The 110906-nt window shown below is 46.9% G+C and overlaps 2 protein-coding genes across 2 annotated transcripts; one reads left to right on the plus strand and one right to left on the minus strand.

Moving 5' to 3' along the window:
• Positions 1–5797: 5797 nt before the first annotated feature.
• On the plus strand, positions 5798–65419 carry RAB6B (RAB6B, member RAS oncogene family). Its single transcript, XM_059065356.2, has 8 exons — positions 5798–6309; positions 33204–33262; positions 53350–53403; positions 53589–53694; positions 54958–55069; positions 56342–56435; positions 59206–59272; positions 60906–65419. Exons 1-8 carry the CDS (start codon positions 6240–6242, stop codon positions 60968–60970), a joined length of 627 nt encoding a protein of 208 aa, XP_058921339.1. The 5' UTR covers positions 5798–6239; the 3' UTR covers positions 60971–65419.
• A 4775-nt stretch (positions 65420–70194) lies between these two features.
• Positions 70195–108623, minus strand: SRPRB (SRP receptor subunit beta). Its single transcript, XM_067033775.1, has 7 exons — positions 107880–108623; positions 107222–107316; positions 106285–106362; positions 103405–103487; positions 94007–94143; positions 86483–86537; positions 70195–70747 (listed from the first exon to the last, which is right to left on the minus strand). Exons 1-7 carry the CDS (start codon positions 108250–108252, stop codon positions 70534–70536), a joined length of 1035 nt encoding a protein of 344 aa, XP_066889876.1. The 5' UTR covers positions 108253–108623; the 3' UTR covers positions 70195–70533.
• Positions 108624–110906: the final 2283 nt, after the last annotated feature.

Here is a 110906-nt window from a genome sequence, read left to right on the forward strand (position 1 = left end):
CATGAATGTTCATAGCAGCTCTATTTGTAATGGCCCCAAACTGGAAATAACCCAGATGCCCTTCCATGGGTGAATGGTAAACAAACTGGTAATCCCAACTATGGAATACTGGTCAGCAGTAAAAGGGAGCCAACTATTGATACACAAAACCTGGGTGAATTGCCACAGAATTATGCCAGGTGAAAAACACCAATCCCAAAATGTTACATACTGAATAATTTCATTTATATAACATTCCTAAAATGACAAAATTATTGAGACAGAGCACAGTTTAGTGGTTGCCAGAGATTAGGATAGGGGTGGGGCAGGAGGAAGAGGGTGTTCCTATAAAAGGACCTCATGAGGGACCCTTGCGGGGATGGAAATGTTCTGCACCTGTCGATATCTTGGTTGTGATATGGTACTATAGTTTTGCAAGATGTTACCACTGAGGGAATCTGAATAAATGATGCACAGGGTCTGTCTTATTTCTTACAACTGCTTATAAATCTATAATGATCTCAAAATAAAAGTTTAATTAAAAATGCATATAATAATATGTATAAATGAATCACTTTGCTATGCACCTGAAACACTGTAAGTCAACTATACTTCAAATTTTTAAAAAGTTTTTAAAAAGTGCATATAATAGCGAAGAGCTGAGAATAGTCAAGACTCTCTTGAAGAAAATGAAAACTATAAGTGAAGGTGTAGAGCTATGTGAGCTGAGGACTGTTGTTGGAAAACAGTTTGGCATAAGATGAAACATATACTTAATTCTATACCTCAGTTTATTTACTCAATACACAGCTTGCAAAACCTTCTCACAGGTGTATCAGGAGGCACATAAAGAATGTTCACAACAGCATTATTTGTAGTAGCAGAAGGAAAACTGGGTACATTTTCCAGTGTTAATTTCCTGGTTTTACTAATGTACTATGGCTATGTAAGATATTATCATTGTGAATCTAAAAGTATTTCACATTTTTAAACTGGACACATTTTACTGAAAATGATTTTAAAATTGGAGCAAACAATGGAATACAAAATCGCAGTGAAAATGAAAGGACTGCTGTTATACACATCAACAGATGAATCTTAGGAACACGGTGTAAGAAAAATGTAAGTCATAGGAGAAAACCACGTCATTTGATACCTTAAAGTTCAAAAGATGCAAACAAAAGGAGGTATTGTTGAAGGACACATCCAAATGTGATAAACTCAAAGAAAAGCCAGCTAGGGTTCTGGATTTCTGCGTTGGGGAAGGAGGGGGCGGCAGGGGTGCAGTGGAGGGAAACAACAGAGGCCTCAGAATATTGGGATGTTTGATTGCTCCAGCTGGGTGGAGGGTAAATGGGCATTCCTGATGACAGGTTTTCTTTACAACTTATATATACATCATTAGCCTCAATAGGAAGCTTTACATAATTTTCAAAAATGGAACACAAGGACGCCATGTGGAGGAAACTTGTTCCAGTGGGATTGCCAAACTGAGTGTCACAGTGGCCACCTTTCACATTTTGTTTTCCCCACCTGGAGAAAGCCTGTCTGCTCTAGGGCAGGTTAAGGACAAGACCCCAAATAAGGAGAGATGAGCAATGACAAAAGGTAGGAAAGGAGAGGGATGTGGAGCCAACTCCGATCCCATAGCCCGATGACCACATTCTGTGAGCAATGCCACTGTCTGCTCCCGCTACCTGAGCCAGCCCACGTCACTGTATCTAAGTAGCTGGAGTCGGGTTTTTGCATTTGAACTGGAAGAATTGGACAGAGTCCCACAAGGCATCCTGGCCCACAGTCAGCTGGGGCTGGTAAGCACGTAAACTGACTCAGAGGCTTAGAGGGGCCCAGAGGGGCCCGTGTCCCATCCCTCCCTCCCCTACAGCCCCACTGCCTCTCGTATGGACCAGACGGTCAGGGAAGGCACGGGACTTGCCCAGGCTTACTTATAAGATGGTACAATTTCTGTCGCACTTCGTCTCACCACAGATGATTTCCTCAGGATGTGACAAGAATGTGTGGGGAGACAGCACCAGATGTTACGAAAAGGTGTGGGTGGGAGGAAAGGTGGCCCGCTGGGTGCCTCCCCTGCCCCTCCCATGGAGGGACCACTCATAGGGGCAGGAAGGGCTGCGGCTTGGGAGGCTTGTCTCCTTCTAGGGCATCCTTCAGCCCCATGCTGGATGCAGCCTCCTGAGAGAGCAAAACCCCAGAGCAGAAGTGGGGTGGGAGTTTGAAAGGTGGCCCTGTGCCTGATGCCAGGCATCATAGGGGAGATATCCCAGGGTGATGCCCTACAGTCTATGGGGCTCCAAACCAAAGGCCATTCTGAGGAGTGGGACAATCGTTTGTTTTTCTCCCAGTGGGAAAAGGATGAATTTTTTATTTTTTAAATTTATTTTTATTTAGAAAAATTTTTATTGAATGAAAGATTATTTAAATCCTACAGTGCTTTACAATTTTCAAAAGTTTCACACATATGATTTCATATAATCGCATAATAACCTTTTCTTTTCTCCTACCCCTATATTGCCCCTTCCCCTTCCCTCTCCCCACTGGTAACCACAGTTTGTTCTCTGTATCTGTGAGTCTACTTCTTTTTTGTTCTATTCACTAGTTTGTTATAGTTTTTAGTTGTCACTAAAATATCATACAGTATTTATCTTTCTCTGTCTGACGTATTCCACTTAGCATAATGACCTCCAAGTTCATCCATTGTTGCTGCAAATGGCAAAATTTCATTCTTTTTCATGGCTGAGTAGTATTCCATAAATTATTTTTATATATATATATATATATATATATATATATATATATATATATATATATATATACCACATCTTCTTTGTCTTTATCTGTTGATGAACACTTAGGTTGCTTCCAATTGTAAATAATGCTCCTATGAACATTGGGGTGCATATATCTTTTTGAATTTTTTTTTTGGATATATAACCAGGAGTGGAATTGCTGGATCATCTGGCAGTTCTATTTTTAGTTTTTTGAGGAACCTCCATACTGTTTTCCACAGTGGCTGCACCACTTTACATTCCCACCGACAGTGTACAAGAGTTCCCTTTTCTCCACATCCTTGTCAACACTTGTTATCTTTGGTCTTTTTGATTATAGACATTCTGACAGGTGTGAGGTAATATCTCATTGTGGTTTTGATTTGCATTTTCCTGATGATTAGTAATACTGAGCAGCTTTTCACGAGCCTGTTGGCCATCTGCATTTCCTCTTTGGAAAAATGTCTATTCAGTTTTTCTGCCCATTTTTTAATTGTGTTGTTTTGGTTTTTTGATGTTGAGTTGTATGAGCTCTTTAAATACATTGAATACTAACCCCTTATAGGTCATATCATTTGCAGACATCTTCTCCCATTTAGTAGGTTGTCCTTTCGTTTTGTCAATGATTTCTTTTGCTGTGCAAAAGCTTTTAAGCTTAACTAGGTCCCATTTGTTTATGTTTGCTTTTGTTACCTTTGCTTTAGGAGATGGATCCAAAAAAAATCATTTCTGCAATTTATGTCAAAGAGTGTTCTGCCTATGTTTTCCTCTAAGAGTCTTATAGTACCTGGTTTTACATTTAGGTCTTTAATTCATTTTGAGTCTTCTTTTGTATATGGTGTTAGAGTATGTTCTAACTTCATTCTTTTACACATTAGCTGTTCAGTATTCCTAGTGCCACTTATTGAAAAGAACAAGACAACAATGTCCACTCTCGCCTTTTATATTCAGCATAGTTTTTGAAGTCCTAGCCACAGCAATCAGAGAAAAAGATATAAAAGGAATCCAAACTGGAAAGAAAGAAGTAAAACTGTGACTGTTTGCAGATGAAATTATACTATCCATAGAAAATCCTAAAGATGCCACCAGAAAACTACCAGAGCTCATCAATGAATTTGGTACAGTTGTAGGATACAAAATTAATATACGGAAATCTATTGCATTTCTATATGTTAACCGTGAACTATCAAACAGAGAAATTAAGGAAACAATCCCATTTACCATCGCATCAAAAAGAATAAAATACCCATGAATAAACCTACCTAAGGAGGTTAAAGACCTGTACTCAGAAAACTATAAGACACTGATTAAAGAAATTGAACATGATGGAAACAGATGGAAAGATATACCGTGTTCTTGGATTAGAAGAATTAATATTGTTAAAATGACCATACTATCCAAGTCAATCTACATATTCAATGCAATCTCTACCAAAATATCAATGGCATTTTTCACAGAACCAGAACAAACAATTTCAAATTTTGTATGGAAACACAAAAGACCCCAAATAGCCAAAACTATCTTGAGAAAGAAGTACAGAGCTGGAGGAATCATGCTCCCTGGCTTCAGACTATATTACAAAGCCACAGTAATCAAAACAGTATGGCACTGGCACAAAAATCAGACACATAGGTCAGTGGAACAGAATATAGAACCCAGAAATAAATCCACACACTTATGGTCAATTAATATATGACAAAGGAGGCAAAAATATACAATCGGGAAAAGACAATCTCTTCAATAAGTGGAACAGTTGTTCTGATTTGGGTTCTAGACACTCATTCAAACATTCAACAACTATTTCCTAAGCTCTGAGCTAGGTCCTTGGGATTCAGTAGTGGAGCCTCAACTGCTGATTTCATGGAACTCACTCTCTGGCTTTTAATAAGCAATGAGAGAAAGAGAGACTCCAAGTAAACAAACCATGGAGCCAGACAAGGAGACATCCCAAGCAAGCCATGTAAGTCAAAGAGAGGGCAACAAACGTCCCCTGCAAATCTCCAGAGATGAAGGTTGCTTCTCACTTTTCTCTCTGTATGAAATACACACACACACATGCAACTTGTTCCTAAACATTTGGGTTATAATCCCAAATACATGTTCATTGAACAGTCCTAAAAGCATAGACCACGTGGTGGCAGCATAGTAGAGGCAGCTTTGTAAAAACCTCAAAGCTAGCATTAGCCAGAATGCTAGGACGGGGTTGGGAGTGCTTCTAACACCTGGCACCTGCTCCTTGTTCTCACCCACTCACAACTTTGTGTGCCTTAAAAGGTCAGATGAATACAGAGGCAAATGGAAGGTCTCCCTCCTGTGCTCCAGGAGCTCATTGTCCAGATACACCTAATTGCCAGAGCAAGGAGCGGCATTGTCAACACGGTGGTCCCAGGGTCCAGGGATCCAGGGCACCGTTCTGGAGATGGAGGTGCTGACATTCAGGGCCTCATTGCTCCTTCTCTCCCTCGGGGCATTAGGTTTAGGATAAAATGATCCTTAGGAGCAGTTGGTTTCAGGAAGGTACGCCTTTTACTGGTGCTTCCTCTCTCGCTGGGCATGTTTGTGGGGACACCTATGACCCCACAGATTATGCCCAAGAGGAGGGATCTGGGTCTAGAGAGGGTAGGGAGGGCAAGAGACGCACAAGATGACAGTGGAGCCTGTCTGCGCACACACGGTCCACCACACCCTGGCTCACCCCCCACTACTTTCCTTTCCTTTCCACCCTCTAGGATGGCCAGGTTGAGTGTGCATCGGTGTCGCGGGAGGTGGAGGAAGGGACTAGCATCTAGGTTTAAAGACCAGAAACGAATATCCCCTGATAATTTCACGTCATTTTCTGGATTCAAAGGAGGGGTAGAGTGGGGAGACAGACGTAGAGGCGCAGTGAGACAGGGCCCGATTCGGGGGTCTCTCTGAGGCACGGCGAGGCGGTTCTCTCCCCCCACCCCGGGTGCGGGCTCCGAGTGGGTGGACTGGCGCCCCCCAGCCCCTCAGGCCCCGAATGACATCAGAGGCTGGGGAGCGCGCAGAGCGCAGGCGCGGGCGGAGAAGAGAGGCGGGAGGGGCGCCGACCAGTGCGGCTAGGGAGAGCGCTCCTCCGCCCTGCGCGCAGTCCCTGCGCCCCGCTCCGCTCGCGCCTCGCTGTTCGCGCCGCGCCTCAGGCGTCCAGAGCGCGCCCCTCGCACCGCATCAAGCGCCGCCCGCCTTAGCCCAGCCCCAGCCTTCCTCCTCCTCCTCTTCTTTCTCCTCCTCCTCCTCTTCTTTCTCCTCCTCCTTCTCCTCCGCCGCCGGACACGCAGCCGCAGGCCGGGGCCGGGACGCAGCTGGGGAGTCAGGGACGCGCGCAGCCAGCCCTTCCCCCTCCGGCTCCCGCACCGCCGGCCGCCTCCCCTCGCCCTCCTCCTCTCCCCTCCCTGCTCCTTCGCTTCTCCTCCTCCTCCTCCTCCTCCTCTCCCAGCCCAGGCTGCCAGCACCATGTCCGCAGGGGGAGATTTTGGGAACCCACTGAGAAAATTCAAGTTGGTGTTCTTGGGGGAGCAGAGTGGTAAGTACCCCGCTTATTCTCTTGGCTTGGCGTCGAGTTGAACCCCCGCCAAATCATCCACCCGATTGGGACCCCGGCCCCGGCTCGAAAAGGCCCCTCGGTGCCTGGGTAGAGGGGAGGTTTGGGGATGAGAGGTCGGGGCCGGCTCGGGCGGGGCCGGGCAGGGGAGGGGCCAAGGGTAAGGGCCGAGGAGACGCTGGGGCCGGAGGTGGGGGTGAGGGTGGGATCTGGGGTGGGGGCTCGGGGTGCGGGTGGGGTGCAGGTGCGGCGCGGCGGGGAGGCCGGAGGGCGGCGGCTCGCTCAGCGGCGCCGGCTGAGGTGAGAAGGCTCCGGGCTCGCTGGCTCGCTCGCACTGCGGCACCGGCTGCGGGCGACCGCGCAGGTGGCGGGGCGCCGGCGAGGGTCGCGGGGAGGACGGCGCCCCTCTTTGGAGAACGAGACGGGACTGGCGTCTGGCCGCTCCCCACCCCGCGGCACCGGAGGGGTTCCCTGGGGCCCCTGCCCGGAACCGTAATTACGGGCACGTCCAGACCCCGGGGCAGACGGCCGCGGTTGGGGGGAGACCCACAGATGTCTCCTCTGAAAAGAGCAGGTGCAGGTCGTGGGGGAACAGGGCGCCTACCTCCCCTGGCTTACGTCCGACTGGGCACAGAAGGTTCTAGACCCGCTGCCCTTCGCCAGTGTGTATTAGCCCCTGTGGGGCTCAGGGATCTGGGCGATGACAGCAAGGGTTCCCCAGTGCGAGCAAGGGTTCCCCAGTGCGAGACAGATTTGGGGGATGGTACGGGGCGCCTCACACCAAGAGCCGTGAAGCCCGGGGCTGGGCAGAGAAAGGACCAGGCGACACGCCCTGCCTGGCTTCCCAGCACCCCTCCCGAGAGCGTTGGCGGCTGATTCTTCCCACTCCCCAGCTCACCGCCCTTCTTGGGGGAGGGGAGGTCACCGTGGCAGCGGGCCAGGGGCCGGGGAGAGGGGGAGACAAATGGCTTCCGTGCTGCCCAACAGCCTCCCCAGGGAAAGCATCTCTGAAATCCAGGTTAGTCCCGAGGTGGGAAGACCAGGTTGAGGAGCATGGACCCTCTGACACTTGTAGGAAGGAGTGGTTTTCAGAGCATCCCTCCAGAGGCCTCTCACCTGGGCTGCAGGGAGACCAGCTGGGCCCTGACCAGCTCTGCTGTGGGAGAAGGCCATCTCGGAGCAGGACCAGCAGCTCTAGCTCTACAGACCAGTCCAGTTCACCTGGCTTGGTGCCTGTCTGTACAAGGGGCCAGGACACACACAACCTTGGGAGGACCTGGTGGGCTCCGGGAGCAGTGCTGCTGGGATGTGTGTACCAGTGGGTGTGGAGGTCACATAGAGTCTCCTGCCGGCTGCTGCCCATTAGAGCTCAGAGAAGGGTGTCAGAAGGTGGTCAAGTGCTGATGTGGGTTTGGGGGCCAGGCTGCGCGCTTCAGAACAAAATCAACCCAGGCAGCCAGCCCTGTGTCCGGGACTCTGAGTTTCTGATCTTAGTAGATTCCAGTTTCACAAAACTAACTTTTCTTCGTGCCTAAAGGGATTTGGGGCGTGGGGGTGGTCTTCACATCCCAGTGCTATAGTCTTAGAGCGGGCCTAGAGCCCTGGGAGTTGAATTCTTAGCTGTGTTCCCTTGAGCAGATTTCAAAGCCTCTCTGAGCCTTAGTTTCTGTCTCTGTAAGATGGTTGCCTAAGGGCAGTTCTCTTACCCCTTCATGTTTCCTCAGTGTCTCTCAAAGGGCCTGGACCATGGGAGGTTCCCAACAAACACTTGTTCATTCCAAGTCTGAACATGCTTCAGCAAAGGACCGGGGGTTTGAGGAGGAGAATGTCTGGTGTGTTTGAGCGACAACTTTGGGCTCCCACGGAATCTCTGATGGGCTGAGGCCCCTACTGAGCCCTGCAAACCGCCTTTGCCCCTAAAAATCACAGAAATGAGACCTGAAGGCCTCAGAGAGTGAGCCCCCACCTCTCCAGCATGTTGATATGGGAAGTTCGAGCCCCAGGGATGGGGTGTGGACCCAGAGTCCTATTGTGAGTTGTTAACCCTTCTGGGACTGGAATCACATCTCCTGTTCCCAGTCGTTAACATGTCGTTGGGAAATAAGGTGACCTTGAATTGGGGAAGCCAAGAATCGGGGAGCTTTTCTGACAGGGGGTTAGGCTTGCCATACTCTGGCCAGGCTTGTGGCTGGGTGGCTGGATTGGGTGACCTGGTGGAGATACCGGGCTAGTTGGTTGGGAGCATGCTTTCTGGGCCCTTTGAACATGGTCATTAGGGAAAAAGGCACTGCCATCAGTGCCATTGGCTATTAGCCACTCTGGTCCCTTCTGGCAGGGAGCCCTAGAACCCTGAAAAGCCTCCTCCCACTTTGTTGTGTCATTAGTGGGTTGTTTACCTTCAATTTTACAGAGCTTTTGGGGTCCCTCAGTTAGGCAGGAGACATGTGCATTCCTGAGCCTGGTGGGACATTGCCACCGCAGCCATGGCTTCCATCTTGCCTGAATGCACTTTTACACGTGTTGGTCCTTTGTGCCCGCATCCTCTACAGCCTGTGTGGTGGAGGGAATTCTGAATTCCCACTGAATTCTGGCCATCACCTCCACCCTGGGTCTCCCTCCCTGTGTGACCTTGGAGGTGCCTCCCCTTCTGTACTCAGGGAACTGGCCTATATGAGCTGAGTCCCCTGGAAAGGGGCCAGGGGAAGGAGCTGGCCTTCTTCTGTTTCCTATGCCTGGCTTACTGGTAGCATCTCTCTAGGCCAGTGGGCGAGGACAGCTGGATCCCAGAGAGGAGTGCCCAGACTGGAGCCCAGTGACGAGGAGGGTGCCCAGGACCAGATAATCCCAGGGGCATCGGGCCTTCAGAGATTCCAGGGACCTGGTTTGGGCGGGAAGCCTTGAGGAGCCACTCTGGAGAGAATACCTCTAGCCCATGAGAGAGTACCCCCCTCCTAGCAGCAGAATGATTGCCTTCCTGTGGAGCATGGAACGCAGGCTGGCCAGTATCAGCCTGGCAAGGGGAGGGATTGTGGAGAGGTTGCTGTGGACCCAGGATGAAGGGTTTCCTTGCAGTGGGGAGGCTGTGCAATCCTGCTGGGGCTCAGATGGCTCTCTGGGCCTGCTGGCCTTGCCCTTGTGCTGATGTCAATGGAGGGGGAATGAGGGGGTGATGCACACCAGTCCCGACTTGGGCACTTGGTGGCATCCAGAGAAGGCAGGCATGAGCAGATATCTGAGGAAGGAGCTCGACCTGGGGGACACAGCCCTCCTCCTGAGTTCTGATGGCGTTCTGTGGGGCTCCAGCTTCACTCGGGGCTTCTCCGAGTGTGTGTGGCAGGGATGGGGAAGTGGGCTGTGTCTGCTGCACTCTGGCCTCTGCTCACCTCCCTTCCCTGAGACTCCTGCAGCCGGAGCAGGGAGATTGATGGACACAAGTTTGGTCTCCTTCCCCAGGCTGAGGCCAGTAGGCCAGCCTCTGCCTGTGACCAGCCACCTTCCTGTCCTCCCCTGGCAGTTGTGTTGCTGGAGGTGCCATCCATGCTGAGCACGATGTGAGTGTCCTCCCTGGACTCGTGCAGCATAGTGACCCTGCAGGCAGCTTTGGTTGTTTATTCATTTGTTCAACCATCCCTCTCTCCCTCCCCCATCCGCCTCTCTCCCTTCCTCCTCCCAGCATCCATTTATTCATTCAGTCAGATCTTTGAGTGTATCCCTGCCCCGTGGAACTTATAGTGCACCGGGGAGCACAGACATCTGCGGATATAATTACAGTAAAGGTCTGTGAGGGCCGTGACGAGGGAGGAACAGCTGCTGTAGAAGCACATAGCAGGGCATCCTACCCACCTTTGGGGGCAGGTGTCAGAGGCGCCTTCTAAAGGCTTCAGAGGGGGAGACGCTTCTATAGGCAGCATGCTGGTACTCCTTCTTTGGGCCGAGTGCAAGGAGTAGGTCCTGCAAGGGGCCCACCCTCTCCAGGGAGCTTTGCCTGCTCTTCTTCCTCCTCCATAGAGGAAGTGTGTGGGGTGGGGAACAGGAGGACAAGGGTGACCCACGGGCATCTGGCTGCTACTGCTGAGAGGGAAGGAGCTGTCCCTCCACTTTCATCCCCATCCTCACTGCCAGGAGGGCTCCCGCTCCCCACCTGCGGCTGGGCCCTGCCTGACCCCTGCCTTCCCCCCATCCACACTGCTACAGCCACACAGGGAGCCCACCGCTGGCCTGGTGGTTGTACCTGAAGCCCATCCCAGAAGTTGACTCCTCCCAGACCTGGTGGCCCTGCTGTGCCCAGCCTAGCTGGGCACTCACCATGGTGGAGCTTTGTTTTTTTCTGAACATTTTTAGAAACAATCACATGCTGCCCTAAGACCTCTGTTGTCTTGGTTACTCAGGATTTTAAAATGCTTATTAACTTCTTTTAGGTACAGAAACCCTAACTGAATGTTAAGCCCCTTAAGGGCAAATTTCAGCACCTTAAGGTGACTAGTCATCTGAGTCATCCTTCCCCCCTCTCCGCCTGCAGGAGGTTTGTGCTCGTGAAATATCTCATTTGAAAATGATGAGAGATCTTTGCTGTGTGGGATTTGCTGATGGCCCATCAGTAGATTGAAAGCGACAGGAGTCAAGGCTGCTTTGGAATAGGATTCTTCATCCTGACACCTGCCGCTTTCTCAAGCCAGAGGATTTTTATCTGCAGCACGTACAGAGTCTTTCATAGAGGATTGGCTCGTTTAGCCTCGGTCATGCCCACCTCACTGTTCATCTCACGGAAGCTGAATTTCTCAGGGCACCACCATCTCTGCAGAACTTTGAGAAGCAGCAAGGCCACCAGAGGTGGGGAGGAAGGGTCACATCCAGACGCGGGAGAGCTCACTTTGAGATCTGAAGTGAATCACCCAGTGGCTCTGTGCCTCAGCTTCTTGGTCCTGCTTTCTCTCTTCCCAATTTTTCTGCCTGCCTCAGTGGCTGGAATGAGAGAGGGAACCTTGGATGTCAGGTGCAGGCCCAGAACCTTTGCTTTATTTGGTTAAAGAACTGGGTGTGAGGTCAGACAGACAGACACCGAGATGCAAATTAACGTGTACTTGGTATAAGAGAAAAGTGGCACCCTCAGTGCTGATGATAGATGCTCGAGAACTAGCCAGAAGAGAAAAAAGAAACTGTGAGGGCTTCCCTGGTGGCGCAGTGGTTGAGAATCCGCCTGCCGATGCAGGGGACATGGGTTCGTGCCCCGGTCCAGGAGGATCCCACATGCCGCGGAGCGGTTGAGCCCGTGGGCCGTGGCCGCTGAGCCTGCGCGTCCGGAGCCTGTGCTCCGTGAAGGGAGAGGCCACAGCGGTGAGGGGCCCGCGTACCGCAAAAAAGCAAAGAAACAAAAAAGAAACTGTGAGAACATGTTCTTGTGGTGCAGGTGTAACAGCAATTACCATCGTTTGCATGGTCTGATTATCATTATCATTTGCAGCCTCCAAATTATAATGAATACCATTAAAATATAACAAAATAACCTCATTGTCCTTTTGTTACTTATTAAATCCCTAAAATCAGCCCATGAATATTTATCCTTATAGGAGTTGCCTTGACATTGCAGGCTCACCCAGGGCAGGCCTGAGGGTGGTACCATCTGTGTCCCATCCAGGCTGCAAAGTGTCCCTGTCCTCCCCAACCGTTCTTCCACTGTTGCAGAATGAATGAGCCTTTGAATGTGCAGGGCTTTCCGGTCTCAGTGTAAATCATTTAGAGAAACTGATGGACAGACCCGTTGGGGAAGGTGAGGAAAGGTTAGGTGGAACAGCAAAATTCATAATCATTGGGGGTGGACTACTGTACTGGACATTTCCTCCACTGTCTGTCTGTGTATCTGTCTGTCATCCTTTTCCATTTCTCACCACAGAGAAGATGGGGGAGGTTGCCAGGGAGAAGTACCTGACGCACCCTGAGATGGGCAGCTTTTGCTACAGCCCAAAAGACAGGCTGCTGGGAAATGGGACTGCAGGCAGGGCTGGGCACTTAAGCCCTGAGGGGACCGCGATGATGAGGAAGCCAGTCTCTGCTTCCTGGAACAGGGCAGGAAAGGATGCAGATTCCTAACGCCTGAGGACTCCGAAGAGAGCTTCTTTACTGAACTTGAAATTTCCAATTCCCTTTTTTATTTTGGTAACTTTGGCCCTGAACGAAGTGGGATCTTTTTTAAAAAGTAAATTTTCACTACCGTGAATATGTTATCATTTTAGTAAAATGATTTCTTTTTAGTAGAAAAGCATATTTATCCTGGTCTCTTGGTAACAAGGCCGGTGGGAGCCTGAGTGACTTGGCCAGGTGCCACCTGTTCCCCGGGGGTGGGGGGTGACATACCCAAGGGACAGACCAGGGTTCAGGAGAAAGCAGATGATACCTCACCTCTGAGGGCAGGATGGAGCCTTTACAGTAGAGGTTACCTCTATAAAATGCATTAAAAGAGTGGCAGCCCGGAGCCCCAGCAGGACCGGCGAGGGAGGAAGACTTCATTTGGGTGCGTTCTGTGCTGGAGACCACAGCTTTCTTCCAGGGCCTGGGCAGTCGGGGGATGGGCTTGTTGCTTTAGTGGGGTTTCTGTTGAGAAAGGGGTTTCCAGTATTGGGATGACTGGCTCACCCATTTCCCCCTGTGGCTGGAGATGAGGTGAGGGCAGGTCACAGAGGCTGGCTCGGCCAGGAGCTGGGACTTTATCCCGAGGGCAGTGGAGAACTGGTGGAGGATCCTCAGCTGGGGAGTGGCCTGGTCACATTGCCGCTTGGGAAGGATCTGTCATTCTAGGGGCTTGGAGAGGAGGGTGGATGGGGAGGGGTCCAGACCCAGCCAGTCCTGCCTGACAAAATGGAGCAGACCTTTCTGGGTTCCTGTATCCTCCCCCAGTTAACCCAGTGGGCGTTTTGGAAAACCCACTGTGCCCGAGGCTCCGCACAGGCATTGTGATCTTCCTAGCACCCTGTGATAGACGTGGGGTTCACCCTGTTTCGCAGGCCAGGAGGCAGAGGCTCAGAGAGAGCTGGTCACGTCCAAGGGCTCTCTGCTCATGTGGCAGGATTGGAATCCGAACCCAGGTCACCGTGAGAAACCATGGACTGTTGGGCCTCGTGCCTCAAAGGCAGGCCCAGGCCCAGGCCCAGGCCCAGGAGACAGAGGAACACTGAGACTGTATGGAAACGAGGTCCGCCGTAAATGCCTCCTAGGGAATTACGTGCCACACTCTCTGCTGAGGAGGAGCCAGCGAGCACTGTGTGGGGGTGGGCGGGAGGAGGCCTTTGACTCCCCCAGGCCGACGAAGGGTGCTGGGCGCCTGACCTGGGAGGAAGGCAGTGGGCTCTCGGAAGGGAGCAGGGTCTCCTCGTGGGAGGCTGATGGAGCTGGGTGGAATAGCAGGCACTCCGTTCTCATACAGGGTGAGCTGCTTATCTGGGATGGTTTGAAGGGAGCTGATAGGGATGTGGGCACTGAAGTCCTCTAAGTCGGCCTACAGCCCACTGCCGTGGAGGAAGGACCCTCCCCCAGGTTCTAGCTGAGAACTCATTACTCGGAAGGGAAGGACCAGTCACACTGAGAAGCTGGTTCCTACCTGCTTTGGGGGTAGCCCTTCCTCTGGCCTCATTCTCCCTCCAGGCCTGGAGATATCAGGGCCCTGGAGACCCTGATTCTGTCTAGGGTCTGCCACCAGCTAGTTGTGTGGTTGGCTTAGCCCCAGCCCATCTTTCACTTTCTCGATATGTCCCTGGAGGCTAGTGGACTTGGTGAACACTAGGGCCAGTGGAGCTCTAAGTGGTTCTATAATTCAGCACCAGCTTCGAGTATGATGCCAAGCCTGTAGCACTCCCAGCCTGGGCACGGCACGGGTCAGGGGAGCTGCAGGGATGAATGCATAGGATCAGGGCCTCTGCCAACTGTTTCCCCTGGAACTGCCCTGGCCTCCAGTGCAGGGTCCTCTCCAGTCTGCCACCTCTTCTCTTGGGCAGCATTCTAGGCCCACCTACCTGGGCCCAGCCTTACCTACTGTGCCCTCAGGGTGCTCTGGTTCATCCCTTCTGATGATGTGTTTGGCTCAGGTTGCCAGGCAACAGGGATAGAGCTGTTTTGCCCTTCCTGCCGGCAGGCATTTATCCCATACAGAGGACAGCAGAATGGGTGACAGCTCCCAGGTACTCCTACTCCAGGACACTTCCTTCTGTAGCCAGGTGGGTGGGTGGTAAGCGGGGAGGACTGGGAAGGGGCCAGAGCCAAGAGGGATACGTGGTATCCCTAATAGACCAATCCCAGCTCCTACTCCAGCTCCATCAACAACGGCATCCTCTTGAGCCCTGGGCTTCCACCCCAGCCTGGCCCTCTCTGTCCGGGTGTTGGGATGTAACACCCAGACAGAGAGGGTCCTCAAAAATGAGGACCCCCGGTGCTCATTTCCCTACAAGACAGTAGGGTCTTTATGACCTTGTTGGACTTTCAAGATGTGTCTAACACATCAATGTGTGGCACATGCCAAATGCTCCAGTAAGAGGTAATTTTGTTGGTGAAATAGTGACGGCACCCCCCTCCCCCCCTGCTTGTAGATGTATGAGGGGAAGAGAAATAGGGGTGCAAGGTTTGGAGAATCACTGATGGAACGCTTTTGTGTAGTGAGCTGCAGGGCAGCGTTCTTGTGATCTGACAGGTAGAGCTGCTTATCCATTTTGTAGATGAGGGAAGTGAGGCTCTGAGAGGCGAAGGTGTTTACACAGGGTGCGGGACCCAGAAGCTGCTACTGCTGAGCTGGGAAGGACCCCCGGGTCTCTGACTCACTGACCGGCGTTTTCCCTGCTGCCTGGCCTGGCAGGGAGGGGGACAGACTCACCCTGACCCCCTGTGGCCCCACAGCTGCTCACAAGCAGAGCACCTCAAGTTCACTGCCACTGTCCCTCCCTGAGGACACGGCCCAGGGACTGCAGGCTGGAGGGTCTGCGGTGTTGTGAGTGGGACAGTTCTTGGACCGAGGTAGGTGGATCATAAGCCTCAGCCAGTGTTGATGTGAGTATTAACTACACAAGCAAGGCTGCGGGTGTGGTCTGCGGGGGAGTCAGGGGAGGCTTCCCGGAGGAGGTGGTGCACAGTGGGCAGGAATTCACTGGCAGGTGAGGAGGGCATCACGAGCAGAGTGCCCAGCTGTGCCAGGGCTGAGGGCTGTGATGGGCATGGGCCTTCCAGGGAATTGGGTATCCTTCACGTGGCTGGGCTCTGGCGTGGTTGGGGGAACGTGGTGGGAGGAGTTGCACCTGGGGAGGCAGGGTCAGGCCACGCGCAGGAGTCTGGGTCTTCCCTGCAGGCAGCCGGGACCCAATGAAGGGCTTCAACCAAGGAGGGACATGCTTATGGGTTAGAAGACAAGGCTATGGCCCACTTGCAGGCAGGAGATCCAGGTAGCCTGAACCAGACCGGCTGGGAACATTCAGAGGATGGAATTTAGAGGAGGCCTTGTGACAGGTATCAGCTTGAGCTTCCTTCCAGCCCTGAAGTTCACCTCTGCTGGGGATGTATATTTTCTTGATTCTTTCTCTGTTGACTGAGGACTCAGGAACAATGAAGGGTTGTAGAGGAGGGACTTTTGTCCTCTGCACGACCACACTGTCCCCAGATGTACCCAAACCGGCTGCCTTAAGCTCCTCTGCCCTTCCAGCCTCCACAATGCCCTGGGTGCTCCGGGACTGCTGGCAGCCCTTCCAGACTCTTCCCGTCTGCCAGCTGCTCGGGGCGGGGGTACACCTGGAGAGGAGCGGGCCGCTGGGTGTGTGAGCTCCTGCCTCTTGTGCAACCTCCTGCCACAGCCTCCCTTGCTGGGCTTCTCTTCCAGCGGACACCTGACTCCCTTCCTTTGCTTTCTTCCATAGATTCCCTTGCTCTTCTCTGCCAGCTCCCAGCTTCCCAACCAGCTCAGGCGTCCCTGAGGACTTGAGGGAGGACTGTGTGGGGAAGAGCTTCCCTCCCCACCTTGGAAACAGAAACCTAGTCTTAAGCTGGCCGTGCGAAAGGCAAAGGGTGAGAGCCAGGGAGCTGGCATGGAGACAGGGGGCTGCCTTCCTGAACCCGGCCCCCACCCGCAGGCCCGCTCACGGTCTGATGGTCTGTCCCCAAGGCCTGAAACGCCACCCTCCAAAGCCCTGGTAACCTCTGCTCCCTGCCCCTCATGTCTTCCGCCCATGGAGGTTACTGAGCCCCACCTTGGTATTCCTTTGCCGGTGTAGCTAGTAGGGGGAGAAGATCCTAATTATGCATCGTCAGTGGTCACAGCGCGTTTCAGTGGCCCTTGTGGGCAGGGCCACGTTAATGGCCTGTGAGGTCAGAGTGGGTAGGGAGACCTGTGCCCTCGGTTGGTGCTCAGCAGAGATGTCACCCCTGCCCAGAGTTGCTGGCCTAGAGAAAACGGCCTGGAAGCTGGCTGCGAGTAGCCCAGCCCAGCTTTGACCTGTTCGAAACCCTGCTGGGTAGCCCCTTCGCCCCCATCCCGGGGCAGAAGCAGGACCAAGAGACACATCCCTGGTTCGGGACTGCAGAGCTGCGAGTGTGACCTCCACATGGGCGTCGGGTCCCCCTGGGGGCGGCGTGCGGATTCCGAGAGAGGTAGAGAAAATGTTCTGTTCTGAACCTGTTGACGAGCGGGGAATAAACATCACACAGACAGAAGAGGATAAGGTGAAGCATTCAAACACACATCTCTTGTGTATTTCCCCATCCAGTGAGGGAGAGGGGGGAGTCGGGAAGTGCAGGGAAGAGAGGGCCACGGAGGCACTGAGGGGAGGCCCCCCCCGCCACCAGACACAGGTGCCGGAGCGCACCTTCACAGGCTGGCCGCCACGTGCTGCGGCCTTGGGAAGGCCCGGGTGACGTAAGGCTCTAGGCAATGGTGCTGTCCGTCCCGGGGCCCCGACCAAATAGAATTAAAGGGCCCTGTGGAGGCACTGATTCCTGTTGGGGCACAGGAGTGACGGGACTAATTCTGTATTCGTGTGGAGGATGAGCTGAGGGGTGGGGGCTGCTGCTGTGAGGAGGCCGACGACAGAGCAGGAGTGGAGAGAAGGGCTGTCACCTCGGCCCTGGGAGATGAGGGAGGGCGTTCTTCAGCCCCATGGCCCCCGTGCTGCGGCACCGGGCTTCCATGAGCAGACTGAGCCTCGTCTCTCCCTCCCAAGGCCAGTTGGCTCTTCCCCACTGGGACCCTGCAGTTCCCAGACTGGGCTGCTACAAGTAGGGTCAAGCCTTGTTGCCAGGAGATTATTTGGTTCTGCTCTTCTCTGTGTCGAGAGCACCTCTGAGAAGGGTTTATTTTTAGGGGGAAAAAAAGCCACTCTCAGATTAGCCGCTTATTTTAGGGATATTAGCAGATCCTACTTGTAGCACCAGGATCCGGAAATTCTCCCCTGATTCTAATCCATCACTCCCCCACATCCAGCCAAAAGCACTGCCGGCTGCTGCCCACGTCGGAATGTGAAATGCAGGCCTGGAAAGGTGCCTTGCCGGCCCACCCACCCTGGTTCTCTCCCACCTGCATCAGAAGAGGGCAGAACCCCAGGTGTAGGGCCAGAAGAGCCAGCTCTTCCCCTTCCTCCGTCATGCAGCTAAAGGGTCATCTAAGCCAGAGTTCTAGTCTGGACAGCAATGTCCACTCATCTGTCCACCTTGGGGGGCTGGAAGTGCTGTGGGAAATGTATGGTGAGGTAGTCACAGCCCCTGCCCACCACAGCCTCTGTACAGGGCAACTGAGGGCTTCAGTCCTAAACAGAGAGACCTGCGAGGTTCTGCTGCAGGTGACCAGCCACTAGCACCACTGCAGGAGAGGAGGCGGGGGCTGAAGGAAGAGCAGAGGGGGCATCTATTAGGAATGTGAGATGGTTTGACAGATACAACTTAAGGTGACCCTGAATGAGTCACCCCCTTGCCTAGTCCCTTCCCCTTGAATGCAGATGGAACCGACACTTGCTTCTAGCCAATATGGTATGGCAAAGATGATGGGCTGTCACTCCCATGATTGTTTCTCTAAAAGACTCCTGTGCTGGCCTTGAAGGCGTGAGCTGCCATGTGGTGAGGAACTGTGGGTGGCCTCTTGGGGAAAAGCAGCCCCTGGCCGGTAGCTCCCAAGAAGATGGAGACTCAGTCCTCCAGCCACGAGGGACTGAATTTGGTCAGCCACCACAGACAGGAGCTTGAAAGAGGACCCCAAGCTCCAGAAAGAAACATAGCCCAGCCAATACCATGATTATAGCCTTGTGAGACTGCAAACAGAGGTCCCAGGAAAACTGTGCCAAGACTCCTACCCCAGGGGAATGTGATATAATAAATGTATGTTGTTTTGATCCACTAACTTCATGGTATTTGTTAACGCAGCAACAAATAACTAATACAGATGGGGTGAAGATTTTTCAAGGGAACACACACCTTTTGCAGACAAGGAGTTGGAGCTTCCGTGAGGGACTATGACCTGCTCCTGGTTAAGCAGCTGGCTGGGGCCATGGGAGGAGGGAGGTCCGCCCCCCTGGGGACGCCCCGGGAGTCGGGTCCTGGTTCTTGCTCTGCTACTGCTCTCCCTTCGTGAAGCTTTGAGCAAACCCTCCTGCTTCCTGGGCCTCCAATTTTTCCTCTGTTACGTGAAGGACTGGATCTGATGATCTCTAGGTGCCTTCTTGCCATGACTTGGTAATCTGAGGCCACTCTGATCTGTGATCCTTCTAGAAGCCAAGCCTCAGGGCCTTAGTGAGTTTTAATCTCTGCTGCTTCTCCCGTGTTGTATGTTTCCACTGCGGCTTCGGGAGGCATGATCTTCCTGTTCCGGGCATACTTCCATAAGCCTGATGCGTTCAGGCAAACCTCTGAAGTGGAGCTCTTGGCTGTGCACCAGGAGTTACTATCTGGCTGTGACCCTGGAGCCATGTGATCCTGGGTAAACGGCCCCTCTTTTCCAACCTCACATCTCCTAGCTCAGTGAGAGGCTTGGACAAAATTAGTTCCAGAGTCCTCGATGGCTCACACCCTCTGTGGTGCTGCTTTGGAGAAGGGCTCCTTAAGGACCTGGAGCTTGTGGGATGGGACAAGTGAGCCTGGCTACATCTTCTTGGTACCCAGGTATCCAAGTCCAGGGGCAGACCTGGATATACGCTCAGTTCCTTGTTCCCCAACCTGGCCCTCCGGCCACCCCAGTGCCTGGCCAGCAGTCATCTCTAGTCCACAAGGGCTGGAGACAAAGAATCCTCCTTGCCTGCTGGGGGGTCCTGTGTTCACTCTCAGGCCCGGGGGTCCGGAGATCTAGAGTGCATCTTCCACCCCCGAAACAATGGTCCTCGTCTCTAAACTTCACCTGGAAGGCCATCCCTGCTCTCCAGGTGAATCTTGAGCATGTGCCCTTGAGCCCATCCTGAGGGCAGGAGGGGTCTTCTTTCTGTTGACTGAATGGGGAGGTCTCCACACCCACTCTTCCCTCACCAGCCGGCTCTGGGCGCGCGGGGCCGGGATTGTGCCCATTTCCTCTTTGGCGAAGCAACAGGGTGTGCAGTGAGCAGGCTCTGTGAGGGTGTATATGCGGGGACAGGAGGGGGCACTGGGCCCCCACAAGTGCCAGGAGCAGCTCCCCATGCTCGGGGAGGCCTTGGAGTCAGCACCCTTGGTCAACGCCAGCCCAGGGTTCCTCTGAAGGATGCCATGCCTCTAGCAGCCTGTGACCTTGAGGCCACCTTCCAACTGACCAGGCGAGCTTGATCTCATGGCCAGGCAATAGCTGGGCCCCCTTGGATGGGGGCTGTGGGTCCACTGTCACAAGGCCCCTCTGACTGGACCTCAGCTGATAACCTGGAAAACACAAGCCATGGCTCTCAGAGCTCCGTCTATGCATTGTCACTGCCCCACTGTCCTCTCCCTGTGAATGAGGCTTTTAATAGCAATGCCACCAACAATTTGCCTAAGGAAGAGAAGTATAAATGTGAGCATGTGCATATATTACTCTGCCAACCTCCATGCTGTGGATGAACCAAGAGTTCCTCTCAGTTAAATAAACTACCAAATTGCTTTAACACCAGCCTTGTAAAAAGATCAGCTGGGGGCTTCCCTGGTGGCGCAGTGGTTGAGAATCCGCCTGCTGATGCAGGGCACGCAGGTTCGTGCCCCGGTCCAGGAGGATCCCACATGCTGCGGAGCAGCTGGGCCCGTGAGCCATGGCCGCTGAGCCTGCGCGTCCGGGGCCTGTGCTCCACAACGGGAGAGGCTACAGTGGTGAGAGGCCCACGTACCACAAAAAAAAAAAAAAAAAAAAAAAAAAGATCAGCTGGTGGTGGGAATTTAGCATGTGTTTCTTCCTTCTCTCAAACATACATATCCTCACTATGGGTGAATTCTTCACAGTACCCATGCAGCTACTCAGACATGTGACATGATTGGCCAACGTAGGGTCTGACTAGAGTTGGGCTGAGCCTCAAGCCGATTGGAATGGAGTGCATCCTGCCCATCCAGGTCTGGCTGTCCAGAGAAGCCAAGTCAGAGTGTATGCACTGTAGGCGGGGGCTCCTGTTCTAGCTGGGGGTGGAGAGTGGCCAGCACTCAAAGCTAGCAGGTGCTGATGCTGCTGTTGGGACCTGGAGGGGAGACCCAGCACCTCTTTGAAGCTGAGAAGAGTGTTCAAGATGACTCAGTGAGTAGAGAGGGTCCAGACAGTGGGTGAGCTGGCCATGGTGGGGAGCAGCTCTTCAGCCCACATGAGCTGTGTGCTCAGGCTTAGTGGTTTTCAAGAAATCCTGAAGATGTCATCCTTGATGACGTTCTCAGTTTTGTAGCTAAGACACCAGCAGTACTAGAGAGTTCCCCCGCATACCAGGGCTTCTGGTGCCTGCTGGGTTGAGAGAGAGAGAGAGAGAGAGAGAGAGAGAGAGTGTGTGTGTGTGTGTGTGTGTGTGTGTTTGCATGCGTCTAAGTGAACATGAACACATGGTGGTTATGCCAGGGTTCTGCCCACTGAGCTGTCCTGTCCAGGCTTACTCCATCTCCTGGCCTGTGGTTAGAACTCTCACAGCAGTTCCCCAGTGCCCAGCTAGGTCCCTGTTCTTGGTGAAGACTGTTGATGCCAAGTACAATTACATTCTATATCCTTAGGAAAATTTCACATTGACCAGAATGTTTAATCAGAACAAGCCATTTCCTGAATGTGCACAGAATCTGAGACAGGGATATAACACACATATGTATGTGTGTGCATAATTTAAAAAATCATCATATTTCTTTTTTTCCTTTAAGTTTTTATTTTGACATAAGTTTAGGCTTATAGAAAGTTGTAAGACTACTATGAAGACTTCTCACATGCCTTCCACCCAGAATGTTAACATTTTACTGCTCTTGTGGGATTCATAGCACTTCTGTGAGGTAGGCACTTCTGCCTCCATTGTACAAATGAGGAGGCTGAGCCTCAGAGAGTATAGTAACTAACTGAAGATCACACAGCAAATAAGTGACAGAGCCAAGATTAAAATCCATGCCTTTCAGTGTGTGTGCTGACCATGTGTGATGTAAGCGTGAGTGTGTAGGTGTCTTGCTCCTTCTGCCCAAAGAACTTCCTTTCTTGTGTTGTAGATCTGCTAGCAAGAAATTGTCTTGACATCTGACTTCTTTATATCAACTCCATTTTTGAAATATTATTTTTGCTGGGTATAAAATCCTATGTTGACAATATTTTTCTTTCAGTACTTCAGAGATGTCACTTCATTTTCTTCTGGTTTGCATGGTTTCTGACAAGGTAACAAAAATTTTTATTCTATGTTTTCTTAGGCCTGTGATCCAATATATTCTTGTTATTTCTGTTTAAACAGTCAGTTATCTTTTAAAGAGATTTCAGTGATACAAAAGAAATCTTACACATTTTCCCATGTAGTGACCATTCCCTGTGTTCACTATTCCTTTATGTGGACCCACATTTCCATCTGGTGTCATTTCACTTTTTCCTGGAGTACTACCTGTATAGGTCTGCTGATGATGAATTCGGTCAGCTTTTGAATATTTGAAAAAGTTTTTATTTCATCTTTGTTTTTGAAAGATGTTATATAGTATATATCTGAAAGTTACAGAATTCTAGGTTGATAAGTTTTTTTTTCAGGACTGTACAGATATTGCTCCATTGTCTTCTTGCTTGCATTGTTTCTGAGGAGAAGTTGCTGTCTTCTTTATCTGTTTCCCTGTATATAGTGTGCCATTTTTCCCTGGCTACTTTTATGATTTTTTCTTTATCACTGATTTGGTGCAATTTGATTATGATGTGCCTTTGTGTGATGTCTTTTATGTTTCCTTTGCTTGGGGTTTGTTGAACTTTTTGGATCTGTGGTTTACATTTTCTCTCAAATTTGTAATATTTTCAGTAAAACTTTCTTCAAATCCTTCGAGGACTCCAAATACATGTATGTTAGTCTACTCGATGTCATCCTAACGGCTCACTGGTGTTCCAGTAATTTATTTCTATTCTTTTTACTCTGTGTTTTATTTTAGATATTACTCTGTCTTCAAGTTCATTGATCTTTTCTTCTGCATTTAATCTGGGGTTAATCTGTTGCTAACCCATCTAGTATATTTTTCATTTCCCGCATTGTAGTTTTTACTTCTAGGAGGATGATTTGTGTCTTTTTAAATATCTTCCACATCTCTGTTTAACTTTTTGAACATATGAAATGCAGTCATAATAATTGTTTTTTTAATATTTTTGTTTGCTAATTCTAACATTGTGTCAGTTTCAACTGATTTTTTTCTCCGTATTAAGGATTTATTTTATTGCTTCTTTTCATGCCTGGTAATTTTTTATTGTATGCTAGATATTGGGAATTTTGTCATGTTGTGTATTGGATGGTTTTTGTATTCCTATAAATTCTTAGGATTTGTTAGCTGGGACTGGAGTGGTGCTCAGTCTGGGGCTAATTATTTCCCACTCTTGAGGCATAGCCCTTCAGAGTTCTCTCCCCAGTGTGCCATGAATGAGGAAGCTTTTCACTCTGGCTGATAGGAACAGGCACTATCCCACGCCTATGTAGATTCCAGGTGCTGTTTCCTTTTTAATCCATTTGGGTGGTTCTTTCCCAAGTCTTGAGCAGTTTCTTTACACACCTTTGCTGATCAGTCCTCAGCTGAAGACTTAAGGGAGCCGCTTCGCAGACCTCTGGTGTTCTCTCTCTCTCTCTGTGCACCTCTTTCCTCTCTTGTGAACTTCAGCTGCCTTGTTTTCTCCAGACTCTCAGCTCTATCTCCCCATTCCCTGTGCCATGTCCTGAAGTTTTTTCAAGGCAACAATTTGGGGGCAGTTGTGGGGCTTACTTGATTTGCTTCATGTCTCTCAGGGTTTACTGTCCTTTACTGCCCTTATGTACTGTCTTGAAAATCATTGTTTCATATATTTTGTCTCTCTTTTGATTGTTTCCAGTGAGAAGATAAATCTGATGACTGGAAGCTAACATCTTGGGTCTTTGTTTTTTCATTTAATCATTTATTTGTAGGGGACACTGGTCTGGGCCCATGAGAGAGAACATTGGCTTGGACAGGAGTGTTGTCTGGTCTAGTTAGTATTCTTGATTTTCATCTGTGATGTTCATACAATTAATTATATAAACGTAAATTTGCTGCATGATTTCTGCACTCTGGACTCTTTGCAAGAACTTTCTGCTATCCAGCTCTTATTACAAGCTCATCATTAACAGCTAGTTTGGTCTTGGCTTATGGATACTGTGAATCATACAGTTGATCACGTTAGCTTTTTCTTTCTTTTTGCTCTGACCTCCAGAGAGCTCAGGCAGTTTCTTAGTCTGACTTTAATGATCAGGTAATATATTTTAAGATGTATGTCTGTGAACAAACTTTTTGCTCCAGCCTTCTCTTTTTAGCTTATTTATCCTTTCCCTTATATCCCTCTCAAAATTCTTAGTTGCAGATAAGAGAAATCTACTCTCACTCTCCAGCTGATTCAAGCAGACACGGTATCAGAGCAATGACTGGGGAGCACAGAGTCTCTGGGGGGGTCAGAGTCAGATAACCAGGCTTGGAGCAGCAGCCTGAGTCACACCAGACTTGTCCAGGGGGAGACACAGTCCCTCTGCTGGGTACTATCAAAGGCTGATGTTGAAACCCACATCAGAATCCAGGGACATCCCACACCTCGTTAGATTCATGTCAGTCATTTCTGGTGAGTCTCATGTGAGCATCTGATGGGAGAAGTCTAGGTCGGATGCCTACAACAGAGCTGCAAGGGAGGCTCTTGCATTGAGGAGGATGGCTTTAGACCTCCCCAACACAGTAGGGGCATTCAAAGGAATTGGGCTGCTATCCACTATTGTTATTGATAGGTAGCTACTGTATCCTGATATTATTTTAAATAATATAGTCACCATTGATCCTTTTGTGGGGGAAAAAAGGAGAGGATTAATCCAGGCTGTCAGATGAATGCAAGCACTTCTGTGCCCAGCAGTCATGCCACACAGCCTGGTGCACCCTCCCTGACCTCTGTGCCCCTCCGCCCTCCCACCAGAGCAGACAGCGGAGCACAGCCCCTTCTTGGGCTCTCAGGGCTCCAGGCCTGTGGGGGTGGGAGTGGGAATGGGATGAAATGTTTGAAGGTTAGCGAAACCCAGGGGTCAGAGGGACTCCGCCCACAGCTGGAAATGAGCCCCTCCCTTGGTCCTTTTATCCAGCTGCATTTCAGGCTTGGTAAGCATTGTCACTCCCTCAAACCGGAAGCAGCCCTTAAAGACCATCTAGCCCGACCTCATTGGAATAATGACCTCTTACCTCAGTGGGTGGCAGAGGTGAGATATATGTCCGTGGGGGGAGGGAGTGGACGGCACCCCACAGCCACTGACCCAGGGCAGGCTCTCCTGGCATCACTGGGCTCAGACAGAGCAGATGCGGACAGTTGGAGGACAGTGGGGAAGCGAGAGCGTCGGGGATGGACCAGGCTTCCAGCTGGAGCAGGAGAAAGGGCCTGGGCTGGACCAGCCCCTACCACTGTTCTGCGGCCCCTCCTCCCTCCTCCGTCCTCTGTTCTGTCTTCCCTGCGTCCCCCGGTGAGGCCCAGGTGACTGAGCATCCTCTGGCAGAGGGAATGAACACGCTTAATTAAAGTGTCCAATTAAGAGCTTTGCATATTTCTTAATTACCGCCTGAGTCTTTGGGGGGATGGTTTGAAATGGGATTTTCACGTGTTTCCTCATTTAGCCTATGGTGAGCCAGCTGGCCCCTCGGGGCTCAGGTAGGAGCTGGCAGAGCCCTATTCTGCAGCAGCCCTTCTAAGCATGAGGTGGCAGGGTGGGGTGTTCAGCAGGAGCCCGGCGCCCAGCCCCCCATGCTTCTCCACCTTGCAGGAGGGCAGGGCTGGGTTTTCTGGTTTGTGAAAATAGAACAAAAGGAAACAAGGATCAGACAGATGAAGCTGGTGTCTCCAGCTGTTCGCCTTATCACCACAGAGCCTGGGGGCTGTGCACCTCACGGTCAGGCCAGGAATGGGGGACGTTGTAGGCAGGGAGGTGCATGGGACTGGTGGAGCCATCTCCCCAGGCCCCTGCAGGGCAGGGACACTGGACCAGGAAGGGACTGGCCTCCTTCCCAGCATGAGGACTGGACCTCTCCGTGGCAGGCCCTTCCCAGCACTCGCCAGCATTTCCCATCTGTGTTCTGGAAACTGAGCTGATGGGACACCTGAGTTAGCTGGGCCCATCGTAAGAATGGGTTGCTGGTCTGAGCCCTGGGGAAGCAGATTTGCCTTTTCAGCCCCGAGGGCCACCTCGTGACAGCTTCGGACCTTCTCTGACCTGGGCAGGCTGATGGGGCTGTGCGCCAAGAATGCAGAGACCCTTTCCTTGGCATGGGGACTGCTTTCCTAAAAACACAAGTGTCTGAGAGGTGGGCAGCCCGCCAGGGTAGCCTAGAGATGGCAGTGAGGTCTGCCACAGCTTTCCTGCCTGCCACCCTGGGCCCAGCTCTGTGACCCCAAGGAGGACCAGGGGGGACCCCACTGACCATCCAGCAGCACCCCTGTGCTGGTGTGGGCGGCAAACGTGAGTGAGCAGCTGGGCACAGATTGTGGGGCAAGGTTTGGGTGTGGCTCAGTGGGGGGGACCCCAGGGGTGGGGCACACGCTGCCAGGTCTTGTCAGACCCTCTGCCAAGTCTCCAGAGAGCTTCTTGTGCTCTGCCTCACATATTGCCCCATTTCTGGCCCTCACGGCAATCCTTCCACCTCCACCCTCACCTGCAGTGGAGGTGACAGGGTGGAGAGGGGTCCTTCCTGGAGCGAGACAGTGTCGGAGTGGGAGTCTGGGGGCTCACAGCCCACTCAGCTGTCAGCCTGTGGCCCGGGCACCAGCCACACCCGGGAACTCTCATAGACACTGACCCCAAAGCCCTGGGAGTCTGGCTTCACGTGGCAGCCATGGTGAGATGTGGGTAAGGGACAGCTGTATGCAGAGGACACCTCAGCCTCACATCACCAGACCCCTCTGGTCCCTCTCCTGGGAGTGCTGTCCCCCTGATGCCTCGTCTTCACCAATCAAGACTCAGCCCAAATGCCACCGTCTGCAGGACGCTTCTGCAATTCCCCAGCAGAGAGTGGCCTTGCCTTTTCGTTGGCCTCTCGGTACCCCCATCTCAAGTTGCCTCGCATCTTAGGTGTTTGCGCCTGAATCTGGCTCTGCCACTGGGTGAGGGCTGCTGTAGGGCAGGACATCTGCTTCTCACTCTGAATTCTGGGCCTAGCCTGGGCCTAGCACAGAGTAAGCCCCCACTGGATGTTTGTTGAATGAGTAGAGAGGTCTCACGTCCTCTGCAGCTACCTAGAAGCCACCTGAATGTACAAAAATCTATTTACCTGGGACCTGCCACTGAGATGGGGACTGGGGCCCATGGGAGGCTGGTAGATTGAGTGGCCCCCATGGGTGAGGTCCAGGTGGGTGCTGCTAGCTGACTGTGAAGGGCCACCTTGCACTGGTGGAACTTCCAGGGTGTGTGGAACCGAGCTCATCGGGACAGCCCACGGGTTTGCAAGACCTCTGGGCCTGCAGCTTAGATGTGGGTAAGGGAAGGACTGTTCTGTGGTGACATCAATAATGGAAAATAAGCTTAGATCCTCAGCTCATGAGGTTGAATGATTATTACCTATTATTATGTAATGATTTTTTTCTGAATGTAGTGCTGGTATTTGTGCTTTGGTCTGACAATTTTAAAGAAAGCTTTTATGGGTGACCTGAATCCAGAGTGATGACTTGGTGTTTGCTCCTTGTCCAGTTTGCTTGGGCTTAAGGAACGGCCCCATCATGTGCTAGTCACAAAGCCAGGTGTCAGGGAGGCGTCCTGAGCTCTCCTCCGAGTCTGACCAGTTACTAGGTCCTGTCACTCTCCTCTGCTCTCCGCCTCTCCCCAGCGCCACTGCCTTTGCTTTAACTGAGATCTGCCATCCCTCGCTGGATTCCTGCCCCCAGTCTGGCCCCTGTGGGCCATTCCCCGCTTAGAAGTGTAAGTTTTCTTCCTAAAGTACAGAACTGTTGCTCTGATTACCTAATACTCTATAACAAACCACCCCAAACTTAGTGGCTCAAGAGGATGAAAATATTTACTTTGCTTAGGAATCTATGGTTTGGGCAGGTCCTAGCAGGGAAAGGGTGCCTCTGTTCCACTTTGATGGCTCCAAGGCTGGGGCTCGAGTCATCTGAAGGCTCGCCCACCCACAGGTCTTCTGGCTGTTGGCTGCTGGCTGGAGGCCTCCGTTTCTCGCACGTAGGTGTCTCCATGTGGTTCTCCCACGTGCAGGCTGCCTTGGGCTTCCTCACAGCGTGGCGGCTGGGTTGAAGGGCTAGCTTCCAGAGTGTGAGGGAGCTGGAGCACTCCAGACCGAAGCTGCGCTGCCTTTTCTAACCTCGCCTTCGAGTCACACATGGTGCCGTTTCTGCCACAGTCACAGGCCCACAGATTTACCTCTGGATAGAGTGTCCGTGGTACATTGTAAGAAGATCACATGGTACGGGGCATATTTTGTGAGCCATCGTGGCCATTATGAGCTGCCACGCCTTTCCCACCACCTCTCTGCTTAAGACCTCCTTCGGAAGCTCTGCCACCCCTGGGAGAGAATCGTGCTCCTTGATGTGGCCACATGGCCTGGCCATCTAGCCCCTGGCCCACTGGGCTTGCCTCTATCTGTCCATCCCTTCCCTTCCTCCACAACTGGCCCCAGAGATGGATTTTGGTTTCAGTCAACTCAGTGGCCACACGTAGCTTCCTTGAACAGTGTTTGTCGTTTACCCCTCTCCTTTATACACCTGGTCTGGCCCCATTTTCCCTGAGACAAAGGACAGGGAAAATGACCTTGACCTTGTTGCTTCCCATCTCTTTGCACAAGCTTTTTCTCTTCCTGCCTGCGTGCATTTGTTCCCACTGTTCCCTCCGCCCGAAATACCTGGTCTCTGAAGCCCCCTTCCCACTGTTCAACAGCTGCCCTTGCAGCCTTCCTGATGCCCAGCCCCCTGGGCCCCCCGCCCTTTGTGATCTGCTTTGCTGCTGGTCAGACCTTCCCATAAACCAGCGCAATGTCATTCATGAGGTGAGGTCTTTGGCCTCGTATCTGGTTTTATACGTCAGCTCCACTGCTTCCCAGCCACGTGACCTTGGGGATAAGAACCACCTCATTGGATCATGATGCGGATTAATGAGGAAACCTAAGAATTTCTTGTCTGGCGCCGAGCAGAATCCCAGTAAGAGTTAGCGTTTCCATTCCTTCTTTCTAGAGGCTCCTAATAAGTGCTCAGGAATGAATTTTCTCACCCTCATTTGGGTGAAAGAGGAAAAATACGTCTCCCTGCTTAATCATGTGGGATTAAACCACCAGAAGATTGTAAGAATATTGCTGAGCCATGAGCAGAGAGAAAAAAGCTCAATAATGATTGCCTGCTTATTTTTAATAAAATCCTTCCAGTAGAGCTGAATCTCTGCCCTGGGAAAGAGCTCCACGTCGCTGCAGTGGTGTCCGAGAGCAGTTGTTAGAAGGGCTGTATGACCTTGAGAACAGGGCTGTGTGGGGAGGACGGCCCTCCCACAGGCTGCAAGGGGCCTCAGGAGGGCGGGGGGCCTCAGGGGGAGGGTCTCCCACCCCTCCCCCCACCCAGCCCTGTCTGAGCTGCTTGAATGCGCTGCCCTCTTGGGCCTCCCCTTGGCTGGTAGCGCCCAGTCAGTGGACGGCTCCAGCTGTCACGCTGCTCTTTGCGGTGAGACGAGAGTGGCCAGGTAGGTGGGCTGTGCAGGCTCTTCACACCCAGGTTCCAGCACCTTCCACGCAGAGCAGTTGTTGAGGGTGGGGTGCGGGGTCAGGAAGTGCATGGGGCGGCCCCTTTACCCAGCCAGATCCTTTACGTGATGCCAGGGCAGCAGTGGGCGAGGGGCTCCTTTGTAAAGCTCTGCCTCAGGGCCCTAGGGACAAAGCATGGAGGCACCTTTCCTGCTGTTGGTGCTGTGTAGTGTTGCCTGGCCTCTGCTCTGAGGGCTGGTTGGTCCCCTGCAGGCTGGTGAGCCCCACCCTGCAGCCCCGGGGCCATGGGTCAGGGTGGAGGCCGGGCTCAAGCTGGGGCCGGGGCAGGACACACCAGCCATGGTGTTGATACACACTTGCCTGCAGTAAAGGGTGCACCCTGAGGCCTCGGGGAGGATGAGCAGTTAGAGGCCTCTAAGCGGGGAGGCCAAGCTGACAAGTTCGGACAGGGTCTGAGCCATGTTGTCCTGGCAGCCATGGAAAGAGTACGGGTGGTCTTGGGGAAGCTCTGAGGCAGGGAAGAGGAGGGCTTCTGCTCTGAGAAATGAGAAAAACCACCTAGAAGAGTGGGAAGAAATCATCCCCTTTTGATAACGAGGCTGTCATTCAGTCCAGGCCTCAGTTGGGGTGCTGGGCCCCAGGTGTCCTAACCCATCCATCCTTGCTTTGCTGAGCCCTCCATTTGCCCAACACGTGCCTGAATTCCCAGTTTCTGGCCTTACAGATTGGGTCAAGCGCTGCCTGAGTAGGGAGAGACCCTGCCTCCAGCCTATTCCAAGAAAAAGGTGCCTTGACTTGGCAAGGCTACTCCCGGAGCCCCATGACATCTACAGTGGTGGCAATAATGACCCAGCAGAATCCTAAAACCCAGCATGACCCAAAGATGCTGAGGAGCGTCAGGGATAGGAACTCAGTCCCTGGTCCGACCACCTTATCCTGGCCCTGATCAGCTCTGGCCCTAGGCAAGGAGCTGTCAGCTCGTTTCCCCTTGTATAAAATGGCATAAGTACCTGCTTCAGGGTTGCGGACTAACCAGGGTGGTCTTCAGGGCTTAGTACAGCATTGCCGCAAACACAGAAGTCCTGCAAGCTTCAGGTAGGCGGGTGTCCCATCTCCTCTGTTTACTGCTGTCGTGTAAATCTGTGCCTGGCACAGCCTTGGGGTGTGCCTGACGCGCTCCGTAAATATTTACAGGGTTCAGGTGTTGCCTGTCATGGTGACTGTGAGAAAGCTCAGAAAATATTGGCACTGGCCAGGACCCCACACCTAAAAGTTCCTCCGGCACAGTTCCAGGACACGACTTGTTTCTGGCATTTTCTCCTCCCACCTAGCAGTCGCCCTGCAAGCCACTGTGAAGCCACTGGCAGTGGCTGGTGCCTCAAGAAGGGGAACTTTTCAGAGAAACCTTGCAGGGCTTTCTAATCTCTCAGCTCCTCCGTGAACCTCCTGTTCCTTTAGTGGCTTTGGGGGATTCCGCTGTCTCTCCTCCCTGCCTGCTCAGCTGCCCCAGGGGAGAGCCTGCTGGAGAAGAGCATCGTGTCCCTTTTGCAAAAGGTGTGACACCTTTTGCCAAGGTGTCACCGCAGAGGGGAGCTACCAGTGGGCCCTGCAGTACCTCTCTTCCCGAGGAGGAAGGAACTTTCCATCGTCTCTTGGAAAAGGAGGATGCCGTGCGCTCCCTGATTTCATCCTCCTCCTGCTGGCTCGGGTTGCTCCACTTTTCACTCTGTGGTCAGTCCCCTAAGCGGTTCCCAGCCAGGCCTTTCAGTGGCCTCAGAGCCGATCCTCCAGGTGTGGGGAGCCCCCACTTCTCACCTTCGTGTGAGTTTAAGTGGAGATTTAAAGCAATTGGAAAGTACTTTACAGATTTAATTTTTATTAGAGGCTCAAAGGGCAGTTTCCAGGTAGACTTACAAGAGATCCTGGGTGTAGTACTGCTCACCCCAGAGATACTGAGAAGAGAAACGAGGCTATTCTGACACCAGCGGATGTGCTGCAATTCAGTCCTGGCGCTACCCACTCTGAGCTGGTGTCAGACTGCCCAGGGCGGTCTGGGCACAGTCCCCAACTAGATTGCCACCCACCTCAGACACAAGCTGTGAGTGGGGTCCCCAGGAGCACCCGCACTTCTGACCAGCTGGCTACAAATCGGGGGGTGCCCACGACCCTCCTCAGGTTCCATAATTCACCAGAATAACTCACAGAACTCAGGAGAGCACTCTACTTACAATTACAGTTTTACTATGAAAGATACAAATCAGGAACAGCCCAATGAAGAGACACGAAGGGCGAGGTCTGGGAGGGCCTGGAGCCAAGCAGTGTGTCTTCTCCCCGTGGAAGACAGTTGCCCTTCCCTTACAAGTGCTGGCTTGTTGGGAGAGGACTGCACTCATCTGGTGCACTACTGAGGCTTCCGAACTGGAAAAGGACCTTTCCCAGAGGAACCCCATTGGGTCGCCTGCTCCGTCCAGGCAGTGACCAGCCACCCTTCCAGGCCCAGCCTGTGGACATCCTGTCCGAGAATCGGGGAGAGGTGGAATGAGAGCTCTTGGGCGCTAGGTCTCTTGTGTTCCCTGCCAGAGTTACCTGTCTTCAGCAGCCCGGAGCACAAAGAGCTCTGAGCCAAGCTCAGCTGGTCCAGTCCCCCTCTGAGCCTCCCAGGGCCATGGCGGAGACTCGGTGGGACGGAGTAGCACTCCGTGCTGGGCCTGACCTAACAAATATTCCTATCGCCCTTCCTTCCCACCCAGATGCTCACAAATGCTGCAGCAGGCATTTCCGCCACAGCCAGGCCTCAGGGGACCTGCACAGGGTTAGGTCAGAAGCCAAACCCTGCAATTTGGGAAATTAGCAGCATTTATGGGATTCCCAAGAGACTTCCTGGGTCTTTTAGCCATATCAGTGGTTCTCCGTTGGAGGTGTTACTGCCCCTTAGAGGGCATTTGCAGATGTGCAGGGGAGTTCAGGCTTGTCACAGTGACGGGGGATCCTGAAGGCATTTACCCAGCAAGGTCCGGGGTTGCTAAACATCCTGCGAGGCGCTGGACAGTCAGGCCCACGTTATGAAAAATGGTCCTGCCCAAGAGAGACACTGGGGAATCATTTACTTCCCCTGCCCCCTGGTTCCTTGGGAAGCCACCTTCCTCATCAGTGCCCAGGCTGAAATAAAGGAGCATGTCTCCATCCTAGCCTGTGACCAAGGGCAAGGCAGTATTTCCAGGTGAGCGTGGGCCCATGTGACAGGAGCATCTTGTAATGCACACACTTGCTCTGATTCTTCATGTATGGCTCTTGCATCAGTTGGGCTCTTATGGGTCAAGGAAGACCTGGATTTGGGTGGTAAGGGTTCACAGGGCAGGGGGAGGCCTCCTCCTTGGTGCCTGGCAGGAACGCCCCTGCAGCCCGGCCAGTGTAGACTCGGCCTCCTCATCTTAATGTCCCTCTCTGGGGCTCCCACCTCCCACTTCTGTTTCTGCATCTCATCTTTTCCTCTGGGCTTTTTTGTTTCATTATCTGTTTTTGTCACGTGAAATGTGTTTAGAGGAGCCTAGCTCGGATCACGGCTAAACCCCTCTCTTCTTGTTGTTTTACAGTCGGGAAGACGTCTCTGATCACGCGGTTCATGTATGACAGCTTCGACAACACGTACCAGGTGAGTTCCTGGGTCCCTGCCCCCCACCAAGCCCCGCGGTGTTTGCAGCCTTGACAGCCACCTGGACACCATGCCAGCCTCCCTCCCAGGGTTGCTGATGCTAGGATGAGAGCGGGGCATTCCTGGGTCCTAGGGCATCCGTCTTGCCTTGGAGGAGCTTCCCATCTGCACACTGGTCCCAGCCCGGTAAAGACCCTGGGCCTTTCTGAAGATCCAAACCTCGATAAGGGAAATGTTTCCAGTAGAGAAAGGACACCTTTCAGTCTGTGTTCTCTTGCCCCCCATGGCAGGTCTAAACCACACACACACACACACACACACACACACACACACACACACACACACACACACACACACACACCCCACACACACACACATGGTTGCTGGGGCACTTCCTTCCTGGAGAGGCTGGTGTGATGGGCCTGCACTGCTCTACGTGGGCAGGAGGCTACACAGAGTGACCTGTGTGCTCCTGGCTCTCAAGGGTGGTCTGGAATCAACCAGAGGTGGCTCCACGTAGCCTAAGGCTGAGCTCTTGAAGGTCAGTAACATTTCACTTTCCTGTCACCGCTGATGAGCAAATGAAGTAAATTTCCCCTGCAACTAAAAGCTGTTATCACAAGGCACCAAACTTAATCATTTCAACTATTTTTAAGAAAAAATATATTGTTTTCTTCCTTAAGACAGACACAAAATAATAATTCAATTTTCTAAGCCAGTGGGTTCTGTGAGATAGTAGTTCCAAGGGATGTTAGTAGGTGTTATTTGAGGAAAATAAGGCAGGGAGAAGGATTCGGGGCTTAGGGAACCCTGGTGAACGAAAGTAAATCTACTTTTCTACTGCAGGACTTCTCAGGGCCTTTTACTACCTCAGTGTATGGTTTTGATTTGCTGAAAGAGAGATGTAGTGGGCAGGATCTCCCAGATGTATTTGGTCATGAAATCCTTTTGTCATCGAGTCCTCAAAGGATAACTATTTAGAGAACACACGGGGGACTGCTGTGCTAAGAGGTCTCCCACCTCCCGGAGCATGCAGAGCACAGCCCACTGCGGATTACGGTTCTGTGTCTACTCTTTAGTCTGTCTGTCTCACTCTGGACCAGTCAGCATCTTTGCCTCGTACACAGCCCCTTTCTCTGCCTCCCTCTAAATCCCTACTTTTCCTCTGCTGTCATCTGAAATACCAGATAACTAGTGGACTTGGTAAGAATTGACTGAAGGGTAAGGACATGGGGCCCCGAGTGATGTACACAGCCTTGGACGTCTGCTCTGGGATGATTATCTCAGCCACACTTTGTCTTGCTTGGCACAGGCCAGGCTCTGTACCACGGCAGGCTTGCAGAACCCTCTCCTCCCTGGAAGGGGAGTCCCACTGCTTCGCTTTGCCTCCGAATCACAGCTCTAACTTCAGTTCTTAAGTCTGACTTGGCATTTGCCTATTTGTGTGTGTATTCATGTGCATGTGTGTGTGTGTCAATGAATGATCTCACAGATATTATTTTGATTATTTGATTTTTCAAATAGTAAGTTACTTACAATACTTCTTGTTGATGTCCCATTGATCATAAGTGACGCTCTTGGCTGGCTGGTGTTCTTGGCAGCGGTGGGCAGTAGAGATGGCCTCAGAGCCTTTGCAGTGGTCTTCACTGGTGTGGATCAAAGCCTCAACTCCTCCCCATGTCACTTGAGTCTCCAGTGTCACCTCCTCTGGCCCCCTGCTGGTCCCATACCCCATGGTCCAGCGGGCCTCCCTGCTTGCTGCTTCCCACTCAGTGACACTGTCCCACTTCCATGCCTTGGCTCACGGTGTCACCTCTGCTGGAATGCCCTTCCCTCAACTCTCCTCTGCTGTGAAAAATTCCCGTGACTCATCAAGGCTCAGAGCACATGTTTGCGTGTGGTCAGGCCCCTCTCCGTGCTCTGCACCCTCCACGGCTCCATCTCCCCTAGCACGCTGTCCTCAGGGCTCCTCTGGCCTCCCAGCCCTATGGGAACTCCTACTGCTCTGGCTGCTGGATGGGCTCTCAGCTTGGCTGAGGCCAGGGCCCCTCGGCTCCACCTCTGCATTCGTGGGTCCAGAACAGGGCCTGCCCATAGCTGGTGTCAGCTGGTGTCAGAATCCACCGCAGTGGCTTCAAGAGGCCCTGTCTGCCTTGGTTTTTAGACTCCATCTGACTGAGCGGCCACAGTGGCCCAGTGTCGACGTCCAGTGTCCTGGCAAAAAGTGAAGAAAGCCCAAGTCCCTCCCCACTGCAGGCTTTTCTGACTTTTCTTTTGGCTGCAGGTAGAATTTCTTTCCCAGCACCTTCTAAGATGGTAGTTAGGCTGGGAGGCTGGGGCTCCAGCTGTGTGTGCACACAGGCCCATTTTCATGAATTCTCTGGAGATGGAGAGGGAGAAGTGTTACTTTTCCTTAACATGGTGGCAGGGGCACTTGGGAAGCAGACAAGATGCCGAGGGCCCCGGGGGATGTTCCCAGTTGTGCGCCCCCCCCCCCACGCTGACCACTCCCCAGCACTGCTCACAAATACCCTGTGTACCAACCAGTACAGCCCAGCAGGGCGCCCCCGCCCCCACCTTGATTAGCTGAGGTACCCAGAAAGTTCCCAGGGCGGATCCACTGCTCCACTCCTCCCATCCTTTCTGTGTGTCTCTGGCTCTGTCTCCCACCCCCCTCCCCTATTCACTTATTCTGACAACAGACGTTTGTCAAGTGCTTACTCTGTTTGCAGAGAAGTAGGAGAAAATGACCTGGCCACAGAATCTGGCCCTGCCCTGAGCTGGGCATGGAGGGTAGAGGGGGTTCAACCTCATCCTGGGTGGCAGCGAGTCCTCCCTCTGTCTGGGGCTGAATATGCCCGAGGCCCCAAGGAGCTGGCATGAGGACCCGGCACGCAGAGCGCGGTTCCCCGCCAGACCTCTCGGGGGTCCTGTCCTCCTGGCAGGCCCAGGGGAGATGCCGCCTTGTTGACCTGTGGCCTTGGGAGAGCGGGTCTCCTGCTGCCTTCTGCCTGGCACTTCCCCTGCACACACGTGTACCTTGTTCTCCTCTTGATATGTGCATTCCCCAGCCTCTCACCACCCACCTGTCACCCCATCTAAATCCACTCACTTAAAGAAGCAAAAAGTCAAGACTTCACGTCTGCAACAATTCTCTTGTATAAAATCCCAACTAAAAACTGTCTTTCAAAATGTACTAAGAAGAAACCCCTGGTACCTGCACTGTGATGAGACATGGCCCTCTCTGTGGGCCAGACCCCCTTTCCTCTCCCAGTGGCCAGTGAAACCCACCTGTGGGCCTGGCCCTTGGTCCACCTGTTTGAAACCTGCAATAGAACCAGAATGGGAGGTTTCAGGCCCCCAGGTGGTGGCTGGGGGTGAGAGGGGAGGATCTGGGAGCAGCCCTCTTCCTGGGGTTTCTCATGGGTCCCCCATCTTAGCTGCACGTTAGCATTACCTACTAGGGGGATGACTGGAGATGCACAGGCTGGGTCAGGCATTAGCATTTTTAAATCTCAGAGGTGACTGAGATGAACTGATAACCAAGGCTAGACCCCCGGCCTGTCCCTGGACCTCCCACCACAGCACAAGTTAGGAAAGCAGCCTAGTGGGTCCCGGCCCGCTGGGGCTTACCTAGCTGCTCCTGGGAGTGTCTCTGGAGGACTGCACTGGAGCACTCCCTGGGTCCCACGGTGCCTCCGGGGAGGGGACAGCATGGCTGTGTCCACTGTGCCCTCACAGGCCGAGGGGCTGCCTGAGTTGCTGTTAGCCCCTCAGTGATCTGGGGGCTTTCCTCTCTCCCCGCTAGGTGTGTATTAGTTTCCTGGGACTGCTATAGCAGATTGCCACAAACCAAGTGGTTGAAAACAACAGAAGTTTATTCTCTCACAATTCCGGAGGTTAGAAGTCTGGAATCAGCGGAGCCACGCTCTCTCCAAAGGCCTGGGAGAGAATCCTTCCTGCCACTTCCAGTCATTGGATTTAGGGCCCACCCTAAATCGTGGATGATTTTTCATCTTGAAACCCTTAACTAATTACATTCACAAAGACCCTCTTTCCAAATAAGGACACATTCTGAGATTCCAGGTGGACAGAATTTGGGAAGATGACACTCTTCAACCCACTACACAGTGTCCCAGCACCTCCCAGTCTGATCCCATTGGGGACCCTTCCAGGCTCCAGGTCCCCCTGGCGCTTCACGTGCTACTGGCCCAGCATCTGACCTGAGGAAGCCGTTTCCCCAGGAGCCTATCTGGCAGCAAGTCTTTTTGTTCTTACAGGGCTTTTCAGAATGATCAGATGTTTCTTTATGTAACATTTGTAAGTTGATTTAATAAAGTAAGTAGGTTTACTGGGGCCCGGTCATTGACTCTATGGAGAGCTGCCCATCTGGCTGCTCAGCAGCCCCCAAACCAGCGCCTGCCCCACCCCGACAATTCACCCCTGCAGCACGGGTGGCCTTTCAGGGGAGCCGAGCTCCCGCTGGGTCCCACAGCAGCACATCCCAGGCGCTCAGGGAGGGGGCGTTTGTGATGCCCATGGTGTGTGAGGGGTCGTCCGCGTGGGGCTGGACGCTTTGAAGTCTCTCTTTCCGGGGCAGCGAGCTCTGCTAATGCTTGTCCAGCCAGACTCAGGAAGGTGGTCTGGGGGCTGCCAGGCTTGGGCAGCCAAGCCCCACACCTAAAGCATCTCCACATCGCCTTCACTGGTGGGCCTGAAGTGGGCCGCAGTGAGGAGGAAGGACCTGGGGATGGGTCAAGGCAGAATGTCCTCCTTGGACACCCAGCCTCGCACTCATGGGCGCGGCTCTCTGGTCCCCTCCCCTGCCGCGGCCAGGGAAAAGGAAAGGGATGGGGACTTGGGGGTAGGTTGCTGATGGTACTGAGCACCTTTCTGTCAGGGGTCACCGTATGGAGATGAGTGAGCCCACACAGAGCCCACAGCAGCCAAGAGAGACCAGGAGAGAGAGTTCCCTCTGATAGATGGGGAGGTGGCCGGGGCTCCACCTTGAAGAGGAGGTGCAGCCAGTCAGACAAGAGTGGATGGGTCAGCGCGCAGGGTCCAGGGGAGATGGCTTTTGTGGCCACAGCATGGAGCACTTGGTCAGCAAGAGGCAGGAGATTCAGAGGAGCCACATGGCATGCTGCAAGGGCACCAGGCAAGGCAGCTGGGCCCTTGGCCTACGGGGTGCACAGCGCAGCATCCGCCCCATCTGCCAGGGTGTGTATGCACATCGTACTGTGCTGGGCACGCAGCTCTGAGGGCGAGGTCCGGTTGTGGGGTGGCCAGGCTGCAGCTCTGCAAGGACAAATCCTGTCTGGTGGGCGGGTAGAGGTGAGGGGGTGGGCCTCACGTGGCCGCCCCACCCCCAACCCCGGGGAGCATGGTCTGCGGCTGGAGTGCTGACATGGGGCTGAGGCTCACGTCGCAACCAACACTGCTGTCATCGTCCGGGTACCTCCCTGCTCATCCTCCCATCCTCCCATCCTCCATTAACGTGTGAAGCTCCTCAAGAGTGTTGTGGCCCTTGGGGGCGTGGAGCTTCAGACAAGACAGGGATCAGTGGCTGTCCTAGTGGGTGTGGAAGGCTTCCTGGAGGAGAGGGTGGGAGCTGAGTGGGAAAGGGCAGGGAGGATCTGATGCCACTGCGTGGGAGGGAGGATTAGTATGCTGAAGGAGAAGCCTTGGTGGGAGCCCCGGGGGCAATGATCCAGTGCTGCGTATGCGTGGGGGGCGGTGCCGGAGCGGGCTCTGCCTTTTTGGAGCGGAGGGTCCTAGTGGGCCTGTGGAGGGGCTACTGGCCGAGCTGCCTTTTGACTTTGAGCACTTTTGCCTTCTCGGGCACTTTGCTACTTCCTTCATTAAAAAGCAATATATATATATATATAAACAAATATGTATAATGTATGTAAATTATATTTCATAACTGTATTGTTATAAAGATGAAGACAATACAGGCTGGATTCATTAGTATATATCATTATTATATTCATTTTTTCTTTTGATTTTAAAAGAAATTAAATTTTTAAAAGTTAAAAAAAAATTTTTTTTTCTGGGCCTCTAAAAGTACTGTGGGTTCCAGGGTCTGTGCCTGCTGTCCCAGCGGGTGAGTGGGCCTAGTTGATGAGGAGGCCCTAGGAACTCAGCGGGGCCTGTGGAGGCCCTAGGAGCTCAGCGGGGCTTGGGCTTATGGGGCAGGGAATGGAGAGCTACTGTGGTTCCTGCGGCGGGCACCGATGGGATCAAAGACCCCAGAGTTTGCAGGAGACAGGCCTGTGGGCCCCGGCCAGGGCAGGGATGGCAGTTGCAGCAGGGCCCGCAGACTTGGATGCAGCTATGTGAGTGGAAGGGCAGGGCAGGGGAGGGAGGAACGTCACTGAGCAGTCATGCAGGGCTGCGTGGGATGTGAGTGAGGAGCCTGGGCCTAGACACACAGGACAGTGGGAGGGGCGAGTGGACAGAGTAGGCCTGTGGGATGCAGAAGAGGGAGAGGAGTGGGCCCTGGGTTTCTGTCCAGACACCCCAGAAGAATATCGGTGCCATCAACACAAAGCAAAATGAAAAGTCGAGTGGGAAGTGATAGTGGTACAGCCAAGTGAAGATGTTTGAAAATGGCTGTTATGTGGGTGGGCCCAGGAGACGCTGGAAGGATCTGGATTCTTGAAGCTCCAAGAGCTACTGAGTTTTCTGGGTCAGACTGTAGAGAGCAGGTGGAGGGCCAGGAGGAGGGGCCTTTCCCCATGGAATCCAAGATGCCACGTATCCCCAGGTGGTGTCCAGGTAACCACCCGGCACCTGGAGAGATAGGGGCAAGATCTTCCACCCCTGTCGAGGTGGTCAGAGTGGGGTCACACAGAGGAGAAAGAGTCAGCACATCCTCTTATATCAGCCCTTTTTTTCTCCTCCAAAACAATGCTGCATGCAGAGGCCTCGGTTCAAATCCCAGCTCCATAACTTAGCTGAGAGATTCTGGGCCAGCATCCCAGTTTCTTAGTATTGCATGTTTTAACCTGGAAATCATTTGGATGGCATTTAACCCCTGCATCACCTAGACCAGTGGCCTCAAACTTTAGCAGTAGGGATGTGGTTAATTTGTATTTAAACCATAGCTCATGGAGGTCTTAAAGCCTAGATGATGGAAAATTATAGGCCAGAAATACTGTTGATACAAATGTGCATTACCGTACTCTATATAGAAAGCGAAGCAAACCAACAACTCCACAAACTAAGTTGGTAATGATGATGTGAAGCTAACAATAACTTACTAATACACTGTTTTCATGGGAAACTGGGGGCCTCCCAACCATGCTTGCATGTGCACATGTGCAGAGCTCTGGCACTCTGCCAGGTGCTGCCAGGGCCCCAGACTTCTGTCAGAACTCTGGACTCCATCTTTGGTTAGCCTAGCAACGTGACGAGTTTATCATATTAATGCAGTAAAGTTCCACCTTTCCCAAACATTAGGTTCTGTGGTCAAAATGTGAGGTGACACTCTTATATAGTGAAATGCCCCTGAATGCCGGGCAGCTTGGCAAGATGACCTTGCCCTCAGACACCCACTGGGGCACCACCAGTCACCCAGGTGCTCCTTTTGGACGTTTACCTGGGACTGGTCTGAGGGCAGACTTGCTGTAACATCTTTTCTTTCCCTCCCTGCTCTCCCCTGTGCTTCTCTCCCTCTCTTTTGTCAAGCGTATTGCAAATTAGGTATGCAGTCAGCCTCTAGTAGAGAAACCTGGCTAACCTGGCTTAAACAAGGAAGGGCTTTGGTTTTTCAGGTGCGAGAAGTCACGGTAGGACTTGAGGTGGCCCAGCGGCACGGTGATGCCATCAGGCAGGTCCCAGACCCCTGCTGTCATGCTATTCTGCCTTCTTGCTCTGTGGGTTATCTTCATGCAGCCTGGCTCCATAGGTCACCTCTGCATTCAAGGCAGAAAAAGATAGCAAGAGCTTCCCTAGAATCCCCTCCCCCTCCAGCAGACTGCAGCTTATGTCGTATTGGCCAGAACTGAGTCACATGATCACCATTATCCTCTAGACAGGCTGCGAAAGCAGAATTTCACTTTTACAGTTTCCAGGCTGGCAAGGGAGTAGGAGGTTGCCAGTTGGTATTGGGGGAGTCCAATAGCACCTGCTAGCGTTCATATGTGAAGTGGCCCCATCACGCAACTCTGACCCGGGTTTTAGTAATCCTTCCTAATTCACTTCATAGGTTACTCGTAGATAGCTCTTAGATGCCCTCAAAAGTCCATCCCCCAGAACATCTTTCTCCCTAAGAGATGAGGAGAGGGCTGATGCGTTGCATCCATTTGTGAGCCTGTGGGAGCTTCAGGCCACGCATCCCTGGGCATCTGTGTGGCTTCTGGAAAGATTGACTAATTTTGATGACATTTCACCCCTTGTTTAAAGTTGTACGGTGCATATTGTTTGGTTGATGTTTCAGAGCACAGTCAGGAAATAAAAGAGCGATTGATAAATATTTGTATTGGGTGGTGACTGGCATAAGCCACTCCCCATTGGGAGGAAAGTGGCCACAGGGACTGTGTAGACTTTGAGACTGACGTGTCTGAAAGAATACCTGCGCTGTGGCCTCCCAGCCAGCTGCCCCCCTCCTCCGCAGCACTTGGTTGAGCTGCTGGCAAGGCCAGACCGTGCCCAGCGTGTTTTCCAGAGGCTGCTGTCTCCTTCCCCCACAGCATCCACTTGCTGGTCTGAATCAGTAAGTTTTGCCAGCTCCATTTTGCATGCTCATTTGCATGTCTTTACCCTGATACTCTCATCTGATGGTTGGTGGTGCAGAGCACAAACAGCAGCTTCATTGTCAAGGGCTTGTCATGCCCAGCTGCTTTCTGCCACTTGGGGATGCTTCCCCAGTCACGGGCCAAGGCCTGGCCAAGGCTAAAAGAAGACACACATACATTCCTTTTCATGATTTCTCTTCCAGAGAAGAGAATCTTGAGTCAATTCATGCAAATTACCATGCAGATTTCCACAGCACACTTTATTACTGTGTCTTGTCAGAATGTGGATGCAAAATTACATTTCAGAATAAATGCACGTAGCAAAAACGATTTCAACAAGTGCCTCAGGAAACATCTCTTTCCTCGGGCATATGCTGGGCCAATGGGAACTTTTGTGTAGGGGGAGGCGTGTAACGCACCATCATTCTGCATTGTGTGTCTGAGCCCCTGTTAACACTGGTTACCACCACCTTCAGAAGAAGATAAATGTGGACGCAGCTATGAAATCTGTCCTTGTTAAGGTTCCGCCTGTTTTGTATAAAACGAAGTGCCTGCCATTTTTCATAAGCAGTACAGTTGGCAAGTACAGCAATATTAAAGGAATAAATAAGCATTGCCAGGTTTGGGGTGATCTAACCACAGCAGGATGCAGTCCAGCCTCCTCGGAGGGGCATCGAGCAGTACAGGAGGCTCACCCAGCACAGTCGAGGAGGGAAGGGGAGGATCGTGGGGGTCATGTACTGGTAGGAGGGTCTCAGAGTCAAGCCTGCTGCTCATGTTGTCTTGATACCCTCTTTACATCCTTGTGGGAAAATTTCCAGCAAGAATAATTTACTGCATACCTCATAAGAGGAAACGGAATACAGAGAATGAATGTTGTGGCCAAGATGCCATGGTTCCTTTGGAACCCACCTCTTTGAGGGTCAGCCTTTCCTGAAGCTCTGGGAACACTCATTTATTGGGATGTGAATACAGATTACAAGCACAAAGGTTCCCAGGACCAAGTTTCTACAGCATCTTTTGGAAATCCCTCAGTCAGTTGGTCAGTCCTCATTTTGTATGCACAGTGTACCTTCACACAGTCTAACTCATTTGATCCCAGAGTCCTTGAAGGAAGCTGTGATTATCCCCATTTTAGAGATAAGAAGCTGAGGGCCAGAGAGGCTGTCATTTTTCCAGGATACTCCCAACACAGTGTTCTTCCAAGCCCATTATACAGCATTCAGAGCCTGCCAAGGCACTGCCAGAGGTTCCTGAAGACAGACCAGGGCCCTCTGGGCACATGACCCCACCCAGGTCCATTTGGGTGGGGCACTCTGCTAGCTGCATGCCAGATCCTCTAGGCCTGGCCATGCACTGCCCTAAGAGGAACTGACAGGGAGCCTAGGTTTGCTGGCAGAAATCTGTCCCCCTCCCCCATGGAGGCTCCTGGTCACCTCAGCCTCTTAGCCTCCTGGCCTTACCAGGGCTGTGTGCATACATCAATCTGGGCTTTACCTTCAAAGCAGAAATGACTCCCTCCCCACCACACACTCATACCCACCCAAGCCCCTTACACCTACTACTTTCCACATGCAGATACACAGTTGCATATGCACACTTGTGTATCTCCATTCATCACGTGTCTACTCACATACACTCATACACACATTCCCATCAATACACTCACACACTGTGTGACCTGTGCTGACCTTTGAGAGGGAATGGAGGTTGTGGCCTACCTGAGTAGCTAGTTGTTCTTTTTGTCTGGTGTCCCCATATTATCCTTTCAGATAATTTCTGTTGATCCGTTTTCAAGTTCACTGTTTCATCTGTCACTTGCTGTCTTCTGTTAAGCATTTAAAAATTTCAGATATTGTATTTTTAGTTCTCAATTTATATTTGCTTCTTTATAGTTTCTCTGCTGAGATGCACAAATTAAAATCTGTCTCTTCATTGTGAGCATGTTTTCTTTATATGTTTGAGCATAATTGTATTAGCTGCCTAAAAATGCTTGTTACTTACAACATCTGGGTCACCTCGGGGTTGGTCTCCATTTATTCTTTTTTTTCTTAAATATGGCTTTTACTTCATATGTATAGTAATTTTGAGTTGTATACTACACATTGTGATTAAGACTATGGATTCTGCTTGTTCCTTTGGAATAGTACTTGTTGAACCCAAATTCTCAATTCTCTCCCCTACGGTAGGCAGCAACTTAAAGTTCTGTTCAGCTTTGTTTGGTTGGTTTTCAGTCTTAGGCTGCTTGTGGTCTCTTTGGGCCAGAGATTTGGGTAGCATTTATGTGCAGAATTTGGGATTTCTCATCTCCAGGATTTTCCACATTTTCCAGCTGCTGTGATAGTTTTATGATCTGCCCTCTCATCTTTAACCAATAAGACTATGGGTTTCTTGCCAAGTTGTAGCCACCCCTCAGCTCCAGCCGGGGCTGCCTTTAGGTGAATAAACAGTCATTAAAACAGGAGCCTTGCCCTGGGCCATTCTCTTCTTTTAAGTGTTGACTCCCCTCTAGTCTTCCTGCTTTTGTCACTTTCTAGTGCCTTCAGATAGTTGTTTTTTACATTCTTCTCAGAATTTATAACTGTAATCTGTAAGAGGGTTGGTTCTGATTACCAAAATCAGAACACCCCCATTCCCTCCATCTGGGATTTACTCCCCGTACTTCCCATCTTCTACCATCTCCACCTGCTGGAAAGTTAGTATTCACTCAAGGACTGGCATAGTTGCCCTGCCTTTCCTCAAGAAATCAATCAGAAGCAAGGTCCCCCTCCTCTTAGAGACCTTCTAACTACAATAGTCCTACCCATCTGTCAGGGACCATAGTTCTGTGTGCTAATGTTAGCTCCTCCACAAGTTTGGAAGTTCAAGGCTGAATTGTGAACTGTGAATAGGTGTTAGCCATATGGAGGAGCATTCCACGGGAGGGAACAACTCCTTATAGCCTGAGACCAGGGCTTATTTTGGTCTAACACAGTAAACACTCAAGAGTGAATAAGTGAATGAGTACTACTTACTTACACCATATGCCAGAAAGGAGCTGCCCAGGAAAGACTGTGACCACCTTCTCCCTGCAGATCTGGCCTGTCTGGGAGCAATGGGCTCCAGCTGGCAGTATTGTAGGGCCAACTGCTTATGCCTTGTGTCTAGAAAAATAAATGATGCCAGGAGCTAGAAAATTTCTGGTAACCAAGGCCATCTTAAAAGTTCTTGTTTCTGTTCTGCCCTTAGAGAGCTGACTTTTGTTGTTGTTGTTAAAATGCAAATGAGCTCCCTCTTATGTGGACTCTGCTGAGCTGTTTTGGCTGATGACCATAGATCCTGACAGGAGGGTGCCAGACAGGATGTGACCCCCCACACACACACTCAGTGACAGCTTCAGAAATGAAGGGACTTCAGGAAGCAGAGGGAATACAGCTCAACAGTCAGGAGCAGGGGCTTTGCAGTCAGGGAGACCTGGGTTCTAATCCTGCCTCCTCCACCCCCACCTGTATGACCTCAGTTCTGAGTGAGCCTTGGGTTTTTCATCCGTGATTAGCCCCTTCTGCAGGCATGGGCATCTCCCTGTCTCTCACCCCAGGCAAGGAATCTGCCCCTCCTCCTGGATACCACAGCCTCCTCAGACCAATTACAGCAGGAGCTCAGAATCTACGCAGTTGTTTGCAAACTTTACTGCACAAATCAGTTATCTGAGGGCTTGTCTGGAATTCTGATTCCCAGATGGACACCCCAGAGATTGTGATTCTGTCTGTCTGGGCTGGGCTCAGTAATCTGCATATTTAACAAGCTTCTGATGTGATTCTGAAGCAAGTGGTCCATGCACTACGTGTTGAGAATTACCAAATCACTGGCCAGTGGGAGAGACTGACTAGTATGAGATCTTTCCAGTTTAGAAGAGAAACTGTTAAATGAGGGGCCCTGAGGCCAACCTGAGGGCTCAGAAGATGACTGGATTCAGCAGAGGAGCTGAATGTTGATCTCTGATTAGGTTTTAACCATGTGGAAGAGCGTTAGAAAAGGCACAGAAACACAAAGTGACTTGTGTGTGTAGAGTCCTGACCACAGTATTATTACTAAAGTATAAAGTGCAAGCTGGGAAAGAGGGGAATGAGGTCAAAGGAAGCGAGGGGCAGACTCTTTGCAGGCCAAGCTGAAGTGTTTGGATTGTTTCCTGGGGGCAGTAGGGAGTGATATGGTCAGATTTATGTTTTAGAAGGATAACACTGGTGCCCGTGAGAGATTATTTATCCAAGGAGAACCTCAGGGCAGAGAGACCAGTCAGGAAGCTGTTGAGGCTATTCAGGTAAAAGAAGTTGGAGGACTGAACTGGGGCAGTGCTGGTGGGGACGGAGAGAAGCAGACAGGTGAAAACACTCAGGAGGCAAAGTATCAGCTCAGTGATTCCTCTGCTGTGAGGGGGTGGACGAGAGAGCAAGGGAAGAGGAGGAACTCAGGAGGGCTTCTGGAGGCTTGGGCACCTGTGGAGGTGGAGGTGCCATTCATCGAGATGGGGAAAGTAGAAGTAAGTCTGGAGGGGGATAATGGGCTCCGGGTGGGACACGTATGTTTAGTGAGAGGTCTAGAGGACACGTGGATGGACATGTCCAGTAAGCGGTCAGATACCTGGATCTGGGGCTCAGGACAGAGGTGAGGCCTGGAATGTAGGTTGGGAAGCCAGCAGCACATCCTTTTTGAAGCTGTGACAGTAAATGAGGTCCCCTGACACAAAACAGTAGGGAACACCAACATTTTAGGGACAGAGAAAGGAAGAGGATCCTGTAAGAGGCCAATAAGGAACAGCAGTTAGAGAGGCAGGGAGAGCCAGAAACAAGTCACGTCATGAGAGCAAAGGAAGGAAGAGTGTCAAGGAAGAGATTGGTCCACAGGGTCAAGTACATCTAGTAGAGTCTGGCCTATAGTCTCACAATTTGGAGATGAATGGCCATGGCGACCACAGCCAGAGCAGTCTCAGTGGGCAGAGGGGCAGGAGTCAGACCACTGAGCAGCGGGTGAGAAGAGAGGAAGTGGGGACAGCTGGTTTGGGCCCTTTTCCAAGAAGCATACCAAGGGAATGGAGGTGAGAGATTGGCAGAGAGCTGGAGTGCCACTTAGTGACAGGGAAGGGTTTTTTTTTAAGGATGCAAGAATTTTAAGAATGTTTCTTGGATGAAAGGAAAGCCTGAGTAGAGAATGAGGGGTTGAGAAAAGAGAAAAGAACCTTGATGGCTGAGCAGCTCAGGGACAAGAGAGCCCCAAGGAGAGGCTTGTTTTGACAGAAGGAGCAAATGCTCAGAGCCTGGAGGGATGGAGATACGGCTGGACACACATAGACAACTTTGCAAATATCTTTGTATCCTGGCTCTGCCATTTCCAGTTGTTGACACTGAGCAAGTAATTTAGCATCTCTTATACAGTTGACCCTTGAACAACGTGGGTCTAAACTGGGCTGGTCCACCTATATGCAATTGTTGTCAGTAGTAAATACTACAGTACTACACCATCTGCAGTCGGTTGAACGGAGGAAACGAAGTGCGTATACAGAGGACCGACTATAAGTTATACACGGGTTTTCCACTGTGTGGATGGTGGGCACCCCTAACCCACATGTTGCTCAGGGATCAACTTTACTCAGTCTTCTTAGCAGAAACGTATAAATACTAAAGAGCATAACTCATGGCACAGGTTATCAGGATTAAGTTAAGTAATGCATATAAAGTTCTTACCTGGCACATGATAAGCACTCAGATGTTTAGTCATTGTTACTGTAGTTATCATTGTTGTTATATTAGAGGGTAAAAGCAAGGAATTGAAGTGGTCTGTACTTGATGTTGTAAAGTACATTTGAGGCCATCTTCTGAGAGTGAGTCTCACTGAGGATGAAGCAGGGACAAAACAGGAGGATGTTAGGAATTGTTCCTGATGTGGATGGAAACAGGAGGTAGTCAAGGACAAGTCACATGTTTTTATATATCACAGACTTACCATTTCTGGTGCTCCTATGTTCCTTCTTTAAAGATCCAAACTTCCATCTGTAAAATTTCTCTTCAGCCTAAAGCGTTTCCTGTAATGAGGGCTCACTGGTGACAAATGATCACAGTTTTCCCTTATCTGAAAATGTTTTTGTTTTGCCCACAGTGTTGAAGGAAATTTTCACTGGCTTTTGAATTCTAGGCTGACATGATGGGGATGGTGGTGGTTTGTTTCTTTTAGAATTTTAAAGATGTTGCTCCATTGTCTTCTGTTCTCAATTGTTTCTGAAGGGAAATCAACCATCATTCCTGTCATTGTTTCCTTGTATGTATTGTGTCTTTCTGTTTCCTAGCTGCTGTTAAGGTTTTCTCTTTATCTTTAGTTTTCAGCAATTTGACTGACTTTTGTGGGTGTGGTTTCCTTTGCATCCTGTTTTAGGTTCACTGAGCTTCGTGCTGTGGGTTGATGTTTCTAACCAAATTGAGAAAATATCTGACCATTTGTTTTTGTTTGTTTGTTTGTTTTTATTCTTTCTGAAACCCCAACTACAGGTATATCAGGTCTTTATATTGCCCTAGAAGTTCTTGAAGTTCTGTTCATTTTTATTCTATCTTTTAAAAATCTGTGCTTCAGTTTGAACAATTTCTTTTGGACTGTCTTCAAGTTTACTACCCTTTCCTCTGAAGTGTCCTAGCTGCTGTTATTCAAATCCAAGGCATTTTTATTTCAGGTATTGTGTTTTTTTGTGTTAAGATTTCTGGGTTTTGTTTTAGTCTCCATATATCTCTTGAAATTCACCCATCGTATTCATCTTTTTCCTTTATATTTTTAACACAGTTATAATAATTATTTTAAGGTTCTTGTCTGCTAATCCAACATCTGAGTCATCTGGGTATCTGTTTCTATTGAGTTTCTTTCCATTAATTATGGCTTAAATTTCCTGCCTCTTCATGTCTAATCCTTTTTTATTGTGTAGTGGACATTGTGAATAATAAGCTGTAGAGATTCGTAGGTTCTGTTACCTTCCTCTGAAGAGTGTTGAGTTTTATTTCAATGGGGAATTAAATTATGGGCAACTAATCCTTTTTTTTTTGCAAGAGTTTACTTACCATGGTTTTTTTTTGTTCTTTGTTTTTTTGTTTTAGTAGATCTTTATTGGAGTATAATTGCTTCATAATACTGTGTTAGTGTCTGTTGTACACCAAAGTGAATCAGCCATTTGCATACATATGTCCCCATATCCCCTCCCTCTTGAACCTCCCTCCCATCCTCCCTATCCCACCTCTCTAGGTCATCACAAGGCACCAAGCTGATCTCCCTGTGCTATGCTGCTACTTCCCACTACCTATCTATTTTACATTTGGTAGTGTATATATGTCAATGCTATTCTCACTTTGCCCCAGCTTTCCCCTCCCACCCCATGTCCTCAAGTCCATTCTCTATGTCTGCATCTTTATTCCTGCCCTGCAACTAGGTTCATCAGTACCATTTTTTTAAGATTCCATATATATGCGTTAAAATACTGTATTTGTTTTTCTCTTTCTGACTTACCTCACTCTGTATGACAGACTCTAGGTCCATCCACCTCACTACAGATAACTCAATTTCGTTTCTTTCTATGGCTTAATAATATTCCATTGTATATATGTGTCACATCTTCTGGGCAGAAGACCTAGATAGGCATTTCACCAAGGAAGACGTACAGATGACCAAGAGGCACATGAAAAGATGCTCAACATCACTAATTATTAGAGAAATGCAAATCAGAACTACAGTGAGTATCACCTCACACCGGTCAGAATGGCTGTTATCTAAAAATCTAGAAACAATAAATGTTGGAGAGGGTGTGGTGGAAAAGGAACCCTCCTGCACTTTTGGTGGGAACGTAAATTGATACAGCCACTGTGGAAAACAGTATGGAGGTTCCTTACAAAACTAAAAATAGAACTACCATATGACCCAGCAATCCCGCTACTGGGCATATACCCTGAGAAAACCATAATTCAAAAAGAGACATGTACCACAGTGTTCATTGCAGCACTATTTACAGTAGCTAGGACATGGAACCTACTTACCATGTTTAAAGTTTGTCAAGATAGGTCTCTTTTGGTTTTTTCCTTAGTCCTCTGATATAACCGTTAGTCCTGAGATGATGTCCTTTTTCCCAAAGCTGGCCCTTCTGGGGTTCTCATGAAATGCCTGAGGTGTTTACTAAGTCCTTCTAACTTGGTGGGACTAGGAAGCTACCTCAGGGGAAAAACTGGTTAAGCATAGGACCTCACTTCGTTTTCTTCCCTTCCTTTAGAGATTATAACCACTCCATTTTCTGCCTGCTTTCGGTCACTTTTCAGTGATTGCAAATTGTTATTTGTTGCATTTGTGCAGAGTTTATAATAGTTATCTGTGGGTGGGTTAGTTTGATACAAACTACTTAGCGATTATTGGAAGCAAAACTTAGGGAGATGTTTTGGAGCAGAGCTGATGCCTCAGCCACATCCAAGGACAGTGCCTGTGCTCTGGCACCAGTGTGTGCAGCTGTGGGAAGGTCTTTTGTGGCTCAACGGCCTGGCTGGGTGGGAAGTGTGGCCAGAACAGGTCTGGGAGACTGGGCACTTAAGGAACCAGATGTTTCTCTGGTGTAGAAGAAGCATAAAAGTGGAAATAGAGGTGGGAGAGAGCTGGAGAGATAGGAAGTTGGTCCTTTCAACCTTACTTTCATCATTACCACTGATCTGCTATTGTGAGGGGTAATAAAGTATGTGAGTGTTGAGCAAATGGTGTTTATGATTATGGAGGCCACTGGGTTGAGCTTTACCAGAGCTTGATCCACAAGGCACAATCCTTGTCATGTCATCTGGTGGCTTCTCTGTCCTCCATGGAAGCACACGTGAGGCGAAATGGGGTTGTCGTTGTTACATAATCATCAGGAGCATCACTGTCACCATCCATGCTGCCTACCCTTGAGGGGTATGTTTCTCCGTGGTTTCTTTGCTCTATTAGTTAGGATAGAGCTAGGCTGTATTAAAAGAAACTGCAAATAACAGTGGCTTAAGCGAAATAGAAGTCCAGTTCTCTGTCACACAGCAGTCTGGGCGTTAGGAGTCTAAGGCTGCTGAGGGGGCTCTACAGGCAGGAGCTCAGGCTTCCTCTGTCTGGTTCATCTGTCACCACTACTCTGTCACCTTCATCTGGATGGGCCAGTATGACTTATTATCACCTGTCTTTATTCCAAACAGTGGAAAAGGGAAAGGGGCAGCTGTGGGTACATCGCCTCTCCCCATGAAGGACCCATCCCAGAAGATGCAAATGTCACCTTCACATCCCACTGACCAGAGAACTTAGCCACCCAGCTGCAAAGGAAGCTGGGAAATACAGTCTTTATTTGGGGCAGCCATGAGTTCATCTATACGTTTGGAGTCCTAATACTACAGAAAGGGAGACTCCATGTTGGCGGACAGCTAGCAGTCCCTGCTACCAATCCTGAGGTCATACAGCTGGTTTTTTAGCTCAGGGGTCACTTCACAGAGGGAGCTTGGCAGTGCCCGGGGAGCCCACTGAGCACTGAAGTTGAGAGATGTCTGCCTGCTCTGTACATTTCTCCGTGACAGCAGACAAGGATCATTGCTCTAACAGATACCAATAAGTGGAGGTAGTGTGACTGTTAAGGAACAAGGCTCAGTCCACAAGCCGCTCGTCAATTCCAGACTTACTCCCCAGTGGCTACACCATGCAGGAAAGGTGTGCAAAGCTGGGGTTGAAAGAGCCCAAGTGATGCCAGGATTTTGCACTGATCCTCCCAACAGCTCTGCCTCTGATTGGCAAAGTCACGCTAGGTGTGTGCTTTAACTTTCCAGGTCTCCAGAGTAGGGGATTGAGTTGTGTCTAAGGTGTTTGCTCAGCACGCGTGTTGTAGAATTGTATGATTCCTTGACACTCCCTATCTCTGCACTAAAGCAAGCTTCCGGGAGGACGCAGCCACCTTGACTCCTTTGTGGAATGGGTGAAGGTGGGAGTGTACATGCACCTGCTTGCAGTCAGCTGGGTGGCCTGCAGACATGGGTTTTTCTATTTCCTTGGGCTTCCTTGGTTGTGGTTTTTGTAGTCAGAAGTCACCGCACAATTTTCCTTCCAATGAAGCTTATTTTTCAACCCTATTTTTCTTTCATAGTGCTTTATTTATGCTTCTAGAACTATTATATGTTCATTGTAGAAAATAGAGAAAGGTATAATGAAAGAAGCCAAGGGAAAAAAAAGCACCCACAGTGTCAGTACTCAGACACCAGCACTGTTAAGGCCTAAGTGTAGTCCCTTCACGTCAACGTCTAAGAAAATATGAAAAATACTTGTATCTCTACTTCAGTTAATCGAGTTGGGATCACACTATACATGATGTTTTGTAACCTGCTTTCTTTCACCTGATGACCATTTCCCGAAATCCTTAAATATTTTTCAAGGACGTGATTTTTAATGGCTGCCAAGGTTTCTAATCATTTGGATGAACCACCGTGACCTTAACCAGTGCCCTGACATTCAGGCTGTGTCGCAGTCTCCATTATTATTAATTACATTGCAGTGACTGTTTCACGCTGACAGCATCTTGCTCCTGTCACAGACACTGGGTGCAGGTTCGGCCCAGAGAGGTTGGAGGCCTGCCCCAAGCCACACAGCAAGTGAGTGGTGGGTCCCAGCCATCTGGCCCAACTGCGTCTCCTAGTGCCAGGACGGAGGAGGCACAGGCGTGACCTAGACAGTTGGCTGGGTAGAGAAGAGCCAAGAGCCGGTGGGTTTCGCAACGAGATGCTGCCGTGGGTGGCTGTGATGCCCTTGGGGAAAGCCAGCTGCTCTCTGCCCACCCCCATGGCAAGCCGCCCTGCGCCCGCTCCACCTCCCGGGCAGTGGTGATCCCCCGCCAGGGGGATCCAGGGCTGAGGAGAAAAGCTTTGGGAACCTCGAGTGGAGGTTGGGAAGGAAGGAGGCAGGCGGGGCCGGCAGGCTGGGGCAGGGACACCACCTTGCTGCTGGTCCTCCAGGCCCCCCCACACCGAGCGGGGCAGGAGATACGCGTTCCAGTGGCCCTGCTGCTGTGGAAGCCGCCTCACCTGCTCTCTCCTCTCCTTTCCAAAGCACTTTTCTCTTCCTCTCCAAAAAGTATCCCTCCCTAAAAACCTATCCTCATCCTTGTTTAGCTCAAACTCACTGCCTCTGAGAGGGGTAAGAGGGTTCACTGTTGAGCTGGGGGTGGGGCAGCAGAGCAGAACCCACCTAAGGCTGGGCGTGGGTGACCCCTTTTGCTGGCTGTGTCCCCGCCTGGGTGACTCAGCTTTTGCCCCTTTGCCTGAGACCTTTTGCATTTGACCGTCTGTGCTTTTCTCTAAACAGGCAACCATTGGGATTGACTTCTTGTCAAAAACCATGTACTTGGAGGATCGTACGGTGAGTTCCTGCCTTGAGACCTGGGAGGACGGGCAGGGCTCCTTGGGACCTGTCACCTGGGGCCCGTGCTGAGCACCGCTGAGAGCCTGTGCCTGGCGAGCGTCCCAGAGCCGGGCCCTCCCTCAGCCCCCACTCCCACCACGAGGACCTCACTGCCCCCTGAGCCTCCTCCCTCCCTGTGACAGGTGCGACTGCAGCTCTGGGACACAGCCGGCCAGGAGAGGTTCCGCAGCCTGATCCCCAGCTACATCCGGGACTCCACGGTGGCCGTGGTGGTGTACGACATCACAAGTGAGTGTGGGGCCTGGGTGCTGGGCGGGGGGCAGCTCGCAGGGGCTCCGGGGCCCAGGTGCGGCCCCAGCCAGGCTGCAGAGTGTGTGTGTGTGTGTGTGTGTGTGTGTGTGTGTGTGTGTGTGTGTGAGAAGATGGGACAAGACGCTGGTCCCCAGGCCAACCTTGACCTGGCAGCTGTGGTTTTGTCAGCAGCATCCCAGTTCCTTACCGGGTTCCCTGGGAGGGGAGGCCCAGCAGGTCCAGGAGGGCCATGGGTGGCCTGCGCTTCTCACACACTGTGGCTCTTCTGGCCAAATCAGCTGTTCTCAAGAGCAACACACAGCCCTGAGGGAGGCTCGTGGGGCTGGGGTGAGGGGAAGGGCCTGGTGCAGAGCCCCACTGCCTAGGCAGATGTCATGGCATGCACCTGGCAGGCCCTTGGGCTGCAGTCGTGGGTGTGGTGGGAAGATGCCCCAGCCGGCTGCCTCTGGCTCTGACCGCAGGCTCCCTGCGCACCTGAGAGCAGCTGGGAGCTGGGCCCTGGGGAGGCCTGGGCTCCCGCAGCCTGATGCCGAACAGGAGGGAGATCAGGCTGCGAGAAGCCCAGGTTTCCAGGAAAGGGAGCCTCCGCTCCCCTTGGGCCTGCGGGCCGCTGAGTGCTGGGCGTCGCCCTGTGACTGCTCTTCTGTGAGGCCTGTCACAGCTTCTGACTGAGGAGGGGGCTGCCCTGAAATGCCTGGCCTCTCCTGGCTTTCATCTGCTCCTGGGGCCGCCTTCCCCCTCCCCTTACTTTCAGGGCCTAAGGGTGCTCTTCAGAAACCCCTCTGAGCTCCTGTCAGTGGGAGGCTGCTCTGCAGGGCCCTCCTGCCCTGGGAGCTGCTGCGGTCCCCCCCACACACTGTTTCCAAGCTCAGCCAAGTCTACTGCACCCATTTCTCCCTCTGCTGTGAGCCTCCAAAGTCAGGTCCAACTCTCAGGTGGGCCCTAGGACCACTAGTAGGAAGTCATGACCCAGCGGCCTTCCAGATGCTGTCACTTCTCTCCCCAGAGGGTGGCTCAGCATATGAGGGGCCTTCGGGGACCCCGGGCACAGCTCCACAAACACGTGTGGGCGTCCTCGGGAGGACCCAGGTCCACTGGACTGTGCTCCTGCCCCGCCCAGGTGTCTGCGGGTGCACACTCCCCTCCCTCCTGCTCCTGGTCTTACTCCCTTCCCACCCTCCCCCTCTCCTGCCAGGGCCCCCGCTCACGCCCCTTTTTATCTGCACTTTCCACCTCCAGATCTCAACTCCTTCCAACAGACCTCTAAGTGGATAGATGACGTCAGAACAGAGAGGGGCAGCGACGTCATCATCATGCTGGTGGGCAACAAGACGGACCTGGCCGACAAGAGGTAGGTGCCGGGGGCTGCAGGCCGGGCCCCCTCCATGCCTCTGCAGCCCCTCCTGGATGGAGAGTGCTGGGATCTGTGGGTGAGCAGCCCCTGTGAGCTACCCCCTGCCCAGCACCCTGTCTGACCTGTCCCCCTGCATCTGGGAAGGACCCCCTTGGGGCACCGGAGGCTTTGAAAGCACCTGGTAGACACCTACCCACAGGTGTGTCATGTCTGAAGCCCCACCTTCCAGGCTGGCGGGGGCAAGGCAGGCCTCCACGCGTGGCCTGAGTGGAGCCATATGCACCCACTGGCCCAGCAGTGCATGGTCTGGGCCCGGCCTCAGTGCAGACACAGACACAGCAGCCCTCGGGCTCCCACCGGCCCTGCCCCTGTGAAATGCCTGTGCTGATGTGGGTGTGGGTGTGAAGGGCCTGGTCCTTCGCTGTGTCTGGGTGTGACGCTCTCCCTGAAGAAGCTGCAGCACACCATCCTCCAGGCACAAGGCCGAGCCCAGCGCCCTTCCCTGCACTGGTCCACTCATCTCATGGGGCACATAGAGCAATGAGTCATGGACTGAGGGCTTCCTGAGATGTACTCTGACCGTTTAGGGAATAATCTGAATTAGAGGCTGCTTTATTTGAATCTTGTCCTTGAAGTGAAGAAAACGGAGTTCAAAGCCCAGCTCCTTTGCAGTAGGTGACCTTGGGGCCATTACTTTTTTTTTTTTTTTTTGGCGGTACGCGGGCCTCTCACCGTTGTGGCCTCTCCCGTCGTGGAGCACGGGCTTCGGACGCGCAGGCCCAGCGGCCACGGCTCCCGGGCCCAGCCACTCCACGGCATGCGGGATCTTCCCGGACCAGGCCACGAACCCGCGTCCCCTGCATCAGCAGGCGGACTCTCAACCACTGCGCCACCAGGGAAGCCCGGGGCCATTACTTTTAACCTCAGTGTTCTCATTTGGAAAATGGGGCTGATGGTACCACCCAGAGAGGCGGTCTGTGGCTGGCAGTGCTTTACGAATGTTGGCTCTGGCCAACATTCTGGTGACACTGGGAAAGGGACAGCACCCACCTGTCTCAGGGCCTGCTCCCAACCTGGACGGAGCTGCCAAGGAGTAGGGAGGGGCTGGTGTCCTGCTGTGCCCTGTGCCCCCTGCGCCCTGAGGGAGCCCTGGGGTCCAGCCCTGACCTCAGGGCTGACTGAGGGGCCCCCATCATCTGAGCCTGCTCCGTCCGCCCCCACCAGGGGCTATTTCCCTGCTGAACTGGTCCCCTCTCGCCTCCCCTCCAGGCAGATAACCATCGAGGAGGGGGAGCAGCGCGCCAAAGAACTGAGCGTTATGTTCATCGAGACCAGCGCGAAGACCGGCTACAACGTGAAGCAGGTGGGGTCCGCCGCCTCTGGCCAAGGGGCTCGTGACTAGGTGGGGCCATCAACCCACCGGATGGGGAGAGGCAGCCTCCAGAGCTCCACTCTTTGCCCTCAGGGTATCGGGGCTATGGGATCAGCCACCAACTTCAAGGAGGCCGAGAGAAGTGGCATTCCCCTGCTTCTTACCTCGCGTGGGGCGGGCGTGCAGGAGAGTCTATCCAATCAGCATTTGGGGGCTCCTGCCTTGTGCTTGGCGAGTGCTCAGGCTGTGTATGTCCAGGCAGGCTCGGAGAAAAGCGCCCGCCCACGGAGCGGTCCGAGCTCGCAGTTCGGGGAGGTCTGGGAGTCAGAAACCTCAGAGGAGCCGTTAGAGGGGCTGGGGTTAGGGCTGAGCCTGGGAGCAGGAGGCTTCTCCTGGGTCCACAGACCCCCAGGGAGTCCACGGATGGAATGCAGCAGGTCAGTGGATTTAGGTGGGAAACAAGTGTCTCTGCGCTAACCTCTGACGGGTCTCCAGCATTTCCTTCAGCTGTGAGCTTAGGCAACGCAACTCTGTATGTTAGCAGCACCTGTGGCTTTATCACGATAGAGGTCACAGCCGCTTCCTTATCACCTTATGGCGCTGTCGCAGGTCTCTTGAACTTGTTCCCACCTCAGTATCTCAGGGGCTGTCGGACCCCCTGCCGACTTCTGCTCTTTAACAGGTTCCCGAGGAAGCACAGGCGCTGCTAGTCACAAGTCTGTATCTTTAAAGATTTTAGAAGTTTGTTTCAATACTAAATGGTTTCCTTTACATAAAACTTCTATGTAATTCATTTCACACACTTAAAAGGAGCCCATAGGCTTCGCCAGCCTGCCAAAGGAATCTTTGGTTCAAAAAAGGTGAGGAACCCCTGTCTGCAGGGAAAAGAGGACTCAGAGAGGTGATGAGGAGCAGGGGCAGCCTGGGCCAGGGGCCTGGCAGGGGCACAGGTGTCGCTGGAGGGGTGTCGGGGCCTGGCTTGGGGTCACTTCTGCCCTGCCGCCCCCAGCAGTGTCCAGGGGCACTAGACAAGCTGCCACTGCAGCAGCCGGCCTCACGCAGTGAGGGTTTACCCCGCCTGGGCAGTGCCTTGCCAGTGGGAGGTGGGAGGAGCAGGAAGGGACAGAATGGGAGGCCCCGAGCTCCCAGGACTCAGTGCCCCCACCCCAGTTGGAGGGTCATCAGCATGGCTCTCTTCCCTCCCATCCCCTTCCCAGCCTCCTTCGGAGTAAGGCCAGGGTGGCCGTGGTGTCACCTGGAGGAGGGAGCTACCTGTCCCTGGAGGCCTGCAGGAGACACTGGCTGCTGTTCTGCGTGGCCCTGATGGAAAGGCTTGGGGGGCAGGGAAGCAGAGGGCAGCAGCCCCGAGGGCAGGTAGCCCCTGCCCCCGTGGTCAGGGAGATGCCGACGCCCCCTTTCCAGACTGCTCTGGAAGCCAGGCGATGGTCTGAGCCGGAGTTGTATATGGTCACTTCTAACCCTGTGTGGTGGAGAGGCATCTCCATGCAGTGCAGCCTCCTGGACTCGGAACGTGAGCATATCTGCTCTCAGAAGCCCCCATGTGACCCCAGGAGCTTCCATCTAATCGGCAGCTTGGCCACTGGCAGAGGCTGTGACCGTTTTGACAGCCAGGCAGGCAGTGCAGGGCTGCCCGGGGCAAGGCCTCGAGGGAAGGCCTGGGGAGTGACTGGCCCCTCTGCACGCTCTCCCACTTCTGCCAGCCACGCTCGGGGCCCCTCTGCAGCCGCCCACGGGGTCCATACCATGCAGAGCCCACCAGCGGCTTCCCCGCCCGGACCCTTAACGCCTTTGGTCCTGTCACCCAGCCTGGATGCTCCCACATGGCTGGGCTTTGGGGTGAGACCTTGAAAAAGACTCACCCTGTCTTCAGAGAGCTCAGGCAGTGGAGAAGTTTTAAGCACAGAGCTCACCTAGTTCCTGCAGTTGGTGTTTGTAGAGAGATGGGAGAGCATTCAGGATCTCTGGTGCCTTGTATTTCTGCCTTGTACTTGCTGTCACCCGCTAGGTTCCATGCATGCACACACACACACACACACACACACACAACCACACGCACACAGTTCTCATGCACACTTTACAGACTTACATGCACAGAAACCCCACATGTGTACGTGTACACACCATACACACTCACTCCCCCCCCACAGATGCTTCACATCCACACCACACCACCCATACTCCTCTACACACAATATGCACATTGCACCCACCCACACCCAAGCAAACCCACAATGTCACATTCACACTCCTGTGTCCTTATTCCCTCTGAAAAAATGTCTCTCCACTGTGACTGTGTGGCCCTGACTCCCAGCTGCCCCGATGCCCGTGGACTCGCAGGGCTCCCTGAGGAGAGGGTCATTGTCTCAAGGGCAGCTCAAAAGTCCCTTCCCCACACCAGGTCCCTACATGGGCAGCGGGCCAGAAGCTTGTCTCCCAGGACCCTAGATTGTTTTCTGCACTGGGGTAGGTCCCTGCCATCACCATGACCCACACTCAGCCCCTCATGACCCTGTGGCCAGCCTGCCTGGGTGAGAGGCCTGCCGGGGCCCAACAACATGAGGGGTGCTGGGGGCACAGGTGGGAGAAGTTAGGTGCAGCCCCTGCTGTCCAGGGTGCAGTCAGTGGGACAGAAAGAGAGTAGGGCCCGAGGTCAGGGTGAGAAGAGGCAGAGAGAGGGTGGAGACACCGGGAGCAGGAGGGGAAGGATGGGGGCTCATGCTGCATCTCCCCCTCTCCCCAGCTCTTCCGACGTGTGGCCTCGGCTCTGCCTGGAATGGAGAACGTCCAGGAGAAAAGCAAAGAAGGCAGTATCCTTTTCCTTTGACAAGTGAGTGAAAGATGTGCTGCAGAAGCGATTTATTCATTGATTTATCCACGTGGTGTGTTAGAACAGTGGACAGACCCTTGCCAGGTCTCCAGGCCAGCCTTCCTGGCACATAGCTGTTCTGTGGGGCCTCCTCTGTACAGGGATGAGGCTGAACTCCAAGGTCCTTAAGACCACATCCAGCTCGAACCACCTAAGCTTCCAAAACAGCGTGGGAATGCCAGAGGGATGTGTGTGGAGTGACCGTGTGGGGAGTGAGAGACAGTAAATGCCCTTTCCAGTGAACACAGAGTTGTATTTCATGGGGACAAGTAGAGTCTCCATTTCTGTGCTCTCAGACATGATTTCAGCATGGCCCAACCTCCTCTACGCGAGACGACTCCCCCACCAGGGGTCTCCTCCCCTGCCTGCCCTGCACAGCCCGGGCCTCCCCACTGCTCTGGGGGCAGGGTCTGCACACCACTCACACCGTCCACCCCAGAACTCAAGCCACACCCAAAAGCTGAAACTGAGGCTCAGAGAGGTGGTCTGATCTGCCCAGTGGGAAGGAAGGCAGTTGTTCATTGTCTGTTTACTAGTTCATTCATAGTCTGCCATGTTATAAAAAATGTGTGTGTGTGTATATATACGCTACGTACACACAAAACAAGATAAAAATGTACGTGAGAAAATCGGGGTTTAGGGAAAATCAGGAAAGGTCATGGACAAAGTCATACTCAGAATATGCCATGGCCAGGTGGCCAAAAAGTGGTAAGGAGGGAAAGTGGTAAGTGGTCTTTAGGCGAAGCACGGCTTTTTAATAGTACTTAACTTCTGAAGGACCTCTCCCATCGTCCTCACCTAGGGGCCACAAAACCTCCCTAGGACATGGGCAGCAGGTCCCATAGCAGGGCTGCTTCTCCCAGCCCCACAGGAAGGGCGATTCTGTGCAGTGCTGTGGCCAGGCCCGGCTCAACTGGGACTTCAGCCTGGTGACGTGGCAGAGGGAACAGCCTGGCTGCACGCTCTGCACCCGCGCCTCCGGCGGTTCCGCTCGGTGCTCCTGCGGCCTCCAGTCCCCACGGCGCCCGTGGAAAGGGCTGCAGAGGGGCTCTGCTGCCCCCTCCCCCAGGGATGTGGGTTCTCACAGCGGCAGCCTCAGGGTCTAAGCGACCCGTTCTGACGGGAGCTTGAGGGGTCGGGGTTGCTGTGCCCACCTGGGCAAGGCCCGTATAGCCCTGTAGTTTGCGAGGTGGGTTCCATGCCCGGCGGGGAGGCTCCACCTCCTGGGCACTTTGGGGTCGGGCTGATAGGTAACAAGGCCGAGGCTGAGGCTGGTCACCGGGAAGCCTTCTAAGAAAGGGTGTGTCGGGCCTGTGTTTAGATGATGGTCCCACAGCCCAGGACAAGTTTTACTTCTCGTGGATACTGGTGAGGGCATGTGGAAGGGTCGGGGAAGAGGTGGAAGGGGGGGAGCTGGTGACCCTGCATCCTTCCCACCCAAAGAAAAGAGCAAGTTCCTGGGTGTTTGCTGAGGGACAGAGGGGTTGCGCGGGGCAACTTAGGGGGCACCGGGGCAGGAGCGGGGGTGAGAGCTCCTCCGAGAGAGTCATCTTCCTTAGCCCCGCCCCCCGCAGTGATCGACATCAAGCTGGACAAACCCCAGGAGCCTCCGGCCAGCGAGGGTGGCTGCTCCTGCTAATGCAGCCTGACCGGCAGGCTTCCTTTAACACTACTCGCTTGTTGTGTTGCTTCCTATTGGTTAGCTTCCTAAGGGGGGGTGGGAGATGAGCTTATCCAGATGGGAGGATTTTTCTTTTCTCTCTGTCTCTAGGAGTCGGGTGGGATGGGGAGGGAGGCTGGGCATCAGGGATCACGTCACTCTTAACAGCTGTTACTTAAACAACTATTTTTTGGTTTGGTTGTAATATATTGTACTTTATTAAGATTGCCAAAAACTGTTAAAATTTAAAAAAAAATTTAAACCATGTGTATACAACTTTTTGCCAGATAAAAATGTAGTCATTTTTATTTGAGAGATGTGCTTTTTTGTTTTTGTATATTTGTAAACTTACAGAGAACCTTTTCCACACACCTCCTCCTTCCTGTCCTCTTTGAACGGTTCATCACCTCTGCTCTCCTCCCACCCCCAGACCAATAATTTAAACAATTAACTGGGCGATTTAATTAGGTTCCAATCCCCGGGCTGTCTGACCCAGACCAACCAGCGTCCACCAAACAGGCCCTACCTGGTTAAATCAAACACTGATTGAATGAAACAGCCTCTGAAGAGGCAGCTCTGACTCTGTCCTTGTTCCATGGCCAGAGTGGGTCATCAGCCACGGCCCCGAGCTGAAATTAAGGCCTTGTGAACTGCAGGGGGCCCAGCCGCAGGCCCACTGGAATTATTTCTGCCCCTTTCCCGTCTCTGAAAAGCCTTGAGAGCGCACTCGCCACAGGCAACCTTCCGTTCTCTGTGGTCCGCCTAGTGATTGGTAGAACAAGAGGTCATGGGAAGGAAGGAAGGATGGGGTGCTGTTGGCAACTGTGGGCTGGTTTATAGACGGGAGGCACCATGTGTAGTTCTGACAATGTTTTAGCCAACCTGTCCAGTGATCAGCACACACATCTGGGTTGCAGGGAAGGGGAGGGCAAATGGAATCTCAGTGTGTGCCTCCTGAAGCCCTCCTTCTTGGATGCCAGGAAAGCTGGAGCCTGTGTGACACAGTATTGGCCCGTCTGTGATTGGGGAAGGGAGGGTCTGCAGCACTGCCACCTGGAAGATGCATGTTTGCCAATCCTTGGTTGCTAATACTGTTGATGCTGTTCTGCAAAAGCTGACTCCTTGACGTGTTCCTGCACTCTGGCACAGTGCAGTTGAAATCTTTGTGCAAAGACCTTTGCAGATATTGTAGCAGCACTCTGCTTGCCTGAGGGTAGGTCTGAAGCGGGGTCCCCAGAAGGCTTCCCAAAGAGGGACGTCCTTGCCGTGTTTGACTCATTTCTGAGAGGACTTAGACCTGAGGACCTATCTGTAAAATCTCTGAAGAGAACTCTCTCTTTCACTAAGTAATGTAGCCTGCTAGGCCAGCATTCCAAATAGACCCAGACTCACCGCCCCTGAGCTGGCACAAAGCCAGGCAGTGGGCAGCCACTCTGGCCAAAATCGGTAAGCCCTGCCCTCCAAGCTGGCGTTGATTCTTCCTCCAGGCCGCTATTGGGCTTGTCATAGATGAGCTAAATGACCATCTGGGGTGTGGTAGGGGGTAAATTCCTCCATAAAGCAGGGCTCTGACAAGTTATTGCAATGAATTTGGAACTTCTCAGAAACTGATCCAAACTGGCAGCCCGTAAGTGCAGCAGGACCTGGCAGGACTCATTGATAAGTTGTCCAGTGGGTCTGTCACACACTCAGCTAAGGAGACTGCGTGTCAGAGCTGATCTTTAGAGAGGAGTGTATCTTCGGGTGAAGAAAAGAGGAAGCAGGATTCCCACTGAGCTCCTCTTCCAGAAGGCATAGGCCAATGTACGCACGTAATTCCAGTGTCAAGTGTTGAGTTTTTATATGTGTGTACATAATTATATAGAGAGATAGACTTGTGTATACACCTTCCACACACACATTCTCACAGAGATTCATGTGCTCAATGTATATTCTTGTTCTTCCTCCTCTCAAGTTGGAACTTGCATTGTGATAACAGTTTTGGAAATTCAAAAGTACTGCAACATGTTGAAATAAGAAATACTTAATATTGTCCCAAAACTTGTGATTGTCTTGCCATCAATAAAATACTGCATAGATGTGTTAACTACAGGCAAAACTAGCCCCTGGGAATATGTGCACTGTTTTTGTCTGTACTTGTATGCACAGGTGTGCATGCCCACGTGGGCCTGTAGCCCCCCCATGGCACACCCCCAAGTGGTGCTTGTTGGAAGAGTGCTTACTTACCTCGTGAGAATTCATAGGAGTCCAGGTGACAGCACCCCGCTTTGCTGGCAGTGAGGGCCATTGCTTGTGGCCCCTGGGACAGCCCCATTTGCAGGGATCTCTTTGGGCCTCAGTGAATGAATGGATGGTGATTTTTATGTTCTTGGTACTAAGAGTACTTTTTCTTAAAACATTCTTGTAAAACAAGGTAGAAACTCAGTCCCCTTCTCATGTGCACACATATCCAAGGCACCACTTTTTTTTCCATCATAGCCTAGAAGCATAGTAAGAGACGCAGTAGATACGGTGAGGCTTGATGTGGCGTCGGTGAGCCCTCCTTTTCCAGTGCGTACACAACATCCTCTCTCCTGAGCCCGGGCTCTCCCAGCCCCGTGGGCCTCTGCAGGTGAGAGCGGTTGCCTCCCCTCATTCTCCCATCTTGGTGGTGCCACACCGTTCCATGGGCGCCCTCCTCGGGCCTCATCTCCACCCCTCATTCCTGGGTCTGTCAGGGCAGCCAGACCTCCAGCACAGACGGGTGTTGGCTCCTTGGCTCCCGTTTTGGGCAGGTGCCATCACTGTCCTCTTGCTTGTAGCTAGGATCTTGTCTCAGAGTTAAGGTTCAATAATGTAAGTGATCAGGTTCCCTTGAAGAAACTATCATGAAATTCCTCAGTATACGCAGTGAGAGTATCCCATCATTGCCGAATCCAGGCAAAGGGGAGGAATCCTTTTAGGAAATGATCTCAGTTTAGCCATTGGTTCAGTCTCTCTCCCCACAGAGCAGCCCTGCCCTGGGAGTAGAGCAGTCATCTTCTGCAGGCCTCTTTTTCACTTTGAGGAATCTCAAAGAAAATCTGTCAGTAAAGCTCCTGTTTTGTGGGCATCTGAAAAGCTGAGCATACGGTGGGGAAAGCAGGAAGCGTATTTATGAATGCACACGTGCCAGAGTGAAAGTGTGGCGCCAGCATCTTGAGTGCTAGAACTGCAGCTGTGTGGTCCAAGGTGAGCAAGTGCTGACTCAGTCAGAGGCCTCCCTGCCGTCATTGTCACTACTCTCTTCCTGTCAGCATCCTCAATCGGTCTGGAATGTCCCAGGTTCAAGGAGCAATGGCCAGATCAGTTCAAGTGTCTCAGGCAACAGAAACAAGGGTTGTATGGTGGTAGCTAAGGGTGCAGAACACATCTTGAGTGCAATGTCTCTGTCTTCCTGGTGGCCAGTCAGTGCTGGGAGCCCCTGCCCTCAAGTACCAGGTGTGACAGTAATGGCACCGCTGGCTTCGGTGTCCTACAGGCAGAGCAGCCTCATTCCTTCACATGGCGGAAGGCGGGTGAGGATGTCAGGATGTGAGAACAGGTAGCCAAGGGCTGTGAGGTATGTCTGAGCCACACAAAGGGCAGCTGAGCGGACGTGTCTGTGCATTAACCCGTGCGCACTAGTTTCCTAACTACCTCTCCCCCGAGAATGTGAGGCATTGTCCCCTGGCTACAGCTGATCGAGGTGGAGAGCTCAGAACCCTTCCTATGCCAAGGCAGGAAAACCAAGCCCGAGAAGGGTGACTTGTTTACGGTCACCCAGTAAGCCAGAAGCAGTCAGAACCAAGGTGTTTCCACTCTTCACCCATTGCTGACCTGTGTGTAACAAATGGGACGGGGCACTGGCACACAGGGCTGCTGGGCATGCGTGCTCCTCAGGCCATCTCTACTGTGGTTCGGATGTTAAGTCTGTCCAGCGTAGCTGAGTGAGGCAGGAAAGAACCCACGTACATTTCAGGCTCCTCCATTGCAAAGAAGGGCCAGTCCCCAAGTCCACTCTGATTGTCAGACCAGGGCACCCTTTGGACTTTTTGTTTGAAATGGACTGTTTTGAGTGTTCCAAAACCTTGAGCCCTCAGCGTGTAAACTCCCTGGACGCCAGACCCCCCACCTCCCTGTGGCGCTGACACTCCGGGCAGGGCGCGGTTTGTCCTTGCAGTGGGATTCAGACCTTCCTTCCGGTGCGAAGCCTCCATACATCGACGGCCAGCCTGTATCACGTGTGTGTCACCTTCCCCCTCGCCCATCCCCATAAAAGTGATTGGCCGTGAGGAGCACAGAGGGTGGCATTTCCATCTCTCACTGGCTCAGCAGATTTAAATGGCCACATTGACTTTACATAAAACTGTGTAAAATGTGGAAGACTCAGCATGTTGATCAAACAATAAACTGTCCTAATTCTCAACACGAAGGCTCTTGTCTAATGTTTCTAAGTGGTGCAGTCATATATGGGTGGGGGGTGGGGGTGGGGCGTGGTGTGGAAAAACAGATTTCTTCAAGTGCCTTCTCCACGAAGACCCTCCTCTCATGTCTCGGTGGTGTGTTCACCATCCAAAGCCCTTTGCTTCTCCCTTCTGTTCACCTGGGCTTTCCACCAATTCAGAAGGGGTAAAAGGCAGGACGAACTAATAAGATTAAATCCACACTCACTTCCATAATCTCCATTCTGCCTAAAGGCTGATGGAACTCCGGGCAGAACTGAGACTCAGGGCTGTGTGATACCTCCTGTCATCCCTGCTTTCCACTCGCCATGGCTGAGGGTTAGGAAGGGTGGGTACAGGGGCTGGATCTCCCTTCCGGTGATTTCTAGAAAGTATTTAAAGGCAAGAATTCAAGGTGAACCATAATCACCTTTCAGATGATACTAAGCTGCCTCGTACCCCTCCAGCGTCACCCCACACCATTCAGAGAACCTCCCTGAGATGGCCCTTCAGGTCTCAGTCACCTCCAGACTAAAAAAATGCCCTGAAGGCCAGGAGAGTGGTAGGACCAATCCGAAGAGGACACGAAGGCCAAGATTACGCCCAGAATTGCCCTGGTCTGAGAATGCTGGGAATCCTGGGGCTATAGGGAAAGCCAAGTTCACCAGGTCTTATTCTTCCTCAAGTTCAACTTCACCAATTATCTTTCCCCTTTAAAGGTACTAAAGTTTCTGGAACACCCTCCAATCTGCCACCTCAAAGAAGCCATCTCTGATTAGGAGGGACAGAAAATAGGTGTCCCTGCCCACTGAGCCTAATTTTCCTGGCTGCCAGGCGTAAACTGTAAGGTAGAGGAAGTACCGGGCCTGTCAGGGGGCAGAGGCCTGAGAACCGAAGTGCACGTGCTTGTACGGACCAGATCAAAGCCAGAGTAAAGCTGTTCCAGACCAGCAGTCATTCCCCGAGACTGTGGTGTTCAGGGCCACATGACTGCAGACAGGAAGGAGAGTGGGTCATCTCCCTGAGCATGGTACTTACACGGACGTCCAGCAGCCCCTTCCCCCGCAGGTGAAGGAAGCACTGTTGGGCTTCCCCAGACGTGAATGTGAAGATTAGGGTTGTGGTGAATGTCCTACCTGGAGTGCCCTGCTTGCCATCAAGAGATGTCTCTTCAAGGTGGCTTTCCCTATCACTGTATCTGTGTTTTGCTGTCCAGTGACCAAGGGTGCAGACAGGAGCTTTGATAATCGTGTGCTAACTGCAAATTTTTTTAAAAAGCATATTTTAGTTGAAACAAAAAGCTCTTAAGGGCTTCCCTGGTGGCGCAGTGGTTGGGAGTCCGCCTGCCGATGCAGGGGGGCACGGGTTCGTGCCCTGGTCCGAGAAGATTCCACATGCCGTGGAGCGGCTGGGCCCGTGAGCCATGGCCGCTGAGCCTGCGCGTCCGGAGCCTGTGCTCCGCGATGGGAGAGGCCACAGCAGTGAGAGGCCCGCGTACCAAAAAAAAAAAAAAAAAAAGCTCTTAAGTCAAAAGAACACCAAGTGCCTCACCCACGACAGGACCACAGGGCGGACGCTGGGATCACAGGAGACACTGAGACACGGGTCAGGTTGGGGCTGCAAGGGTGGCGCAGCAGCACGAAAAAGGGCGAAGGTGAGGGCAGCCCTGAGGCAATTGACCTTGGGGCCCGTGCAGTGGGTGGGGGGCGGTTCAGTGCAGCTAAGATGGAGCCCATGCTAATGAGGGGAGAGCAGGGGCCGCATGGAAAGGGCACATTGCTTCACCTCGGAAAGTGACCATATGCCCATAAAAGCGGGAATTGTGCCATACTTAGTATTCCCGGAGCTGGGTACGGTGCCTGGCGTTTTCCGAATGAATAAACGCCATACACGGCTCTCGTGAGTAGTCAACAGTTTAGGGCTTCGTAGTTGAAAAAGGAAGTGGGACTACTTGCTTGTGCAGAAGTCAGGTGAGGTAACCAACCACCTGTAAGTAACTGAAGGGCTGAAATAGACGAGGTTACAGCATCTGAACTGCTGCTAACACACCTTCAGGTGAGAACGGGCATAACCAGTTGAAGCTTTGATAATTCCATTCTAAATTCAAACCTTAAAAAAGAAAAAAAAAAAAAAGCATAACATTCTGGCTGAAATGATCTCAAACCAGCAGAACACAGCCAAGTGCCTCACACACAGCAGGACCACCGGAATCCCAGGGGCGCTGAGACAGAGGGCATGGGGAGATATAAACAGCAGACCTCAGGGACTCCCCAGCAATAGCAGCTGTTGCTGGTCAGGAGCTAAGATCCCAGCAAACCGTCAGGCACCTGGCAGCAGAGGGGCTCCCAAGGCTCCCAAATGCTCGGAAAGTGTTCTAAGAGCTGGAAGAAACAGGCGGCCTCGGTCTGCGGGTGTGCTCGGTACCCACGGCGACCCCATTCCGGAAGCGGGTGGTATGTACCAGGACAGTGAGTGCCCAGGGCTTGCTCGTCACAGCTGTCTCCACACCACGCCTGCCCCTCCTCACTCGCAGGGCACAGGGACATTCACATCAGGTGGCAGCTGCCCTGGGAGCGGGTCTCAGCGGCCCCAACATGCAGTGGCTCAGACACTGCCAAGTTCCCAAGGAGGTGTTTCAAGCCACAGCTGTCTCACCTGTGACATACAGTCATGCCTCGTCTGCTGGTCCCCCCTGACATCCCTCTTTCCACTCTGGCCATACTTGCCTCCCATCCCATGAAGAAATGGGCCTACTTTGGCTGAACGGGTTCAGTGCCACAAGAAAATAATTTGACCTCCCATTGAAAACCCTTCCAAGCTCCCAAGGACTAGTCACCGTGACCTCACCCTGGCCCAGACTCGCAAGAGTGGGGTGACTGTGGCACAGGGTTAGGGAGCAGGATGGGACTATGCGACCTGCCTGCTTCCTTCACCCTGTGAGCAAAACGACACAGGGCTTGTGGCCCAAAGAACTAAGAAATGAAACACACTAAGGAGGCCACAGCACCTGTGAGGGCGCTCCCAGGAGCCCCAGGTGCTTGGTAGAGGTCATGTTAAGCATGCAGATTCCTCAGACCACACCCGATCTACTGCTGAATTGAATGTTCAGAAGCAGGGTCCTCAGGTGAGCTCTTTAACAAGCATCAGTTGATTCTGATGCACGCTAAGATCTGAGAATCACTGTTTGAGACACAACTTTCCTTTTTCAAAAGATCATCTTTAGGTCTGGAATAAAATTCAACCTTGCTCCCCTTCTTCAAGTCACAGGTTCTGTGTATTGCTTCCTCCAATAAAGTAAAACAGTTTATTACCAGAAAAAAACAACAAAAAAAGCTGAGAACACACATGCCTCTTAACGGAAGCATCAAGCCATTGATGTTTATTCAAGTGAGCATTACCTCTGATTATGTGAACATATCACATTCCTTTTGGGCTTCTGGTTCATTGATCGTACCCACTTCCTTCAATTACTGCTTGGCTAATAAGGAAAGGGCAAGAAAGAGTCCCAAAGACTGTAATAACATTAGCAGTAAGAAACCTGCCACGGTCATACTCTTAACGTCTTCTCCACGTGGACTTGGGTTTATTTCATACTCCAGCAGCAAGCTGTGGGATGCAGGGTGTGCGGGCAGGGGAGGAGGGGCCCTGGGGTCTCCTCACTCGGAGCCAGAGTGACACACAGGAAGGGGAGACAGCAGACAGAGGCCTGGGCCATAGTGTATGTACATGGGGGCCACACTCACTGGGACGTCATCAGCTCCATGCTTTTCTCCTTTGTCTCTCCCCATCCCTCAAGACTGGGTTAGGCGCCCCACTGCACACTCCTGGAGCGCCCTGTGCCTCTCCTGTTACTGCACTTCCTGCACTGCTCTGCGATTAGTGTCTCACTTATCCACAGCCACCCATGTCTCCTTTGAGGCTTTAGTTGGCTTGTCCCTGAGTGTGTGAGGTAGGGATTGAAGAGTTTGTTCTTATGTACACTGCAATCATTAGGCCCTGGAAACTTGGAGTTGGGCCTGAATCCTAAAACGTGGTCCCATTTGTACCTACTCTACCACTCTATTTAAATGCTTTAAGCTAGACAGGCTGTTTTGTTTACCAAGAAATGTATTAATCATTTATAAAAGCCATTTAAAAAGCCATACATTTAAGAAGACAGCAAAGAACAACACTTTGAAAACGCCATTTTTTTTTTAAACCATCAGTGAATATGCACTTTAAAAATCTAGAGAGAACTTTTTTCATTTTGTATTTGTTCCACAGCATTCAAGCTGACAGTACAAGATAGGAGCTCATCAAACAGCACATGAAGATAGCCCAGGAGCATTCATGCATCCAGAAAAACAGAATAGCTTCTAAATCTCCATATATTCCCCAGTTAAGGGAAACCACTAGAATGTACATTTCTAGTGTACATTTTAGTGGCATTTGGGGTTTTAGCACTTATAATTCTATCACCTGGGGACGACTCCTAGGGTTCACAACATGTTTTTGAAACCTAAGTGCTATGAGGCTGGAGTGTGGACAAGTCACTGAGCTGATGAAGAACAGACCACTGTCAACACAGCCCTGCGGTTTTCAACCTTCCTTCGCATGTCGGAGACCATATTGTAATTGTACCTACAAATCTGAAAATTCACAGAGGACTAGATGATGTACTGCCCATGAACGTCAAAGGCAATTGGAAATCACCCAGTTCCATACACAGACAGGTTTGTTTCCAGGAAAAAGAGACCAAAACACAGAAGCAGAGGACAAGAAAACATTTTAGATGATATTATATTCTCATGATAATATCCTCTCTATGTGAGGTCGGCTTGATAGACCTTGACCTTACATCAAGCATATGCTAAAACGACCTTACATACACTTTGAAAAGGGAAGACACGAATCAAATAAAACTAACGAGCTTGAAAGCCATAAGGGAGAACTGAACTTAAAAACTTCCACACTGGTTTCAACAATAATTTGTTTCCAGAACAAGGAAAAGTTCCTAACTATATTTGTACCCCTTCTTTATCAACTCCAGACTACCACATCCTTTTCCAAAACTGTCAGTCACACACATACACATTCGCGTCTTGTGTTTGGATCTGGCCCTCAGGCGATTTTAGCCAGCCACTTCTCCAAGTCCTGGATGTCAGCAGAGCCAGCGTCCCCTCTTCCGCCCTTGGCACTGCACTCCAGGAACTCCACTTTGAGGGGCAACTGTGAGAATTCAAATTCTTTGCCCTTCTTTCCCAGCTGAGCAGTGGCAGTGCTAGAACTGTCCAGTATGCTGGGGGCAGCAGAACGGGTGACTCGTAAAGTATTGCTGTGAGACAAAAGGAAAATGAGTCAGGAAGCAAAAACAGCTTAATTTTTATATAACAATTAAAGGCCTTTAGGAAGTCATATTAATTCTTAAATATTTCAGCACTCATTTAAATACTTCATCATAAAACTGTCAATTATGCTATTAGGATTGTTGAATATTTGCATTTATAGGTCACTCTCCTGGACAGACAGGATACGGATCCAACCTAACATGGCCAGATGACAGGAGGTCAGTAATGAACCAAGGTCACACCAACCTTCTTCTAGTTCAGTGCCCCCTTCTACTAGGATTTCCTGCATGATGCCATTTTAAGATATAAGTGTATCTTTTTTATAAGTAATACTTTTATATAAGTATTATAAAACCTTTCTGGGGCTTCCCTGGTGGCGCAGTGGATGAGAGTCCACCTGCCGATGCAGGGGACACAGGTTCATGACCCGGTCCGGGAAGATCCCACATGCCGCGCAGTGGCTAGGCCCGTGAGCCATGGGCACTGAGCCTGTGCGTCTGGAGCCTGTGCTCCGCAACAGGAGAGGCCACAACAAAAAAACCTTTCTGAAAAGTTTCTGAAAGTGAAGTGTGGGTAGATAGGGTATTTATATTTACCTTTAGTATATCGGGATACAGAGCTTAGAAATCCACAAACTGCAGACTCTCATATCCAGTTTGGGTACAATTACTATTCTCCAATCTCTTTAACCACTAACACTTTCCCAATTTAAGTCACTTAACTGCCACCTGCTGACCCTAATAAGAATTGCAAAAGCAAGGCTCATTTGTCTACTCTCTCCCCCTTTCTGCTGTCCAGAAGCAGAGGAATACAAGCTGACAATCTGCTTTCTTACAAAATAAAGCACTTCTTGGTGCTGTAAGATTTCATGAAAACTAGTGAAGAATCCACAGGAAAACTAAATACCTTGCTTAGAAAGACACACATAGATGGAAAATGTATTTTAAAAACAAATAATACACGGAAAAGCATTTGGGGAGGAGCACATAGGGCCTTCTAAGCAAGGTGGTGGGTCCATGGGTATTCACCTTACTATTGTTTAAACTCAGTATATGTGTCACACATACTCTTTTACATGTAATATACTTTACAATTTAAATAAAACTCAAAAGGGAAAGAAGAGAAATATTATTTTCAGCTCTTGCCATAAGGCCATGTAAACATAGTAAATCTTGTGATTCAGAAGACTATGGAACGCTTCAAAGCTGATAAGGCCTAATTCTCATAAACACAGGATTAAACTAAATTTAGACTACTAATTTAACTGATATTAACCTTTATAACTTTTTTTTTTTTTTTATGGCTGTGTAAGGTTCGTTACTGCATGTGGGCTTTCTTTAGTTGCGGTGAGTAGGGACGGCTCTTCATTGTGGAGCACAGGCTTCTCATTGCGGTGACTTCTTTTGTCACAGAGCATGGGCTCTAGGCACACGGGCTCAGTAGTTGTGGCTCACGGGCTCTAGAGTGCAGGCTCAGTAGTTGTGGCACAGGGGCTTAGTTGCTCTGCGGCATGTGGGATCTTCCCGGACCAGTGCTTGAACCCGTGTTCCCTGCATTGACAGGCAGATTCTTAACCACTGCGCCACCAGGGAAGCCCCCTTTATAACTTTTTAACATTTTATTTCACTGCTGTATAATACAGCATTTCTTTCTGTATTGTTTTTCTACGGCCCTTTAGAGTGAAAAACAAATGGACTAAGGAAGACGTATTTTAAACATGGGAAGACTTGGACTATATGCTGTTTAAAAAAATGGATATACAAATATTATGACTGTTTTTGTCCAAAAGATAATTCTCAACAATTGCAACAGAAATTTTAGAAAAACAAATCAGCTAATTCCAATTTTATTAGCTTAATGACCAGCAATATGCAGTCTCAAAAGAGTGAACATCAAGAATAGGAGAAAAGGTGATGAACACATAATTTCAGAAAGGACAGAAACCACTGAGAGTGACACCAGCAAGATGGCAGAATGGGAGTTTTCAGCTCAAGTCCTCTCACAGAAACATCAATTTGAGTAACCATCCACACAGAAGAATACCTTCGAAGATGAGAGGTAAGAAATCCAGGTTAGAGATTACAGCACCTGGGTATAACACAGAAATAAGAAAAGATGCATTGAAGAGAGTAGAAAGGACAGTTCCACATTACCCATGTTACTGCTCCTGCAAGCCTGAACAATGCTGCATGGAGAGAGATGATTCACATGGGGGAAGGAGAGTGAAGTGAGCACCTACTGTGTCATGGAACCTAGCTCCTGGCCAGCCCCAGTAGACACAGGTACCTGGCCAGCCATGACAGATTCAGTTTCCAGGCCAGCTTCCATGGACCCAGGCAGTAGGCCCACCGACCCACAAACCCAGAAGCAAGGTCAACATGCCTAGGGACTTCAGCAGCAAGCCCACCCAGAATCTCTGGCTGGACTGACTAGAGAAGTGCTTTCTCTGACAAAGTTAGTCTATAAAGACTAGAAGGAATGATTACTTTTTCAAATGTGCAGACACCAAAATAAGGACACAAGGATCATGAAAAATCAGGAAAACATCACACCACCAAAGGAAGAAGATAAAGCACCAATAACTGACCCTAAAGAAATGGAGATCTACAAAGTGCCTGGCAAAGAATTCAAAATAATCATCTGAAAGTCCCATAAGCTACAAAATAACACAGAAAACTCAACAAAATGAGGGAAAGAATAAGCAAACAAAATCAGAAAGTCAACAAAGATATAGAAACCATGAAAAACAAAAATTCTGGAACTGAAGAACACGATGACTGGATGTGAAAAATTCGACACCAGACTCAATCAAGTAGAACAAAGAATCAGAGAGCTTGAACACAGGTAACTTGAAATTACTGTGAGAAAAAAAAAAAGAAAAAGCAAAAAAGAGCAAAGAAAGTCTTACGGGACATCATAAAAGGAACCGATATATGCATTATGGGAGTCTCAGAAAGATCAGATAAAGACAAAGAATCAGAAAGCTTATTTAAAAAAATAATGATAGAAAACTCCCAAATCTGGGGAGGGAAATGAACAACCAGATCCACTAAGCCCCTAAAACCCCAAATGGATTAAACATAAAGAGAGCTTTAATGAAACACATTATAGTCAAACTGACAAAAGTCAAAGACAGAATGTTGAAAGCATTAAGAGAAAGGCCAACTGTCACAGCAAGGGAAAATCCATAAGACTAAAAGTGGATCTTGTAGCAGAAACCTTGTAGGCCAGTGGAGAGTGGGATGATATATTCAAAATGATGAAAGAAAAACAACTGCCATCCAAAAATACTATACCCAGCAAAACTGTCCTTCAGTTATGAAGGACAGACAAAAGCATTCCCAAACACACAAAAGCTGCAGTTCATCACTACTAGTCCTGCCTTGTAAGAAATGCTAAAGGGAGTTCTTCAAGGTGAAATAAAACTAATCAAGAACATGAAAACGTATGAAAGTATAAAACTCACTGTAACAGTAAGAATATACTAAAATTTAGAATACTCTAGTATTGTAATGGTGATACATAAATCATTTTTAACTCTAGCATAAACGCTAAAGACAAAAGTAATAAAAATAACTATGACTACAATAATTTATTAATGGATACACAATATAAAAAAAAGTAAATTATGACATCAGTAACAAAATGTGGAGGAAGGAGAAGTTAATGTATATAAATTTTTGTATACAAAGTTGTTATCAGCTTAAATTTTTTTTTTTCTTTTCTTTCTTTTTTTCTGTGGTACGCAGGCCTCTCACTGTTGTGGCCTCTCCATTGCAAAGCACAGGCTCAGCAGCCATGGCTCACAGGCCCAGCCGCTCCGCGGCATGTGGGATCTTCCCAGACCAGGGCACGAACCCATGTCCCCTGCGTTGGCAGGCAGATTCTCAACCATTGTGCCCACCAGGGAAGTCCTCAGCTTAAATTAGACTGTCAGTATTATAAGATGTTTTATATAAGCCATGACAGTCACAAAGAAAACACCTGTAGTAGACAAACAAAATAAAGAGAAAAAAGTCAAAGCATAACAATACAAAAGAAATCATCAAATTACAAAGGAAGAGAGAAGGAGACAAAGGAACTATGAAACAGTCAGAAAACGATCAACAAAACAGAATATTCTTACCTATCAATAATTACTTTAAATGTAAACGGTTTAAATTACCAATCAAAACAGTGATGAATGGATAAAAAAAACAAGCTTGAACTACATGCTATCTCCAAGAGATGCACTCTTGATTTAAGGTTCAAAGTAAAGGGACAGAAAAACGTATTCTACACAAATGATAAACAACAGAGAGTAGGGCTAAAAACATAAATATCAACAAAATAGACTAAGTCAAAAATTGTCACAAGAGACAAAGAAGGTTATCATATAATAATAAAGGGGCCAATTCATCAAGAGGATAAAATAATTGTGTATATATACATATATATATATGCATCCAACATCAGAGAACCTAAATAAATAAATGGGATACATCACATTAACAGGATGAAGGATAAAAATCTTACAATCATCTCATCAAATTCAGAAAAAACATATGACAAAATTCAACATCCTTTCATGATAAGAACTCAACAAAACAGTTACAGAAAGTATGTACCTCAAAATAACAAGTGCCATATATGACAAGCCCACAGATAACATCATACTCAATGGTGAAAGCTAAAAGCTTTTCCTCTAAGATCAGGAACAAGATAAGGATGCCTACTCTTGCCACTTCTATGCAACATAGTACTAGAAGTCCTAGACAGAGCAATTAGGCAAAAAAGAAACAAAAGCCATCAAAATCAGAAAGGAAGAAGTAAAATTATCTCTGATTTCAGATCACTTGATCTTAAATATAGAAAACCATAAAAGACCCCCCAAAAAACCAGAATTAATACTCAGTAAAATTGCAAGATACAAAATCAACACACAAAAACAAGTTCTGTTTCTATGCACTACTAATGAACTATCAGGAAAAGAAATTAACAAAACAATTCCATTTATAATAGCATCAAAAACAAAAAAATACTTAGGCATAAATTTAACAAAGTAGGTGAAAGATCTGTACACTGAAAACTATAAAACAGTGATGAAAGAAACTAAAGACACAAATGAATGGAAAAATACCCCTTGTTCATATATTGGAATAATTTACATTGTTAAAACGTCCATCTATAGGGGACTTCCCTGGTGGTCCAATGGCTGAGAATCCACCTTCCAATGCAGGGGATGTGGGTTCAATCCCTGGTCAGGGAATAAGATCCCACATGCCGTGGGGCGACTAAGCCTGCACACCACAACTACTGAACCCACGTGCTGCAAACTACAGAGCCCACACTCTCTGGAGCCAGTGCGCCACAATTAGAGAAGCCCGCAGGCTGCAACAAAAGATCCCACATGCCACAACGAAGATCCCACGTGCCGCAACTAACACCCAATGCAAACAAACAAAAAATCTCCATCTATAAATTTAATGGAATCGCAATCAATATTCCAATGGAATTTTTCACAGAAATAGGAGAAACAACGGTAGAATTCATATGGAACCACAAAAGAACTATAATACTCAAAGTAATCTTGAGTAACAACAATAAATCTGGAGGCATCACATTTCCAGATTTCAAATTATATTGTAAACCTATAGTAACGAAAACAATATGGTGGGAGGAGAGAGAAGATGGCAGAAGAGTAAGACACAGAGATCACCTTCCTCCCCACAGATACATTAGAAATACATCTACACGTGGAACTGCTCCTATAGAACACCCACTGAACGCTGGCAGAAGACCTCAGACCTTCCAGAAGGCAAGAAACTCCCACGTACCTGGGTAGGGCAAAAGAAAAAAGAATAAACAGAGACAAAAGAATAGGGATGGGACCTGAACCAGTGGGAGAGAGCTGTGAAGGAGGAAAGGTTTCCACACACTAGAAGCCCCTTCACGGGTGGAGACTGCAGGTAGCAGAGGGGGAAGCTTCAGAGCCATAGAAGAGAGAACAGGAACACGGTGCGGAGGGCAAAGCAGAGAGATTCCCGCAGAGGATCAGTGCTGACCAGCACTCACCAGCCCGAGAGGCTTCTCTGCTTACCCGTCGGGACGGGGCGCGGGCTGGGAGCTAAAGCTCGGATTTCGGTTGGAAGCCGGAAGAGGACTGGGGTTGGCTGCGTGAACACAGCCTGAAGGGGTTAGTGCACCACGGCTAGCTGGGAGGGAGTCCAGGAGAAGTCTGGAGGTGCCGAAGAGGCAAGACACCTTTTTTTCCCTCTTTGCTTCCTGGGGCGCAAGGAGAGGGGATTAAGCACGCTGCTTAAAGGAGCTACAAAGGCGGGCAGAGAGCTGCTGAAGAGACAAGAGACTTATTCTTGCCTCTTTGTTTCCTGGCGCGAGAGGAGAGGGGGATTAAGCGCGCCGCGTAAAGGAGCTCCAGAGACAGGCGCAGAGGAGCTCCAGAGACAGGCGCGGAGCTGCTGAAGAGACAAGAGAATTCTTCTTGCCTCTTTGTTTCCTGGTGCGAGAGGAGAGGAGATTAAGCGCGCCGCTTAAAGGAGCTCCAGAAACGGGTGCGAGCCACGGCTATCAGCACGTAGCCCAGAGATGGGCATGAGATGCTAAGGCTGCTGCTGCCACCACCAAGAAGCCTGTGTGCGAGCGCAGGTCACTCTCCACACCTCCCCTCCCAGAAGCCTGTGCAGCCCACCGCTGCTGCGGTCCCGGGATCCAGGGACAGCTTCCCCGGGAGAGCCCACGGTGCGCCTCAGGCTGATGCAACATCACGCCAGCCTCTTCAGCCGCAGGCTCGCACCGCATCCATGCCGCTCCCTCTCCCAGGCCTGAGTGAGCCAGAGCCCCCGAATCAACTGCTCCTTTAACCCCGTCCTGTCTGAGCGAAGAGAAGACGCCCTTGGGTGACCTACACGCAGAGGCGGGGCCAAGTCCAAAGCTGAACCCAAGGAGCTGTGCGAACAAAGATGAGAGGGGGAGGTCTCTCCCAGCAGCCTAAGAAGCAGCGGATTAAAGTTCCACAATCAACTTGAAGTGCCCTGCATCTGTGGAATACCCGAATAGACAGTGAATCATCCCAAGTTGAGGAGATGGACTTTGGGAGCAAGATATATTATTTTTTCCCCTTTTTCTCTTTTTGTGAGTGTGCATGGGTGTGCTTCTGTGTGAGATTTTATCTGTATAGCTTTGCTTTCAACATTTGTCCTAGGGTTCTGACTATCCCTTTTTCTGTTTTACTTTAAAAAATTTTCCTTGTTAATACTTATTTTTATTTTAATAACTTTATTTCATCCTACTTTATCTTTTCTTCCTTCATTCCTTTCTTTCTTTCTTCCTTTCTTCCTCCCTTTCTTCCTTTCTTCCTTCCTTTCCTATTTTTTCTCCCTTTTATTCTGAGCCATGTGGATGAAAGGCTCTTGGTGCTCCGGCCAGGCGCCAGGGCTGTGTCTCTGAGGTGGGAGAACCAACTTCAGGACACTGATCCACAAGAGACCTCCCAGCTCCAAGTAATATCAAAGGGCGAAAATCTCCCAGAAATCTCCATTTCAACACTGAGACCCAGCTTCAATCAACGACCAGCAAGCTAGAGTGCTGGACACCCTATGCCCAACAACTAGCAAGACAGGACCACAGCCCCATCCATTAGCAGACAGGCTGCCTAAAATCATAATAAGGCTACAGACACCCCAAAACACACCACCAGACATCTACCTGCCCACCAGAAAGACAAGATCCAGCCTCATCCACCAGAACACAGGCACTACTCCCCTCAACCAGGAAACCTATTCAACCCACTGAACCAACCTTAGCCACTGGGGACAGACACCAAAAACAACAGGAACTACGAACCTGCAGCTTGCAAAAAGGAGACCCCAAACAGTAAGATAAACAAAATGAAAAGACAGTAAAACACACAGCAGATGAAGGACCAAGGTAAAAACCCACCAGACCTAACAAATGGAGAGGAAATAGGCAGTCTACCTGAAAAAGAATTCAGAATAATGATAGTAAAGATGATCCAAAATCTTGGAAATAGAATAGACAAAATGCAAGAAACATTTAACAAGCACCAAGAAGGACTAAAGAGGAAGCAAGCAATGATGAACAACACAATAAATGAAATTAAAAATAACATAGATGGGATCAACAGCAGAATAACTGAGGCAGAAGAATGGATAAGTGACCTGGAAGATAAAATAGTGGAAATAACTACTGCAGAGCACAATAAAGAAAAAAGAATGAAAAGAACTGAGGACAGTCTCGGAGACTTCTGGGACAACACTAAATGCACCAACATTCGAAATATAGGGGTCCCAAAAGAAGAAGAGAAAAAGAAAGGGACTGAGAAAATATTTGAAGAGATTATAGTTGAAAACTTCCCTAATATGGGAAAGGAACTAGTTAATCAAGTCCAGGAAGCACAGACAGTCCCATACAGGATAAATCCAAGGAGAAACATGCCAAGAAACATATTAATCAAACTATCAAAAATTAAATACAAAGAAAACATATTAAAAGCAGCAAGGGAAAAACATCAAATAACACACAAGGGAATCCCCATAAGGTTAACAGCTGATCTTTCAGCAGAAACTCTACAAGCCAGAAGGGAGTGGCAGGACATATTTAAAGTGATGAAGGAAAAAAACCTACAACCAAGATTACTCTACCCAGCAAGGATCTCACTCAGATTTGATGGAGAAATTAAAACCTTTACAGACAAGCAAAAGCTGAGAGAGTTCAGCACCACCAAACCAGCTTTAGCACAAATGCTAAAGGAACTTCTCTAGGCAAGAAACACAAGAGAAGGAAAACACCTACAAGAACAAACTCGAAACAATTAAGTACATGGTAATAGGAACATACATATCGATAATTACCTTAAATGTGAATGGATTAAATGCTCCCACCAAAAGACACAGACTGGCTGAACGGATACAAAAACAAGACCCATATATATGCTGTCTACAAGAGACCCACTTCAGACTTAGGGACACATACAGAGTGAAAGTGAGGGGATGGAAAAAGATATTCCATGCAAATGGAAATCAGAAGAAAGCTGGAGTAGCAATTCTCATATCAGACAAAATAGACTTTAAAATAAAGACTATTATAAGAGACAAAGAAGGACACTACATAATGATCAAGGAATCGATCCATGAAGAAGATATAAGTGTAAATATTTACACACGCAACATAGGAGCACCTCAATACATAAGGCAAATACTAACAGCCATAAAAGGGGAAATCGACAGTAACACAATCATAGTAGGGGACTTTAACACCCCACTTTCACCAATGGACAGATCATCCAAGATGAAAATAAATAAGGAAACACAAGCTTTAAATGATACATTACACAAGATGGACTTAATTGATATTTATAGGACATTCCATCCAAAAACAACAGAATACACATTTTTCTCAAGTGCTCATGGAACATTCTCCAGGATAGATCATATCTTGGGTCACAAATCTAGCCTTGGCAAATTTAAGAAAATTGAAATCGTATCAAGTATCTTTTCTTACCACAATGCTAGGAGACTAGATATCAATTACAGGAAAAGATCTGTAAAAAATACAAACACATGGAGGCTAAACAATACACTACTTAATAACGAAGTGATCACTGAAGAAATCAAAGAGGAAATCAAAAAACACCTACAAACAAATGACAATGGAGACACGACAACCCAAAACCTATGGAATGCAGCAAAAGCAGTTCTAAGAGGGAAGTTTATAGCAATACAATCCTACCTTAAAAAGCAGGAAACATCTCAAATAAACAACCTAACCTTGCACCTAAAGCAATCAGAGAAAGAACAAAAAACCCCCCAAATTTAGCAGAAGGAAAGAAATCATAAAGATCAGCTCAGAAATAAATGAAAAAGAAATTAAGGAAATGATACCAAAGAGCAATAAAACTAAAAGCTGGTTCTTTGAGAAGATAAACAAAATTGATAAACCATTAGCCAGACTCATCAATAAAAAAAAGGGAGAAGACTCAGATCAACAGAATTAGAAATGAAAAAGGAGACATAACAACTGACACTACAGAAATAGAAAGGATCATGAGAGATTACTACAAGCAACTGTATGCCAATAAAATGGACAACGTGGAAAAAATGGACAAATTCTTAGAAATGCACAAGCTGACGAGACTGAACCAGGAAGAAATAGAAAATATGAACAGATCAATCACAAGCACTGAAATTGAAACTGTGATTCAAAATCTTCCAACAAACAAAAGCCCAGGACCAGATGGCTTCACAGGTGAATTCTATCAAACATTTAGAGAAGAGCTAACACCTAACCTTCGCAAACTCTTCCAAAAGACAGCAGACGGAGGAACACTCCCAAACTCATTCTATGAGGCCACCATCACCCTGATACCAAAACCAAAGATGTCACAAAGAAAGAAAACTACAGGCCAATATCACTGATGAACACAGATGCAAAAATCCTCAACAAAATACCAGCAAACAGAAACCAACAGCACATTAAAAGGATCATACACCATGATCAAGTGGGGTTTATTCCAGGAATGCAAGGATTCTTCAATATATGCAAATCAATCAACGTGATACACCATATTAACAAACTGAAGGAGAAAAACCATATGATCATCTCAGTAGGTACAGAGAAAGCTTTTGACAAAATTCAACACCCATTTATGATAAAAACCCTGCAGAAAGTAGGCACAGAGGAGACTTTCCTCAACATAATAAAGGCCATATATGACAAACACACAGCCAACATCGTCCTCAATGGTGAAAAACTGAAACCATTTCCACTAAGATCGGGAACAAGACAAGGTTGCCCACTCTCACCACTCTTATTCAACATAGTTTTGGAAGTTCTAGCCACAGAAATCAGAGAAAAAATAAAATAAAAGGAATCCAAATCAGAAAATAATAAGTAAAGCTGTCACTTTGCAGATGACATGATACTATACATAGAGAATACTAAAGATGCTACCAGAAAACTACTAGAGCTAAACAATGAATTTGGTAATGTACCAGAATACAAAATTAATGCACAGAAATCTCTGGCATTCTTATACACTAATGATGAAAAATCTGAGAGGGAAATTAAGAAAAAACTCCCATTTACCATTGCAACAAAAAGAATAAAATATCTAGGAATAAAGCTACCTAAGGAGACAAAAGACCTGTATGCAGAAAATTACAGGACACTGATGAAAGAAGTTAAAGATGATACAAATAGATGGAGAGATATACCATGTTCTTGGATTGGAAGAATCAACATTGTGAAAATTAGTCTACTACCCAAAGCAATCTGCAGATTCAATGCAATTCCTATCAAACTACCAGTGGCATTTTTCACAGAACTAGAACAAAAAGTTTCACAATTTGTATGGAAATACAAAAGACCCCTAATAGCCAAATCAATCTTGAGAACGAAAAATGGAGCTGGAGGAATCAGGCTCCCTGACTTCAGACTATACTACAAAGCTACAGTAATCAAGACAATATGGTACTGGCACAAAAACAGAAATATAGATCAATGGAACAGGATAGATAGCCCAGAGATAAACCCACACACATATGGTCACCTTATCTTTGATAAAGGAGGCAAGAATATAGAGTGGAGAAAAGACAGCCTCTTCAATAAGTGGTGCTGGGAAAACTGGACAGGTACATGTAAACATCTGAGATTAGAACACTCCCTAACACCATACACAAAAATAAACTCAAAATGGGTTACAGACCTAAATATAAGACCAGACACTATAAAACTCTTAGAGGAAAACATAGGTAGAACACTCTATGACATAAATCACAGCAAGATCCTTCTGACCCACCTCCTAGAGAAATGGAAATAAAAACAAAAATAAACAAATGGGACCTAATGAAACTTCAAAGTTTTTGCACAGCAAAGGATACCATAAACAAGACCAAAAGACAACCCTCAGAATGGAAGAAAATAGTTGCAAATGAAGCAACTGACAAATGATTAATCTCCAAAATTTATAAGCAACTCATGCAGCTCAATAACAAAAAAACAAACAACCCAATCCAAAAATGGGCAGAAGACCTAAATAGACATTTCTCCAAAGAAGATATACAGATTGCCAACAAACACATGAAAGAATGCTCAACATCATTAATCATTAGAGAAATGCAAGTCAAAATTACAATGAGATATCATCTCACACCAGTCAGAATGGCCATCATCAAAAACTCTAGAAACAATAAATGCTGGAGAGGGTGTGGAGAAAAGGGAACACTCTTGCACTGCTGGTGGGAATGTAAATTGATACAGTCACTATGGAGAACAGTATGGAGATTCCTTAAAAAACTATAAATAGAACTACCATACGACCCAGCAATCCCACTACTGGGCATATACCCTGAGAAAACCGTAATTCAAAAAGAGTCATGTACCAAAATGTTCATTGCAGCTCTATTTACAATAGCCAGAACATGGAAGCAACCTAAGTGTCCATCAACAGATGAATGGATAAAGAAGATGTGGCACATATATACAATGAAATATTAATCAGCCATAAAAAGAAATGAAACTGAGTTATTTGTAGTGAGGTGGATGGACCTGGAGCTTGTCATACAGAGTGAAGTAAGTCAGAAGGAGAAAAAGAAACACCATATGCTAACACATATATATGGAATCTAAGAAAAAAAAATGTCATGAAGAGACTAGGGGTAGGATGGGAATAAAACACAGACCTACTAGAGCATGGACTTGTGTACATGGGGAGGGGGAAGGGTAAGCTGTGACGAAGTGAGAGAGTGGCATGGTCATAGATACACTACCAAATGTAGGGTGGATAGCTAGTGGAAAGCAGCCACATGGCACAGGGAGATCAGCTAGGTGGTTTGTGACTACCTAGAGGGGTCGGACAGGGAGGGTGGGAGGGAGGGAGACGCAAGAGGGAAGAGATATGGGAACACATGTATATGTATAACTGATTCACTTTGTTGTAAAGCAGAAACTAACACACCACTGTAAAGCAATTATACTCCAATAAAGATGTTAAAAAAATACAAAAAACAATATGGTACTATAAAATGACATATAGATCAAACTAATAGAATAGAGAGCCCAGCACAAACCCATGCATATACAGTCAACTAATCTTCAACAAGGATGACAAGAGTATACTATAGGAAAAGGATAGTCTCTTCAATAAACGGTGTTGGGAAAACTGGATATCTACATGCAAAAGAATGAAACTGTGTATGTTATACCATACACAAAATCAACTCAAAATGGATTAAAGACTTAAATATAAGACCTGAAACCATAAAAATCCAAGAATAAACTGCTCACTGACATTGGTGTTGTGGAAATTAGTTTTAAGATATGAGACCAAAAGCAAATAACAAAGCAAACATAAACAAGTATGATTATATCAAACTAAAAAGCTTGTACACAGCAAAGGAAAGAATCAACAAAATGAAAAGATAACCTATGGAATGGGGGAAAATATTTGCAAACCATATATCTGATAAGGGTTAATATCCAAAATATGGGATTTAGCAATATGTTTTTGGATCTGTCCAAAAACATACAACCCAGTTAACAAAAAACCCAAATAATCCAATTTTTAAAATGGGCAAAGGACCTGAACAAACATAGAGGACATACGAATAGTCAACAAGTACATGAAAAGATGCTAAACATCACTATTCATCAAGGAAATGCAAACACAATGGGATGTCACTTCACACCTGACAATTACTAACATTAGAAAAAAAAGTTAAAGTGTTGGTAAAGATATGGAGAAAAGGGAACCTTGGTATATTGTTGGTGGGTATTTAAATTGGTACAGCCATTACAGAAAACAGCACTGAGATTCCTCAAAAAATTACAAACAGAACTACTACCATATGAATCAGCAATTCCACTTCTGGGTAGTTATCCAAAGGAATTGAAATCAGGATCTTGGAGACGTATATGCCTTCCATGTTCATTGCAGCATTATTAACAATAACCAATATATGGAAGCAACCTAAATGTCCATCGAAGGATGAACAGATAAAGAAAATGTGGAACATATATACAATGGACTATTATTTAGCCCTGCAGAAGAAATTCCTGCCATTTGCGACAACAGAGATGGACCTAGAGAACATTGTGCTCAGTGAAATAACATAGACAGAGTAAGACAACCACCATTATGATTAATTACACTTATATGTGGAATCTAAAACAGTCAAACACATGGAAGCAAAGAGTAGAACGGTGGTCACCAAGGTGGGGGGCAGGGGGAAATGGAGAGATGATGGTGAAAGGGTATAAAGTTTCAGTTACACAAATAAATAAGTGCTAGAGATCTACTATATAGTATAGTATTCACTGTACACTTAAAATTTGCTAATAGGGTAGATCTTATGTTAAGTGTTCTCATGAAATACATATACACACAAATTATTAATAAAGTACATAGGAAGAAACTCTGGGATGTAATGGATTATTTTTATGGCCTGGATGTGATGATGGTTTCACAGGTGTATGCTTATCCCCAAATTGAGTTGTATACATTAAATATGCATAGCCTTTCACATATGAATTATACCTCACTAAAGGGGTTAAATTTTTCTTTTGATATTCAATTTGAAGGCATGATGTCTTTGATAAATCTGACTGAATGGCTAACTTTTCTTCTATTATATATTAAAAAGTTTAAAGCACATGGGATTGAATATATCATTTGCAATTGGAAAAAAAAAAAACAAGCCACAGAAAATGATAGACCAGGGCTGGTAAAATTATTCTGTAAAGAGCCATAAATTAGATATTTTGGGTTTGTGGGTGATATTTAGTCTCTGCCATATATTTTTCTACTTTTCTTCTTTTCTTACCTGTCTTATAAAAATGCAAAACCACTCTTTGCTGGCAGACCCTCAGCAGGAGTTTGTCAACCCCTGTAGCAAACCATATTCTACTAGACTCTAAGTTCCTGAGTATAGGAACAACATCACACTTCTTATAGCCACATCCTAGAGCAGGTCATGGCATATGTTAGACAAATTATAGGTGCTTGTTAAATGAGCAAAGGAGAATGTAAATGGTAATGGGAAAAAATTTACTAAAAGTTGAATTTGTACAATTTTTCCTCATCAGATTCTTTTATTAAAAATATCCTTACATAACAAGAAAACATAACTTGCTCTATTATAATGTTGATTGTATCTCCTATGTAAGCAACCTGTTAGCTAACTCTTACAAATCAGCAGAACACAGAGACATGCTAGATTCCTTAAAATTCAAAAGCCTACAGCTCAATTCAGAAATTTTTAAACACTAAAATCAAGCTAAATGATATCGCCACATAGCGTGAAAACAAAAAACACACTACAAAATAGTATCATAGATTTTTATATTCTTCTGAAGTGTTCCTTTCTTGTTCTGTCAACAAAAATTTCCATGGCTTTCGAATTTAGTTTTAAAATCCTTTCATATCTACTATAAACTAGGTCTAGAAACAGTGGGAAAACAAATTGAGTGGTAGTCTCAATAAACCTGAGATTTTCTTTCCACAAAAATTTTAAATATCTATAAACATCCCATTAATACTTTTTACAGTTCCATTAATTCTGTTGTCAATTATTATTTAACAAGTATATTTCACACCAATCTTCAGGCTAATTGTGATAACCATATAAAACCAAAGACCTTAAGCAATATATACATATTTCCTAAATGTTAAGAGATACAGTTAACCAATAGGACTTATTCTTACTTACATTTCTTTTTCAAGCTGCTGCTGAATTAACTTTGCTGATTTTGCCATTGTAATGTCTGTAAAGAAATAAAGACATTGCTGTTGTTTAAAGCAGAAGGGGTCTTTTCCCAAGACTTCTTGCACATATGGTGAATTCCTATTTAAACCAGTAAGTTTCTTTGCCCCACCATTTAAAATAAATTTTTATGTTACATTGGATTATAGTTGATTTACAATGTTGTTAGTTTCAGGTGTACAGCAAAGTGATCCAGTTACATATATACATATATCTATTCTTTTTCAAATTCTTTTCCCATTTAGGTTATTACAGAATATTGAGAAGAGTTCCCTGTGCTATACAGTAGGTCCTTGCTGGTTATCTATTTTAAATATAATAATGAGTATATGTCAATCCCAAACTCCCAATTTATGCCTCCCACCAACCCCACCATTTTTTTTAAAAGCTTTTTTTAAAAATTTATTTTTATTCTTATTTTATTTATTTATTTTTGGCTGTGCTGGGATTTTGTTGCTGCACGCAGGCTTTCTCTAGCTGCGGCAAGTGGGGGCTACTCTTTGCTGCAGGGTGTGGGCTTCTCATTGCGGTGGCTTCTCTTGCTGCAGAGCATGGGCTCTAGGCCACGGGCTTCAGTAGTTGTGGCACAGAGCATCAGTAGTTGTGGCTCACAGGCTCTAGAGCACAGCTCAGTAGTTGTGGCACATGGGCTTCGTTGCTCCGTGGCATGTGGGATCTTTCCAAACCAGGGATCAAACCTGTGTCCCCTGCATTGGCAGGCAGATTCTTATCCACTGCACCACCAGGGAAGCCCGCTTAAAGAGCTTTTTATCACTAGTAGTTCCATTATCAAAGTAAGCTTTATATTTGCACGAATATTTATATTACAATAATGCTTACAATTAAGCTGGTGACCCTAAAATTGAGAAGCTCTTTCACAGAAGTTTTCCACATCTTACAGACATCTGAAATCAACACATATATTGTATACATAAGTCCAGCCAATGTAACAAGAAGAGAAGCTACCAGCTTAGTGATTTTAACAAGACCCTGCACTCCAATAGAAATACCCTACCTGTCATATAAAACTAAACCAAGAACACTTCCAGCTGATACTAATATGGTATGTTACGGCATCAAGTGCACTTTGGTAATAAAAAAGCACTGGTTTGGCACCAGCAGAAGCCAAATAAATACAGAAGAAATAAAGAGGTCAGGTAGGATTCCTAATAAGTCATTGTTAGGGTTTCTACTAGCTCACCTTTGAGAAATGCATTGAGCTTTTCACAGAATGAGAATATTAAGTCTGAAATAGGACTAAAGATCAACTAGTCTATCTTATTTTTAGTTTTTTAGAAAAGAGAGATTATTTTATTATTGAGGTAACATTGGTTTATAACATGTTTCATGTGTACAACATTATGATTCAATTTGTGTATACACTACACCGGGCTTACTACCAAAAATTTAGTTTCCATCCATCACCATACGGTAGTGGCTGCAAATATCTTTCTGAGTTAGTGTTTCCGTTATCTTTGGATAAATACCCAGAAGTGGAATAGCTGGATCCCATGGTAGTTCTATTCTTAATTTTTTGAGGACTATCCATACTGTTTCCCACAGTGGCTGCATTTACATTCCCATCAACAGTGCACAAGGGTTCCATTTCTCCACGTCCTGCCCACACGTTATTTCTTCTCTTTTGACAACAGTCACTCTAATGGGTGTGAGGTAATGTCTAATTGTGGCTTTGATTTGCATTTCCCTAATAGTTAATGATGTTCATCTTCACTAGTGATGAACATCTTTATATGTGCCCGCTGACCATTTGTATATCTTTTCTGGAAAAACATCTATTCAGGTTACCTGCCCATTTTAAAATCAGGTTTTTTGTTGTTGTTGAGTTGTTTGGGTTCTTCATATATTTTGGATATTAACCCCTTATCAGATAATATGATTTGACAATATCTTCTCCCAGTCAGGAGGAAGTCTTTTCATTTTGTTGATGGTTTCTTTTGCTGTGCAGAGCTTTTTAGTTTGATATAGTACCACCTGTTTAGTTTTGCTTTTGTTTGCCTTGCTTGAGGAGACAGATCCAAAAACATATTGCTAAATCCCATGTCAAAGTCCAAACTCTGTTTTCTTCTAGGAGTTTTATGGTTTCAGGTCTTCTGTTCAAGTCTTTAATCCATTTTTGAGTTAATTTTTGTGTATGGTATAAGAAAATAGTCTACTTTCATTCTTTTGCATGTGGCTGTACAGTTTTCCCAAAAACATTTACTGAAGAGACTGTTCTTTCTCCATTGTATGTTCTTTGCGCCTTTGTTGTAAATTAATTGTCCATATGTTTATTTCTGGGCTCTCAATTCTGTTCCATTGACCTGTATGTCTGCTTTTCTGCCAAATACCATGCTGTTTTGATTACTATAGCTTTGTAGTAATATTTTGAAATCAGGGCACGTGATACCTCCAGCTTTGTTCCTTTTTCTCAGACTTGCTTTGGCTATTCATAGTCTTTCATGGTTCCATACAAATGTAAGGAATTTTTGTTCCATTTCTGCAAAAACTGTCATTAGGATTTTGACAGGGATTGTTCCAATGAATCTGCAGATTGCTTTAGGTAAAATGGACATTTTAACAATGTTAATTCTTACAGTCTATGAGCATGAAATATCTTGCCATTTCTTTGTGTCTTCCGTTTCTCTCAACAGTCTTTTATAGTTTTTACTGTATTGTGGGATCTTAGTTCCCTGACCAGGGACTGAACCCGCACCCTCAGCAGTGAAAGTGTGGAGTCCTAACCACAGGACTGCCAGGGAATTCCCATCTTTGGTTAAATTTATTCCTGGGTATTTTATTATTTTTGCTGCAATTTTAAATGAGACTGTTTTCTTAATTTCTTTCTGCTTGTTTGTTGTTGGTGTACAGAAACACAACAGATTTTTGGATATTGATTTTGCACCCTGCAACTTTACTATATTCATTTATTATTTCTAACAGGTTTTTGGTGGAGTCTTTAGGTATGTTGAATGAGAGTGGCAAGAGTGGGCATCCTTGTCTTGTTCCTGATCTTAGAGGGATAGCTTTCAGTTTTTCACAGTTGAGTATGTCAGCTGTGGGTTTGACATGCATAGCCTTTATTATGTTGAGATACATTCTTTCTATACCCATTTTATTGTCTTTATCATAAGTGGATGTTGAATTGTCAAATGCTTTTTCTGCATTTATTGAGATGATCATGACTTTTAAAATGTTTTATCATGTTGATTGACTTGCAGATGTTGAATCATCCTTGCAACCCTGAAACAAATCCCCCTTGATCACAGTGTATGATCCTTTTAATGTATTATTCTATTTGGTTTGCTAATATCTTGTTGAAGATTTCTGCATCTGTTTATCAGAGATACTGGCTTGTAATGTTTTTGTGTGTTATCCTTGTCTGGCTTTGATATCAGGGTAATGCTGACCTCATACAATGAGTTAGGAAGTATTCCCTCCTCTTCAAATTTTTTGGAAGAGTTAAAGAAGAATGGGTATTAAATCTTCTTTGAACATTTAGAAGAATCTACCAGTGAAGCTGTCTGGTCCTGGACTTTTGTTTTTTTTGGAAGGCTTTTGATTACTGTTTTAATCTCCTTACTAATGATCAGTCTATTCAGATTTTCTATTTCTTCAAGATTCAGTCTTGGAAGGTTGTTTGATTGTTAAGAATGTATTCATTTCTTCTAGGCTGTCCAATTTGTTGGTGTAGTTATTCACAGTATTCTCTTATAACCTTTTGTATTTCTGTGGGATCTGCTGTAATTTCTCCTCTTTCATTTCTGATTTTATTTATCTGAGCCTCCTCTTTTTTCATTAGTCTAGCTAGAGGTTTGTCGATTTTGTCTATCTTTTCAAAGAACAAGCTCTTAGTTTCACTGATCTTTTGTACTACCTTTTTAGTCTCTATTTCATTTATTTCTGCTGGCTTTTAGTATTTCCTTCCTTCTACTGACTTTGGGCATAGTTTGTTCTTTTTCTAGTTCCTTTAGGTGTAAGGACTATTGGAGATTTTTCTTGTTTCTTGAGGTAGGCAAGTATTGCTATAAACTTGTACTGCTTTCGATGCATCCTATTGATCTGGTATGCTATATTTTCATTTATCTTCAGGTATTTTTATTTCCTCCTTTCCTCCTCACTGACCTAATAGTTGTTCAGTAGCATGTTGTTTAGTCTCCACATATTTGTGATTTTTTCAGCTTTCTTCTTGTAGTTGATTTCTAGTTTCAAATCTTTATGGTAGGAAAAGATGCTCGATATGATTTCAGTCTTAAATTTATTGAACTTGTTCTGTGTCCCAGCATATGGTCTATCCTTGAGAATGTTTTATGTGCACTTGAGAAGAATGTGTATTCTGCTGCTTTGGGATGGAATGTTTTATTTATATATATGTATATATGTATGTATGTATGTGTGTATGTGTATATATTCCACCTGATGTAATGCTTCATTTAAGGCCAATGGTTCCTTGTTAACGTTCTGTATAGATAATCAATTCATTGATGTAAGTGGGATGTTAAACTCCCCTACTATTGTTGCTGTCAATTTCTTCATTTACGTCTGTTAATAATTCCTTTCATGTTTTAGTACTCCTTGTTAGATGCTTATATATTAATAAATGTTACATCTTCTTGATGGATTGTCCCCTTTATCATTGTATAAGTCCATCTTGTTCTCTTGTTTGGCTTGAAGTCTATTTGATCTGATCTGAGATGGCTACACCTGCTTTCTTTTGGCTGCCATCTGCTTGGAGTATCATTTTCCATCCCTTCACTTTGAGCCTATGTTTGTCTTTAGAGCTGAGTCTCTGGAAGGCAGAACATAGTTGGTCTTATTTTTTAATACACCCAGCCACTCTGTGTCTTCTGATTGGTGAATTCAATCCACTTATATTTAGGGTGATTATTGATAAATAAGGACTAGTACTGCCATTTTATCTTTTGTTTTCTGGTTGCTCTATATCTCCATTGTTTCTGCCTGACATCTTAGGTGGTGGTTTACTAGTTTCCTTCTAGTTTCATGTCTCTGCTCTAGACTTACATTTTGTGGTTACCATCAGGTTTGTATAAGACATCTCATAGATAAAATAGTCCTTTTTCTGCTGATAGGATCTTATCTTCATTTGCCATTATATGGGTTCTGTACTTTTCCTCTTCCCCTTTCACATTTTTGTCATCTCAAATTATCCCTTTTTATATTGTGAGTTCATTACCAAACTGCAGTAGCTATAATTATTTTTATTGCTTTTTCCCCTTTAAACTTTATAATTGTTTAACAACCTATTCTGATGTAAAGTTGCAATTTTCTGATTCTATTTATCACCTTACTCAAAGTTTTGTGTACTTCTGCCTCTTTGTTTCAGGTAGGAGAGCTCCTTCCAACATTTCTTGTAAGGCAGGTCTACTGGTAATGAACTCCCTCAGCTTTTGTCTGGGAAAGTCTTTATTTCTCCCTTGTATCTCAAGGATAAGTTTGCTGGAAGGATTCTTGGCAGAGTTTTTGTCTTATAATATTTTGAGTAGGTCATCCCATCCTCTCCTGGCCTATACAGTTTCTGCTGAGAAATCTGCTGAAAGCTTAATAGGGGTTCCTTTGTAGGCTGTCTTTTTTCCTCCGGATGCCTTTAAAATTCTTTATCATTGAATTTTGACAATTTTAACATAATGTGTCCTGGAGAATGTCTTTTAGCATTTAGATAATTAAGTGTTCTCTTAACTTTATGGACTTGTATATCCAGTTCCTTCCCTGGGTTTGTGAAATTCTCAGCTATTATTTCTTTAAATAAACTCTCTGCTCCCTTCTCCCTCTTGGATAACCATTATCTTTATGAAGGATAATGAAGTTGGATAGTTCTCATAAAATTTTATTTTTAAAAAAATCTTAGTTCTCTCTGCACTCCTACTTGAATCATTTTTAGATCTCTATCTTCAAGCTCACTAATTCTCTCTTCCATATGGTCTGCTCTATTTCCAGTGCTTTCGAATGCATTCTTCATCTCATTTATTGACATCTTCAGCTCCAGAACTTCTGTTTGGTTCTCTTTTAGACTTTTAATATCTTTGGTAAAGTATTTCTTCTGTTCATTAATTTTATTCCTGAGCTCACTGAACTGCCCTCCTGAGTTCTCTTGTAGCTTGTTTAGTTTCTTCATAACAGCTATTTTGAATTCTCTATCAGTTAGATTACAATCTTCCATGACTTAAGTTTGGCTGCTGGAGAACTGTCATTTTCTTTTTGTTACACTGTGTACTGTGGTTTTACATGGTACTTGACAAACTGTTCCTCTGCCAGTGCATTTGAAGTAGCAAATACCTTTCTTATGTAGGTAAAGCTTTTTTTTTTCTCCTTGATTCTTACAGTTCAACAAGTTGGAAAATAGAGGCCTTTCTTTTCTTTTTCTTGCTATAGCACAGGTTCTGGGCTTTTCTTACCTGAGCTGCCTCTGACTATATTTGAGAATTGGCACTTTCCACCCTCTACTACCTCTGCCAGATGTGTCACCGGTACCCTCACTGTCACTGCTTGAGCTCTGCTGCTGGAGGGGGGTGTGGAGAAAAATGAAGGAGACAGAGTTATGGGCACCTTTGCCACATCTGGGGTTGTCGGGTTTGTGTGCAGCACTCCCATGAGCCAGGGGACTGGGGTCACAGGCCCCACCACCACTGCTGCTGCGGGGTTCCCTGTGGCCAAAGGAGCTACTGCAGCGAGGAGGCTGGAGCCATGTGTGCTGTCTTCCCTGTTGCTACAGGGTTCTCTGGGGCTTCAGGCTCAGCCACTGTGGCCAGAGGCTAAGATTGCAGACATTCTTCCACTGTTCCCCCAGTTCTACCCCCTCTATGTGTTCTAGTCCACCCACCTTCAGAAGTAGACTTCTGGATTTCTCCAGCATCCTAGTGTGTTGGGCAGAGGAACCTTTGTTGAGTTTTGGATGTTTTACTAGTTGTAGAATGAAGGGGGAGGACAAAGAAGGTGTCTCACACCTCATGATGCTGACATCACTCCTAATCTGATTTTAAAGGTAATAAAACTGAAGCCTAGTTTTACTGACTGAGACTAAAATGGTTTTCATTCTTATGAGGTTAAAGGAAAACACTTCTGCAAACTCTCCTTGATGAAATGTGCTAGATGGCAAACTTGTTTAAAAGGAGAGACTCCATCCTGTCCTTCCTCAACCATGTATCTGATATGACATATTGCTGATCTGATGAACTTAACTTGGTAAATTAAAATGATTTACGATTAAAAATAAAACACTGTATTAAAGAATAAATGATAATAATCACTCCTTTGTCACTCCTTAGAACAGCCTGGTAAGGGAGACTAATGAAAATGCTGGAGTATAAATAAATTTTAAGATTTAAAATCCTTAATTTATAGTTCATTAGCAATTGTCTCTCATCCTCAGTAATAATAATGGTAGATAACTGTATTAATTCTTAGTAGCAATCCCAGAAAAATCTCAACTATTATTGCCATAAAACATGATAGTACCTTGCTTATTGCAAGCGATTAAGAATGATGGTGTGTTCTTCAGACCAATACTGTCAAGGAGGACTTGATACAGAAACTCTGCCACATCTTTCACCTCTCGCTGGAAGGCTGCACTATCCACAACAAACACAACAGCCCTGGAGGGGGAAAAAAAAAAAACTGCCATGTGAGCATGCAATACTGCAGCATTATATTGAAAAACAATATACTTAATTTTGCCCAATTCAATCCTAATGAATAAAATAAAACAAACTCACATACAGGTGTCTGCACAAGTAATCACACAACACAAATACTTAACAAAGGACTACTTAGTGCTACTACGTATCAATGACTGTATCTAAAAAGACAATAGAAAATGATGCCTCCCCTCAAGTCCAGGAAATTGTCATATACAAAACCATGTGATAAGACACTAGGACAGACCTTGTACCTGCTATAACAGAAACAAAGAGGAAGATAATTTACATGAAACCAGGTCAAGAAGACTTAGAGGAGAATGTAATAGTTGAGAGAATTTTAGCCAGACAAAATACTACTGTGGCAAAGACTGTCTGGAAAGTAGTATGTGCAGGGCATAAACTGGTGGAACAACATGGCTTGGAGAACTCAAGGTAAGCTAATACACAGGTAGGTGGGGAAATGAAGGAAAACCAGGTCAGACGGCAAAGGGGTGCGACACACTGACCTAAAAAGTTTATGCTTTTCTGTCTTACAAAGAATATTAGTGACTAAATGAAAGACAGATACAACTAAGAGGATAATCAAACTAGAAGCAGAGCGGCCAGGTAGGGCCCAGTCTAAGGCAGCAACAGTGAGAATCCTCATGAGCCAGAAATAAAGAGGTATCAAAGCTAAAGCAAAGCCGTCCAGGAAAACAGAAGATAATAGGCTTTAGGAACGAGGGTTTGAAAGCCCAGGAGATGTGCAACAGCCAACATGGAGTTGGAAAGCTGGAACTGAACACTGTGCAAAGCCTAGTACTTCAAAGCAGTCTAACGGACAGCGTGTGTGGTAAAATAATCCAAGAAGAATTGAATCACCAGGCCTCCTGTGCCACACACAGAAACAGGGTATGAACTTACAGTATCTCATGGTGTAAGATCCCCAAGCAGGAAGATATATAAAAATTGGGCCAGACTCAATGAACTCCTATGGCCCCCAACAAAAGGAAATATGAACCCATTCTGGAGAGGCTTTCATAACCTAAAGCAATTAAAAAAAAAAAAAAAAAAAAAAACAGCAACCACAACATCAACAGCAAAATCTAATCCTCTTGAACAGGGGTTCTGGATCAACATTACAAAGCACAGTAAATAAACCATTATGAGGGAGAACCACAAAGACAGATTAATCAGCACTCAAAACTAAAAATAATAAAGCAATCAGTAAAATATTTTAAATTATTTAAAAGGATAATAGACACCATAATAAAAGAATAAAGATAGTACTAAAAAAAAGGCTGATTTTGACAAATATGTTTTTACAAGTAAAGAACAAAATTAGTAACAACCCAATCGAAAAGTTAAGCAGAGAATACTACAGCTGAAAAGGATATAATAAACCACAAAATAAAGATGAAAATATCAACTATACGCAAGGTAAAAAGACTTGGAAGATATGACAGAGAAGAGACAAGAAGAGCAGAAATGATAAGGTTCAATGATGTTAATAAGAGTTCCAGGAGGTGAAAGTGAGAATTTGGAAATAGAAGTACCTAAAAAGATATTGTTGAGAATTTTCCAGAACTGAAGATACAAATCTTTCAACTGAAATAGTACACTTGAATCCCAAACATGATAAAGCTAAATCACCCCTAAAGGATAATCTACCCCTGAATACAGGATTAAAAAACATAGATTCTATACCATGAAATGACAATTAGATTGAGTACTGTTTTCTTATCTACAACAACAGATATCTAAAGTCAGGAGTAATGCCTTCAATGTGAAAACAGAAATAACTGCCACTCAGGATTTTATACTCGGCCAAAATAGTTATTCAAAAATGAAGGCCAATGAAAAAAGTTTCAAATGAACAAAAGATGAGAAACTTTTATCTCTTATTCACCATTTCTGGAAACATATCCAAAAGATATACATGAAAGAAAACTGAATCAAAAGGAAAGAGTAAGAGACAAGAAGCGATGGAGAAAAAAGAAATCCATAAACATCCTTGTAATTCTAGGTGATCACTGAATGATGGAGAAAACAATTAGTAACTGTTGGGTGTTAAAAAAGAAGAAAGAGAAATAAAATGAAAGGAAGATGTGAGGAAGGTCAAAGTAAGGTATTTTAAGTTCAAGTGAAAGAAAACTAGTATTATTGATTTTAAACTTTTGTTAAGTAATCAAAGTTTAAAAAAAAAAAAGAGTAGAGGGTAATAATGAAAAAAGAAAAAATAGCATACTTTCAAACCAGCAGAGGGAGAAAAATGAGATTAGGGAAACTTGATTAACCAAAAAAGGTAGGATTAAAAAACAAGAAGTCTCAGATCAATATACTGTAAGTTGACCCTTGAACAATGTGGGGATTGGAGGCCTGACCCTCCAGTAAAAAATCTGCGTATAACTTCACGTTCGGCCCTCTGTATCTGAGGTTTCGCATTGCCGGATTCAACCAACCACAGATTGTGCAGTACATATTAAATGAAAAAATTCCTCCTATAAGCGGACCCACAGAGTTCAAACCCATGCTGTTCAAGGGTCCACTGTAGTAAATGTCTTTTGAATTTGCATTTATTGTGATTATGATTTGAGTTCATTTGTATCTTACATACTTTGAACGTTTTAGCTACCCAAAATGCTTGGATCAAAGAGTAATTACACTGTGCATTGTAAAAAATTTATAATTGAAAGTGGAAAAAAAAATTTTAATTAGAAATTAAAACCCAATTATAGCAAAATTTGCCAGTTCTAGATTTCTATCAATTGTTTGAGGAATAAAAAAGTCACACAACTCCTAGTTTCCAGTCCAGCATGAAAGAAGCTAGAAGTCACCACTGCATTCTAACAAGTAAAAAGCCAACCAGACTGAAAAATCAACAGCACTTAGATTCATCAGAGAAGTGAAGTTATACAGCAAATCACTGTCCCCCAAATTGGAGAGAACAACACATATATACAGAAAAATACAACTTACTGAGGAATCAGCTGAGAATCAAGTATGAAGCTCACATTCCAGAGACACAGGTTCACTAAGACTGAGACCTAATCACAGGACACTTCTCTTCCCCTCACACTTCACCACTTTACTAAGGGCAGTTCTTATCCAGTATATTGTGTCTGGCTATCAAGAAAAAATTACAAGACATACTAAAAAGTAAAAAAGAGTTTGAAGAGAAGGGGCAAGCAACAGAACTAGACTCAGATATGGAAGAGGTGTTGGAATGATCAGACCAAGAATTTAAAACAACTGTGACTGTGGTGCTAAGGGCTCTAAAAGATAAAGTAGACAACATGCAAAAACAGATGGGCAATGTAAGGAGAGAGATGGAAGTTCTAAGAAATAACTAAAAAGAAAGCTACAGATCAAAAATAACCTAACAGAAATGGAGAAAGCCTTTGATGGAATTATTAGTAGACTGGACATGACTGAAGGAAAGAATCTCTGGCTTGAGATATCTCAATAGAAGCCTCCAAAACTGAAAAGCAAAGAGAACAAAGACTGAAAAAAACATAACAGAATATCTGAGAACTGCAGGACAACTACAAAAGGTGTAACATATATGTAATGGGAATTCCAGAAGGAGAGGAAAGAGAGAAAAAAAGAAATATTTAAACAATAATGACTGAAAATTTCCCCAAATTAATGTCAGACACCAAACCACAGATCCACAGAAACCACAGGAAGCTCAGAAAATACCAAGCAGGATTAATGCTAAAAGAACTATACCTAGCCATATCATTTTTAACTATAGAAAATCAAAGATAAAGAAAAAATCCCACAATAAGCCAGAAGGAAAAAGACCTTACTTACAGAGGAGCAATATAAGAATTATATCCAACTTCTCAAGACACCATGCACGTAAGAAGAGAGTCAAGTGAAATATTTAAGGTGTTGAGAGAAGAATTCCCCAAACCTAGAATTCTATACCCTGTGAAGTTTATAGCACTGAATGCATTTATTAGAAAAGAAGAAAGACCTAAAATCAATCACCTAAGCTTCCACCTCAGGAAGCTAGAAAAATCAGGGTAATTTAAATCTAAAGTAAATGCAAGAAATAATGAAAGAGCAGAAATCAACAAAATAGAAAACAGGAAATCAATGGAGAACATCAACAAAACCAAAAACTGGTTTTTGAAAAGATCAATAAAATTTATAAACTTCTAGCCAGTCTAACTAAGAAAAAGAAAGGACACAAATTACAAATATCAGAAATGAAAGGGGATATCACTATAGATTCATGGACGTTAAAAGGACAATCAAGGGATACTGTACATAACTCTATGCCCCAAAATGTAATAACCTAGATGAAATGGTCCAATTCCTTGAAAGACGCAATCTGCCAAAACTAACATAAGAAACGGACAATCTGAAGAGCCCTGATCTATTAAAGAAACTGAATCAATAATTAAAAACCTTCCAAAACAGAGAGCACTAGGCACAGGTGGATCACTGGTGAATTCTATCAAATGTTTAAGGACATTTATATAATGTTATATGTCAAATATATTCAATTTAAAAAAATTTAAGGAAGAAAATATAAAAATTCTCTATAATTCCTTTCAAACAACAGAAACAGAGGGAATATTTTCTTACTCATTCTATGAGGCCAGCATTACTTTAAAACACAAACCAAGACATTACAAGAAAACTACAGATAAATATCTCATGAACACTGATGTAAAAATCCTCAAGAAAATACTGGCAAATCAAATCCAACAATGTATGAAAAGAATTATACACCATGATTGGACCCAATTCCTATGTGGGGGGTGGGGGTTTCCCCCACCACCAAGCAATCCTGACACCAGCTGGGTGCCCTATAATTCAACTCAATTCTGACACTATCTACTTGGAGAAAGCATCAGATTTCGCAGGTTAAGGGCTCAGTGCCACAAGACTGCCCTCCACTTCAGATGCCAGTTACAATCCCAGATTGTTACCTGTGCTTCTGACCAACAGGCCACAGACTCAAAGGTCTCACAACTCCTTCCTTCAGTTTGATTAATGTGGTAGCAGGGACCTCAGACACCAGGCAGAAGTCCAGGTTGTTAACTGTACTTCTGACTGACTGGCTATAAATCAGAGGTTCCCATGACCCCTCCTTCTTGGATTCAATTAATTTGTGAGAGCAGCTCACAGAACTCAGGAAACTCATTTAACTCACTAAATTATCAGTTTATTGCAAAAGATATTAAAGGATATGAATCAACAGCCAGATGAAGGGATACGTATGGTGAGGTCCTGAACAAAGGAGTTTCTGTCCCCGTGGAGTTTGGGCCCTGCAGGGTGGCATGTGGAAGCATTCTGGTTCCCCAACCTGGAAGCCCTATGAACCTCATCCTTTTGGGGTTTTATGGAGGCATAATTATATAGGCGTGATTGACTGAACAATTGACCGCTGGTGATTGATTCAACCTCCAGCCTCTCTCCTCTCCCTTCCCTGAATGGGAATGAAAAGTTCCAACTCTCTAATCATATGGTTGGTTCTCCTGGCACCCAGCCCCCATCCTTAGGTGCTTTCCAAAACTCACCTCAAAAACATAACAAAAGACACCTTTATTACTCTCATCACTTAGGAAATTATAAGGGTTTTATGAGCTCTGTGCCAGAAGCAGGGATGAAGACCAAATATGCATTTCTCATTATAAATCACAATATCACAACAACCAAGTGGTATGAAAGGCTGGTTCAACGTTCAAACATCAATGAACATAATCATTTCATTGATGTATAAACTAAAAAAGAAAAATCACACAATCGTATCAATAGATCCAAAAAAAGCATTTGACAAAATCAAACAACCATTCATGATAAAAACTCCTAGTAAACTAAGAATAGAGGGGAACTTCCTCAACTTGATAAAGAATATCTACAAAAATCATATGGCTAACATCATACTTAATGGTGAAAAAAATCAAAGATTTCCTGCTAAGACCAGGAACACAGCAAGGATGTCCCATCTCACCATTGCTTTTGCAACATTGTACTGTAATTTCAAGCTAATGCGTTAGGACAACAAAAGGAAATTAAAGGTATATAGATTAGGAAGGAAGAAATAAAAATGTCTGTATTCGCACATGAAATGACTGTAGACGATCTGAAAAGATCAACCAAAAAGCTCAGGAACTAATAAGCAATTATAGCAGAGTTGCAGGATACAAGGTTGATACACAAGTGAATTGCTTACCCAAATATCAGGAATGAACAAATGGAATTTGATATTAAAAACACAACACCATTTACATTAGCATCCCACAATATGAAACTTAGATACAAATCATATGAGATCTATATGAGGAAAACTATGAAACTCTGATCAACAAAATTGAAGTAGAACTAGAAAAATGGAGAGATGTTCCACGTTCATGGATAGGAAGACTAAAGAGTCAAGATGTCAGTTCTTCCCAACTTGATTTATAGACTCAATGCAATCCCAATCAAAATCTTGGCAAGTTATTTGTGGATACTGACAAACTGATTCTGAAGTTTATACAGAGAGGCAAAAGACCCAGAATAGTCAACACAATACTGAAGAAGAACAAAGTTGGAGAACTAATGTTACCAACTTACTATGAAACTATAGTAACAAAGACAGCATGGTATTGGTGAGAGAATAGATCAATAGAACAAAGTATGGAAAGAGACCCTCAGATATACAGTCAAGTGATCTCTGATGGAGGAGCAAAGGCAACAAATGAAGCAAAGATAGTCTTTTCAACAAATAGTGCTGGAACAGCTAGACACCCACATGCAAAAAAATGAATCTAGATACAGAACTTACATCTTTCACAAAAATTAACTTAAAATGGATCACACACCTAAATGTAAACCAAAACTACAAAACCCCTAGGAGATAACACTGGAGGAAACCTAGATGATCTTGGGTTTGACAATCACATTTTAGATACAATCCATGAAAAGAATCCATGGTAAACTGGACTTCAGTAAAGATAAAAATTTCTGCTCTACAAAAATCAACATCAAGAGAATGAGAAAACAAGCCACAGACTAGGAGAAAATATCTGCAAAAGATATATCTGACAAGGACTGTTACCCAAAATATATAAAAGAACTCTTGAAACTCAACAGTAAGAAAACAAACAACCTAATTAAAAAATGGGTCAAAGATCTTTACAGACAGCTCACCAAACAAGATTTAAATAACTCATAAATAGCAAATATAAAAAGATGCTCCACACCATATGTCATCAGGGAAATGCAAATTAAAGCAACAATTAGATACCACTACATACCCATTAGAATGGCAAAACCCAGAACACTGACAACACTAAATGCTGGTCAGGATGCAGAGCGACTGGAACTCTCATTCATCGCTGGTGGGAATGCAAAATGGTACAGCCACTTTGGAAGAGTTTGGCAATTTCTCACAAAACTAAACATACTCTTACTATACGATTCTGCTATTGTGCTCCTTGATATTTACCTCAAAACTTATGTGTACACAAAACCCAGCTTTATTCAGAACTGCCAAACTTTGGAGGCAACCAAGATGTCCTTCAACAGGTAAATGGATAAATAAACTGTGGTACACCTAGACAATGGCATATTATTCAGCACTACAAAGAAATAAGCTATCAAACAATGAAAACACATGGAAGAAACTTAAATGCATGTTACTAAGTGAAAGAAGCCAACATGAAAAGGCTATATACTGTATGTTTCCAACTATATGAAATTGTGAAAAAGGCAAAACTATGGAGACAATAAAAAGATGAGTGGTTGTGAGGGGTTAGGGGAGAGAAGGATGAACTGGCAGAGCAGAGAATTTTTAGGGCAGTGAAACTACTCTCTAAGATACTATAATGGTGAATACATACCATTGTACATTTCTTCAGATTCCTAGAATGTACAACACCAAGAGTGAATCTTAACGTAAAACACAGACTAAGCGATTATGATGTGTCAATTTAGGTACATCAATTGTTGTTAATTTAGGTACATCAACTATTGTCAATTTAGGTACATCAATTGATGCTAATAATAGGGGAGGTTACACATGTGTAGGGGCAGGGTTATATGGGAAATCTCTGTACCTTCTGTTCAATTTTGCTGTGAACCTAAAACTCTCTAAAAATCGTCTTTTCTTTTTTTAAATCAAGTAACAGTCTCAACTATGACAGATTGCTCATCACCACCACCTTGTGGGCCAAGAAGCAAAAACAAAATACAAAACAAGATACCTTCAAAAATAAGGAAAGAAACAACTACCTCATTTCATCAACCCAGATTCCATCAATTAAAAGACATATTATTTCAGGTTCAACTAAGAAAGAAAATACTGCCAATTAAACTATGACACCATTAACTTTAAGTGGAATTCCAATTTCATAGATATTAAAATGTGTCTTAAAATAAATGAAATGTGGTATTTTGATTTTCCTCAAGTTCCTACCAGTGTTAGAGACTAAACAAGAATAAAGCATCTTAAGCTGAAGCATAAGAAATTTAGGAAATGAGTCAGTAATACTAGGACAATACTAAAAGAAATATGAAAATATTCTTCTGTACTTTTCAGGCATCAATTTTAGATAATTTAAGGATAGAAATACAAAATGTTGGATTTTATTATCTTCTCAGATGCCATCTAGCTTTAAAATTCTTTTTTCAGGGGCTTCCCTGGTGGCATAGCGGTTGAGAGTCTGCCTGTCGATGCAGGGGACACAGATTTGAGTCTTGGTCTGGGAGGATCCCAGATGCCACGGAGCAACTGAGCCCGTGAGCCACAACTACTGAGGCTGTGCGTCTGGAGCCTGTGCTCCACAATGAGAGGCCGCGATAGTGACAGGCCCGCGCACTGCGATGAAGAGTGGCCCCCACTCGCCGCAAGTGGAGAAAGCCCTCGCACAGAAATGAAGACCCAACACAGCCATAAATAAATAAATAAATAAATAAATTTTTAAAAAATATTTTAAATTATTTTTTCAGATTTTAATAGTTCTACACATTATTAAATTTGTCCTCAGAGTAAATGAAAAATTTACTGACATCATAATAAGGGTAAACACTTTCTGAACATTCTGAGAAACATTTTCAAATATTATCTCATATAATCCAAGTGAAGGTGGGCTTCCAACCCAGAAATGCTGACCCCAGCGTCCATGCTCTTTCCACTCCAGGATACCAGGCTGCCTCCAGAATACCACGAGAGCAAACAACATGACTGGCCTTGATATACAGATTTCAGACAAGCCCTTCCCACTTCCTACTTACCTGGCTGAAGCCTTAAACCGCTCTAAGAACTGAAGTCTCAAGCTCTCATGGCCAGGGAGGTCAATCAAGGTCAGGCTAGTGCCCTAAGGATGCCAGCAATAATATTAATGTTTCAGTCCGAATTCACATTTACAATATAAATCTTTCATATCAGATCGCAGGTATCAGAATGGTACCCAATTAATGAATCAAAAAAGGTCACTGTAATTGATTAATAAATCAAACAAATGTTCACAGAGCATCCTCTATTTATAAATCATGGAGTGAAGGCTCTGGAGATTTAACAATGGACAAAAACATGGTCCTGCCCTAACAGAGTTTATCATATAATCAGAAAGGTCAACATAATGTAAAATTACATGTAAATGTAAAATTACAACTTTGATCAATGTTCTGAGGGTACGTGAGAAACCTGACCCTGTAAGGGGAAGTCAGGAAAGTCCACCTGAGGCTGGGAAATATACCAGTATGAATAAAAGCAAAAACATGTGAAAAACAGTAATAAATATTCACAAACTAAATAATATAAGAACCTACATTTTATCATATAACATGTCACCACTGCAGGGATCCCCAACCTTTATAAAAACCAAACATTCTTTTATATTTCTTCTGCAATCTAATTTTAAAATATATGTCCACTAGACACACCATTTATTTGTTCCAACTCTGTCAATATTTTTTGTCAATTCTTGATCCAGGTGACAATCACTGAACAGGGTGGGGTTGTGCCACTACAGAGCAGACTGATTAAGTGCCCACTTACATGCTATTCATGCCAGGCTTTCATTCTTGAGCTCAGGTTCAATGCAGATGTGGCTATGCTCAAACCTAAGACTCTTGGGTATAGCCCCGGTACATTTATCAGACCCATGGATCATTTCTCATATGTTCTACCTTCTCCACAGCCAGCCTCAACCACTATTCAGCAGAAGGGAGTCAGCATTATGCACAGATTTGACATAATTAATTACAGCTGGATACACTGTGACCTGTCACTTAGTCTGTTTAATCTTTTATAGGTAATACACAAAGTATATCAGTCTTTTTTCTATTTTTATACTGGTAGTGTAGGGACCTCAGGTTGGGACCCCCTATCACATTTCATAATCAGCACCATAACACATATTATAAACAATCCATAAGGTACACTACTAAATACGTTACTATTTTGAGAGACTAAATCTAAAACATAAAGAGGGTGGGAAAAGAAGTAAAAAAGAAGGGAGGGATGTTTTACATATTCAATAGAAACATGCAAGTCTTATTTGTAATGTTAAGTTTTCTGATAGCTGTATTTAAAAAGTAAAAAGAAATAGGTAAAATTTTAAAAATATGTATTACATAACCCAATATATCTAAATTAGCCTTTTCACATATAAAAAAAAATTCAAGAAATTGGTATTTTATATTCTTTTTTTCATCCCAAGTCTTCAAGATCTGATGTATATTTTATACTTATAGCAGCCCTCAATTTGGACTGGTCACATTTCAGGTGCTCAACAGTCGCACACGATCAGTGGCTACTCTGTTGGAAAGTACAGGTCTAAGGCATACCCTGGAATACCCCACTTAAAATATCTAGTACAAGTGCCCCAAGAATGAAAGATCTCCCAAATCTGAAATTTCAAAATCTGAATCCTTGGGAGTTTAAAAAGGTCTGAGTCAGAAACAGTGCCATTATTGAAAAAAAGAAAAAAATACCTCTAAGACATTTAAAAGGATGTCTCTTTATCTTTGCTTACAATGTTTAATACTGGAGGTACCAGAATAGGGCGAGGCGGGGGTGGGGAGAACCCAAGGAGAAGGAGAAAAAGTCTCTAAAATCACCATTCTAATTCATCCATCTATACATCTAATGCCTCCAACCAGTCACTCACCCACCTTCCTTCCACTCACTCACTAAATACTTACTAAGCATTATAATTGGCTTGGCAGTCACTATCTACATTCTGGGGCCACACAGGTACATAAAAAGTCCTTCTCACGATTCCTTATTGGTGTTTTTTAAATATACTCATATCCACTGCAACACTGTTTGTAAAATCAAGACTGTAACAACCAAAAAACTAAACGTCTGTTAATAGAGCTCTTACTAAATAAAAACTCAACATTAGTTGACAGGAGTAAAAGCTTTCTGATTATACTCTCTTCACATTCAACTGTGATCATGTACTACTTTTCCATGTGTACCTGTAGGATTTTTCTGTCATGTCTCAAAAGTAAAGGCTTTAAGAAAGGAAACAAAAATTGTATGGTATAGCCACATAATGGAATACTATGCAGGTCATAAATCAACCTGGTAATACTATGTATGCAAATGAGGAAGAAAAAATGAAAACAAATCCGAGCTGTATCAATTATATTGTTAAATTAAAAACAAACACGAGGGGGGAGAACAGTGTTAAAAAAGAAAAAAGATGTACAGATATGTTTGTATAGCATAGACCATCTGGAAGGCTATACAGGAAAATGACTACCTCCAAGGAGAAGACTTGTAAGAAGGGACAGGAAAGGCAAAATTACTTTTCACCAAATATCCTTTTTAACCTTTTGAATTTTTGTCGCATATACATGTACTAAAGAAAAAGGCTTAATGCTCACTCTTAAGAACTCATGGTAAAGTTGGAATTAAGACACAGAAACAGAAACTAATAAATAATCAGTGTGCATAAGGTACAACAAAGCAGGGGAGGGCATGATTAAGTCCACTGCTTGGATGGTCAAAAGAAGAATTTGTCACATGCACAATATTTATCCATACAAATAAGCTATGAACGTACCTATGCCCTCAGACTTATTTATCCTAGAAATGTCTTTTCCTGACACACCAAAGTAAAGTAAAACTGTCAGACTCCCCACATTCTAGGAACCTCTTACCCTGTTATTGTTGACTCTGTAGACTGCAGAGCTGTCAGTGATGGAAGTCTGAGTGTCTCTGTAAAGGCCTGTTAACAACTGTAAAACAAAACAAAACAAAACGAAACACAATAAGGGGGAGATCAGAGTAAACAGATAAATAGCAAACCTAAAGAAAGTAACTTTGCTCTAACTCTCCTAGGTGTAAGGTCAAATAAATCAATGTTGCTTGCAATAGCTGAAAAGGACCATATTAGGTTTTTTTTTTCTTTCTTTGCTTGTAGAAAAATCTTATTAATTGCAAACTTCATTCCCCTCTCCTTAACGAGAGGAGAGGGATAACTATTATTTTTAAACTATTATTTTCAAATAATAGTTTCAAATGGTTAGTGGCCAAATTTACTAACCTTCCATCAACATTTACAATCATCAAAGTGGAAAGGAAATAATTTATACTCTCAAAAAGAAGAGTAATAAGAAGAAAACCTCTGCTACTCTCTGTAGCAAAAACCAAACATTTAAAAATACTACGTGTACTCAAAATAAATATTAGTGAAAAGAAGCCTAAGTAGCCAATAGGCAGAAGAAGAATCACCCTTTAAAAAAGTTTCTTTGACAAAGTCTCAGAGAATTAATTATACACTCTATACAGATTACTGCCCTCTATCTCCTCAGCTGTTCTGGCATCCTTAGCCATGACATGAAAGTAGTTAGTATATAAAACCCTTAAATGGGATAGGGTTAAATGTCAGTATCTGGCAAGTACAAGAGAATAGAAATGGTCAAGAAATTCCAGTTTAAGAGTTTTTCAAGAGTCTTTTCGTCCTACCAAGTGATTCAAGAATTAACTCCCCAACTTGTCAGCACAGCTTCTTTTCCAAAGTACACCTCACAGGAATAATGGGGTGCCCTAAAATTTCCTATCAAGTTTAAGAGAGGTGTAAATCAAAGCATTTACTCTGACAAAAAGCAATGTTTTCCCGGAGTCACAAAGGCCAACAAGAAGAACAGCTCTTTGACTGCTCCTTCTGCTACGGATGAACTTCCAGAACACTGTGGAATAGAGAAAAACAACCAAAATTATGCCTTGATTATCAACAACATGCATGTATGGTTGGGCTGTGGGAAATTAAGTCTACCACAGAACACTTCATTCACCTGCAACTTACTTCCATTGTTATTACCACCATTATAATCATTATTGTTTTAGGGACTCCGATGAGTGCCTGCCACTATCAACTGTCAGTTTTTCTAATTCTGCACCCCCTACACCGACGGCGTACTCCTCAAGCGCAATCTTGCTTATTAGCTTTGTATCCCCAGCGCCCAGCTCGCAAACATAGGACGCTCAAACTTGGAGCGACGACCATATGAGTCTCGGTAGCAAGAGCAATGGAAGGGAGAGAACCGCGCGCTCAGGCAGAACAGGGACTAGTAACGCTGCGCTGCTCCTGCTGCTTCAGGCAAGAGGGCAGGTTGGTATAAGGGGTGAGTCCCCCTCTCTAGACGCCCCCCAGGTGCCATGTCCGTTCCGCGTCAGCGGTCTGCACAAGCCCAGTCCAAGCTCGGATCCCCGCCAGCCCTGCACCCGCCATATCTACCGGCCGCCTCTTTACCCAGCGTCAGCAGCACCGCGACGAGAGCCACCACGACTGACAGCAGCGTCGGGTCCTTCTGCCGCAGTTCCTGCCGCAAGGAGTCCAGGTAGAGCTGGAAGGCGCCCCCAACACTGTCGCCATTCCCCATCCGCCGGGAGTCCGCGGAAGCCATGGCTGAGCTCTTGCTACCCGGCACCACAAAAGCAACGTGGCCCTCGGCTCTGCGCGGGCGTCCGAAGCGGAGCATCACGGGAGTGGTAGTTCCTAAGTTATATTTCCTCCTTCGGAGGCCGGGATCCCGAAGGTCCTGATGGTAGTTGTAGTTCTCTTGGACACTGCGCTCCCGCCGAAAGACTGAGCTGCCAGACACAGGTATGAGTGACACGCTCATCCTTTAAGATATGAGTCAAATGTCGCCGCTTTCTTCATGGTTGTTGACAAAATGATGAATGGATAAAATGAATGGCTCAAGAAATCTCTGCTGAGGATTTCTAGTCGCTCCCTTCGTGAGTGAGGTGTCTTGTGAGGAACTCAAGCATTACACAAACATTTCATCGGAAAATCACGTGGCACGAGGTGTAACAGAAGATGTAAGGTGCGGTATGGGAATGCAGAAAGGGGCGCCTAGTCCACATGGGCTCAGAGAAAAGCTTCTGGAGGAAAACGACAGGAACTGAGCCGTGACGGATGAGTTAGCCTCTGCAGGCGAAACAGGAGAAAGGGTGCTCTGTGCAGAAGAAAAGAGCAATTCAGTGTCCCTACACTGTAAATCCAGGGCTGCAACTGAGATACCTACGTTAAGGGAACCAGCCAGGAAAGTCAATGGGAGGGGCAGGGCCTGTTGAAAACTGTCACTCCTGCCCTAAGGGGGCAGCCACCACTCTGCCAGGCAGGTATGTGGGAGCAAGGTGGCCAGTTCTTCAGTTTTTCAAGAGAAGCCAGAAAGAAAGGTCTTTAAGGGAAATTTCCCACTTTTTAAATTTCAGCAAGTAATGAAAACTTGTAGCCCAAATAAAACACCTCATCGGGTCAGAAGTAGCCAGCCTAGGGGCTGCCAGTTTTGCAGTCTCTGTCATTAAGCAGGTGTCATTTCAGCAGAAGTGGCAGGAGATGAAGCAGGAAATGTTGGCAAAAACCAGACATGAAGGGACTGTGTGCTATGCTGAGGAACCTAGACTTTATCTAGAGTGCAATAAGAAGTTTCAGTTGGGAGTGACATAGATGACTGGCAGATCAATGGAGAACTATGGTTTGAGAGAGAAAAGACTGGAAGCAGGGAGACCAGCTGGGCCTGTTGCAGTGTTTTGGCAAATGATGCACAGGGTCTGAACCAGGGAAATGTGGAAAGTGGAAAGGAGGGCACAGACATGAGAGATATTTAGAAGGAAAATATATAGGATTTAGTGATTAATTGGATAAGCTGAGTTAAGGAGAAGGAGAGCTATCAAGACTGCATCTGAAGCACTTGGTGTGTGTTGCTGGGAAGATCAAAGTGCTTAACGTGAATTAGAGAACTCAGTTGAAGGGTCTTTGGAGCTGGGGACATAGCCAGGATGAAAACTGCCTCCCTTTTGTGGATATGGAGTTTCCGGTGCCTCTGGGAAGTCTGAAATCGTATATCAAGCAGGTGATACAGTAAACAAATGTGAAGTCAGCAATAGGTGCTAGATGTTCATTTGGAAGTCATATGTAAACAAGCGGTCATTAACTTGTGGAGAGCATGAGGAGTGAGGAGGAGAGGGAACCCCACAAAGAAGCCTGAGAAGGGAGGGTCAGCGACACAGGAGTAAAAAGTGTCCTGGAAGTGGCCAGCCGCATCTCTGCAGCAGAGGTTGAAGGCTTGAGTGAAAAGCGAGCTCAGGGGGAACAGCGGGGAGGGGCGGAGGGAGACGAGGTAATGAGGTTAATTGCTCACATTAATGAGTGGTTGCTAGAGCCAGGCATTGTTCTCAATACTTTAAATTTATTAATTTGTTTAATCCTCACAATGACTCATTATCCCAATTTTACAGAGGGCAAACTGAGACAGGGGTTGAGTAGCCGACCCACTGATTCCAGGCAATCGGGCTCCTTTATGCTTGACTATATGCTCTAACACAGTAAAATTCATTTTCCAGGCATGTCATTGATAAAGGTAGGCAACAGGGACTCCAGATTAAGGAAAGATGTTTAGGATGGGAGGTTAAAGTTAGTAAACCAACTACTATATTTTAAATTAGCATTATGAATTAAAACTGTCAGAACTGACAGTAATCTTACCACATTCTATTTCTTTTCTTTCTTATGGTCCTGATCCCTGCTCTGTATCCACCACCCAACACACACACACACACACACACACACACACACACACACACACACACACACACAGAGTTCCTTTATAATAACTTCTGTTAGGGACTAAAAATGCAGGGAAGGAGGAAGGGCCAGGCACGGAGAACACCTACCAGAAATGTCCTCAGTGTACAGGGATTTTTAGTCAGAGCTATGTGAGTGAACAAGTGCCGTGTTGGTGGTGAAATTTGGGAATGAGGAAGTAGGGGTTTGATAAGACATGGTCATACTGTTTTTCAATTTGTTTCCTGCGTATTATGAAGGCAGAAGAAATGTGCACACCTTCGACCCTTGTGTTAGAAGGTGGTGCTGCCATTCTCAGTAATGAGAGCAGGAGAGAATGGCGTCGGAGGCTTCCTGTCCTCTCACGTCTCTGCCTCAGGGACTCTGCAGGCTCCCAGGAGCTCTGTGGGGATGGATGTCAAGGGAGGACGTGCAGACACTGACTGCTGCTGGCTGAAAGTGCTCTGCTCCCTGATTCTAACAGCAGATGGAGAGTTACAACAAAACCAACATAGACAATTTTTTCTTCTCTTCCATTAATTAAAATGTCTCATTCACTGGATGCATTTTTCTCTCCTGTTCCCAGCAGCTCCAAATCACAATGGAACCTATCTCAGACTCAAGGACACCAACCATGTGATTCCCCTACTCTGGCTTATCTCTTTAACTCTCTTTCTTTGAAAAACTGGAGGATTTTTTTAAAAAGAA

This window comes from Kogia breviceps, chromosome 5, assembly GCF_026419965.1.
Source record: "Kogia breviceps isolate mKogBre1 chromosome 5, mKogBre1 haplotype 1, whole genome shotgun sequence".
In the NCBI taxonomy this organism is placed as follows: domain Eukaryota; kingdom Metazoa; phylum Chordata; class Mammalia; order Artiodactyla; family Physeteridae; genus Kogia; species Kogia breviceps.

Coding starts and splice junctions, on each gene's coding strand:
- RAB6B (XM_059065356.2), top strand. CDS start 6,240: ATGTCCGCAGGGGGAGATTTTGGGAACCCACTGAGAAAATTCAAGTTG. Junction 6,310..33,203: donor GTTCTTGGGGGAGCAGAGTG/GTAAGTACCCCG, acceptor GTTGTTTTACAG/TCGGGAAGACGTCTCTGATC. Junction 53,404..53,588: donor TGTACTTGGAGGATCGTACG/GTGAGTTCCTGC, acceptor TCCCTGTGACAG/GTGCGACTGCAGCTCTGGGA.
- SRPRB (XM_067033775.1), bottom strand. CDS start 108,252: ATGAGCGTGTCACTCATACCTGTGTCTGGCAGCTCAGTCTTTCGGCGG. Junction 106,363..107,221: donor AAACATTGCTTTTTGTCAGA/GTAAATGCTTTG, acceptor TTTGTTTTACAG/TTGTTAACAGGCCTTTACAG. Junction 94,144..103,404: donor CGGTTTAAGGCTTCAGCCAG/GTAAGTAGGAAG, acceptor TTCCCCCTCCAG/GGCTGTTGTGTTTGTTGTGG.